The sequence below is a fragment of the Amblyomma mixtum genome, chromosome 2, assembly GCF_055824585.1.
Source record: "Amblyomma mixtum isolate Tamu chromosome 2, ASM5582458v1, whole genome shotgun sequence".
NCBI lineage: Eukaryota > Metazoa > Arthropoda > Arachnida > Ixodida > Ixodidae > Amblyomma > Amblyomma mixtum.
The window spans coordinates 261,660,549-261,801,527 of record NC_143013.1 but is presented as its reverse complement, the minus strand read 5'-3'; the positions used below and the strand labels follow the sequence as shown (position 1 = coordinate 261,801,527).

The window sequence follows — 140,979 nt, the reverse complement described above, 5'->3', positions numbered from 1 at the left end:
GATTCATCATTCACAACCACATTCTTAACGTACGCTCCCTTGCCGCACATGCCAAGGACGTACACCACGATCACATTCTGCGCCATTCCTCTGTACTTTGCTTTGCTGAAACCTGGATGGATCCCGAAGAGCCTCTCGAAATCATAGATTTCCTATACTGCTGTGGGGCTCGCAGAGACCACAACAGAGCGGCGGGAGTCGCTATCTACTTGCGCACAGGTCTCTCTGCAATACCAGTCGAAATGTTTGGCACGTCACATGAAGTTGGCGAACTGTGCGCCGCAAAGTTGCCCAACGGCTTGCTGGTAGTAGCTGCCTACTTCGCCCCTACCGCACTCACGAAAGACGTCGTGCACTTCCTGCAGCTCGCATTAACCGTCCATCGATCCACACCGATGTTAGTAGTGGGGGACTTTAATGTTGACATAAAGACAAACAGCAATTTCCTAACACTTATGCGGGAGAACATCCCGTTCCTCTCGCTCGTAACGCGTCCCACGGCTGTGACAACCTCGCGAGGCACTTGTATAGATCTCGTCTTTGAGAATCAAGCATTGGTGTACCAATTCGAACATATATCACTCTATTTCTCCGACCACAAAGCTTCCTTCATGACTGTCAAGAACTGTTAGTGGAGTCTTTGTTAAAGGAATACGTGTGAAAAATAAAAAAAAATTCTGTGATAGCGCATACATGTGTTGCTCAATTTCTTTGCCTCAATCTATCGAAAAGGTGAAACAGCTTATTTGCTGCGCTCAAATTTCGCATTAGGAAGTAACGTAATCGTCGGTAATTTTTTTGACTCCCTCTGTGTGGCACACCACGAGTACGCACCCCACAGGATCAAAGAATGACTAAAGAGTACTACAGGGATGTCCTCCATCGCCTACGTGGTGCTGTGCGGCGCAAGAGACCGGAATTGAGGTCAACAAGAAATTGGCGCATCCCTCGCGGCACTGCTCCTGCACATTCCTCGCATTTGATTCAGACTTTTCTGGCGAAAAACCAGACTAATGTAGTTCAACAGGCTCCTTACTCTCCTGATATGTACCCCTAAAACTTCTGGCTGTTTCCTAAAATCAAGAGGCCATTGAAAGGAGCGCGATTTCAGAAAAGAAAGGACATTATGGCTGCAACGACAGCAGAGCTAAATTCCATTCCGAAAAGGGCCTTTTCGGAATACTTCCAACAATGGCAGCACCGCTGGGAGATGTATACCTATAGAGTCCCAAGGAGACTACTTTGAAGGTGATTAGGTTTCTAACGCTCCAGTTATGCCAGTTTTTTTTTTCCTTGTTGCTTTTTACAGCTTTGTGTGTTCTGTCCTTTATTTCATTCTTTCTTTACAGCTTTTGATGTTCTACCTTTCGTAGGTTTGATTTTCATTCATATTTTGTTTTGTTGTTGGTTTGGTTTTGTTTATGGGGTTTAACGTCACCAAGCGACTCAGGCTATGAGGGACGCCGTAATGAAGGGCTCCGGAAATTTCGACCACCTGGGGTTCTTTAACGTGCACTGAAATCGCACAGTACACGGGCCTCTAGAATTTCGCCTCCATCGAAATTCGACCGCAGCGGCCGGGATCGAACTCGCGTCTTTCGTGTCAGCAGCTGAGCGCTATAACCACTTAGCCACCGCGGCGGCCTGTTTCGTTGTCGAATGCAACGAAATATACTGTGACATGCAACCTGAAAACGCTCTTTGGCTGCTCTACGAGAGCCGGGTCACTGGGCAGGTTTATTTATTTATTTATTTATTTATTTATTTATTTATTTATTTATGTTTTTTGGGGGAGGTGGAGTGAATTCATAAACACGTGTGCTTGAATGAACACGGTTTTATAATGCCTCATCGTCGTGACGAAGGCTGAACATGTATCAAGTGCTGCTTATACACAAGTCGTGTGTAAAATAAAGAGGTTTGGAAATGACTTGGTTTGTAATTGTGTCCATCGCACCGACTGCTCCGTGCTAAGTTTTGAGTAGGGCGTGGAGTAGCGTTGGCGGGCTCGTCGAAGGTGCTCCATTATTGCACCGAACTGTTTTAAAACCGGAATAGATTCGCATTTTTTCCCTTACCCACTCAGCCCTCCTCCTGCCTCTTCAACTTAAGCCAATCATTTTCTTTTCCCTAGCTCTCTGCGTTGTCCTTAACTTAAGCTCAACCCTCTTTGTTAGCCTCCACATTTCTGCCCCATATGTGATTACCGGTAAGATACAGCTGTTGTATACTTAAAAACGCAACTTCAAAACTCTCCAAAGCTCCTATTATTCCGTTCTTTATTTTGTAAGGGACGGCCCACGCACGCCAGGAATGATGGCTCAGGACCAAAGTTTGGAACAGTCGTACGACTAGCCAGTCAAGTTAGGGGTAGAAACCGGCCACTTAGACTTAGTGCAATGCAGAGCTTAGGCTGCATTATAACGAGGTATCGATCGTAGCCGACATAAAAATTATGAAATCCTATAATGAAGAAAAACATCAGCTAAGTTCACAGTAAAAATAAAAAGAAAGCATATTCGGAAGAAGCCTGAGAGAAATGGCGTTGGAAACCTCACCGTTCAGAAGTGGGGAACGTAAATGGGTGGTTGAATAATGTATTGTCTCGCTTGCGCGTCGGAGAAAACTAATGTATGAATATACGACCAACCTACGAACGTTGAGAAGGGTTCGGAGCTTTCATTATCGGCAAGTTGAACCGTCCAAATGAAATGGGCTTGGTCTGTACTAACGCCACGGTTCAATCTAGACAAGCGTAATAGGAACGGGACGTAGCCATTACGACGAAGCCAACGATACTCGGAAGTGGAGCGTATATTTTTCTTGTCATAATAAAATCGAACGCACGTTAATGGGAATATGTAAGTGGCTTATGCCAGAAACGGGTGCCCTGATATGAGCGATGCGTTATGTATGCAGTAATATTTTCGAAGTTGATTTCCTCTTTTCTTCTGCTTTTAATTCTGTTCGATAGATTTATACAAGAAATGGCGTTCACACAACTGGAACCCAAGGGCACCACTACATTAGAGTGCAGCTGTCGTAATGTGTTTTCTACTTTTATGTTTATGTGCCCTGTGGAGAAAAAAATGAGCTCTTGGAGCGTTTCACTGTAAACGCAATTTAGTTGGCGACCATTTTAATTGCTCTGTAAAAATTGCGAGGACACTTTGGCAACTAAAGTGTTGAGAAGCTGAAGCCGAGGACACTTTGCCGTGACGACTTCCGGTGGATGTGACGTCACACCGTTCCCGTGGCGATATCGATACCCAAATGATACATCTTTCCGGGATCTTAACTGTTCATTACGCTTAATTACACATTTTTCCATCTAATCGGACACAAATCTGGCTTACTTAAACATTTTTCCATCTAATTTGACACAAATGCGACATTTTTCCGGCCATTCTGTGACATTTTTTACTATGCCGCGACAACTTCCGATGGATGTGACGTCACATCGTTCCCGTGGCTATATCGATGCCCGCGCTATTTCGACGCAATTTCCACATTTTTGGCTATAATTAATTAATTAATCTACAGCCATCAAACTTGGCTTCTAGGTTAATTTTTCCACCTCCATCTGAGGCAACCATTGGTTTTCTTCTATATATTTTTAGTTCCCAACTTAAACGCCTGTGACACGCTTTGTTAACGGACGACAGTATGAGCAATTAAAGGCTTTCGCCTTAAAATGGTTGACGAGGAAAAAAAACGAATTTTAAAGTTTTCATTCACACGCTATAAAGGTATATTTTCCTGTAATATGACATATCCCATTTGTTAATGTACTTTTTTACATGCTTTATGGGACGGCATAGAGTCCCATGGAACCGCACCCCCCCCCCCCCCCCCCCCCACCCTCATGACACTTTCTCACCTTTCCCTTGTAACCTGCGAAGGTTGGCACACGGAACAACCAGCTGTGACCTGTCGTCTGCCATTGTTGGCAGACGGCAAAGTCGGTCATGGCAGCTCACAACGAGGCTTTTTGTTGTCGCATTGTCACAGCTAATGGCAATTAGGTGCAGTCCAAGTTCTTCTTTGTTGTGTGTTTTTTCCGCGAGATACATTTGACGTTAATTCTGCAAAAAGTTGTTAAGGAGAGTGGGCGGAGGGAGGGGGGACTTGCCTTCATCAGGCGTTTGCACTAGTTTTTATTATTTGATACAAAGCGTGTCATTCGCTTGTGGAATGATCTTCCAGACTGCATTGCCTCGCAGCGCAACCACGATATTTTTTGAAGCGCAAAGCTTCACTACGGGGGTCGGAGCCGAGCTTCGCGTGAGCCGGTGCACAGATTTGTCAATTCTGCGCATGCGCGAAACCGAGTGACGTCACACGCGGCGCAGGTGGCCGCAGCCGTCGCCGCCGACTCCGTCGCCTGACCTTTCGCCGCAGCCGCGCGCTACTGCGCATGTGCGCCGCCGCTACCGCTGCGCGCGCTACTCCTCCTCGTCACCGTTTGACCTTTCGATGCAGCCACGCGCTACTGGGCTGTAAATGCGCTTGTCAGAGAATAGGGGCTCGCACTCGCGATGGAAGGAGAAGCACCCATACGTGGCTGTAGAAAATCTACCGATCCAGAAGTGCTAGCTTGGGAGTTGGCCGAAAAGCAGCGAAGAAATGAACAGCACAAAGCTAAACGTATGGCCGAAATGCCAGAAAATTGGGCAGAACGCCTCTCACACCAAGCGTAACTGAAGATTTTCACTTGTATATCCAGGTATAACCAGAGCTGAGCCACTGCGAAATTGTTTTTTGATCAACCATTCAAACAGTTTATCGATAACACCTAACACGTTTACTTCTGTACCTATGCGACATGACATTTTTTAAAATCTCCCATGTGGCTGCGATCTCTTTTGTTTTTTCCGTAGACATCTTCGTGTTTTTGAGCCCGGTTACTTTTGTGCATGCTTATATATTTACTTATTTTTCATGATTCTTTGTTTTTCTGTTTGTGCATGCCTATTGTTAAGTTGTGATAAATGCAGCCAGTTATTCTGACCTTAACAGTGTTTGCACCAACAGATATTGGTATTGTTTTTCTAAGAACTGCTTTATATATGATTTTATATTTACCCCCTTATTCAATGCCTTCTAGGATGCCTGTAAGGTATTCGTAAATAAATAAATAAATAAATAAATAAATAAATAAATAAATAAATAAAACCGAAATTTGTTTGTCGCTGTATTCACACACTGCCAAGTCCATGTTCACTGCATGTAGCGTGTATCGGTCGGTTTCGTTTTCAGGGTATGGTTGCCGGGGGTGAAGCACAAAAATGAAATAAAAGGCTCGAGGGGGTTGTTGATGATACTGAACTCGTTTTTTTTTTTTTGCATTTTCTCTATTTTCGTGAAAACAACTGATATGAGATTTACGGGATGTCTCTTACGCAATGAGGGATTGGCTAGCGTGTTTCTCGTTTGTGAATTTGATTAGGCTTTCGTGTCCCCGGCTATCGTTATTGGTTAGCTTTCGGGAGGAGGCCGTCGCTGTGAACTATTGCGTAACAGCCGTTACGTAAGCTTTGAGAAAAATACGCTTATGTCGTCGCCGCCAATATGTGAACGGTATACAGAGATGAAAACGGGCTACCGTAACAGCTACGCTTCCATGTCTGTTCATTGCACTTCGCGCGCGATATTCTTTCACTGTCGACATTTTTCAGAGTACAAAGGAGATTATGAAAACAAGCTCTCAGAAAACGTTTTTTTTTGTAGTGTTTCTCGATTGACTAGTTCGAATATCAACGACGGCAGCCTCCTTTGAAACTGCCACTGAAAACTACGGTGTTGATTCAATACAAATTTAACGCGATAAATTTAAGGGTCCCGTTCAGTGGTAATCTCGGCGCCCTGGTCGTCGGTGGAGTGAGGGAAAAAGCTCCAGAGAAGCAGCCCGCCCACCCGCCACTGAGGCCACGCGACCTTGTGACGTCACTGAAACCTGTCCACCGCAGCAGGCGGCAGCTGAATTGGTCACAGTACCATAGAAGTCGCTTGGGAAGAGCAAGCTGGGGGTCGCAGTCCTCACCAGTGGTTCTTTTTGAACCAGGCACCTGCCGGGGCAGTTTTTTACGTCACGTATATCTCCACATCGCGCTTTGAGGTGCGCCTTAGTGGAATGAATTGGATTAATTACGAGCCCTTCAGTACACGAATGGCTTTGCACGTAACTTGAATTGAAATGCGGAAACTGTGCCCGGGCCGAATCCCACACTAATGTTCCGTGACTTTAGCTCATCATGCTGAAGATGAGGATTTATAGCACCAGGGGTAGAAAAACAATTCGAGACTAGAACTCTGTTTCGCTGTCCAAGCTTTTTTTCCACTAGCACTTAGAGTGGCCATTTCCCGCATTTAGCCGTTGTGCGTTTGTCTGAAGCCTGCTTTTGGCAAGTGGCCTGCATGTCAAGCACCTTATGATGATGTCACAAAGTCACGTGACCTATTCCTAGTTGCAGGTGAGCCACCTGCAACATAGACACACCACGACAAACAACTTAGCATAGCAGTGTTTAATGACACGCTAATTGCGAAACACACCTGCCTTGTTAGCGCACATATCAGCATTTGGCTTAACTACGCAAATCTGATGCTATTTTTTGTCCGGAGTAAAACAGGTAATACAAATTCAACTACTTCTGAAGCAACTGCGGGAAAGAAAAAGCTAGACACGTAAATAAATATCTCGAGGACTAGTTTCTATGACACAAAATGCTTTTGCTCACATTATTTCCTGTCTGAACAGCATGAGCTGCCTAGACATTCAGACTTGGTTCGAGCATTGTCGGCATGACGCGGCTTTACTTAAGGGCACTGCAAATGCACGCGTCGTGCGAACTTACACTGACTTAAAGCGAGAGTGAGCAGCCACACATGCGTACCTTTGTATTCCTTTGCTATTAAATAACGCGTATCCTAACGCACATTGACGGGGAGGTTTCAATGGGCTGAATTTAAAAAAGTAAGTCTTTCTTAGTACGACGTTCACTTGGTGTCAAACTAAGGTGGCTATCCGGATGGAGGAAATGCTATAGTATGCGGGGTTTACCGCACTGAATCCGGAAATGGGCTACAAGCGACGTCATAGTGGACCCATAACTACAGCGCAAACGACAGGACAGAGATGAAGAAGGGACACCACACAGCGCTGACTCACAACTAAAGTTTATTGGATGCCAGAAGGTATAAATACCTCCCTGGCGGCCAGAAAGAATGCAGTCCACACTTACATGCGTGACTGACATAATAGTGTACCAGTCATATGCCGCCAAGCAAATTACATGCGCGAGAATACAATATAAGCAGTGACAGAATACAATATAATCAGTGAGCAAGCACTTGTCAATATTCGCAATCAAGGTATCATCTTTCTTTTTCTGACAACGCGACAGATGAAGCACTGATGCATTCTTCCGAGAGCCTACCTATGCATCAGTGCTTCATCTGTCGCGTTGTCAGAAAAAGAAAGAAGATACCTTGATTGCGAATATTGACAAGTGCTTGCTCACTGATTATATTGTATTCTGTCACTGCTTATATTGTATTCTCGCGCATGTGATTTGCTTGGCGGCATATGACTGGTGCACTATTATGTCAGTCACGCATGTAAGTGTGGACTGCATTCTTTCTGGCCGCCAGGGAGGTATTTATACCTTCTGGCATCCAATAAACTTTAGTTGAGTCAGCGCTGTGTGGTGTCCCTTCTTCATCTCTGTCCTGTCGTTTGCGCTGTAGTTATGGATCATCAAAAACACCAACTCGCCCAACAAATGCTTTTGTCATAGTGGACGGTTCCAGACAAATTTCAACCACCCGATTTTCCCAAACGCGCGCTGACATTGCACTAACACACGCTTCCCTTTTGTACTTCGACCCTATCGAAATGCGGACACTGCGGCAGAATGCATTGCAGCGACCTACAACTCAGCATCTGGAAACCATAATCACTGCACCGTCACAAGAGGTACAAAACAAGTGAAATTAAAGCAGGCAGACACACCTAGGCCGACGTTGGGCAAAAAAAAAATAAAATTTAGATGCAGGGACATTACTAGAGCTCTAAATAATGGAGCATCAAAACTTTTTGTGGTCGGTTCCTGGTCTCCATGTTTACTCTTTCTATGGCTTAAGTGCGCAGCGATAAATCGAAACACACGTTTGTTCGTTTCTTTCGTAATGTCACTCGCAAAAGTTGCAAAATGCTTCGTCTAACAGGCGGCTGATATCGCACAATTCTCGTTCCTGTGCGAACAGACACGAAGCAAAGAAGAAAAATATTTCACATTAAAGCAATGCGACTGAATTTAATGGAACAAACAGGTTAAAGTGCAAAGTGCTCTACGAATAAAGACAAAAAAAGAAAGTGAGCGAGGGAACGCCGGGGTCTTGCTTGCTGACATGGCGGAAAGATCGAGATGTATTCATTTTTGTTTCTGCTCGTCGCATCGTTGAAGTATTCACAAATCTTCAGCGCAGGCGACGGGAGCTGAATTATTCATTTACTCCTCTCAGGCTTTTTCCAGTCTCCAACCCGCCAAATCGATCTCAATCTTGAATTTTTCCCTTCCGTTTCGCTTTGTTCTTTTGCGTGGTTGGTGCTCTGTTCACGACCTGTGCCGGTGGGCAACAAAAAAGGTACAGCAAACACATCTACGCTCGGCAGATTCAAACCGCGGCTCTATCGCGAAATCATACGTGTTGGGGTTGTATGAAACGAGACGGTCCAGACAGTTATGATGCTTGATATACACTGACACACTGCAGGAGCTCTTTTTCCGCGAAATTCCATTAGCCCGCTGGACGAAGATGCAACGAGCTCAGTCTTGGCAGCCCTGATTTCATCCTCACTCACAGAAGCGGCATGTTGTGGAGAGCGTGAGAAAGCTCGTGTTAGTGCTCTATCTGCACTCGTCGCAGCAAAGAAGCATAACAAAATGTTACTCTAGGTGTAAACTTGCCTTTCATATTGTTTCGGAGAAATCAAGATGGTGCCCAGGTTTTCCTTGAAAGTCAAATGCGGTAACATTTAAAACCGAAGTGTTCGATAGAGCAGGCAGTTTAGCGCATTTGATTGTAATACTTCCTTGCTGATATGTTCGCATACTTTCAAACGAAAGATGCTTTAATCTTCCAGCATTGCTGCCCGCTGCTATGCACCGATTATATGATGAGAGCATCTGCCTATTCTAAATACATGCTTTTCAGCGTTGTTGATCGTCGTTACTGCAACACCTTTATTACATATACAGTTTTTGTTTTGTACCGATTTTTCTTTTGTAGTTGCAGACATTAACTACATAAAAGAAACGCGAAGTCGTGTAGTGTTCCTTTCCAGCGTAATACAGACGCCAAATTTCACGGCATTTCGGACGCTGGCAGGAAATCATTGTCCATCAACTTTTGACGAAGCAAGCGCCAACTTTCCAGGCAGTGTCAGTATAGGGGTTCCAGAAAGTCTTCTTAATATTTGAGGGCGCTTTTATTAGAAAAAGCCACTTATAATCACAGCATAGCCGCACAACTTTGCTACCACGAACATAAAGTTAGCGACGGAAAGGAGCGCATTGCTCGCTGTAATGAGATGAGCGCTCCGGTCGTCGCTGCCGCGAAATGTCTCCCGTGTCTCGTGCAGCGAAAACGCGGCAAAGTTGTTCGCCCCACTGGATTGCGTTAGCCCTTAATGAGTTTTTGTGGCACGTGGCCGTTCATTCACGCCTCAGTGGCTGCAGCGCGACGGTTTGGGCATCACGCGAGCACGAAGCGCCCGCATCATGACCGGTCAGTTACCACAAGCACGATAATGAATCTTTGTTGCGACGTTAAGTGAAAAGCTACGCACGCGCGCGCACGCGCGCACGCGCAAAAAGCACACACGCAGACACGCAGGCACGGAACCATACACAAACGTAGGCGTAGACACACGTCTGCAATTTTAATTTAAAAAAGGTTTAACAAGGTTTAAAATGCGCCTATCAGGAGATCCCGCAGAGTGCCTCAGCGAGGCTCGACTTTCCCGAAATGAGCGCCGGCCAAAAGCGGCAGGCGATGAAGACGTCCACCATGAGCCTTATGGAGAAGCAGCGCGGAGAAGCTGTTGGGACGCCGCCAGAAGCCGTGCCGGTACTGCTGCGGATCGGCATCGACACCATACGCTCATGGTGAAACCCAGCACTGCTGATGTCAGGCGATCCTGCACGAGTAAGCATATTGGCACGTCAAGAGCTCGAATAAAGTGAATGTATACTGACTTGCTTTTACGGTGAAAACTATATATACCGATGCCTTATGCGGCACAGCGCGAAGGAAGCGTGTGGTTTATGACGACCATTCACCGTTCCAGTCCAGTGGGGTTGTTTTAATCGTAACAACTTTAAGACACCTGTTTCGACAGCAGAGAGGGTTACTTTAATTAAGTCACTCCAAAATGAAGATTAGCTTGCGTTTATAGTGGACTGCTTGTGCCTTGACTGCCCGCTGAACTGCTCTTCGCCTAGTGCGCAGAGCGCCGATTTTTGTACGGAGAGTTGAGCTAGTTGGTGCATGGTAGGATTGAACAGCGCACACAGGACAAGGACACAGAGAAGCAGCAGCAAGACACGCTCGTGTCTTGTCGCTTCTTCTCTGCGTCCTCGTCCTGTGTGCGCTGTTCAGTACTGCCGATTTTTGTGTCTTGTGGAAGCTTTCACCGTTAGATTTTCAATAATGCTCATCAGAAACATTTGCGAAACCGCCTCTGGAACATTTGTTTATTGTTGTTGTTCGTGCTCCGTTGTGATGTCATTATGTCATTACGAACACATTTCGGTCGACCCATAAAGTTTAAATCACGTGAAAAATGAGGGTTGTGTCCCAATTTGGGTGGACACTTTGTACCTTAGTTTTTCGGGCGCATACTACCTGTATTACCTTAAAACGTACGGTTGCTGTTTCATCCCCCGCGAAGATTTAGCAAGGTCGTTCGGATGCTGAGCGGTATGAAATACCTGCCACATCGACTGAGTTTTTATAGAGATGAAATGCGAAGACGCCAGTGTGCTGTAAGATGTCAGTGCACGCTAAAACAAAACAAAAAAAACCAGGTGGCCGGAATTAATCCAGAGCACTCTACTACGACGTCTCTCAATGCATATGTGCAGTTTTAGTACGTTAAACCGCTTATACTGTGTCATACCATACCATACCATACCATACCATACCATACCATACCATACCATACCATACCATACCATACCATACCATGCCATGCCATGCCATGCCATGCCATGCCATACCATACCATACCATACCATACCATACCATACCATACCATACCATACCATACCATACCATTCCATTCCATTCTATAACATGCCATACCATACCATACCATACCATACCATACCATACCATACCATACCATACCATACCATACCATACCATACCATACCATACCATACCATACCATACCACACCACACCATGCCACACCGGCTTTCATTTCATATTTGTTTGCTAAGAAAGTGGGAAACCAATTTAGGTGTTGTGTTAACAATCGCTTTGTAACGTGCAGTTTAGCATGTAATATAAGCACCTATGTGGTGTGGCCTCCGCTAAACTGAAGCAGTCATCTGCAGTTTAGTCGGTGCTGCGATTGTTCGTACTTTCGAGCTTACCAAACAACGCAAGCGTTTGGAATGAACGGTTCCTTAGGCTGTCGGTCGCAAGCGCATGTGTCGAGATCCTTGAGCGGCGAAAAGTGACAGGCACATTTCTTCCAGTAATTTGGGAGAAATCTTCGAAGCATACTGTAGTAGGAGACAAGCCAATGTCTGCACGGAAACGCTGCAAAATGTTTATTATCCGGCTACCTCGCTTTCAGCATCCCTGGTTCTTTCGCTTTCGCTTGCAGTAAAGAAATGCTCTGAAGTCACTGTAAACGTGCCTCATTGTCAAAGAAAAAAAAAAGCACACATATGCGGTTGGTGAACTCAGGAGCTCTTCTGTACGCCTCGACCGACAGGTGGAGCCAACGCATTCACGCTTAAGAACATTACACGCATTAATGATTCCATTTTAAACGCGCCCGCCTATGTGCTTTGAACAACTGCTGTAGCTAAAGAGAAGTTTACTTCTCTCGCGCGTTTTGGATAATATTCGATCGCGCCATCTCATGAAAGAGCCCAGAGCTCTTCGTTCATACCACTTCGGAAACTCCGCTTCGAAATGTGACTAGGCGCTACATATCGTAACTAGCGCAAAAAGAGACAGGAGAAAAATGAAGGGAGACACGCTAGATTTTAACTCTGCACGTCTATCACGTGCCTTGTCGTTCCCCTCCTGTTGGTGTCTTCTTGCGCTAGTTAATATACCTTGTTTCAGCAACCAACCAGCCCAGTTATGTGCCTTGGCAGTGACTAGTCCTACAGTAGTTACTTTGCGGGGGCTTACGGGTGGCAGCGTCTCCTTGAGAGAAATAAAAAAAATCTTCTAAGAGCGTTCTTTTGCTTGGTTTTTCTCTGAAGCTATCTGTCAGGCTTATTCGTGTGCATTTTTGTTATTGCGGCTATTTGCTGCTAGACGCGGTAGTGAGCTTAGTGAGAATCTCAATGTAACTTGAACACAGTTTTCGATATTGACAACCGGTGTCGTGACAATCTGTAAACCCCCGAAGCACTGGTGGCCCCAGCGCGTCCGTGATGCAGTTCCGGAATAAAGTTGTGCACTCTTTTGTCTGATGCAGCTCGAAGACTGTTCTTTTAAAGCGGGAGAAATGCCGTCAACAAAAACACACTCTCAAACTTGAGAGTTGAACTGCAGCATTACAATGAAAATCTTGCGGAATACTAAATGTGGAGGACACAAAAAGTTACTCACAGGAACAACAGCGAAACACAGACTTCAGAGCACTTGCTACGTCCTCATTCTTGTGGCTACGTGCTCTGTCCTCTGTGCTTACTTTGCGCCAGGTCACCAAGTTTAAACTATCCCAGCAGCTATCTTGCATGAAACCGCTATTAGACGCGAAAGTTCCTCACCTGCTCTCCGTATGGGGATTTCGGTAGCTGCTTCGTTTGGGAAGAAGCGTTCGCGGTGAGTTCGGCTTCGCCCTGGAGCTCTTGAACTCCGGGTTCGAACCCGACCCCAACGGCCGCGTTTCGGTGGAGGCGAAACGCTGTACCGCGTTCTGAGCAGCCCACCGCACCTCACGCAGCTGCCTCTTCCGGTCGTGATTCAGGCGCTGGAAGCCCAGGGACTGTGCTGAGCCATTTTCGGAAGGTCTGAAGGTCTGAGTCCCAGGAGCTCTCCTTGGTGTTGTAGCTGGGCATATTGCTCGCCCGCACCCATCAGCCATGGCGACGTCCCTAAACTCGATGGCTTGTCGCCGGCGTGCCTGAGCGTCCGCTTGTACTTTGCGCGCCCACCTGAGTGTGGTCTGGGAGCAGCTGCCTGGGAAGCTAGAATTACTTCTTGCCTTCGGTACCGGTTCGTTCGCCGTCAGTATTAGCAGATACTGGCACCCCAGGCCCCACATTCAGAAGGCAGCGCGTGGCCCACGCGCTCTCGGGTGTCAACGTCCTTCACCTTGAGGGTTCAAATGTGCGTGGCATTGCGCAGTTAAAGGCAAGTGACGCGGTTGTGTTAACGGTACACTACCGACATTTTCAATCACATGTTCATTAAATGCCACCACTATTAACGTGAAGGCAAGTATGCTTCACAACTTCACGAGGTGCGGAGTTTGATCCCGAGTGTCATCGGGCATCCACCGGTTTCCAATGGGTACAAGCTTTATCCTGCATTGGTGCTCGATTTCCCTAGTGTGAAATTCCCGAAAAATAGGTCTTTGACCCCACCTCGTGTATAGAAAAGGGCAAAAAGGGGTTTACCGTTCAAGGCGGATTACGGTAACACGAGGATCAATGGTCCGTCGAGGGTTGGAAGGGGTGTTCACAAACCTTTCATGATACGACCTAAATCGTATGCTATGTGGGTTGTGACGTGGCAGCAGTGCACATGGGCTCTGAGAGATGCCGCAGTTGGGGCTTTGGATCTATTTCGATCACTTTTGATTTTTTAACGTGTACCGACATCGCAGAGCACATCGCAAAGCACACTCACTCATTTATTAACATGCTGCTAACCTTCAGAGTGAGCCGCAAGATATGAAGCAGTACACTGAAGCCCATTGAGATTCGAACTCAAGTTCTCACGTTAAAAAAGCGATTATATTCACCTGTACTGATTGGGATGGTTCTGCAGAAGATTGTACGTCGTCAGCAGTCTTCTTCCTGCTGTCGGCGGCGCTCCTTAGCCTAAAGAGTGTACTTTCTTTTAAAGTCTTGTATTAGTTCGCTGGTCAGCCACAGCTCTAAAAGTTGTCCACCAACTGCGATGGCTATCGCAGTGACATCGTCATTGTCATCCTCTTCTGACCGGCCACCCGTGGGCCGTAAGCTTCTCATTACATTGCCCCAGCGATTCGCACAGTTTCATAGTTGTCCACGCTATACGTTTTATTACAGATGGGCGCAGTTTGGCAAGACGTTCGGTATCTGCGTCATAAGGGGCACGATTTCTATGTCGTCAAAGAGACATCGGGATAATGCCTCGGAGACACCAACGCAACGGGACCAATGCACCGCAGTGGGAAAGCAGCAGCCAGTGCTGTCTGTCAGGCCTTGGTATCATCACCATCTTCACAATGCAAGAGCTGAAGTTATAGAGAAGATACCATTCTGTTCCTAGGACAAAGTATTAGGGACTGGTCGTACAGACAGCCTGCATCAGTTGTGATAACTCACCCTCAAGGCCAACTTTATCGTTACATCTCGCGTCAGTTTGTATGCTTTCATACTTTTTTTCGCCCCATTCACTTCATTCTGAGTAGTAACTGAGCAGTGGCTCAGTTGGCCTCAGAATATCGGAGGTTATAGAGGCGACAACACAAATCACAACGACCATGGCGGAAAATGTGAACGGGGTGTACCAAGAGCCCCCCTACCTGGATACAATTTAAGAGCACTCAAAAAGCCAGCTGCGGCTTATATGTTCAACTAAACAAATATTGTAAAATAAGAACAACTCAGTCTATGGACCAATTGTCATTCAAAATGCGCTTTTCTGGCGTGGTTCATAGCATACGTTTATTTCACAAAAAAAAATACTAGAACATTACTTTCACATAGACGTAATAGGTTACAGATGTAAGCGTAATAGACGAATAAATGCGCTCCGAACCGTCAAACAAAAAAATTGTAGAAGTTTTCACATAGGTCTTGTGACCGCTTGATCGCCATCCAGCCCATCTAATGGAGGATCTTATGGTGCGCGTGATGTAACAGCCACGGGACGCTGGAAGGCCCGTTGGGTTCGCTGCTGCTGGGGGAAAACACGAATCCGTTGATGACGGGACTGCAAGTGTTATCTGCGAGGACACAAAAGCCGACCTCCGAGACATCCTTGACCACGAGGATGGCGCACCAGGTTGCCGGACGAGCGATTACCTGCGCAAACAAAATCGTAGGTAATCTTTGGGACTAATTGAGCTATGTTAACGACTTTTAGATTGGTTTATGGGGTTTAACGTCCTAAAGCACTTAGGCTATGAGAGACGCCGTAGTGAAGGGCTCCGGAAATTTCGACCACCTGGGGTTCAACGTGCACTGACATCGCACAGTATACGGGCCTCGAATTTCTCCTCCAAAGAACTTGCGCCGCCGCGGCCGGGATCGAACCCGCGTTTTTTGGGTCAGCAGCCGAGCACCATAACCACCGAGCCACCGCGGCGGCCGCATCACACTTGCATCGGATTTTTCCTTCAGTGCATGAATAATGACAGCAAGACGAGCAGCTCTTGGATCTATTCGGCTAGAGCCACAAGCTATTGCGTACCTTCGCGCCCGGTGGCGGTAGCTCCTCAGTTTGTGAGGACGCGTCCGCGATGACTACAGCCTTGCCGTTGGCTCCTGCCTGTACCGCGGGCTGCGCAGGCTGCTCCCTCTCGGGCAGCGGCATTCTCTGCCCGAGGTACTAGCACAAGCAACACTGGCGAGGAACCGTCGGACGCCCCAGAAGGCCTCAAGGTCCGAGTCCGAGGAGCTCCTCGCGATGCTTCTGCAGGAAGGGCCGGCTCCACCATGGTTGCTTTCGGGTGGCTAGGACAACGGAGGAGTCAAAAATCAAGGTTCTATTTTTCGAGCAGCACATGGCAAGATCGAATGTCAATAAATTTAGTGAACACGGAAACATATGCGCATGCATTCAATCGCTTTCGTTTGCGAAAAGTTTTCCCGTACCCCTTCCTGCGCAATTTAGGAGTATTTTCCCTCCGGTCGCTTCGATTTGGAGCTGTTTTTCAGTGGTTTAGTTTATGGGGTTTAACGTACCAAAGCGACTCAGGTTGTGAGAGACGCCGTAGTGAAGGGCTCCGGAAATTTCGACCATCTGGTGTTTAACGTTTACTGATATTGCACAGTGCACGGGCCTTTGGCATTTCGCCTCCATCGAAATCCGACCGCCACCGCCGGGATCGAACCCGCGACTTTCGGGTCAGTAGCCGAGCCCCACAACCACTAACCATAGTGCCGGCACGAACGATAGGGTGTGTTGTCACGTTCAAAATTCGTGGACAAAAATATTGAATATTGGAAAGCAGTAAGATATTAGTTTAGGTAACTGTCCATTCTTCCGGTATATAGAAAAAGGTTTCTTTTACAATATTTCCATCGCTTACACAGAACACCTAAAGACTGCCAAATAAACCAATGGGGATATCTCGCTTTTGAGGATTGCAAAAAACGTTAATAGCAAACAAATTCAAACGTGCCATCGGTGATCTGCGAATATATAGCTTGTTATAGTGAAGTGTTACAAAAATATTGAAAGAAAATGGGCTCATAAACTATTTCTCGTTAGAGAATGCTGTTGTCGAAAATTCTTGGGTATGACCTTGTGTGAGTCTGCTACCATCTTTCCTAAAAGCTACCCAATCACTCAGACGCATGTGCGCACTCAGAGGGCGCATTTGGTTTTCAGTCCCGGACTGTCCGGGACTACTTGCGGACTCGAGTCCGGTATTTGTTTTTCTCGGGCAGCCCGAAAGCTCCGCCCACCTGCTTGCATCACCATAGCAACGCGTTCGTTTTTAGCCTATGGCAGTCCGCGGGCTGCGTGGGGCTGCTGAGAAGGCAGCAGACGATAGCTGCGCGCCGCGCTGGCAGCCATATTAAATTAGGCTCCGTGTGCATTTTGAGTGCTTTTCGTGTTCCTGGAGGTGGATATCATGCGTTAAACCTTCACATGAGCTCCGTAGCTCCTCTCTGAGCCATCGCAAGACTTTTTGTTCTTGCATCTTCGTTTATTTTCTTGAAATCCACCACACATGGACGCGCGTTCGGAGCTGCGAACGCGTATTGTTTGCTCGCGTCGTCAAGAGGTTCTTGTTCGCTTGTTTTGCCACATGCTGTCTGTACGATTACCTGAAAGCATCGCAGGTGAACCACTCGTATACTGGAGCAGCTATAGAGCTTGTTAACATTTTTGCGGAGGCTTTCGTCTATCCGCCTTTCCGCAACGAGTTGGGCTACTTTGTGCGAACTTCGCCGCAAGCAGTAGCGGCGAGCATACCTCCGAAGCTGAGTTCTGTAATGCACCTACGCTAAGCTGACAGTACAGTCTTTAAATCGACTCAGTATCATGATCGAGCGCACGGCGTTGCTTCGGCGTTGCTTCGGCGTTGCTTCGGCGTTGCTTCGGCGTCGTAGTGGCCGTGGCTTGCATCGTCTGCTAGCAGATGACAGCGTCCTTGTGCGGTAACCGAGGGGGAGCCCGGCTCTGGCGCCGAGTTCGAAAGCAGCCTATGGCAAGTAGGTCATGTGACCATGACGCTTTTCCTGTCCGAGCGGAAGCCGAGACCTGCTAGCAAGTAGTCCGGGACTGGAAAAACAAATGCGGCCAGAGGCTCAAGCGTCCCTCGCTGCTTGAGGGGAAAAGATCGCAGCCTCGGCAGCGGTAGGACGCACGTGTGTGGACCTATACCATGACTGGGCCCGGCTACGAACGCGAACGCGGCGGCAGCGTTTCGATGGCAGCAAAACGCAAAAGGCGCCCGTGTGCTGTGTGATGTCAGTGCACGACAAAGCTTCCCAGGTGGTCGAAATTATTCCGGAGACCTCCACTATGGCTCGTCTTTCATCCTTTCTTCTCTGAGGACGGATGAGGAGTACACCGAGAAGTGCTACAGTTACAGCGTTATTTCGTTTCCTCAAAAGCCACTAATGTTGTGACTCTTGGCGTCGAAAAAAAAAAAAACGGTATTGGAGGAAAAAAAACGGCGCAGTAACTGTCTCACATCTCGGTGGACATTCGTAAGGATAAACCCGTCGCGGTGGCTCAGTGCTATGGTGCGCGGCTGCTGACCTGAAAGACGCGGGTTCGATACCTGCCGCGGCAGTCGAATTACGATAGAGACGAAATTCTAGAGACCTGCGTACTGTACCATGTTAGTACACGTTAAAGAATCCCAGCTTGTCGAAATTTCCGGAGACCTTCCTTACGTCGTCCGTCATAGCCTGAGTCGCTTATTCACGTTAAACCACATTAAGCAAGTGAAGGGATTAAGTAGGGAGTGAAAGAAGAAAGGAAGAGAGTGGTGCCGTAGAGGAGAGCTGCGGGAAAAAATTTCAACGACCTGGAGATTATTTACATGCCCTGACATGACACAGTACACGGGCGCCTTCGGGTTCGAACGCGCGCGATGCGTCCGTGTTCGAACCCGGGCACTCCTGCTCAATAGCCGAGCCCCAACAAATAATTGTTCTTTTAAGACCTCCTTGGTTGAAACAACCCTCGGAGCATCTTAAAATTGTCCGGTTTGGTTGCTAGGTTGTGTTACGGCTTTGCCACCGGCTTGGCGAACTTCATTAACGGGTAACGTTGACGTTTCACTACTAGTCCTAGAGTTGCCCTGAACGGGAGAAGCTCGTGTTAATTCCATGGAGGCGAACGTCCTGCAGAAGCTCGGGAGAGGGACGAGGCCTGCAAACCAGCTGCCAGGTGTCGTAAGAGGGAAGAGGTCCAAACCTAAAAGGGGCCGTCGCGTCCGTGTACGCGTTCGCCTACAGGACAATGGGCCGAGAACAAACGCACTCGATACCCGAAGTGCGGCTGGGTGAGCTCTTATCCATCCGTGAAAAAATGATAAGACCCTCAAGACCGCACGCATTGAAAAAACCAAGGCCCTGAAGTTCATCATTCCTGCTGTAGCAACCATTATAACAGCGCCATATGGACTAGAGCTAACTCCACAATGAGGACCACGCCCGCCTTCGATTGCTATGCTTGGCCCAAAGGGAATGGCCTCGTGTGGTGTTAAGCTCAGAGGTACCGGCTGTTACATGAGAATTCTGCGCGGAATTGCAGGAATGAAGGACGGCCAGGTACTCTCGTACCGTGTGCGCTGGCTGCCCAGTGCGTTCGTAGTGCGTTCCATGCGGCGTGCCCTTCATGTGCACGTAAAGCGTTAGCAGCGGTAGCTGCATTTTCAATTCACTATTCCGCCAGCTGTATTCATGATCTACTCCATACCTGATCGTGGTGTGCCGGCTGTGGCCACTCCCCCTCCCCGGTTGAAGACCGCAGTCTTCCCAGACGCCTTCCTGCGCGAAGCGCTCCGGGTGCTGCGCCATCTCACCCGGCGGCGTCCTCTCATGGAGATTCAGGCGCTGGAAGCCCTGCCGCCGCTCCAGGCGAGCGACTGTGCCGCACCCTGTGGTCTCAGGGCCCGAACCCCATTGACTCGACGTGGTGTTGCAGCTGCACAAGGGTCTTGCCCATTCATCAGCCATGGTGGTATGCTTGAACTCAGTAGCCTCCATGTGCAGGCAAGAGTCGCTCTGTGCCTTGAATGCACACCTCACTGCGAGCCGAGTAGACAAGTCAGCGGCTGTTTTAATGCGTTGCTGCCGTGCCACTGCTGACGATGCATCACGTGCCAGGTTCGGGACGCGGCGCGTGTCACGTGTGCTTAGCGGTTATCTTTTTTTTTTTTGCTTTTTTCTTTTCACTAATATGAACAGTGAAGGGCCGCTAGCTCGAGCCAGTAAAGAGGCACGTGCACTTTCCTTCTCGTCTTTTCTTCAGTTGCCACCACGGTGTATATTATTCTTACACCGTGGTTGCCACAACAGATTGGGCGACATGCCGGACCTCTTTCTTCCTTCTTTCACTCCCTCCTTGGTCCCTTCCTTACAGCGCGGTACGGGTGTCCACCGAGATGTGTGAGACAGTTACCACGCCATTTGCTTTTCTGAAAAATCAGTTTCCAATTTCATGTGCCGCGTTCCCGAGGCTGTGGCTGATTGGTTAGGGCGCTCACCTACCGAGTCGGATTTCCCGGGTGCGAACCCGCCCGCGGCGGCCGCGTATCGATAGAGGCGAAATGCAAAAGGCGCCTTGTGCTGTGCGATGTCAACGCACTGTAGAGATTGAAAATTTAAAATTGGTTTTAGAGCGCAGGTCTTTGGCATCCGTTTCTGCGTTTCGCGGCGTCGCTGTCGCCTTGTCGTAACCAGCAGTGGATACCTTAGTCGCGCTTCAAGCTGCGAAACCAATAGAGCGGGCGCTTGAAAAGCAAAGGAAAGGCGCATAACTGCCCTCTTGGAACAGTGGATACCTTAATCGTGCTTTAAGCTACTTGGCGGTAGTGCGCTGGATGCGTTGACATTGACAACGCTGTCCCTTTTAAAGAGAGGAAGTGCGCATAACTGGCTCCCTGGGTCAGTTGACTCCTGAATCGCGCTTATAGATACGTCGGGTGACGAGAGAGAGAGATTTTGGCTGCAGGCATTGACAACGTTGTGCCAGAAACGCGGCGCTGAAGCCATAGGCCGTCAGCCTTCATTGTGTTCATTGGCATTGACGTCGACAACATTTTACACTGCGATCATTTTAAGGAAAGGAAGCGCGCATAACTGGCTCCCTGGGTCAGTGGACGCCTGAATCGCACTTATAGGTACGGGGTGTGGTGAGATTTTGGCTGCAGGCATTGATAACGTTGTGCCAGAAACGCGGCGCTGAAGCCATAGGCCGTCGGCGTTCGTTGGCGTTGACAACGTTTTACACGCGGAGCCTTCTAAGGAAATGAAGTGCTCATAACTGGCCCCCAGGTTCGGTGAAGGTACGTGGGATGATGGGAGAGAGATGTGGGCTGCATCCGCTAACCCTGACAATGGTGAGCGAACTCTCGCAATCAGCCCTTAAAGGTGCGCTGAAGAGGAATCTGAACTCGTATTAAGGCAAAAGCCTTTAAAGACTCATAATGTCGTAGCAGTCGTGTCGGCAGCTGTGTCAGCGTTTTTACGGGTGTCCACCGAGATATGTGAAACAGTCACTGCGTAATTTCCTTTCCTCAAATACAATTTTCAGTTTCTTCATTACGGCCCCTCTTTCTCTTTGTCTTCTTTCACTCCCACTTCCTGCCTTCTTGTACGGTGCAGTTCGGGTGTCTACCGGGATGACAGAGAATTACTGCGCCATTTCCTTTTCAGACTTTATTTCAGCATCAGAGGAAACACAGAGTCTGATGCAGGGACAGAAGCTAAAGGCTAATGGTGCCTGACGAGGCCTCTGACCCTACACAGCTCACAGCGGTACAGATACAATACGCGTTCAAAGGACAAGGCATTGCGCCGAAACGGGTGGTGGTGTTCCGTGGACTGCCTGGCAGCGCTACAACACGCTGTGGCATTCCGCTCCTAAAGGCGAAGCTTAAGCGTCATTAATTAGCAGTTAATTAGTATTTAGTCATTAATAAGTAGTTTGCCACTAATTAGTAACTTTAATTACTTCGTCATGACTTATGTGTGACGTCATCCAGTGGTGACGTCACCAGTGTCACATAGGCCAAGCGGTTCGGAAAACGCTTTCGCCTCTACGCACTTTAGACAGTGAAAGTGCCCATTGAATTTTTTTTTACCGCTGGAACTAGATCTACACGTTCCGAGCGACGTTAGAAACTTCGAACTATTACCATGTGGGGCCGATTTAACTAACTTAAATCGGATTAACGTCCGGCTCCCGCCTTTTTTTTTTTTTAACTCCCCCCATACGGTGGGATGAGTCGACCAGACCTTCAGCCGGTCTCGTGGCGGCATGCCGCCCTGCCATCGGCAGAGTGATACGTAGTGATCAGCGAAAGCAAATAGTCCACGCGGTTTTTATTTCCATGGGCCTAGTTTGCAGCTATGTAGTCTATTTATTCTCCGGTCTATTTATTCACAGAAACATAAAAAACAAATAAAAGCGAAAGTAAAGCTGCTACGCGACTGCCTGAAGGCATTCCATGCGTTGGTCGACTCCTCCTACTGTATTCGGGGAATTAAAGAAAAAAAGGCGGGAGCCGTACATTAATCCGATTTAATTAGGGAAATGGGCCGCACAAGGCAATAAATCGATGTTTCTAAGAATGCTGGGAACGTGTAGATCTAGTTCCCGCAGCAAAATGACGAGTTCATATTCCTCTTCAGTGCACCTTTCAATGCCACCTTCCAGGGTGGCAAGGTGTGTGGGGCCTCTTTTGAAGGTAGTCTGGATTGTATCTGAATTTAACCTCGGATTTTAGCGTGCGTGAAGTCAGCAAGTACCGTTGAATGCATTCAGAAAGAGGGTTTATTGTTACAATATGAATAAAAATTTATTTCAGATAAATATTATTTGCGTAAAGTTTGCAGGAGAATAGAAAGGATATATCAATATGTAGGCTTTTAGCACATGAGGCGATTCCGAAACTATGAATATTTTGAAGGATTTTAGGCAATGGCGAAGCAAATTGCTCCAGACACCGGAAGTGAACAAAAGTACCTGTGATGTGCGGCTTCTGTGGACCACTGAGAGGTTAACACTTCACTTGAAAACTAAGTTTTTTTTTATAAAACAGGAAACTAACACTATCATTCTATTCAGTTCAGCAAAAAGTGTGCGTCTGCGTTCTCAGGATACCGGTGAATTCAGAGTGCCCTGCTTCTACTGAGGAATTTTGCTACAGCGCACTAACCCAATCAGGAATACTCTGATGTAAATGCAAGGCAAGACTACTGAATCAGGAGGTCATGACTATAGGCAAGCCTGTGCTACGGGCAAGTGAAAAAAAGCCTGGCTTCGATCCCGGCCGCGGCGGCTGAATTTCGTTGGAGGCAAAATTCTAGAGGCCCGTGTGCTGTGCGATGTCAGCGCACGTTAAAAAACCCCAGGTGGTCGAAATTTCCGGAGCCCTTCACTACGGCGTCCTTCATAGCCCGAGTCGCATTGGGACGTTAAACTCATACCAACAAACGAAAGCCGGATGACGTTTGCTGAGAAAAAAAAAATCGCATTTGGCAGTCGTAACTTTGCTCCAAAAGAGGATCACTTGAAAGCCCACCTGCATCACATATGTAGAGTCCACGTAACCAATATCTAGAGTGATCCATCGGCGCACTCTCCTGCATAAAAACGGACACCTTGTTGCTACTTCTTTGATTTAGAGGCAACGCTTGCACGCATGTAGAGCCGTGGAGGCTTACAACCAAAATGATCACGAGCAGATTTCTCAGAAATCATGAGCTATTTTCGAAATTTTAATTCCATGGAGCCCACTACTCGCACCCTCTATACACAAAAGGGACGTGTACCCATCATAATCAGCCTGACTACGCGCACTGCAGGGCGAAGGCCTCTCTTATGTCTCTCCAATTAACTCTGTCCTAACGTAGACTGTAACGTAGACTGTATATCTCTCCTTATTGCACTGATTACCTGCCCCACTAGAACATTTTACACCGGTTGATTCACAATGCAGGATACTTAGGAGCGCTCATTGCCCGACCGGCCACGAGAACGCACGAAAGAAAAAGACGCTACCAAAGCCTCCCTGCTTCGCTTGGCCTCGTTGGAGGTCTCCAGTGGTCAAAGCGAGAGTTCTGTTTCCACTTGTGGTGGCTTTGACGTCACCCTCGTAATCGAGGACGCCTAGTTATCCGCAGAGTGGTTTACCAGCCAAATCAAATACAGCCATCATCATTATCAGCCTGACTACGCCAACTGCACGGCAAAGGCCTCTCCCATGTCTCTCCAATTAACCCTCGCCTTTGCTAGTTGGGGCCACCGTATGTCCGCAAAAATCATCTCATCCGCCCACCTAACTTTTTGACGCGCACTGCTACGTTCGAATCTTTCTGTTGGAATCCACTTCGTTACCCCTAAGGACCATCGGTTATCTTGCCTTCACATTACATGTCCTGCCCATGCCCATTTCTTCCTCTTGTTTTCAACTACGATGTCATTAACCCGCGTTTGTTCCCAAAACCGATCCGCCCTCTTCTGATCTCTTAACGTTTCACCTATCATTTTTCTTTTCATGGCTCGCTGCGTTGTCCTTAAGCTGAACCCTCTTCGTTAGCCTCCGCGTTTCTGCCCCGTATGTGAGTGCCGGTAATATGCAGCTGTTGCAGACAAGATTTCGAGATCAATGGCTGTATTTCCGTCGAGAGAAATGCAGCCACTGGTCTCGAAATCTGGACTTTTTGTGCGCCTCAGGACCACGAACATGTTGTGCCTTGGATTTCTGTTTTGAAACATGAGGCTTTAAAAAAAAATGGAGTCTAGGTCAGCTAAGCCTCGTTTAGCGAAATCGTCCCGTCTACGTAGACGGCTCCGGCCGACTCGCTCCATCCATACTGCAATGCGAATGCCGCGAGAGCAGCGCCGTCTAATTACTCCAGAAAACGGTGAACCACGTGGTCAGTCACGTGGCCACAGCTGCAAAGGCGGCGATCGGCGCAGCTGTGGGCACGGCGACGACGGGGCGCGGTTGCAGCTGCGGCAAGTGACGTGGTATGTCACGTGGCTGACAAACCTCCACCGCACCTCCACTTGAAGGTCAAATTGTGGCGTCGATGACCTTGGCTTGACTAGGCCAGTAAAGCTTTCGCTTTAATAATCAGTCAGACTCAAAATGGCATGAAAACCTTTTAAGGCTATTACACATAAGTAAACGAATTCTTTCACGGGTCTTCAGAGCGGTTGATAGAATTCTCTATGGCGTCCATGCGCTCTAGCAGGTAGTTGTCAGAGTCGTGAACGCCGCCCGTCGCAAATCGGGAAGATGCTGTGGCAGACTAGGGGCCGTGTGTGTGTCCGCATCAGGTGCCGTGTGTCCGTCGAAGGTAGAACTGCCTTTATGCAGGAGCTCACGTCTCAGACCAACCTGCGAAAGACGCCCTTTTTCTGAGCCAGCAGAAACAAAACGAACACGACAAATGCGCATGAAATGCGTTAAAATTAGCGTTTTCTAACGTCAGAAACCTCCACACAGACGCATATGGCAAACAAGTCAGTAGGAACCACAGCACTTCAGTACAGCTCGTTTTTTCTTCTATATGACCACCGGCGTCCCGGTACACAGGTGGCTTACTGATTGCAGACGAACATTTTTTTCTAAAGGAAAGATGCGAATCCTGCGCATATTGCACTTCGGAGTTGGTATGCAGTAACGTCACACTCGACACCAAGAAAGGTACTATGCTAATGGTGCTATGCCTAAACTACACTCATGCTATTGTTTGCCGTATGGCGCTGAATCCCTCGCAAATGGGCAAGCATCCTTTCCCACGCTACTAGAATAGAGTTGCGAAGGTATAATCTGGAGACCCGAATTGAGTGGATGAATAGAAGGATCCTACAGCCATCCGCTTTGAATCAGGGTGGTGAATAGGGCGGTGGCTGTTCATTCACCGATCTGACATTGTCACGTGTGCCAGCATTAGTTTGCTGTCTGGACGTGTTCAGGAGGAGGTAGAGGAAGCGCTCGCTTCGGGAACAGGCTCAGGTGCTACCACTTGGGCTTTGTGTACATTCCTCGTTTGCCCATTTAACTCAAAGTGCCGAGGCAATATTTCGAATTCGAGTCGTCGTAAGCGTCAAGTATATTCGAGCGTCTTTAAAGCAACCATAAATCTCATTTTCGTTTACTGGAGTCGGCACAGAGCACTCCATGTGGCGTTTCTCAGCTAGGGAACAAGATATGCAACGTTGCAATGCGATGTCCGATAGGCATGACACCGATAGTATTGTTGGTCATGTGAGCATGCTAAGTACTGAACCTGGTTAGCAGAAAGGCTACTACCAATTATGGACACTTTTCAATGAATAATCATACACAGAAGTTTATAGAGAATGGCTTCATGAAAAAAAAATGTTCATCAGCTGCAGGGCCAATCAGTTAACTAATACAAATCATTAAAGCAAGAGGGGCCATACCTGCAGCATCACCTAGAAGAATACCAGTGTGTGACTAGCGAGGAGAAGCAAACTGTTTGCTGTCAGGGAGAACGCTTCCGGTTTTGCCCATGACTGAACAAGTGAAGGTAATAACGTTTCTGGACTGCAGCCTGTTTTGTATTAAACAGCCATCATAGCGATACGTTCGCAGCTAACTTTTGCGTTATGTGTTTGGAATACGAAACAAATCACTACATTTCAATACAATTCGTGTTGACTATCACACTGACGAAAAGCATGTTTGCCAGAAAAGCAGGAAATCGTTTTCACAATCAAACGTTTCCGTGGTCGCCGTCGTAAGCGTTTTCTGAAATCTATGTTTTGAAATTATCCGAAGCCTGCACTGCGCACCTGTTTGGTACGGTGTTCTGCTCCATCAGCGAGACATAGAGGGATAGTGGGGCCTATGTCAAGCTGGCCTGTATCAGTAGAATACCGCATTCTAATCATGAGACCATGGACCCTCGCGAAAAAAACGAGGTTTTTAAGAGCTAGAAGAGACCGAAAGAAGTGGTAGGGTTTTAAATGCGTTAATCGGAGTAGAAGTGCGAAAGCACGTGTTTAGCCTGTTTGACTCAAGGTTTTGCTTTGCGTTCATCTTGTATTTATTCTAGCACGAGGCGTGATCGGCTGCGGGGATATAGCATAGTGCTCTCGCGCAGTGGATAGCGAAGCTGATCTGTTCGCACCGCCGCGGGTTCGAAATCCAGTCGCGGAATATTCATTAAAATTGTCCAGGTTGGCCAAGGTCACCCTCAAGGTCAAGCTTCACAGAAGATTCTTGGCTAGAACCGCGTTAAGCAACGTCACCTTCAAGGCTGAGCTTCACGCAAGATTTTTGGCTCAGACTGTGTTAGGCAGTGCTGTTGCGCTGAAACCAAAGGTGTCGCCAAAACCAGCTGATTTCGCAAGTAAAAATGCATGGGGTGCCACTGTGTAAGTCACGGATCCCAGAGGCTACGCTACACCACCATTGATTTCAATACGGTGGAAACTGGTCCCTTTCGTTTAGGACGTCCAGAGTTTGGATCGAATGGCGAGTAGATTTTTGAACAGAGTTTGCAAGCCAATAAATACGCACTCTCATTCCTTACAAGTGTCAACGTACCCAGAAAGAGCAACAAAAGTTTTTTATTCAAAACGATAATGGTTTGTTGTTTGTTTTGGGGGTTTAACGTCCCAAAGCATAATGGTTTGTTGTTTGTTGTGGGGGTTTAACGTCCCAAAGCGACTCAGGCTATGAGAGACGCTGTAGTGAAGGGCTACGGAAATTTCGACCCCCTGGGGTTCTTTGACGTGAACTGTCATCGCACAGTGCACGGGCCTCTAGAATTTCGCCTCCATCGAAAACGATAACTGTATAGAGATTTCTTTAGATAACTGTATAGAACAGGGTGCCCTTAAGTTGGCACTTTGTTGTGAACTTTATGATATTTTTCTTCTCAGTAAAAATCGATTGTATGGCTCTCTATGGCTGCGTTATGTTTTTTCGGATACACTTTTCTCGCGACCAAATAGGTACTTATGACGTCAAAACCGAAAGGGACTCATTCACTGCTGACGGAAGGAAAATGGCGGTGTACCCTCGCCTCCTGGGATCCGTGATAGAAAAACTCGGCAACGGCAGAGTTGGTTTGTGAAATGGCTAGCTGTGAGGATACATAACAATTTGATCTCTTATACATAATTAAAGCTCAGTATTCGGTGAGAACAATCGGTATGTCATTAGAACTTGGCATTTCATCGATACAGGCCAAAATAAATCTGTCCTGAGTGCCCCTTTTGAGGCATTTCAAGTTATGTGGAAACCCGCACACAGCGGGAATCCGGTGTAGGCTGCAGGTGTTGGGAGAGGCGAAGAAAAACCTTCCCAGTGGAACATAGAAATATCACACCCAATGTAAGGACGTGCGCATTGAATATGCGAAGAAAAAACTGCTTTAACTACATGGGCTAAGCGTCCGGCGCATTCATAACACACGTGCAGCGTATTTTTTCTTCCAGCGCACGAATAATAACAGCAAGAGGAGAAGCTCTTGGATCTATTCGACTAGAGCCACAAGCTGTTGCGTACCTTCGCGCCCAGTAGATCTGCAGTCCGCGAGAACGCATCCGCGATGACTACGGCGTCGCCTTGGGCTCCTGCCTGGACTGCGGGCTGCGCAGGCTGCTCCCTTTCGGGTAGCTGCATTCTCTGCCCGAGGTACTGGCACGGGACACTCGGGAAAGCAACCGTCGTCCGACCCAGAACGCCTCGAAGTCGGAGTCCGATGAGTTCTCGGCGCTTCTGCACCGAGGGCCGGCTCCACCATCGTTGCTTCCGGGTGGCTAGGACAACGAAGTCGTCAAAAATCAAGGTACTATTTTTCGCGCAGCGCATGACAAGATTGAATGTCAATAAATATGGCGAATACGGAAACCTGCGCATGCATTCAATCGATTTCGTTTGCGATAAGTTTTACCGATAACCTTCCTGCGCAGTTTAGGAGTATTTTCCCTACGGTCGCTTCGATTTGGAGCTGTTTTGGTTTGTTTTGGTGTATGAGGTTTACCGTCCTAAAACTACTCAGGCTATGAGGGATGCCGTTGTGAAGGGCTCCGACATTGCGCAGTAGACGGGCCTCTAGAATTTCGCCTCCATCGAAATCCGACCGCCGCCGCCGGGATCGGTCAGCAGCCGAGCACCACAACCACTAAGCCACCGCGGCGGCACAAACGATAGGGCCTTGTGTCACGTTGAAAATTCGTGGACAGAAATTTTGAATATTGTAAAGCAGTAAGGTACAAGTGTAGGTGACGATCCATTCTTCCGGTATGCAAAAAAACGTTTCTTTTTACAATATTTACACGGCTTGCACGGAGGAGTTAAAAGTCTGCCAGATATAACCAATGGGGATATCTCGCTTTTAACGATCGCAAAAAACTTTAATGGCAAAAATTAAAACATGCCATTGACGATCTGCGAATATGCAGCTTTTGTGTAGCGAAGTCCTGTAAAATATTTCAAAAATGGGCTGAAGAACTTTTTCCCATTCAAAAGTGTTTTTGTCCAAAATTTTTGCGTATCACGTTGTGTGAGTCTGCTACTACCTTTCCTAAAAGCTACCCACAATCACTGTGACGCATGTGCGCACTCAGTGGCACAAGCGTCTCTCGATGCTTGAGGGGAAAAGATCGCAGCCTCAGCAGCGGCAGGATGCACTCGTGTCGACCTATACCATGACTGGACCCGGCTACGAAACCGACAGCGGCAGCAGCGTTTCGATGGCAGCAAAACGCAAAAGGCGCCCGTGTGCTGTGTGATGTCAGTGCACGATAAAGATCACCAGGTGGTCGAAATTATTCCGGAGAGCTCCAGTATGGCACGTCTTTCTTCCTTTCTTCTCCTCATAGCGCGGTTGAGGAGTACACCGAGAAGTGAGAGAGTTACTGTGTTACTTCCTTTCCTCAAAAGCCACTACTGTTGTGACTGCTGGCGTCAAAAAAAAAAAAGGTCTTCAAGGAAAAAAACATGGCACAGTAACTGTCTCACATCTCGGTGGACATTTGTAAGGATAAACCCGCCGTGGTGGCTCAGTGGCTACGGTGCGCGGCTGCTGGGCCGAAAGACGCGGGTTCGATCCCGGCCGCGGCGGTCCAATTTCGATATAGACGAAATTCTAGAGGCCTTCGTACTGTACCATGTTATTGTGTTACGTTAAAGAATCCCAGGTTGTCGAAATTTCCGGAGAGCTTCCCTACGGCGTCCGTCGTAGCCCGAGTCGCTTCGGGACATTGAACCCTCATAAAGGAAGTGGAGGGATAAAGGAGAGAGTCAAAGAAGAAAGGAAGAGAGAGGCGCCGTAGTGGAGGGCTCCGGAATAAATTTCCACCACCTGGAGATCTTTTACGTGCACTGACATCGCACAGTACACGAGCGCCTTTTCGCCTCCATAGAAACGCGTGGAAACGCGCTCGTCGCGTCCGCTTTCGAACCCGCGGGTACTCCTGCTAAGTAGCCGAGCGCTCTAACTACGTCACAACCAAGAATCTTTCGTTTAAAACCTCCTTGGTTGGAACAACCCCAGGGGCACCTTAAAGTTGCTCTGTTTGGTTGCTAGGTTACTGCGTTTATGCTTTGCCGTTGGCATGGCGAACTTCATTAACGGGTAACGTTGACGTTTCACTACTAGTCCCAGAGTTGCCCTGAACGGGAGAAGGTCATGCCAGTTCCATGGAGGCGAACGTCGCGCAGAAGCTCTGCTGAGGCACGAGGCATGCAAACCGACTGCCAGGTGTGGTAGAGGTGCAAACCTAAGAGGGGCCGTCGCGTCCGTGTACGCGTTCGCCTACAGGACAACGGGCCGAGAACGCACTCGATACCCAAAGTGCGGCTGGGCGAGCTCTAATAAAGCCGTGAAAAAATGATAAGACCCTCAAGAATGCAGCACCCGTTAAGCCAGAACCCTCAAGTTAATCTGCCTGCTGTAGTGGTACATTCACTACAAACGCGCCATACGGACTAAACCTAAATGTAATTCCGCAAAGTACAGACCGGAAAATAATTATGCACTAAAGCACATTGAAAAAGCCGCTAGCACTCATGACACGCATTACAGCCAATGCCTAATCGGCATAAAATTATTGCTTCAAATCGGAAGATGCGAGGTGGAATATATAAGCGAGGGGAAAGTGCACGGTACGACTTTCGAAAGACCCTCAAGATTGCAGCAAACTCCACAATGAGGACCGCGTCCGTCTTCGATTGCTATGCTTGGCCCAACGGGAATGGCCTCGTGTGGTGTTAAGGTCAGAGGTACCGGCCATTGCATGAGAATTCTGCGCGGAATTTCAGGAATAAAGGGCGGCCAGGTGCGTTCCATGCGGCGTGCCCCTCAAGTGCCCGAAAAGTGTTAGCAGCGGTAGCTGCATTTGTGATTCACTATTTCGCCAACTGTATTCATTTTCTACTCCATACCTGATCGTGGTGTGCCGGCTGTGGCCACTCCTCCTCCCGGCTGAAGAGCGGAATCTCCCCACACGCCTTCGTGCGCGAAGCGCTCCGGGTGCTGCGCCATCTCGCCCGGCGGCGTGCCCTCACGGAGATTCAGGCGCTGGAAGCCCTGCCGCCGCTCCTGGCGAGCGACTGTGCCGCACCCTGTGGTCTCAAGGCCCGAGCCCCAGGGACTCGGCGTGGCGTTGCAGTTGCACAAGGGTCTTGTCCAGTCAGCAGCCATGGTGGTACGCTTTAACTCAGTAGCGTCCCTGTGCGGTCAAGAGTCGCCTTGGATGCACACCTCACTGCGAGCCGAGTAGAAGTGTCTCGGGGTCAAAGCAGTGCTGTTTTAATGCGTTGCTGCCGTGTCACTGCTGACGTTGCATCACGTGGCGTGTTCGGGACGCGGCGCGTGTCACGCGTGGCTAATTAGTGGTCGGTCAGCTTTTCTTTCCTTTTTTTTGAGGCGAAAGCTTTTAATGGCTCATGGTCGTGGTGTCCGTCCATGCTCGCAGTGTCCGTCCGTGCTCGCGGCGTCCGTTGATGCTCGCGGTGTCCGTCCTCGCGCTGGAACATTGGCTGGAACAACACCACATATAGTTCGTCTAGGTGGTGTTGGCTGGAATCGTGCCAACTGCGGCCTCTCCTCCGCGCAGCGGCGCAACCTCCTGCGTAATTTCCTTTCCTCTAATTCATTTTCTTCACTACGGGCCCTCTTTGTGTTCCTTCTTTCACTCCCACTTCCTCCCTACCTGTACAAACGGATGATGGCTGTGCACCGAGAGATCCGAGACAGCTACTGTTAATTTCCTTTCCTCAAATAGAATTTTCATTTTGTTCACTACGGCTTATCTTTGTCTTTCTTCTTTCACTCCCACTGCCTGCCTTCCTCTTCGGTGCGGTTCGGGTGTCCACCACGAGGGTTGCTAGGGAACTGCTCTTGCAGCCGCAACAACATAAGGCGCGATTCAGGTGTCCACTGACCCAGGGAGCCAGTTATGAGCGCTTCCTTGCCTTAAAGTGATCGGAGTGTAAAAGGTCAACGCGAACGCCAATGAACAGAATGAACGCCGAAAGACAACGGCGACGGCGACGCGGTGAAGCGGGTGCCAGAGAGCTCGCTCTTAAACACTGCAATCAAAACAGAGACCGCACATGCGGGAAGCCCGCCACGCGCCAAGCGGTTCGAGAAAGCGGCGATGGGTTTACCACAAGGCTTTCGCCAAGCACACTCTAGAATTCCCAAAGTGCCTTGGGTAATTTTTAAGGCGAAATCCTTTATTGCCTCATACTGTCGTGACCAAGGAATGTTAGCAAATGTGTCCCCGTTTCGGCGTCACTACTTAAATAGAAACTGTGTCGAGGCTGGGAATCGAACCAGGGCCTTTGGCATTTGAAGCGGAGACGCTACCGCTCCGCTTCCAAGGCTCAGGGGTTTGGGCATGAATAATGGTGCATCTAGCGAATGCATGGGTTTCATAAATAAAATAAAATAAATAAAAATGTAAAAAGAAGAAAATAAAAACGAGACACAAAAATGAAAAAATAAAATAAAGAATAACATGTGAAACAAAAAAATTCGCTGTGGCTTAGCTTGGTTTTAAGCCCGGTAATTGCGAAAGCAATATCCGTACCTACGCCATGGTTCAGCTGGTAGTGTAGCTGGTGGTGGTACTTGCGGTTAGACTTGTGGTGATGCATCGGTTATACAATCCAATGTAATGTAATCTAATCTAATCTAATATAATGAAATCTAATCTAATCTAATCTATTGTAATATAATCTATTCCAATTCAATCTAATCCAATCCATTCCAATCCAATGCAATCCAATGCAATCCAATCCAATTCAATCCAATCTAATGTAATCCAATCTAATCTAATCCAATCTAATCTATTCCAACCCAATCCAATGTAATGTAATTCTTGGGGGATTCCCCTAAACATTTGACCAACACTGTTCCCACTTCGAGTTATTGATCAATTCGCTCTCGCCCTACCATAAGCTTGCCGTCCCGGTTAGCTCAATTGGTAGAGCGACTGCTCCGGTGTAGCGGTGGTCCCGGGTTCGAACCCCGGACCAGGACGAATTTTTCTTTAACTACGAAGTTTCTGAGAAAGCTGTATAGCTTTCCTTTGCAGCCGTATGGCTGCGCTTGGGTGGATGTCAATGAGTAATTACTCCCTTATTAATGTAATGTAATGTAATCCAAACCAATGCAATGTAATGTAATCTAATCTAATCTAAGGTCGCCGGTGGTGGCACCGCCACTACTCGCAGACGGCGCGAGATGGTCGCTCAGCTCTTCTGCGTGACGTCACACAGAGGTCATGCGAAAGGTCACTTCATGTGCACCGCCGTCGCACGGCAAAGGCTTGAAAGTTCAAATTCAAATTCTTTATTTCTGCCTTGTAAGGATACAGACAGCGGAGGCGCAGAAAAAGCTGTGAGAGACAGCTTGACTAAGCCGCAGCCCCCTTTCGCTTGGCAGCAGCTTGACAGCAAGGCAGTTACAAAGGCAGTTGCAAAGCGTGATAACAAGTATACAATAATGAGCAGGTACAAGAGAAAGCGAAAGAACATTATACAATACTGACACAATATTCACATTGGGTAGACTCAGGTAATGGCAGCAAAGAAAAAAAAAGAGAAAAAAAAACACACAAAACAAAAATTCTACATGCTAGCATAGAAAGCACGCAAAGACCTGTTTGACGAACTGAAAAGGTCAAAATTATTATATATATACGCGTTTAGCAGGGACGGAAGAGTGAACTGCAGGCGTTCTCTACCCGAGTTTAACCGTGGGGTCGGGACCATCCATGTCTCCGCATACCTTGTTGTGTAGCTTGTATCTGGGGTATGTAGTTCGGCAAGTTTACGTATGTGGTTTACATTTCTACGTGTTTCGAGTTTAAACCGGACATCAAGCGATATTTATACAAGTTGTGTATTTTTAGCACACCACTTTGTAGAAAGAGATCTTTGCTTGGCGAGTCCCAGGGGACATTGTAAACATGACGAAGGAACTTTTTCTGAAAAATGTAGATACGCTGAAGACAGCTAACCGTAGCTGTGCCCCACACTAGATGGCAGTAGTTTAAATAGGAGTAGAAAAGTGAATTATAGAGGAGTAACTTTACTGTTCTTGGAATGACGTATCTGAGCCGACTTATGACTCCGGTTATTTGAGCCAGTTTCGTGACAATATGGTCCGTGTGGTGTTCCCAAGACATGCTGGAAGAGAAAACTACTCCAAGGCATTTAAATTGTTCAACTATGTCTATACGTCGTGAGTTTAGTTTAATCTCGATGGGGGAAGGAAGTACTTTGTTTTTAGGACGAAATATGACAGCTTTTGTTTTCTTCTCATTTATACGCATGTATCTGGATTCGGACCACTTTTGTAATTCACTCAAGGTGTCATTGCATTCCCGAACAAGGAGATCAAGATCATTTCCAGTAAAAAAGATGCTAGTGTCGTCAGCGTAGATAATAAATTTAGCGGCGGAGTTAATGTTGGAGATATCATTCAGGTACATATTAAAAAGTAATGGTCCCAATATACTACCCTGGGGAACGCCAGAAGTAACAAGTTTTAGTTCAGATGTCACATTGTCTATGCTTACAGCCTGTTTTCTATGCGAAAGATATGATTTCAGGATCATTTGAGCCAGTCCACGAATACCACAACGCTCCAAGTTTTTCAGGAGTACACTGTGGTTTACTAAATCGAATGCCTTCGAGAAGTCCACGAAGACACCAATAACAAAGGCCTTATTTTCAAACTGTGTTAGTATATATTCCTTTTGTTCGAGTAGTGCTAACTCGGCAGATTTATTTTTACAAAACCCAAATTGATTAGGTGACAAAAGGTCATGTTTATCAATAAAATCAGACAACCGTGTATACAGAACTTTTTCAAAAGCTTTCGAGAAGATTGGGAGTATCGATACTGGTCTATAATTTCCTAAATCATTGCGGTCTCCTTTCTTATACAAAACTGTTACTTTGGCTATTTGCATTTTTTTAGGAAATGTGCCCGTAGTAAAGCATAAGTTAAATATATCTGCAAGAACAGGGGCAATAACTCTTATAACATGCTTGACAGGCCTCACTTGAATGCCGTCAATGTCACAGCTATGGCTGTTATTTAGGTTTTGTATGACTGATATAACCTCCTCTGTCGTAACTGGGTTTAGAAATATTGTGTCCCTGTTGTAAGAGCTAAAATAGGTGTTGAAATCACTTGACGGGGTGTTATGGGCAAGGGTGGTAAAAAAGTTGTTGAAGGCATCTGCCAACTCTCTGCCGGATACATCTTTATTATCAAGCTTTAAAGCCCGCGGTGCAGCCTGTGGTTGCTCACGCCTCAGTAAGAAATTCAACCTTGACCACAACAGATCGTGGCAACCATTTTTAATTTCAAGAAATGTCGCAAAGTATTCCGCACGAGCGAGACGTAGCTTTTTTGTTAATCTATTTCTGTATTTCTTAAAAATGCTTAGGTCATCTGTTGAACGTGTGTTTAAAAAGATTTTGTACAGTTTGTCTTTCGTTTTAATTTCTTGGCGCAACTCAGAAGATATCCAAGGTTTGCGTGTTTTACGCTTCATTGCACGCACTTTTAGCGGGAAAGAGGAATGGTAGAGCTGTTTAAATACTTGGAGGAACTCATCGTAAGCCTCATTTGCATCACTGGTAACGTCAATACTATCCCACTCAACTTGTTCCAGTGAGCTGTGAAATGAATTGAGGGTAGCATTGGTTATACTTTGGTACTTCGCTTTCTCCTGTCGGTACTTTACCAGTATAGTCTTATTTATGCATGCAAACACTGGAAGGTGGTCACTGATCGCACATGATATTACGCCCGACTCAACTATCGGTTGGGAAGTGTTCGTAATCAGCAGATCAAGAAGTGACTCACTTTCTTGTGTTACCCTTGTTGGATCGTTAATAAGATTAATAAATCCGTTCGAGGCCAAGACTGCGTTAAAGTCTCTAGTAGAGGAGTTATCCTTCAACATATCGATATTAAAATCACCTCCAGCTATTAGAGTGTATTTGTTATCTGTTATAAACGAAAGAAAACAGTCATAAAATTCCAAAAACCGAACCATATTTCCCTTAGGTGGACGATAGCAGACCGAAAACACGAACCTGCCAGTAGAGACTGATAGCACTTCAAAATCTTCAGTAATAAGACTGTACGAATCCAGCTTGTCGCATTCAATGTCATCTGACACCAGTAAAGCCACTCCACCCCCCCGGAGGCCGGAGCGGTTCAAATAATAAGTTTTGTAGTTGGGCATCCTGAAAACGTCGGAATCATCTGTGCTCCAAGTCTCACTGAGCATGATCAAAGAAAAAGCAAATGAAAATTCGCCAAAGAACTCCTCTAAACACATTATCTTGTTTTTTACAGAGCGTGCGTTCAGGTGAATAGCGTTAAGCGTTGTCAGCGCAACACACGAAGCAGTGCGGTTCAAGTCACTCGGCAGATAATACATCTGCTGCATGTCGATTATGTTTCAAGAAGAAACTCGAAAGATACCAAGCTGAGTGCTATAGCCGATCCAAATCGCCCTTTCCCTTCACATGAATGGCACTCATTCCCTCACTTCGCCTAACGAAAACCTTTCCATTGACATACCAAGTGAACTTATAGCCTTTTTCTTTGGCACAGACTTTAGTTGCCTGAAGCAGTTCTCTATTTCGGCGTGTTAAATTTTCTTGCATGAAAATGGGCGGGTCGCTATCTTTTAGGTTCTTCTTATTCTTCAACCAGTTTTCTCTTGTAGCTTGCTTTGCAAAACGCACAATGATGCCTGGCGTCTTATCACGTTTAGCGGGAAGTCGATGGACAGTTGCTATCTCCGATTCCATCGAGCGAGGCACTCGAAGTTTATCAGCCACGTTATTTATTATGACTGTTAGATCCTCATCCTGCACTTCTTGTATGCCATGCAGTTCCAAGTTCAGCTGCCTGCTTCGGAATTCAAGATCGTGTATCTCCTTTTCAAACTGAGCTTGTGCTGCCTGATTTAAGTCATCCTTTTTCTCAAGCTCCGATATCCTCTGTTTTTAGGTCCATGATATCAGCCTCTTGATGGCCGACCTTTTGCTCAAATTCATCAAACTTCGAAGATATGAAGATAAGGGACTCCTCCATGCTTTCAATTTTTTCTGCCAGGGGCATCAGCCGTTCCAACTTTTGGTTAATTGAGAAGAGCGCAAGTTTGATTTCTGTTTCAGAGCCACTACTCTCTTTACTACATGTGTTGCTGCTTCCTGCACTTCTGCATGATGGGCACTGCCACGCTTTCTTTGTGGCCTCATACTTCGATTTGAAGGTCTTTTCAGTAAGACCAGCACATTTTCCAAAGTGATAGTTGCTCTCGCATTTGGAACATTCCACAAATGGATCATCCTCAGAGATGATCACATCACACGTGCTACAGGAATCAGACATTGTTTGAAGTGTACAGAAGTACTCGCAAAATGGATCTCAGTAATGCAAAAAGCATAGCAAATGTCAACAAATGTCAGCAAATGGCAGCAGCAGCAGCAGCAGAAATACTATTAAAATGGATATTATGAAAACATAGGGCTACTAACCTGCAAAAGAGCAGTTTTTCAAATGGTGTTCACGGCTTGCTGCCACTGCTGCCAAGTGCAAGTAGTAAAGCTTTCGCTTTAAAAAAACACCAGAAACTCTTTTGCCTTGCAGCACTTTAGAGAGCAAAAGTGTCCCTGAATTGTTTATTTTCACTAGATATGAACATTGAAGGGCCACCAGCTCGATCTAGTGAAGAGGCACGTGCATTGTAAGGCGAAAGCCTTTAATGCCCCATACTGTCGTGACCAAGACGTGTTAGCAAATGTGTCCGCGTTTCGGGTGCATGCCTTATATGGGCATATGCCATTCAATTAAGCAATCGATACTTAATCGGGTGCAATCGAAAGACATTGGAACATGACATAAAGGGATTTCATGATTATATCATTGTACTTAATGACTAAATGACTAATTGGTAACTAGTAGTAGTTAAGAAGTGGCATGTTGGAGTGTGCACTGCCCCTGTACCTTAACACTAATTAATGAGTGTACTAGTTAAGGTCACATTAACTATCACTAACCATCCATTAACTAGTATCACGAAATGTCCAAGTCATGCTTAACTATCATTAAGCATCGTTGATAGACGTTTCATAGACATTGTATCGAACATTGACAGGACATGACGGATGGCATTAGAACAACGGTAAAGACCAATTAGCCTAATTAACCTTTCTAGTCAGACCACATAAATAAATAAAACCGAGTAGTAAATTTGCCGAGTTGGGGAATCGAACCATGGTCTCCGGAGTGCGAGACGAGCACGCTAACCACTCCGCCATGCCAGCTCGATGGTTTGGAATGAACAGACGCGCGTTTATACGGCGTCTTCGTTCACTGTGATCTTTCGCCGTTCCCGTATGACGAGGTTGAGGTTTCCACCGAGATATGCGAGAGAGATACATTTCCTTTCCTCAAAAACCAATTTACTGTCGAGCAAGGCGAGCCGAATGGGCGATGGCGTTCTGTGGACTCCCTGGCAGCGTTGCAAGACGCTGTCGCGTTCCACTAGAGGCGATCGAAGTTTAGCATCTTAGCCACACATCAGTGACACAAGCAGCAACGCCTCACCGCACTTTAGATCAACAAAGTACCCCCTGAATTTTATTGCGAAAGCAATACTGCTAGCACTTTTCTGCCGTCGGTGGAGGTCGTTCCTTCGCTCCGGCGCAGCTGCGACGCACGACCACGTGACAGCGTCACGTAACGACCAGAGGAGAGCAGAGGTCCCAACGCGTCTGTTCGGCCGTAGTCATTCCTTCGCTCGGCGCGGCGGCTACCACGTGACGGCCTCCTCGGCCCGCCGCGTGAGGGCGCTCGCTAGGAGAGGATAAACGGGGCGCCGCAGGCGCGCTCCACTCATGTCTAAGTAGTTGTACTAGGCGTCGCTGGAGCGACGTGCTGCGCGCAAACGCCGGCGCAATGCCGAGGAGACAGATGAAGAAAGGCAAGAGCGATTGGCTAAGCAACGCGCCTATGCCGCAGAATGGCGAGCCCGGCAGCGTTCTACAAGCTCAGTGAGCGAGAGTAGTTTCATGGACTCTTTCGCAATCACTCAGGCTTAACCAGAGCTAAGCCACAGCTAATTTTTTCTTTTCGTCCTTTCTTCAGTCGCAACAATAGATTGGGCGACATGCCGGACCTCTTTCTTTCTTCTTTCACTTCCTCCTTGATTCCTTCCTTACGGCCAGGTACGGATGTCCACCGAGATATGTGAGACAGTTGCTTTCCTCAAAAACCAATTTTCAATTTAATGTGCCGCGGCCCGGACGCGGTGGGTCATTGGTTACGGCACTCGCCTACCGAGCCCGATTTCCCGGGTTCGAACCCGGCCCCGGCGGCCGCGTTTCTATGGGGGTGCAACGCAAAAGTACTGTAAGATTTCAGTGCACGGTAAAGATTGAAAATTGGAAATTGGTTTTGAAGCGAAAAGCTTCACTATCCGCACCACAGCCGCGCTTCGCGTGAGCCGTCGGAGCCAAGATTTACCACAGCTGCGCATGCGCGAAACCGAGTGACGTCACCTGCGGCAAAAATAAAAATAAACAAAAGACAAACAGTGCGCCAGTTATCCTATCCTATACTTTTTAGAGCGCAGCTTTCTGGCGCTCTTTTCTGCGTTTCGCGGCGTCGCCGTCGCCGTTGTCCGTTGTAACCAGCGGTGGACACCTTAGTCGCGTCTTTAAGCTGCGATACCAATGGAGCGGGAGCTTGGAGAACTAAGGAAAGGCGCATAACTACCCTGTTGGAACAGTGGACACCTCAATCGGGCTTTAAGCTACGTGGCGGTAGTGACAGACGTGCGCTTCATGCGTTGGCACTGACAACTTTGTGCCATTTTCAGGAAAGGTAGTGCGCAAAACTGGCTTCCTGCGTCAGTGGACGCCTGAATCGCTCTTAGAGATGCGTGTGGTGATGAGAGAGAGATCTGTGCTGCAGGCATTGACTACGTTTTGCTAGAAACGCGACGCTGAAGTTATAGGCCGTCGGCGTTTATTGTGTTCAGGTTTGGTTTGGTTTATTCGGGTTTAACGTCCCAAATCGACTCAGGCTATGAAGGACGCCGTAGCGCAAGACTCCGGAAATTTCGACCACCTGGGGTTCTTTAACATGCACTGACATCGCACAGCACACGGGCCTCTAGAATTTCGTCTCCATCTAAATTAAGCCGCCGCGGCCGGGATCGAACCCGCGTCTTTCGGGTCAGCAGCCGAGCACCGTGACCACTGAGGCACCGCGGCGGCGCTTGCTTTAACGTTTTACACTCCGATCATTTTAAGGAAAGGAAGTGCGCATAACTGCCTCCCTGGGTCAGCGGACGCCTGAATCGCGCTTATAGGTACTACGCGGGGTGATGAGAGAGGTGTGGGCTGCATGCGTTAGCGCTGACAACGGTGAGCGAACTCTCGCGGTGGTGGTGGTGAAAACTTTTTAATAAGCAAAAGGAGAGTTTGCAGACCAAAAATGGCCCTTTACATAGGTGGAGTCCTTAGTCCGGGACCCCGCTGGACAAAGCCGCTACTCGCGCCCGTTGGACGAGAGCCCTTTGAGACTCCAGCCCCGAGCAGTTGAGCAGGGCTGCCTCCCATGCCTCTCGGGAAGGGGAAGGATTGGGGGGAAGGAAAGGATTCTTTTGACAGGCCCAAACCATGTGGAAGGTATCGGATACTTCCCCACAGTGAGGGCAGCGCCCATCAATTTTGGGGTCGAAATGTTTCACTATTGCAGGACACAACAGAGTGTTGGTCTGCAAGCGCCTCAGAGTTCGCTCATCAGCTTCACTTAGGCCCTTAGCCAGGACCGGGAAAAGCAGATGGCGTTCGCAATAGTAGTCCAGAATTACTCTGAACCGCAGAAGCGGTTGCACAACTTCCGAGCCGGAAGAGCTTGGATGAGGTGCCCGGTAGGTAAGCGCTCGTGCAGCCGCGTCCGCAGCCTCATTACCTCTAGCGCCCTGATGGTCCGGAGTCCAAATTATGCGTTTGGGCGAAGGATCCGATACCCTCACTGCGCGCTTTAATATACTGTAGGCTAAAGGTGAAATCTCTCCAGCCAGGTAGTGTTGACAGGCTCGACGCGAATCTGTCACGATTACCTTCGAATTCAAGTCCGAGGCGGCCAGCGCAATGGCTACTTCCTCGGCCTGTGCTGAATTTCGAGCTCAAAAGGAGAGCCCGTTAACGCATTGATCCTGGTGAACTACTGCGGCCGTGTAGAATCCATTGGGCGATGGCCCTGCCACGTCAACGTAGTATACACCCTGTTTGGATCCGTGTTGGTGTTCGAGGGCCCGAGCGCGCCTCTCGTCTGCCTTCGTGTGTATGTGTGTCCATGTTGCGCGGGAGTGGAGGGACCCAGAGCTTGTGACGCCATAGCTCCGGAATCCGACACGTCTCCTCTGGAGTGCACTCGTGTTGGATGTGCAAGCGGTCTAGAAGGCGGCGCCCGGATGCCGTCTGCGAGTCGCGTATATTGGTTCACGAGGTGGGCCTCCCGTAACTCCTGGTAGTAGTTGATCACCCCTAACGCCGACAACTTAGCATTGGAGGTGGCCACTGGGAGGCCCAGTGCTCGCTTTGTAGCCTTCCTAACGATGGTGTCGATTCTTATTTCTTGTTGTTTCGTAGTGCGAAGGTAGGGAACGTAGTAGAGGATCCTGCTGGTCACGAAGGCATGGGCGAGCCTAAGCGCGTCCCTGCCGCGCTTGTTAGAAACGCGATGGATCATGCGTCCGACCTGTTCGCCTACGCGCTTGAGTTTGGCAATAGTGGATTCCGGGCTGAGCTTGTTATGGATGAACAGACCTAGTATGCGGAGCTCCCCGACCTCTTTGATAGGACCTCCCGTCAGAGAGATTTGCAAACTCGTGTTGTCTTTAGGATTGGATCTGATGTGCAGAAGTTCCGATTTTGCGGGAGCACATTGGAGACTACAGCCGATAGCGTAGCTATCGGTTATGGTGGCGGCCCGCTGAAGGCGGTCCTCCATTTCCCCAAGGCTCCCTACGGTAGTCCAAATGGTTATGTCATCCGCGTAGAGTGCGTGATGAATGCCTTCCACCCGGGCCAATTGGTGCGGAAGCTGTATCATGGCAATGCTGAAAACTCTCGCGGTGAACCATTGGCTGCTACTTGTAGCAGGGTGGTGGGGACTTTAATGTAGATATAAAGACAAGCCCCTTGTAAGGGTCTGGACCGCGCTGACGAGCGCCTCCTCATCAAAATTCTCACTAACACTGTACTGTGCCCGGCGGTGCTCAAACATTTCAATACATCCTTTGATGGCACGTGCCAGTTCTGTGGGGAGGTGGCTGACACCTTCCACATGGTTTGGGCGTGTCAATCTAACCCATCTATCCCCCCCAACCCCACCAGAGAGGACTGGGAGGCGGCCCTGCTCGGCTGTCAAGACCTAAAGAGCCAAAAGGCCTTGGTTCAACGGACGCGGGCGGCGTTGCTTGCCAATGGGGCCCCGGAATAGGGGCTCCACCTAGTACTGTGAGGGGAAAGGGCCAATACGGTCCTACCCCAATCACCTTTCTGTAAAAAATTTAATTGCCCATAAATGTTTTTCACCACCACCCACGGCTGTGACAACCTTGCGAAATACTGCACAGACCTCAGTTTTGAGAACCAGGCGTTAGCGCTAGAAGTCAATCATATATCTATTTCTCCGACCACAATGCTTTCTTCATGCCAATCAAGAACTGTTAGTGGAGTGTTTCTTGAAGAAGGAAAATGTGTGAAAAATAACAATTTGTCCGTGAACCTGGATGCCGTCTTCTGGCGTTATAACCTGATGGCTTCAACCTGGATCCCGTCTGCTAGCGGTTTTGGGTGGCTAGAACAATGACGTCAAAGAATGCAATGTATTTAAGGAGCAACCATCAGATATGTTTTTTTGTCGGGAAAAAGGACTATCTCGGTAGATATGTTGGCAAATCAGTGACCTTGACGCGTTTTCGGTACTCTAATGAAGTTCGAGGTATTTACACTAGTGTAAAACAAATTACGACTGATGTCTCAGCTGGTTGTAATGCATTGCTGCACAGTTTGGGGCATGCGCCTGTCCTAGAGCCCAAATCCGAGCTTTTTGTGCTGAGGGATAATCCAAGAGGGATACATGCGAGGCACTATATGCCGCCACCACCTTTAGAGGTGAAAGTGGGGGGAGTACCGGTCGCTGAGGTCCAAACGATCAGGATCCTGGGTATGTATCTGCAGACTAACAGGAAGAATAGGGAGTCTTTGCAAAGGCTTAAATATACAGTCAATGCTACCGTGCGGCTAATAGGAGAATCGCCGATCGAAAGAGAGGTGTTAAGGAAAAGGACTTGTGTAAGCTAGTGCAGGCGTTTGTGCTGAGTAGAATAGTGTATGCGACGCCTTATTTGAAGTTGGACGCGGTGGAAAAAGGCAAGGTGGATGCTGTGATTAGGCAGGCGTATAGAGCGGCTCTTGGGCTGCCTCACAATGCGTCTACCGAAAGGTTGCTGGGATTAGGGGTGCACAACACCCTAGAAGAACTACAGGAGGCGCACTTGGTGATGCAGCTCGGTAGGCTTTCAAAAACAAAAGCAAGAAGGGACATATTGGAAAGGATTGGCATTGGAGTTGACGTTCCAGCCGGTGACAGGAAAATTCAGATGAGGCGGGAAATGCACAAGGGCTTGTACATAAAACCTTTGCCCAAGAACATGCATCCAAAACATCACGAGGACCGCAGGAAGGCAAGAGTCAAAGCTTTACATGCTAAGTACGGGAAGTACAACGGGGCAGTCTATGTAGATGTCGCCGAGTATAAGGACAAGGACGCATTTGCAGTTGCGGTGGTGGAGGGGCGGGGACGCTTGATCGCCTCTGAGTCAGTCAAAACCCGCTCCCCAGAAACTGCAGAGGAAGCGGCAATAGCACTAGCTATAACTAGTAGTAATGCTGACCTGATCTTCAGCGATTCAAAAACAGCCATCGGAAATTTGGCGAGGGGCAGAATATCTGTCACAGCGGCGCGATTGCTGAATCGGGCCACGGGGCGAGGGACTACGGAGGCGGAAATTGTCTGGGTACCTGCACACTTTGGGAACCCTGGGAACGAGACGGCTCACATGAATGCTCGAGGTTTCGTCAGCCGAGTAGGTGAGCCGGACGTCCAGGGAAGGTCCACGAGAGATGGGCTGGTATCCTTTCATGACATTACTAACCATTTCAGACTTGAGCGGAGGATTTACCCACCCCCGGACAAGGAATTGGTGAAGGCGCAGGAATGCGTCTAGCGACGATTGCAGACTAGATGTTTCTTCAACCCATACGTATTGAGCAAAATCTACCCGGACATTCAGCCGGAGTGCAAATGGTGTCAGGAATTGGCAACCTATGACCACACATTATGGAGCTGCAGAATAGCACCGCCACCGGCGGACATTATGCGTGATCCTTCCCTCGAGCAGTGGAAGGCCGTGTTGGCCAGCTCAGACCCAGTCGTCCAGACCAGGGCCATGGAGTGGGCCACCCAGGTCGTCGTCAGCCATGGGTTGATGGCCATCTAACACGGAATCGTCCACACATGCTCTCTGACGAAAATAAAGTTTTTCCATCCACCCATGTCCTAGAGCATGCCCTTCTATTGCACGAGCAGCGCAATCGATGAAAGCAAGATTTGTAACTTACAATCTAATAGATTACAGCCATGTCCTTTTCCACACGTGCATGCACTCTGCCGGCTCTGGCAGCTCCTGCTCTGCGGGTGATGACGCAGCCACTGTGACTACGGCGTCAGCCTGAGCTCCGTCTTGAGCTGCGTTTTGAGCAACCCGCCGCATCTCGGTGGTGGTGGTGGAAAACGTTTATTTGCTCTATTTTACAGTGGTTTTTGCGGCTTCAGATGGAGTCTTCCATCTTCTCTTCAAGGTCGGTTCCCCTAGTCCAGGGCTCCGCTGAGGGTAGCTTGCCCTACGTGCACGCCTTACTACTTTCAGGATGTCGCTGGATAGCATCCTCTCCCACTGTTCCTCACTATGGTTTTATATTATGGCTAGCTTGTCTATTTTCTGGCAAGCCCATGTGGTATGGTATAGGGTTGGTTTGTCTCCACACCACGGGCACTCGCTCTCGTACCGCGTGTGGTAGATTTCGCTTAGCATGTTGTGGCGTGCTCCTGTAGTCCATCTGCTTGGAGGCCGGCGCTAGAGGGCGGGTTGAGGCTGGGAGCCCTTCCCCATGTTGGCCTATGTTGATCGGGTGTCCGTTCTAAGCTGGGCGCCTACAGGTGACCTCCGGGGGAACCCGGGTTTCAGGTTTCCTCAGGAGGAGCGAACCGGCCCAGGGCTGAAACGCAGCCTGCATCTCGGTAAGCTCTGTCGCCTTGCGGATATTCAGGCGCTGGAAGCCCGGGCGCTGCGCCCGACGAGTGAAAGTAAGCTGCCCTCACAGCTATCCAGGCCTGTCTCGTTGTGATGTCGAAGCTCTGGAAAGGGCTGGACTAGTCCTCAGCCATGGCGGTATTATTGAACTCGAGCGTGCCCCTGAGCGCCAGATCGTCGGTCCGCCAGACCGTCGCCAGGCAGCTGAGTGCGAGCTCAGTAGAGTTGCCTCGAAGGCCTAGGCAACTGTTGGCCTCGTTCAACGGCCCTTCAGCGTTGCTGTCGTTTTCCTGGTGCCACGTTCAATGTTTCACTTGGTACCACGTGCCACGTTCAGAACAGGCACTTGGGATTTTAAATTCAGGTTTTTTTTTCTCTTGGCATGCACAGCGAATGCTCGCTGTAACGCACGTGGTGTGATTACCAACCAGGTAAAGCGAACCCAGGTGACTTCGTCGGTGCTAGAGGCAGTCAGCAAGTCTCAGAACAAGCGTGCATTGCAAGTACTTTCAAGTTCACTGCCCGGCTATATATGTGGCACAATGGGGTGGTAACCTGTCGTTGAACCTCAATTGAATCACCAAAACAAAATTTTACCCTATATTTACCTACGTGAAGCGCGTTCCAAACAAGGCAGAAAATTAATTTTTAGTCACGTGAAGTGGTTGAAAGGAGATGATTTTTGCTTTCGAGGGCAGTCCTTTCTTAAATCTAGCGCAGTCTATGAACTCGGACACAAAGCGTACGAGAAGCTGGAAGACGTTGAAATGCTTCTTTCATCCTCATCTGGAGTAGCATGCCAGGCCTATAACCAGGGAGACCTCTCTATTATTATTTAAAGTCTCTCTCCTGTTCGCCGTTTGGAAATGTAGCCATGCGTTGTGAAGCCTGCCCATTTTTCGTCAGTGCATGTTTTTTTTTACGGCGGTCAGTGTTGCGGCATCATACCCAGTGCTGGTGATTGGTTTGACAGAAAAACGAGAAGACATTGTGGAACTTTCATCGTAACCTATACTGAAGAAATGTGGGAGATATTTACATTGAATCCCACGCAGTGTCTGGTTTCAAAGCGTACGTACTTAGATGACATGGCTGCAGACAGGTCCTCTGCCACATCTTTCAGGATTATGACCTGAACGTGTTAGGAAGACTGCACTGGACCAGCAAGTGCAGTGCGCAGTTTTCACTTCCACCACACGAAGACGACTCTGATCACTGCCGTTCCAGTGTAGAGATTATGACTTTCTGGCGCAGTGCGTTGATACGAACCGAATCAGATGTAAGAAGATGTCGCATGCAGGGTCGCGGGGGTAAACTGAGCGGTGGCAGAGAGAGATGGGGAAAGTTCGCCGATGCTTCTCTTCACCACAACGAAAAATGGCAACTCTCGAGTAGAAGGAGAGGAGGAGGAAGAAAAAATTTCATCAAAAAGCACGTGTAGATGGTTCCTTGCTAGGATGGTCATCAGTCCTCGACTGACGGCAACCTGGGCAGCCCACTTCACGAACGGGTCTGAACTGGCCAACGCGGCCTCGCACTGCTCGAGAGAAGTATACTGTAGCAGAGCCAAAGGGGCGGCTCTTTCGTGCATTCCCACAGGATATGACCATAAGTCGCCGGATCCCTACACCATTTACACCCCAGCTTCACCTCTCGGGGTTATCGTGTGGAGTCATCTCCAAACACACTCCTGCTCCTTGACCAGTCTTATCTGTCGGAGGAAAAGTGGGAGATCGTAACGTTCAATCTGCCTTAAGGGGATGGCATAGTGAAAGGTACAGTAGCCAAAGCGTCGATAACAAGTCGAATTCGCACTAGTCTACTAAAAGATTTCGTTGTATGGGGCCCTAACCATTGGTCGTTCCCTGCAAACGAAAGAAACAAAATTCACCTTGCTTTCGCTTTACATACCATTAATTTATTAAACTTGACATACAAGTTCACCATTCGCAATTCGCTAATAATTTCTCGCAGTCGCTTGTATAGCTGTTCAGCCACGGACATATATTTTCGGCTTGGCCCTTTCCCGGAACCAGTAAGAGGTGCAACTCAGCCTGGCTGCTATGGTGGTGTCGTGAGGCTGTGCCGATTATCTGGCGAGTTCACCTGAAATGAAGAGAATGATGCAGGTGAAGGCGACTGCTGTGGCACAAAGAACAGCGATAAAAAAACTTTTCAGATAACTGCGCCGACCCGCACTGTAGCAATGCGAAAGCAATACGTCCACATACTATATCGACGTCTGTGGCTGCTCTGACGTCCATGTACTATATTGACGTCCACGGCTGTTCTGACGTCCAGGCAGTAATTGATGTCCATGGCTGTTTTGACATCCAAATGTGATTTTCACGTGTTGGTTGGTTGGTTTATGGGGTTTAACGTCCCAAAGCGACTAAGGCTATGAGAGACGCCGTAGTGGAGGGCTCCGGAAATTTAGACCACCTGGGGATCTTTAACGTGCACTGACATCGCACAGTACACGGGCCTCTAGAATTTCTCCTCCAAAGAAATTCAACCGCCGCGGCCGGGATCGAACCCGCGTCTTTTGGGTCAGCAGCCGAGCACCATAACCACTGAGCCACCGCGGCGGCGATTTTCACGTGTAACTAGCTAATTACGACTCATGAACCAAATTTTTCCCACAGCAAGCACAGCAAGATCTCATCACGCACTAACAAAAACTTTTGCACATATATCTTCATTGGGCGATACGACAGTGTGGACAAGCTTTGATGACGCGACATAGCACCTAATGTTTTCTCATTAATAACGCCAGTTCATCTGGCCTGTGCTCCATGGGTGACAACACATTTCTAAGACTAGAACAGCGCAACTTCACAAGGACGAGGAAAGAGGAGTGCTGCTGACCCAAAAGACATGGGCTTGATCCTGGCTGCGGCAGTCAATTTTGATGAACGCGAAATTCTAGAGGCCCGTGTGCTGTGCGATGCCAGTGCACGTTGAAGAACCTCAGGTGGTCGAAATAATTCCGAAGCCCTTCACTACGGCGTCTCCCATGCCCTGAGTTGCTTTGTGACGTTAAACCTCATAAACCCATAAAAAAGGCACAGTGCTTCCGTCGTCCGCGTGCAGGTGCGTAGTTTTAGGTTTATTACGTCATAGCAACTGGTCTAGCAGTTTGCGCTGTTTCACATTTCTGCGTGCGTGAAGCGTGAGAAAAAGGTATAAGCTGGCAACGGCAAGAAAAGAAATATGTAATCACTAAAGAAATTAGACTACTGTGTCCTCATATGTTAAAGTTAATAAAGGCGCTAAATGAAACGCGAAAAATAATATCGAAACGCTGACAAGAAAACGGGAATATCTTAGCTAAGGGAGGCTGATTACAATAATCTTTGGTGGACGGCGCCCATGTTTAGCCCACTCCTGCTAATAATAAGCTCGTGATCGGGATTCTATGATCGTATTCGTCTTTCATTTGAGAGTGACGGTGCATGCTTGGCTCGGAGCCACCACGCTGTGACTAACTCTGAGTTAGGTTCGTTTTATGGTCTATGGGGGTTTAACGTCCCAAAGCGACTCAGGCAATGAGGGACGCCGTAGTGAAGTGATCGGAAACTTCGGGAGCAGCTCTGAGTAATACTGCTACTACTGATCTGTGTGAAGCTATTAAAGGAGTGCTGAAAAATGGATCAACTTTAAGACGACATAAAAATGCTGAGCGTTTAGAGAAACCCTTGCTTGCTTCTAGATAGCGTAAAGGTGAATTCACATCCGAAATGCGACAATTGCACAGCACTTTCTCAGGATGCCGCCGAAGAGGCCGTCTCTCTCGATCGACTCAAACACGCGTATCTCGAGACACGTCCCCAGGAGCCCACCTCAGATGTTGCCGGCCCACCTGCAGACCTGCTTGCCGCCGTGGCTACTCCATCTCTGCCCCATCGGCGCGTACATTTCGCCGTTCCGTCTAGGCGGGGGGCCCTCTAGCGCCCGGCGACGCTATAAAGCGCAGGCGCTGAGATCGGAGTTACCAGCCCTCGATAGAGGGAAATAAAGATGGACATCGCGTGCTCGGAGCGCACGCACGGCACGGACTGTTCGGAACTAGAACCGTGCCACGCTGGTCATCTTGCTCTGGTGCTCTGCTGCGACCCCGCAAATATTCAACAATATCACTCACATAGCTCACTAAGCTTGTCATGCTACGGATGTTGCCGAGCCACGGAAGGAACAGAGATTTTCATTTAGGCGGCAGGCAGTAGCACAGTGCACCTCGTGTCTCCCTTTATAGCCTGCAGTACCTCGAAAGTATACAGGAGAAGCTTTGCTGGTAGCACCTCAGCAACACACATCAAATGCAGGAGTGGGGAAAAGCTTTAGCGAAAAATTAGTCTTGATTGTACGTGTTATACCAGGAAATCTTGTTACAGACATGTAGCAGCCTCCTCTCAAAGTGCGTGAAAAAAATAGTCCGCAACACAAGCAGCTCTTCAAACTAAGGATCTTATTGATTATAGGTTATCGGGTTTTCTTTACCTCCTCCCCCAGTGCAGCATCTGAAGCGCCTGTTTTCAAGGTGAAGCCGTTGCCGTGTAATCAGCGCCGCCAAGAACGGCTTCCTTGGATGCGCGCTGCTGCGGGGACGAGCACATCCTTCGAAGACGAATCCGCTCATAGAGCTCGGGGCACCGGAGGCCAAGACGCGGCACTGGACGTACAAAGCGCCTGCCGTCCGAGAAGGCCACCGGGTCCGAGCCCGCGAAGCTGGCCGCGGTGCTGTAGTAGGCTGCGTTGGCTCCAGCTTTCCTTGGATCTGGCAGCTAGAACAATGAAGTCAAAAAGGGCAGCTCGTTAGGCGTGCAATGGCAACAAACGTCGATTTCGGCCTATAGGAGGACAGAAAAAATGATAGAATTAGTTAGGCTTAAGTGAAACATTTCCCGATCTTCCGCTGTATTATGCTCAAGATCGATTCAGCTTCAGTTAAACAAGATGCAGCTTGGATTCAGAGCTTATGCTCTGTACTCAGCTACGTCCCAGCGCACGTATAGGATAGCGCACGTATAGCGCAGCTAATCAGCTGCTTCAGCTTTGCGATAGATTGAAGGATAGAATTCTTGCTAAACATGCATGTACAATTACAGACAACTTGTTATTTTTCACACATATTCCTTCTTGAGGAAACACTCCACCAACAGTTCCTGATTGCCATCGGTGTATCTATAAGCGCGATGCAGGCGTTCACTGACCCAGGGAGCCAATTATGCCCACCTCCTTTTCTTAAAATGATCGGAGTGTAAAACGTTGTCAATGCCAATGGCAATGAACACAATGAACGCCGACGGCCTATGGCTTGAGTGGCGCGTTTCTGGCATCACGTTGTCAATGCAGCGCACATCTGTCAGTACCTCCGCGTAGCTTAGAACACGACTGAGGTGTCCACTGCTCTAAGCGGGCAGTTGTGCGCCTTCCTTGTGCTTTCCAAGCTCCCAATCCGTTTGTTTCGCTTCTTATAGGAAGCTAAGCTGTCCGTTGATGGCTACAAGGGACAACGGCGACGCCGCGAAACGTAGGAACGGGCGCAAAACACATAGGCTGGCGGTTCGCAGCGGCGAACGGCAGCGGCTATGCGTTTCGGCTGGGGCGGTGCACCTGTGGAGGTTAAAGAGCGACTAAGGTGTCCACTGCTGGTTACAACGGACAACGGCGACGGCAAAGGCGACGCCACGAAATGCAGAAACGGGCGCCAAAGAGCTGCGCTCTAAAATGGATTGTGTTGAAAGGTGTTTCCAATGGGCAGAGCGTTGCGGCGAACGGGCGATGGCGTTCCCTGAACTTCCTTGCAGCGCTGCAACACGCTGTCGCGTTCCACTCCTAAAGGTGAAGTTAAACGCCCCACCACTTATTTTCCAGTGATACTGAGGGAAGATGCACTTTGCCCATCCCCCAGAAGATGAGCCTTTCATTTGCAGTAGTCTAGAGGCTAGCTGGGCTACTTGGTGCACCTGCATATTTGAAACTGGGGAGACAGCGCCAACAGACGCGGACCAGAAAAGAGGGTAGTGGACGGAAATTTGAAGCTGAAATTTAGTTATCCAAATAGTACAAAGCTTTTCGAGGTGTAGAGGTTTACTGACGGGTTTGGGCATAGAACTTTCATTCGTGGCTCACGTGTGAAGGCATTCGAAGCGTGTTTGGAGTTCCAACTGCTTGAGAGTTATCCTCCGGGGTTGCTATTACAAATTTATAGCTGTGCACATAAAATAGCATTTTGATATTTCTAACGCGCTATTTTGCTCTACCCTGGGACGAAGCGAGTTCTGGTTTCCCTGTTCGCTAAACAGCTATGATTAGGAGCGCACTCCGTCTGTCACACACCTCCAACCCTCCGATATCTACAACAAAAGGACATCTCTAAGCATGAATACAGAAGATTTAGGAAAGATGCACTAATGTATCCTTGGTTGCGTAGAGTACGCTATAGTAAAGTATGGTTTTGGTTTGGTTTTGTGAGGTTTAACGTCCCAAAGCCACTAAGGCTATGAGAGACGCCGTAGTGGAGGGCTCCGGACATTTCGACCACCTTGGGTTCTTTAACGTGCACTGACATCGCACAGTAGACGGGTTTCTAGAATTTCTCCTCCAAAGAAATTCGGCCGCCGCGGCCGGAATCGAACGCGCGCCTTTCGGGTCAGCAGCCGAACACCATAACCACTGATCCACCGCGGCGGTATAATACGGTGGGGTATGGTCTGCGGGGCCTTACAGCCTAATGCTACGCATGCGCTTTGAGTGACGCTGGTTTTTCATTCTGCATTAATTTACGCGACCTGAAGTTATTTGACATGCGTTGGCATCACACAGCACACGGACGTCTGCATTCAGGCGCCATCAAAATGCGTCTGCTGCCGCCGGGGTTCGGTGCCGCATCCTAGTGCGCAAGGAACGGGACGCCGTACCCTAGGCGACAACCGCTGGTGATAAATATCGTCGGAGGGAGCAACAGGTTGTTCCAGTGCGTGCTCATTGCATATATGGAACCGTCTCCTCAAGATACATAAATAAATTTTTAGACCTTAGCTTAGAGGCTTTGCGGAAAAACTGATCGGCATTAATGGCAGAGAGGCCTGGAATGGCAGGCCCATTCTGACGTTGCACAGGCAATTTCCCGTTCATACTCGGCCTCCTCCCGCTTGCGGTGTTCGGTTCCATCGCGCTGCCGGCACACTTCACATACTCAGGCCCGTTTGCACGAAGCAAATAGTCATTTCCCAGTTTAGGCGTATTCGCAGTCTAAACCACTGGTTGGTTTTGAGACAAGGAAAAAACGCATAACTGGCTAGCTGGGTCAGCGCACACTTCGCAATCAAGGCCAGCGGCGGTGGTGTAACTAACGCATAACGCGTTACACGGCGGCCGTTGTACCCCCCCAAACTGCTTCTAATGAATGGATTCTGCAAATCGATTGGTAAAGAAAGTGGTAAAGAAAGACGAACACGGACGGAGCGCTTCATTCCTCTGTGTTCACCTCTTTCGGTACCACTTAGCGGGATTTCCTCAGTATGAAACACCATCTAGCCCGCGTTCTTGCCTTGTTGGCTCAGGCTATGAGGGATGCCGTCGTCAAGGGCTCCGGAAATTTCGACCATTTAGGTTCCTTTAACGTCGACTGACATCGCACAGTACACGGGCCTCTAAATTTCGCCTGCATCAAAATTCGAACGCCGCTGCCTGGACCGAATGCGTGTCTTTCGGGTCAGGAGCCGAGTGCCATAACCACTAAGCCACCACGGCGGCCCGCAAAACTATTGCAGTTTTGACAGTAAATAATGCGTGCAACACTTGAGGCGTTTCTGAGCACCTCGTAGAGTAAGCATGCGACGTGTTTCTTACGTCGTCGCTTGCATCCGCCTCGGCCCTCGCGGTGTCCACGGAATCGCCCCGGGAAGCTTCCTGAGCTACGCGCTGCGGAGGCTGCCCCATCTCGCTGAGATGCGTCCTCTTGAGGAGATTCAGGCGCTGGAAGCCCAGGTGCAGCGTCCGCAGTGCGAAGCCTGCGCCGGCCTCAGATGTTTCCAGGTCGGAGTCCCAGGTTCTCGCCGTGGTGTCGCGGCTGCGTAAGAGGCGTCCACCCTCCTCGGTGCTGAACGCTGGCATGTCCCGGTACGTCCGAGTTTCTCTATTTGCACGGTACATTCAACCGAGTCCGTGTTAAGTAGGGTTGCCTTAGAAGCCTAAACAGCGGTAGACCTCTCTCTGTCCGACCTACAGCGTTTCTGAAGGTAACGGCGCCTGATGCTCCGTGTGCTGCGTTCGGTATATCTCGCGCGTGAGCGTGCTCTTTTCCTCCTTCTTCATTCGGTGAGGGGGAATGAAGAAAAGAGGGAAAGACACGGCTCTGTCCACTGGTGGGTTAGCCACCACGCCCACTGCCTGCGTGCCGAAGAAGGAGGAAGGTAAGACGAGAAAGGTAGAGAGAGAGAGAGAGAGAGAGAGAGATAAGGCGCGTAGCTGCAATATCCTCTGCATCCTTTTGTTAATTAAAATTAGGGAACGCCTAACGCAGAGGCCTAACGTAGCGAATGTTTCGACCAGAAAATCATTCCAGCAGTAGGAGGATAAAAAGATTGAAGGACGCTTAAGCTTCGCCTTTAACAGTGGAACGCGACAGCGTCTTACAGCGTTGCCAGGGCGTCCACGGAACGCCATTGGCCGTTTGGCGCGACGCCTTGCTAATCGAAAATTTGGTTTTTTGAGGAAAGGAAGTACGCTCTAACAGTCTCACTTGTTTTGGACAACCGAACCGCGTATGATCGCAGCCCCTGATTATAGGTCGCCGGTTCGAATTCCTGCCGAGAGCTAGGTTCTAACTAAACTAGTAAGTTCATGCTGCACGGAACGCTGAATCGTATGACAAACATTCGGAACATTCTGCGGCAAACGGTTGGCATGATACGAATTTTTTACTACGCGCAGTGCGATTACTCTCAGAAGGAGAGTGGACGCGGTTCACGTCGGCTCCGCGAAACGGATGTCCTACTGCCAAACCATCGATCTGCATCGCTCAACACTAGTTGAGGTGTGTCCAGCAGGTTACCAGGCACCCGTAGACACCATTTTCATCCAGGTGGGCCTGCCTTTGGCGATTTTACGAGGTTGTAACTGTCGATCACATTGGCGCCGCTGCTAAGCCTAAGGCTTGGCGACGACGCCGGGCCGCCGACGCGGCACTAGGCGCGGCCACCATGAGTCTTGCACGGGGCTACGACCCGGAAAGCATGCAAGTAGTGGAGCTACAGGCTGCGAAGAAACCAGTCTTCGATGAAGCCACCGAATATGCTATTCGGAAGAAATTAGAAGAGCAAGAGCGAGCGTCCGCGAAGCGCGTGAGCTCGGAAAGCCAGGAACGCTTGCGCGGTGGAGACGCTGCTGACGGCCTCGACCCCACTTCGGCGCCAAGCAAACCGCTTCAACCGAGGCGTTGGAGACCAGAGGTGGTGCCCAAGTTCGGCACTGAGGACTCTGTTGTCGTCGTGAAACCCAAGGGAACGCTGAACTTGTCAAATTACAAGGGTACCCATCAGATAGGAGAAGCTATATATGCTGCGGCCGGCATCGAACGCAAATCACAAGCGCTTGCAATTTGGCCAGCGTGGGATCAGAACATAGTCACTGTTGGAATCCGAGACGCAGCGCTTATTCGGCAAGTCCTCGCGGTGGAGAGTCACGGATTGGCGGCCAGTTACAAACGGTGCAGGTCTACCTCAAGATGCCCGAAAATACGTGCCGTGGAGTAATTCAAGTGGCTTCCAAAGTGTCCGAAGCAGATATTGCTCAAGCTATTTACTCGCCAGGCACTCCCGTGGTGGGTGTGAGGAAATTAGGAGAGTCGAACGCGGCGGTGATTACATTCGAGGGCCGTAAAGTGCCGTTCAACGTGTTTTACTGGGGAGAGGCTGTGCCCGTCCGTCTCTACCGGAAGACCACACCAGCTTGCACCCGCTGCGGAACAGTGGGACATAGAGCGGACGTTTGCCCTAATCCACGAGATAAGCTCTGCCGGGCCTGTGGAACTATCATCCAAGAAGAGGGGCACGACTGCCAGCCCCGATGCCTAGTCTGTGGAGGCGGACATCTCACGAACTCCGCGGACTGCACCTGGAAATACAGGAATGGTGCCGGAGCCGGGCGGAAGCCTGGCGGAAGAAAATCCAGCAACCAACGTAAATCCAGAGAGGACCGGAAGAATTCAGGGCCTGGGCCGCAATCACAGAAGAAGCGGATGGGGACTCCGTCACCGGGTCCCGCAGCGAGGACCGCAACGGGGGCGTCCCGGCAGGGGCCTGAAGGAAGCGGTCGTCCAGGTGACAAGAAATCGGGAAAAGCCGGATCGGAGGAGACCACGGGCAGCAAGGTGAGCTGGGCACAAGTTGCCGCTTCCCCGCCTCCCACGTTGGCTGTTGAGAAACTTAAGGAGGAAAATAGCAGATTGAAAGAGGAACTAGCGAAGTATAAAAGTCAGGAACTGGGAACATCGGCAGGGGGAGTAAATATGCCAGAAACGCCTGGGGTATCTGCAATGGAGGAGGATGCCTCCCTCCCTCCTACTCAAGAGGCACTAACTCCTGACCCCCAGGGTGAGAAAAAGGAGGAGGGGGAGAGAAACAGTAACGTAGTGGCAACGGAGACCGATAGGGGGGCCGGTGTCAGTGAGAAAGAAGCCAGGATTGAGGCTATTGTGGAGCGATGTTTGCTGAACGACCTTCCGCGTTTGGAAGCTCGCATAACGCAAAATATACAGGCGAGCCTCGAAGGAACTTTACAAATTATTATTGAAAAAAACGTTCAGGCAGCTATTGAGAGGGGCATTCAGGCAGCGGTAGAGCGGGTCTTACAGGGCATCTTAGAGCCCCGTCTGATTAAGCTGCAAGCCTTTGAAATCAGAATCGATCGGAAACTTCAGGAGCTTGCGGAGTGTACGCGGACGAAGGTTCCAAAATTAACTGGCCGCGTGACTAATAGGCAGCTTGCAGCTGATGATTCGCCCAACACCGGGGCGGACGCGCCAAGCGCGATTTCCTTTAGTGTTCAACATGTCACGCCCTCCTGAATTGCAGATTTTGCAGTGGAACTGCCGGGGGTTCAGAAAGAAGAAGGATTCGCTACAGCAATACGTAGATTCGTTGGATAAATTACCAGATATTATTGCACTGCAGGACGTCAATACGGAAGCCAAACTCAGACCATACAGCACGCATCAAAACAGCTCATCCACTTGCATTCTGGTGCATAAGGATTGCACGGCTGTAACAATTGAGCTGGATTTAGTCACTGAGGTGGAACATACATTTATTCAGCTTTTACCGAACGTACGCACTAGCAGAAGTGCGTATGTGTTGAACATATATAGTCGACCGAAGAACAGGGGTGCGTCTTTCGATGAGATTTTCCAAAAGGCCGCGCAATTGGCAAAAAGTGCACCTCTCATCATTGTGGGGGATTTTAACGCATATAGCTTCTTGTGGGGATATAGTAAGGAGGATATTAAGGGCAGGAGACTCGCTGCGGCCATATCGGACCTAGCACTGACGATTCTTACTGACCCGCAGCATCCCACGAGGATTGGCAACAGTGTCTCGAGAGATACATGTCCAGATCTCTCGTTGGTTAAAGGAGCGACAAACTATGATTGGCACAACACGCAGGAGACCTTAGGGAGTGACCACTGCATTCTCAAGATCTGCCTCGACTACAATAAGCATCGCAGACCGAGAGGGAAAGCACGGCTCACGGACTGGTCGTTGTTCCGACAGGCGGAAGACTCTACGCTCAACGCGCCCATTGAAAAGTACGAGGAGTGGGCTGAGTCGCTGCTGAGAGTCAGGGACCGCTTCACACGTACGCTTCAGACATCAGAAGAAGTCCCGGCTATTGACAACCACCTACTACATCTATGGGAGGCCAGAAGAAGTCTCACACGGCGGTGGAAAAGGCAAAAACATAACCGCAAGCTCAAGATCAAGATCGCAAAATTAAGCTTGCAAGCAGAAGAGTATGCACGATCCCTGGCCAAAAACAACTGGTTGGCCAAATGCGACTCCATGAAAGGCACCCTCAGCACCAAGGCGGCGTGGAGTCTTCTTAGATGTTTGATAGAGCCCTCTAAGTCTCGCGGGGATCAGCAACGTAATCTCAAGAGAGCCCTACACGGCTTCGCGGGCACGGACCAGCAGCTAGTTGCAGCCCTCGTGAGCAAGTACCTCTGTACAGTGAAAGACAACGAGCCAGTACGGGATTATGAGGGTATGGACAATCCGGACCTGGACAGAGAGTTCGAAGTCGAGGAAATACAGGCGGCGCTTATGGCCATGTGGCGGGGCACGGCTCCAGGGAACGACAGGGTGACGGTGGGATTGCTTGTCAATCTCAATCAGCAAGCGCTTGAACATCTCACGCAGTACATCAACGAATGCTGGAAAAGTGGACAGTTACCCAAGGCATGGAAGACGGCTGATGTCAGCTTTATTCCCAAGCCTGGAAAGGAGGTGAACATCAATAACCTCAGGCCCATCTCGCTTACGTCGTGCGCCGGGAAACTGATGGAGAAGGCGGTACACATGCGACTTTCTACGTATATAGAAGACCACAATATTATACCTCACACAATGTTTGGGTTTAGGGCACACTTGTCAACCCAGGACGTGTTACTGCAGCTGAAGATGGAGGTTATCGATCCCCCGCGCAAACGAAACAGTAGGGCCATACTAGCATTAGATCTGAAGGGGGCTTTCGACAACGTGAAGCATTTCAAGATTCTGGACAATCTACAGGGTACTCACTGCGGAAAGCGTACCTTTGATTACATCAAGGCTTTCTTGCAAGATATTCAAGCGCACATCAGGATTGGCGACACGAGGTCCGAGGCGATACCCATGGGCACCAGGGGGACGCCTCAGGGAGCAGTCCTTTCTCCACTGCTCTTCAACGTTGCCCTCATGCATCTGCCGGAACAACTTAATGCCATAAGGGGAATCCGCCACGCCCTATACGCGGATGACATAACCACATGGACAACGGAGGGAAACATGGGACAGATGGAGGAGGCCCTCCAAGAGGCTGCCAGTACGGTTGAAAAGTATGCTGAAGAATGCGGACTGCGCTGTTCCCCGGACAAGTCGGAGCTCCTCGTCCTGCGAGGGAAGGGGGATACTGCATCGCTGGAAATCTCGGTCCATGATACACCTATTCCCGAGGTGGAAACAATACGGATTTTGGGGCTGCTCATTAACAACAAGGGTGTGAACGCAGCAGCTATCACCAAGCTCCGAACGGTGTGCGAACAAGTCATCCGTATGATATCTCGGATCACAAGCAAGAAAAACGGCATGCAAGAACAGGATACCCTTCGACTAATACAGGCCTTTGTCATCTGCAGGATAGTGTACGTGGCCCCGTACCTTCGTTTGAGGAAGACCGATCTAAACCACCTGGACGTTATCATTCGAACGGCTTATAAGAAGGCACTCGGCCTACCCATGAAAGCATCTACGGAGCGTCTACTAAAACTAGGGGTACACAACACGGCTGATGAATTGATTAGCGCCCATCTTACAAGCCAGGTAGTGCGACTGGCCACAACTACGACCGGCCGCAGGGTCTTAGAAGATTTAAATATTAGCTTTCCGCAGCAAGTGGCTGGGAGACAAGATATACCTAAAGAGAGGAAGAGCAAATTCCTTACGCTTCCGCTTCCCAAAAACATGCACCCGGAGCATCATCATGCTAGACGAGTGGCGAGGAGCAAGAAGATGAACGAGTGCTATTCAACAAAAGAAGGAGCCTTCTTCGTGGACGCTGCGGGTCCTGTACAAGGAATATCAACAATCTCAGTGGTGCACCAAATGCAAGTCGTGGACGGGCTTTCAGTTCGTAACGGGGATACACAGGCTATGGAGGAAGTAGCGATAGCCCTTGCCGCAACGCACTCAGAATCTAAATACATAGTTACAGATTCCCAGGCGGCTTATAGAAACTATATGCGTGGCAGAATCACGCCGCTAGCCTGCAAAATTCTTAGTCAATGTAGGACTTCAGCTGAACAGAAGGAATTAATATGGGTACCAGGTCACCAGGGAGTTGAAGGAAACGAGCGCGCACACGCTTCGGCCCGAGCTTTTCTTCCCCGGCATCCTTCTACGTCCTCCCTTCCTGATTCTGGCTCCCCCTCTCCGCTAACGACATATTCAGAAATATTGCAACATTTGCGCCTTGAAAGGTAGACACTTCCGAGGCCCGCTAAGGGTCTCAGTAAATCAGAGGAATGTCACCTTCGCAGGCTACAAACTATGTCTTTCCATAACCCAGCTACGCTTCACGCCATTGAGCCCGAGTCCTTTTCGGCACAGTGCAAATTTTGTGGCCAGAAGGCAAACTTGTACCACATGGTATGGGCTTGTCAGAAAAATGACAGCATTGAGATCATAAATCAGCCAACGCGGGAGGGCTGGGAGGCGGCCCTGTCCAGCTCGGACCTCGAGGAACAACGAGCCCTCGTCGCCAGAGCACGGGCAGCGGCTTTCACCAACGGCGTCCCGGACTAGGGACCCGATCAGCCTTCCCTTCAACTAAGGCTTTAATAAACGTTTTCATCATCATCATCTACGCGCAGTGCCGACAACTACAACGCCGACGGCTTTTCGACCGTAACGACCTATATAACGTGTCGAGAAATAATGTTATCTGCTTTTCAGTGGAAGGAGCAAAAAGTGACAGAGTAACGATATTATGAATGTCATGAATTAAAACGTAATTAGAATATCAGCGGGGGGGGGGGGGGTGAAAAAAAATTTGGCAGAGGCTTAGCTTGATTAAACCCGGTAAGTTGCGAAAGCAATAGCCCTGGCTGCGCCTGGTTTGCCTGGTGGTGTGTCTTGGTAGTGCTCTTAGTAAAGCTTATTTATGAAAGTTTTGCCCATTTGTTTTACAAGGCATTATACTCACTACACGAGGGCCCCCACGTGCTGGGAGATTTATGCGTGCCTCGGTCGCCAAAACGAGCGGCTGATGCTAACGGATGATTGTTTAGAAGGTTCCCTCTTCTTTCACTCACACTTTCTCCCTTCCTGTACGGTGCGGTTCGGGGGTCCACCGAGATGACAGAGAATTTCCTTTCCTCAAAAAGCGTTGCGTTCAAAGGGCAAGGCATCGCGCCGAACGGGTGGTGGCGTTCCTCCCTTCCTGTGGTTCGGGTGTCCACCGAGATGACAGAGAATTACTGCGCCATGCCTTGCCCTTTGAACGCACCGATTTTTGAGGGAAGAAAATGGCGCAGTAATTCTCTGTCATCTCGGTGGACACCCGAACCGACCGCTAAGCGCGCCGCGCGCGGCAGAAGCGGGAGTTCGGCCGCGCTTGTTAGCTGCGGCCTCGCTACGCGACGGCGCAAGTTGGAGCCCCGCTCTTGCAGCTGTGACGTCAGACCGCTAAGCGCGCCGCGCGTGGCAGGAGCAGGAGTTAGGCCGCGCTTGGTAGCTACCGGCCTCGCTACGCGACGGGCTGAAAGTGCAAGCAGTATTGCTTTCGCAATAAAAGGAGAGAAATAGTTCGAAACGAGGCCGTACTGGCGATGCTGGTCGACTGTCAAGACTTCTTTAAGAAGAAGTCCGCATGGCTAGGGTTAGTTGGTATGGCTACAGAATCATTACCAAAGTTCCAAGACATGTATATTTTTAACTTTTATGATTTTAAAACCAATTTGCCAAGATATGACAGGAAACAGTTGCCAAAAACAAAGAAAGAACAACGATTAACCCCACAAATTATTAAACATGCAATTTGAGTAGAATCATTATCATTACTTGACTGTTCTTTTCATGTGGCACATATTTATAGGCACAGGTATATTCCGACAGATTGTATTCATAGGCTTTTATATTGCTGAAGCTTGCGTAACAAACTTCTAGGAAAAACGTAACCCGAGCGGTCGTAATACGCGGATTTGTCAGGCTTGAAAACAATTCCCTGCGTTTATTTCGCACGCCTGGCTTCACGTGGCTTGCAGCAAAAAAGAATCCGAAGCCATTCGCGGCAGACTGCAACTGAAACCAAACAGGTTGTATGCACTAGCAGAGACGCCCTGACCGATGGGTCAGTGCGAGCATCACTTGCGCCGCGGCGATTAAAATGTTACCATGCAATGAAAGGGGAACTTACTCGTCCAGCTCTAATCAATGACTTCTTAAATGCGTTGACTTTGATCGGATTTGCCGGATCCACTTCAGTTCGCCCGAAACCCCGCTGAAACAAGGTGCGTGTGGAGCGATTAGTGAGTGTCATAACTCTGTTAGAGAAAAATTCTCTTTAATTAAGGTGAACACACAAGTGGCCTATTGGTTATCAAGACTGTGTTGGGACTGATCTGCCTTTTCCCACCACTCTCAAACACTCTCAACCTCCCTTCCAAGGGATGGAATCACAGGAGCGATGAGAGGCTGCTCTGCTCAGCTCACAGGCGTAGCTACAGTTTCGCATCGTGGGCTGGGCCTTGAAGGTCGCCGCGGCCCGACAGTGTCCGGTCGTTAGCGCTGCGTTAGCGCTGACAAGGTTGTGGCAGACACGCGGCCATGGAGCAGTAGGCCACAGCGTAACCTCAAGCTGGTTATGCAAGCATGACATTCGCTTGCATAATGAGGGTTAGCTGAGCTAAGCCGCAGTCATTTTTTGCTTGATTGCTGGGGACGGTCTCAGGGGACACGTTGCTGGGGTGCTGGGGAAGCGTCCGATAAACATTTTACAGCGTAGGTCATTTCAGCGGGGGGAGGTTTTGTGATGATGCCTTTATGATGATGAAGGAAATGAAGGCGTGGGAGAAATGGGGATAATTTTGAACCGAATATTGCGCTGAGGAATACTGGACAACGTGTTGTGGTGTTAAATGCTTTAAAATAGCCCTGACAGCCGTTTTGAACCTTCGGCCGCAAGATTGGTTACAATATGTCTTTTCGCACAACTAGGAAACGCCTACTTATTGTGAGGCGAATAACATTCTCAGCATGAAATGACGCAGAGATTGTAATGTACCGAGGCTGCTTCAATGAACGTTTTGTGACATTTCAATTTCATGGGTGATATGGCGTGGAGAGTTATTGAGTGTGCCCAGTCTAGAAATTACACATCAAGGCTCAAACTTTCGGCCGAAATTCATGTTGTAAAATCCAGAACTAAAGGTCACTTTTTCAGCCTGTGCAAATGATAGTGGGATCACTCAAGCTTGTGCTAGCTCTGTTATGGAATTAAAAACTGAGGGCGCCCCACAACGATGCACATTGACTGAGTGTGGAAAACATGTAATGCACAGACAAAATCGAGGTTGGTTGTGTGGTGGTGGTGAAAACTTTTTAATAAACAAAAGGAGAGTTTGCAGACCAAAAATGGCCCTTTACATAGGTGGAGTCCTTAGTCCGGGACCCCGCTGGTGAAGGCCGCTACTCGCGCCCGTTGGACTAGAGCCCTTTGAGACTCCAGCCCCGAGCAGTTGAGCAGGGCTGCCTCCCATGCCTCTCGGGAAGGGGAAGGATTGGGTGGAAGGGAAGAATTCTTTTGACAGGCCCAAACCATCTGGAAGGTATCGGTTACTTCCCCACAGTGAGGGCAGCGCCCATCAATTTTGGGGTCGAAATGTTTCACTATTGCAGGACACAACAGAGTGTTGGTCTGCAAGCGCCTCAGAGTTCGCTCATCAGCTTTACGTAGGCCCTTAGCCGGGACCGGGAAAAGCCGATGGCGTTCGCAATAGTAGTCCAGAATTTCTCTGAACCGCAGAAGCGGTTGCACAATCTCCGAGCCGGAAGAGCTTGGATGAGGTGCCCGGTAGGTAAGCGCTCGGGCAGCCGCGTCCGCAGCCTCATTTCCTCTAACACCCTGATGGCCCGGAGTCCAAACAATGCGTTTGGGTGAAGGGTTCGATTCCCTCACTGCGCGCTTTAATATACTGTAGGCTAAAGGTGAAATCTCGCCAGCCAGGTAGTGTTGACAGGTTCGACGCGAATCTGTCACGATTACCTTCGAATTCAAGTCCGAGGCGGCAAGCGCAATGGCTACTTCCTCGGCCTGTGCTGAATTTCGAGCTCCAAAAGGAGAGCCCGTTAACGCATTGATCCTGGTGAACTACTGCGGCCGTGTAGAATCCATTGGGCGACGGCCCTGCCACGTCAACGTAGTATACACCCTGTTTGGATCCGTGTTGGTGTTCGAGTGCCCGAGCGCGCGCCTCTCGTCTGCATTCGTGTGTGTGTGTGTGTCCATGTTGCGCGGGAGTGGAGGGACCCAGAGCTTGTGACGCCATAGCTCCGGAATCCGACACGTCTCCTCTGGAGTGCACTCGTGTTGGATGTGCAAGCGGTCTAGCAGGCGGCGCCCGGATGGTTGTGTGGGCCCTCATTGCAGGAGCCCATTAGCTTTTGCAGCCGCTTTTGCCCATTGCACCCAGCAACAATAGATTGCTTTTTTGACAGTGCTTGCGAGAGAGCTGCGGAGAAATAGCATGCTATCGGCGCTTTAGTTTGTTTTGCATAGTGAATGTTTCGTTCACACAGAATACATGCAAATTAAGTTGCACTGCGAAATCGGTTACCAGTTCATGTCTCCCGTTTCTCGAAGCCCTAGGCGCTGCTGCTCCTGCTCAATGTTTTAATAGAATGCGAAAAAAAAAATTGGGTGTGGTTTAGCTGATTAAACCCGGTTGGAAGCAATAGCTTCATACCAATGGCTACGCCTAGTTTCGCTATGGCCAAGCTTTTAGTGGCTAACTGTTTATCTTGGCTGACCCTGGCCTTTCTCTGTTTCTCTTGGCTGAGCACAACCTTTCATAGTTTATATACGAAACGAAGACACAATTTTAGGCACCGACAAACATTACTTATCCCAATGAACACGCTCCGATGATCAGTGAAGTAACGCCGTCGACGCTAGGTTTCATTCCAGCGCGCAAGTTCCGTAGACGGGCCATCGTCCTTCATGACGGTTCGTCTACTGACGAACCAACTACCTCTCCCCCGCCGGGCGGCTAGATGACGTCATACCAGATGGCTCTTGCAGCATCTCCGATGCACAGCTGCAGCCACGGGCATACGGACGAGGTGCGACCACAGTCGACGAGGCGAAGTGGCTGTGAAGCTACCGCTTCAAACGCTCCCAGACTTCTGGTTGTCCACTCTGACAAGGGACTGGACGCACTTGCTGAAGCTAAACTTTCACTTCACTTGCATAATGGGCAACTACAAGAATAGAACCAGGATACCACGCTCTTGAGGCCAAATTCCCACGCCTACTGGGAACTACGTAACGCCCCGACAGTGCAAGGTGGCGGAGTTCTTGGTTTTCAAATGGGACACCGGCTCTTGCCAATCGAGCGAAAGTGCCCAGTGGAGCAGCCTGATTGCATTGCTGCTATGTATTGCTACAAAGCCAACCGCATTCGTAAAGCTGTTTATACATTACGATGTTAGGGTGCGAGAAGCAAATAAAGAAACACGCAGAAAAAAAAAGATGTCCTGGTGAACTCTATTGTCATTAACAAAGAAGTTAGAGCGACGACAGCCAAGTTGACACAGGAGAGGCGAAGGCCCTTTGCGCTGTCTGATCTTAAGGCCTGGAAATTACAACAAGCGCGTCCCTATTCGTGTGTACCGAGTAAAGAAATATGCATTCACTCAGATTCGCACATTTAATTCGTACAATAAAATCAAAAGCAATGCAGAAAATCAGACGTAGATTAATCAATATGGGCCTATCGGGCGCTGGGATAGGTTGAACTGTGCAGCCGTGTGGGGAGATGTCATGTGTCCGGGTAAAGTCAAGAAAATGGCCAAGGACCAGGAGAAGGTTGCCGTGCGCAGAACCGCCTTGAACCGTGGGTTCATGGGTCATGCTACGTCGGCAATGACACATGGATGACACCGCCCCTCCGATCCTGCAATAGGGAAACGTTACATTAATACGTGAATTCGCAAGAGAACGCATCAGACTTAAGCACTGAAGACATCATAGTACTCTATGTTTATCTGTAAATAATACGCAGGGCGACTATGGGGCAATATACAGTGAACTAATTATTTTCTAGAGCGTGGATTTTCGAACGCTCGCCGATAACCAGACAGACGGAAATTTTTAGGAAGCCTCTAACCTGCTTTGCCCGAATTTAGTGCTATGACGAGTGGCGACGACATTAATTGGAAGCCCGATCACCATGGCTTTGTCTTGCCCCGACATGCCCTCATGTATACAATGTTTGACTGATTAAGGCGACTTCACGGAGAAGCGCGGAGTGCGGCTTTCAGATAGGAGCACGAGGAAGTTAAAATTCCCGCGATTACCACATTTCATTGCTATTCTTCAAGACACTGAGCCATAAAGCAAGATAGAAAGCCGAATTCCTACACAGTGGCGCTTGCAAAACGGTAGCTCAATAAACGCTGTGGTTCATTCTAAAAGCGAATTAGTCTCAACCACCTCATATAATAAATGGTTGTGTGTTTCTGTGTTCAACCACGTGTGAACAGGTGAAATTCCCCAGTTTGACATAAGCGAGCGCAATACATGCACGCGATTAATTTTACATTAATCTGTTACAATCAACGAAGGTACACTCATGATGCTTGTTTGCGTTCCAGTTGATTCTCGGACTTGCTTGCCATCACTGTGCACTGAAAAATTCCCACTTATATAGTCCCTGGCATTTCTTTTTGGAGCGTAAAGAGAACACTATGCTCTGGTCAGGTCACCTTAATCAAACGAAGGTTATAAAAGGGTCCTTTCCTTTCTTGTTCCATTTCCTTCTTGTTCTGCACTTGAAGATACCCTTTCGCGCACCATACTAGCCATACCATTTGAATGTCCAGGTAAGGGAGTAGATACTCTTTCTTGACTACAGCTTGCTTGTTTCATGAAGGAGAAAAATGTATATCAAGCTGTTTGCCTGCAATCAGCTTATGCATTCTTATTCTTTTCAAACAGATGTGAACATGCTCACATAAGGTATCAACTGCCTTGTGAATAAGCGTTCGCTCGCCTGAGTCGCTGTTCATTGGCAGTTGGAACATAGAAGTGGTCAACGATAATGCGAACTCTCTGAACGATACACACGGTCATACGGAAACGCGAATTGATACCGATCGTCGAAATATCTTTCGTGTTTCGGTTACTAGGCGATGAAATGTTTCCACAAGACGGTTCACGCCTAGTAAACGCAATTGATTGCTTATCGATACGACAGCTAGGACGGTAGCAGTGCAGTGCTACTGATGTGACCCTTTATCAGGAAAGGACAGCTCCATCGCATCAATTACATCCCATAACTCTGGAACCTAAGTAACAGATATAAGATTAACGAGTAAATCGCCAGCGATAAGTATGAATGTTGCAAGGCGTCCTTATAGCAGTATAAATTTAGTTGCCTTAGTAGCCGCACTTTCTGGAAGAAGGGAAAATTTTCAGTGACTTCACCACTTCACAAAACTCTGATCAGAGTCCAATCGCATGTTTTGGAATACCGTACTGTTCATTAGTTCGAAAATGGAGATATGGTGTCTTCGATGGGGGCCCTTATCATATCAGGCCACCAACATATCTGGCGCTGTGTTGTGCAGGAGAATAGAGAATTAGTTTGCAAGTTTGGCACTTTATCTTGCTTGGTGGTTCCCCGCGTTCACACAGCCAGCATTACTTCCGGCTACATGAGGTACCTAGGCTTCTAGCTGCAGCAGTGTTATCTGAGTGAAAAAATCCAGCGCCCAGGGGATAATTCGCCAGTGTTCTTGTCAGCGTGTCCCAATATCTGGCACTCTACGTATCCCTCACATTCCTCCATACGTTGTTCAATTCTAGGCGTTGTTGCCGAGAAATTTTTTTTTTTACAGTTTATAGGCTGCCCATAAACTTTTGTCTAAGGCCTATAGGCTGCCTATAAGGAAATACTTCAGAATAGTTTAAGGGAAAATGAAATCCTGTAGAGAGTCTATGGAGAATGAATAGGTTTATGGCCATAGTCGAGTTCTGTCCATAGACAGTGAGTAAACTATGAATAGACAAAAAAAGTATGCATAGAAAGGCCGTAACTCTATAGACTGTCTATAGAACATTTTTATGCAGGGAGCCACGGAAAGAACCACCGCGCTGGCTCAGTGGTTAAGGAAATGGTCTACCGCCGGAATATCCGAGTTCGAACCCGACCACTGCGGCCGCGTTTCGATGGAGGCGGAATGCAAATGGCGCCCGTGAGCTGTGCGATGTCAGCGCACGTTAAAGATCCCCAGGTGGTCGCAATTATTCTTCCACTACGGCACCCCTTCCTCTCTTTTTTTCAGTCGCGCCTTCGTCTTTTTCCTTTACGGTGGGGTTCAGGTGTCAACCGAGATATGTGAGACTGATACTGCGCCATTTCCTTTCCTCAAGTACCAATTGACCAATTTTACGGAAGGCACTGAGATATTGAGTTAGGTGGCAACCAACCGCACAGTGCACCATGGAGCACTCCGTGTACGGTGCAATACGCAGCTCTCCGCCTCCGCCTTGTGCGGAAAAGCCTATTCCGGCCCTTTTTTTCGCGTACACAAGCTATGGTAAGAGGCTATTTTTCGAGCATTTCACAACAAAGTATCCAAGCAACAGGATATTCGAAAGCTTGTATGTTCTGGCAGCCATAGGTGACCCATCCTGTATGTCACTCAGATTGCGCACTAAGCCTGTCATACTATAGATGTTGCCGAGCCACGGATTGAACTACGATTTTCATTTAGGTGGCACACAGTTGCACAGTGCACCTAGTGTCTCCCTTCATAGCCAGCAGTACCTCGAAGCTAAAGGAGTAGCATTGTCGCTAGATCCTCCACAACACCGATCGAATGCAGGAGTTGGGAAAGCTTTCGCGAAAAATTCGCGATGAATGAGCGGAACACAAGCAGCTCTTGCAACTAAGGATCCTACTGATTATAGGTTATCAGCTTTTCTTTACCTGCGGGTTCAACGCACCCTCGGAGAGCATCTGTTTTCAAAGTAAAGGCGCTGCCGTGTTTGCAGCGCCGCCGAGAGCGGCTTCCTTGGATGCGCGCTGCCGCGAAGACCACTGCATCCTTCGAAGACGAATCAGCTCACGGAGCTCGGGGCACCGGAGGCCAAGACGCGGTGCTGGACGTACAAAGCGCCTGCCGCCCGAGCAGGCCTCCAGGTCCGAGCCCGCGAAGCTTGTCGCGGCGCTGTTGTAGGCGGTATTGGCTCCAGCTTTCCTTGGATCCGGCAGCTAGAGCAATGAAGTCAAAAGGGACCGCTCGTTAGGCGTACAACGGCAACAAACGTCGATTTCGGCCCACAGAATGACAGAAAAAAAGTTTGAAAGATTTAGGCTTATGTGAAAGGCTTCCCGATGTTCCACTGAATTACGCTTCAGGTCGATTCAGGATCATATAAACAAGATGCGCTGCTTCTGTTCAAAGCTTATAATTTGTGGCTGAGATAGACACTCAGATAAGTTCCAGCGCAGTATAAGAAAAGAAAGAAATCGTGTCAAACTCTGTTGTTACTTCAAAGTGTACAGGGTAAATAACTTGTGTTAATTTGTGTTTGCGTACGAATTGCGCTCTTAAGACTACCTCACAGTGCGGTGTGAAGGGCTTCAGATCAATTTCTACCGGGAGGCAAGGGAACGCTGAAGCAATAAACCTCCATCGCCACCGGGGTGGCCCAGTCGTTATGATGTTCGACTCTTGACCCAAAAGACATGGGTTCGGATCCTGTCAGCATCAGCTGCATTTGGATGAAGGCGATATGCTAGAGGCCCACCTACTGTGCGATTTCAGTGCACGATAAGTATCCCCAGGAGGGGCGAAATTATCCGCAGCCCTCCACTACGACGTCCCTCTTAGCCTGAGCTGCTTTGGTCCGTTGAGCCTCAAAAAACAAAATATTTCTCCGCCGCCTTAGCGAGGCAACGATTTTAATAAGGCCGTTACTACGCTGTACAAGGCATAGTTTAACATTCGGCTGCTGATCTGGCACTTTGATGACCACCCACTTCTCTGCCGATTTGACCTTTGAGGCCAAGGTCACTTGGGCAACGCACTATTTCGATATATTGACAGCGATGCAGTTTACATTAGAGAAGGTCCATCCTATGAGTTGCCACAGAATGCGACGGATCACTCGCTCTCTGAAGCCGAAAAAAATGGCTGGGGGTTTAGCTAGTCTGCGATGGCACGGCTTTTTGCAGGTGGACACCACAAACCTCAAAGCGAGGTTGAGGTATCCACTGACCTTGCGAGGCAGTTATGCGCTTTTCCTTTCCTCAGAATCAACAGTCTAAACCTTCCGTTGGTTCTATGAAAAGAAAATGTGCATAACTGCTACATATTGTAGGTGGACGCCACCGTCTGCTCACAGCGCTGTTGAGGTATCCTCTGGCCCAGTAAGGCAGTTTATAGTTGCTACTCAGAGGCGCTTCATACACACCGCTGAAATCCACGAAGGGCGGCTAGAAGAGAGGGCTTTCGCACTTAAATTTAATGTGACTGCGATAGCGATGTTACTGAAAACCGGCTGCTAAGGTCGCACTAGAAGGCGTGCCCAACCACACGGATATACTTAACACATCTGCGAAAGCACCGAATCCTAGGCTCCGTCGGGAAATGTCGCGAGCGCATAGCTTTCATATTTGCAGAATGTCAGGGCCGCCGCTGTGGCTCAGTGGATAATGGCACTTGGCTGATGACATGAAAATGGGTTCGATCCGTGCCACGGCGGTCGAATTTCAATGGAGGCGAATTTACAGTGGTGCGTGTACTGTGCGATGTCAGTACACGTTAAAGATCCCCAGGTGGTCGAAATTTCCGGAGCGGTTCACTGCCGCGTAAAACATAGCCTAAGTCGCTTTGGTACGTTAAACCCCCATAAATCGTAAACCTAAACCAAAGCTTGTTTTTTCTGGTGGACACCAAGGCCACATACATGAAAATGCTATTGAGGTGGCCAATAACCGAATGAGCCAGTTGTGCGCCTTTCCTTTCGTCAAAATCAAGGGCCTCTATAACGTTGGCAACGCCAACACCAATGACCCCAATGAACGCCTTGCGGCCCACTTGTTTTGTTTGTTTTGATTTCGATAACCACGACTGATTCATTGGTTATCAGGAAATGATGATTGCTGTAACTCTCCCGCTTCGCAGTGGACACGTCAATGGCGCCGTGAGGGAAGCAACGAAGCTTGGACTGAAAGAAGAAAACGAGAGATTGGCTTCATAGTGGAGGGCTCGGGAATAACATGCTACCTGGGGACGTTAAATGTGTACTGACGTCGCACAGTACTCGGGCGCCTTTCGTGTCTTGCCTTCATCGAAACGGGTCGCCGCGGTCGGTACTGAACCCGGGTGCTCCGGCTCAGCAGCCGAACGCGCTAACCAGTGAGCCACCGCGGCGGACGCCACGAATGGTGCAGTTTTCGTTATGTCAAGTGCAGGCAAGGTACAGCCTTTGTATCCGTCACCTGCGAATATTCAGTGGCAAGAAACTGTGCTGTGTGAGCCTTCCTACTAAAGGAAGATATTGCACTCAACCCATACCCGAGAAAACAATGAGCCTTTCATATGGCGTAGTATAGAGCTGGGCTAGGTGCTGGATCTGCATATTTGAAACTCAGGGTACTGCGCCAACAGACGCGGACTGCAAGAGAGGATAGTGGACGTGAGTATGAAGATTTTGGGTTGTATCTAAAGGTACTGCGGTGTTCGAGGATTACATGTTTAATGACGGCTTTGGGCATACCAATGAAATTCGTGGCTCACGTCAGAAATGTTATTTGTGTTTATTAGGACGCCCGAAATCAGGAGTTATCCTCCTGGTTGTAATTACAGATTTGGATGAGTGCGCGGAAAATAGTATTTCGACTTTTCTAACCAGCTATTTCGATTTTCCTCGAGGGGAAGCGAATTCCGACTTTGCAGAGCTCTAATCGAAGCTCAGTGTTCAGGAGGGAACGCAGTCTGTCACACACCTTGAACGCTAGACATCAAGGACAAAGGACATTTGTTTGTCATGGGTGAATACAGAACATTTAAGAAGAGCGCGCTAGTGTGTCCTCGGTAGGGTGCGGTACGGTGTGGTATACCTGTAGTGTGGTACAATACGATACGGTATGGTCTGTGGGGCCGTACAACACAAATCTACGCATGGGCTATGAGGGACGCCTTTTGGAGGGTTCTGGGTTAAATCACGTCATCTAACGTTATTTAACGTGCGTTAACATCGCACGGCGCGCGGCGTCTTTCATTCAGCCGCCATCGAAATGCGGCGGCCGCGGACAGGATTCGGTGCCTCAGGGGTTAGCACACTCGGCTACGGTGCCGGGGTACCCGGGTTCGAACCCGGCAATGGCGGCCGCGTTTCGATGGAGGTGAAAAAAATTCAGGGGGCACTTTGACTCTGTAAAGTGCGTAGAGGCGAAAGCGTTTATCGCACCACTTTGACTGCTTCTGTGGCACTGGTGACGTCACCAGTCGATGACGTCACACCTAATTAGCGACTAGTTACTAAGTAATGACTAAGCATTATTAAACGAGTAATTATTATTAATGAATAATTACTAATTAATGACGCTTAAGTTTTGCCTTTAGGAGCGGAACGCGACAGCGAGTTGCAGCGCTGCCAGGGTGTCCACGGAATGCCATCGCCAGTTCGTCGCGATGCCTTGCCCGTAGAAGACCCTTTCGAACGGTGCCATACTGAATAAAATGAAAACTGTATTTGAGGAAAGGAAATGCTGCCTCAATATCGGTGAACACCCATTATCTGTTCGATTGACAGCTTGCGTTGGATGTAACACCCGACAGACGGGAGGTTGAGGTATTGAGGGCTTTCGCCTTTAAAGGCGCTCGTTTGCTGTGCGATGTCAGTGCAGGTTCAAGGTCCCCAAGAGGTCGAAATTATTCCTCAGACCCCAACTAGCGCAGCTCTTCCTTTCTTCTGGGACTCCTTCCTTTATCCCTTGCCTGACGGCACGGTGCGGGGGTCCACCGAGATATGACACCCGAACCGCACCGTACAGGAAGGGAGGAACGCCACCACCCGTTCGGCGTGAAGCTACCGGCGCTTGTATGCCGGTCCTGTAGGAGGGCTTAAGAGTGTCTCGACGAGTGGCGACGACATCAACTGTAAGCCGGATTCGCAATGGCTTTGTATTGCCCCGACATGCCTTCATGTACAGTGTTTGACTGATTAAGGCGACTTCACGGACAAACGCGGAGTACAGCTTTCAGATAGGAGCAGGAGGGAGTTAAGAGCAACCATTCCCCCGATTACCACATTTTTTTTTTGCTGTTATTCAATACACTGAGCTAGAAAGAAAGATAAAAACCGCGTTCCCACACAGTGGCGCTGAAAAAACGGGAGGTCAATAAACGCTGTGGTTCATTCTAGTATGAACCACCGCCCGAGCGCTCTTGACAAATGTGATCGACCGTGTACTGCTGCAGCAGGTTGATTCATATTTCTTGATAAGAAACGCTACTGTCAAAACTCTACAATGAGGACCGCGTTCGTCTTCAATTGCTACGCTTGGCCCAACGGGAATGGCCTGGCGTGGTGTTAAGCTGAGATATGCCGGCAGTATCTGCGCGGAATTACAGGAACGGACAGTCAGATACTCTCGTAGCGGGTATGGGTTGATTGCCTAGTGCGTTCGTAGTGCGTTCCATGAGGCGTGTCGTTCAAGTGCACGACAAGCGTTAGCAGCGGTGGCCACATTTCAAATTCACAATTTGGCCAACTGTATTCATGATCTCCTCCATACCTGATCGTGGTGTACCGGTTGTGGCAACTGCTGCTCTCGGGCTGAAGACGCTGCTGCGATGCCCGCCGAGATGTCCCAGACGCCTTCCTGCCAGAAACGCTTCGGGGGCTGCGTCATCTCGCTCGGCGGCGTCCTCTCATGCAGATTCAGGCGCTGGAAGCCCGGCCGCTGCTCTGGGCGAGAGATTGTCCCGCACCCAGTGGCCTCAATGCCCGAGCCGCACGGACTCGACGGGGCGTTGCAGCTGCACAAGGGTCTTGCCCAGTCATCAGCCATGGTGGTATGCTTGAACTCAGTAGAGTCCCTGTGCAGGCAAAAGTCTCTCTATGCCTTGGGTACAAACCCCACTGTGAGCAGGGTAGGAGTGCCTCGGGAACGAAAGCAGCAGCTGTCCTCTTGCGTCGCTGCCGCGTCACTGCTGACGATGCATCACGTGCCGGGTTCGGGACGCGGTGCGTGTCACGTGCGCTTCGTGGTCAGCTTTTTTTTGCTTTTTCTTTTCCCGGGATATGCGGGCCGCTGGTTGGTTGGTTGGTTGGCCTCAAGTAGAATGGCACACACCCACTACGGGGGAGTGGCCAAGACACAGGCGGTGAACTGTTTGAATGATTAAGAATTTTAGAGGTAAAGGAGTATTAATAGGGTATAGGCTGACAGATTGGACGACGCAACGAAAGGGGACCTGTTAGCAGGGAGATCGAAGATGGGAGGACGGCATTATGTGCAAATTTGAATGCAACATATGGAATGGTTCAATTTTGTATTGACTGAAAGAGAGACAGAAAGAATAATAATAATAATAATAATAAATTAAAAGTTTGAGAATCAGAAAAATGAAAACAAATAGAAAAAGAAAAAAATAATAATAATATTAGCATGGGAGTCGCTGTGTTTCTAAAAGAAATTTTTGAACTGCACAGCGCCCACTCCTAGCGCTAGATCGAGCCAGTGAAGAGGCACGTGTACTTTTCTTTTCGTCTTCTTGAGTCGCAGCAACAGATTGGGCGACGTGCGCTACCTCTTTCTTCCTTACTTCTTTAACTCTTTCCTTGATCTCCCTTACGGCGCGTTACGGGTGTCCACCGAGATATGTGAGACAGTTACAGCGCCATTTGCTTTCCTCAAAAACAAATTTTCTTTTTCATGTGCCGGGTTGGTTACTGCTCCATTTGCTTTCCTCAAAAATTGGCGGGGGCTTAGCTTTGGTTAAGCCTGGTAGGTTTCGAAAGCAAAAGCGCAGCGCCTCCAACTGAAGGAACGCAGTGCGCCGCGTCTACAGGTCAGGCGTGGCTACCGACCGCCGCTGCGCGACTACTCAAAGCGTCTGTGGTAATTTTTTTTTGTATTTTGTTTTTGATGTTGTTACGACTGAGAGAAAGAAAACATAATTGCAGCTAGTATGACGTCAAAGCGGCAGTAGCGCCACAGGTGCGCAGTGCGGCAAACACACCCCGTAACTGCAGCCGTGCTCTCTGAAGGAGCGAGTTGGTCGCCCATAATCTACAGCTGGTATGATGTCACAGCGGTAGTAGCGTGTTCTTGTCAAGCTCCCTCAGGAGCCTAAGCCAGGCCTCCCGGGAGGGCGCTGGTTGAAGGTCCCTCCCGGGAGGCCTGGCTTAAGCAGGGAGGCCTGGCAGTAGGGTAGAGAGTATGTAACGCGGGTGATCATGAAGGCTTGCTCTATGCGGCAGAGATTTTGCTCCTTCATCTCTCTATGTTTATTAGTTCTGAGCACTCCTAGTACTTGTTTACTTGTGGCCCGAATTGCCTCTAGGGCATCTTGACCTCCATCTTTGTGGAAGGTGAGGCCAAGGATCTTGAGGCTATCCACTTCGGCGATATTGTTTCCTGCCAATTTGATGTTCAATAGTTTCCTCGCATTAATGTTTTTGCAGTGATCGCTCTTGTCGATGGCGAGCGCAACGGTTAGGTGACGTCATACCAGATGGCGCGGCGAAGCGCTGAAACGCATGTGCAGCGGTTACTAGGCAACGGCTCTTGCGCCCGCTCCGGTGAAAAGCTGCACCCACGGGCATACGGACGAGGTGCGACCACACTGGACGAGGCGAAGTGGCTGGCGTAGTGAAGCTTTCGCTTCAAAAGCTCTCAACTTCTGGTTGTCCACTTTGAGGAATCAGACGCAGTTCCTGAAGCGTAACTTTCGCTTCACTTGCACAATGGGCAACCACAGGAATAGAACCAGGATGCGTATTCGCCAACTGCAGCCTGTACAGCCACAAGGCTTGAAACCACGGCGAATTGATCACGGTGGCTGAAGATTGTCACAAGGGCTTACCTAAAAGGGATAATTATTCCCTAAAAAATTACGAGGAACTTTAGCGGCTAAAGTGCTGAAAGGCGAAAGCCTGAGTGCTGCATTCTGCTACGTGATTGTTCACTGCACATTTTGTTGGTGCATTAATTAACTGCCAATAATGACGCTTAAGCTTCGCCTTTACAAGTGGAACGCGACAGCGTGTTGTAGCGCTGCCACGGAGTCCAAGGAACGCCACCACCCGTTCGGCGCGATGCGTTGCCCTTTGAACGCAACGCTTTTTGAGGAAAGGAAATGGGGCTGTAATTCTCTGTCATCTCGGTGGACACCTGAGCCGCACCGTACAGGAAGGGTGGAAGTGTGAGTGAAAGAAGAAAGAGGGGCCGTAATGAAGAAAATGAAAATTGTATTTGAGGAAAGGAAATTACGCATTAACTGTCTCACATATCTGAGTAGACACTAGTCGAAAATTGTATTTGAGGAAAGGAAGTTGCGCAGTAACTGTCTCACATATTTCGGTGGACACCCGTCAAAATTCGCGCGCGGTGACGTCACGACAATTTGGACCAATCTGAAACGCGGACAATTACGCCTTGCTCGTCGGTAAATTGGTTTCTGAGGAAAGGAAATGTATCTGTCTCTCATATCTCAGTGGACACCTAAACCTCACCGTAACGGGAAGGGAGGAAGATGGGAGTGAACGAAGACACCGTATTCACTAGACGCACCTTTGTTCATTCCAAACCATCGTGCTGGCATGGCGGAGTGGAAGCGTGCTCGACTCGCACTCCGGAGACCGGGGTTCGATTCCCAAGCTCGGCAAATTTCTTGGTTTTATTTATTTATCTGGTCGGACTAGAAAGGTTAATTACACTAATTAGTTAAGTAAGCAATTAACTAAACTCAAACTTACTTGGAGCATCACAATTGGTTGCATGGTTAGTAGCCAAAGTACAATTGGCCCCGATTGAAATTCGCGCACTGTGACGTGACGACCGTTTCGACCAACTGAAAAGCGTGACATTCTCTGTCGACAACTCCTGCTTACAACGATGAGGCATTAAAGGCTTCCGCCTTAATAATGCTGAAAAGTCTATACCAACCTATTGTTACTAATCATGTAATGTTTAGTTTAAATTCAAAACTGATATTCCAGCGATGTGAATAATCTGTCTAAAAGTATGCAGAAAATGTTTTGAAAATCTTAAACGGCGTTATATGCCACTAAGCATCAGGATTTGCGACCTAAAAGTAAAAAAAAAATTAAGAAATGAAATAAAAACAATAAAATTACAGTACAGAGAGCGGAGTCGAACGGCCGACCTTCCATACGCAACACGTGCCTCTAATCCACTGCGCCATAGCGGCGATGTGAAGCCGTCGTTCTGAATGAATATTTATAACCAGCCTTAATGGTGGCTGCTACCTGCCGGTGGGCGGCGCTGTCATCGCTGGCTGTACCGGCTGCATTTGGCGAACACGCACCAGGATACCAAGTTCTTGAGGCCAAATTCCCAGGCCTACTGGGAGCTACGTAACGAACCGACAGTGCAAGGTGACGGAGTTCTTGGTTTTAAAATGGGACACTGGCGCTTACCATTCGAGCGAAAATCCCAGTGCAGCGATCTGAAGGCATTGCTGCTATGTATTGCAACAAAGCCAACCGCATACGTAAAGCTACTTATACATTAAGATGATAGGGGGCGACAAACAAATAACGACACACGAAGAAGAAAAGACGTCCTTGCGAACTCTATTGTCATTAACAAACAAGTAGCAGCGATGACAGCCAAGTTGACAGAGGAGAGACGAAGGCATTGTGCAGAAAGGTGGACCCTTTGCGCTGTCTGGTCTTCCGGGCTTGGAAATTAAATCAAGCGCGTCGCTATTCGTGTGTACCGAGCAAAGAAATGTGCATTCACCCAGATTCACACATTTAATTCGTACAATAAAATCAAAGCAATCCATAAAATCAGACGTATATTAATGATATGGGCCTATCGGGCGCTGGGGAAGGTTCAACTGCGCAGCCTTGTGGGGATGTCATGTGTCCGAGTGAAGTCACGAAAATGGCCAAGGACCAGGAGAAGGTTGCTGTCCTCAGGACCGCCTTGAATCGCGGGTTCATGTGCCAGTCTGCCCAAGTGGAAGGCACCACCTCTCCATTCCTGCAACAGGGAAACGTTACAGTGCACGTTAAAGAACCCCAGGTGGTCGAAATTTCCGGAGCCCTCCACTACGGCGTCTCTCATAGCCTTAGTCGCTTTGGGACGTTAAACCCCATAAACCAACCAACCAACAGAAATACGTGATTTCGCAGCAGAACGCATCAAACTTAAGCACTCAAGATATCGCAGTACTGTATGTTTATCTGTCAATAATACACAGGGCTACTATGGGGCAATATACGGTGGACTATATATTTTTCTAGAGCTTGCGTTTTCTAATACTCGCGATCACAAGATAGAAGAAAAGTTTTAGAAAGTCTCTAACCTGCTTTGCCCGTATTTAGTGCTGTGAGGAGTCGTGATGACTTTAATTGCATGCCAGATCGCCATGGTTTTGTCTTTCCCCGACATGCCTTTATGTACAGTGTTTGACTGATTAAGGCGACTTCACGGAGAGTCGCGGTGTGCGGCTTTCAGATAGGAGCACGGGGAAGTTAGGAATGAGCAACAATTCCCGCGATTACCACATTTCCTTGCTATTCTTCAAGACACAGAGCAATAAAGCAAGACAGAAAGCCCCATTCCTAGAGTGGCGCTTGCAAAACAGGAGCTCAATAAACGCTGTGGTTCATTCTAAAAGCGAATTAGTATCAACCACCATTATAATAAACTGTTGTGTGTTTCTGCGTTGAACCACGTGTGAACAGGGGAATTTTTCCCTTTTCACATAATAATTAAGCAAGCGTAATAGATGCACGCGATTAATTATATATCAATATATTATGATAAACGAACGCACACTCATGATGCTTGTTCGCGTTCCAGTGCATTCGCGGACTTACTCGCCATCAGAATATGCACTGAAAAATTCCCACCTATACTCCCTGGCATTTCTTTTTGGAGTGTAAAGAGAACGCTATGCTCCGGTCATGTAACATTAATCAAATGAAGGTTATAAAAAGTTAGAATCCTATGCCGTACGGGCTTGAAGACATTTCCTTGTTCCCCACTTGTAGATACCCATTTCGCGCACCACCCACTATAAGACCACTAGCCAAACCACTTTGAATGTCCAGGTAAGGGAGTAGATACTCTTTCTTCTCTACAGGTTGCCCGTTCCATGAAGGACAAATATATATCAAGCTGTCTCCCTGAAATAAGCTTGTGTGTTCTTACTCTTTCCAAGCAGACGTGACTGTTTCCCTGAAATAAGCTTGTGTGTTCTTATTCTCTTCAAACAGATGTGAACATGCTCACAAAAACTGGAAGACGCTAAAGCTTCGCCTTAAGGTGTGGAACTCGACAGCGTGTTGCAGCGCTGCCAAGGAGTGCACGGAACCCCATCGCCTGTTTTGCGCAACGCCTTGCCAGTTGGAAACAGCTTTGGACGCAACGCATTTTTGAGGAGAGGATATGGCTCAGTAATTTTCTCACATCTCGGTAGACACCCGAACCTCCCAGTGAGGAAAGGGAGGTAGTTGGGAGTGAAAGGAGAGAGAGAGAGAGAGAGAGAGAGAGAAAGAGATAGAGAGAGAGAGAGAGAGAGAGAGAGAGAGAAAGAGATAGAGAGAGAGAGAGAGTTAGAGAGAGAGAGAGAGAGAGAGAGATACCGAGATGAAGGAAACGGAAACTGGATTTGAGGAAAGGAAGTTGCGAACTGTTTCACACATCGCGGTGGACACCCGGCGCGCCGATTATAGGGAGCCAGTTCGAATTCGTAAGGAAGTTGCACACTGTTTCACACATCTCGGTCGACACCCGGCGCGCAGATAATAGGGAGCCAGTTCGAATTCCTGCCGTAAGCTCTCTAACTTAACTGGTAAGTTCATACTGCTCGAAAAACTGAATAGTATTACACCACCTCGAACGTTCTGCGGCAAACAGTTGCCATGATACGACGTTTCTCCGACGAGCGGTGCCGGCAACTACACTGGTGCGTAAACGACTGCTTGAGGGATACCGAAAAAAGCGCCGTAGAACTGCACAGATAAGAGGTCGCGCTCATATTCTCAACCACAACATATCGCATTGACAGCTTTCGCTGAATATTGCATTGTTACGTGGTGACCGTCTTGTCATATGTTTTTTTTTTAACCTTAATCCCAGAGTAAGATATATGTGGGCTTGGAGGCATCACACGCGGCCGTTGAGTGCTAGCTTTCGGTTGCAAGAATGCAGATGAGCAGTGGATGCAGAAATTAAAACACGTCCGGGGCACTTAGACGTGTTTTTACATCATGGCGCAGGGGCGCGAGTGTGTGTGGAAGCGACTGGTTCAAACAGCAGTGTGTCAAGTTTGTTCGCCTGCGTGCTTGCATCACCTGCCCTCCCCACATTATGCTTAGAAACTTGCGGAGGCAGTCGGCGAACGCGGTAGCCGCATTTTGTACCGACGAAAGCCTGCACGTGCTGGTAGTCAATACACTGAATCAGTTAAAACCTTGTAGACTAATCCACGCTACGACCCGAAAAAACTTTGTTTATTAATGCTTCTGGGAATTATCGCTCACGGTCAACGCCGCCGACGACGACACCGGGCTTTTATGCGACACGGGGCCCTTAACGCTATAGCGTTAAAAGATACCAACTACCTTGTGACTAAGCGTTCGCACGTCTGTGTCGCTGCTCACAAGTTTCCTGAGAGAAAAACAAGCTTGAGGGTCTAAGCGCCGTTGCTAAGAGCATAAAAAATGTCACTTGTTCTCATAGGCGCCGACTGCGGGAGGGTGGGTAGGAAAGCGATCACCATATCTTGCATTTCCCGTTCGATTGATTTCATGTACCATAGCCAACGCTCCAAGACCATTAAGAACAAATTAGTTTGCAAGTTTGGCATTTTATCTTGCTTGGTTGTTCCTGGTGTTCATACAGCCAGCAGTACTTCCTGCTACATCTGCTACGAATAGCCCGGCTTGAAGCTGCTGCCATTGCATGATTTTAGAGTGATTAGGGCCTGTGTAGTTTAAACTTCAAATGCTCAGAGGTTAACTCCCCATTGTTCTAGTCAGCGAGTCCCAAAATCTAGCACTATACATATCCCTCATATTCGGCATGGCGTATCATTCAATGGGTTGGTGCCGAGGCACGGAAGGCGCCGAGATTTTTCAGTTCAGAGGCAAGGAACCGCTGAGTGCACCATGTAACTCTCTGTGGACAGTGCACTATGCAGCTCTCCATATCTAAAGCCCATTACGGCCCTTTTTTCCCCTACGCAAGGTATTGTAAGAGGCCCATTTTCCGAGCATTTCACACCAATGCAGGCAATCATCAGGACAGGTGCAATCTCGTACTTCCTTAAGCTGACAGATTGGTGAAACATCGTGTATATGACTCACATTGCGCACTAAGCTTGTGTTGCTATTGCAACGGATAATCTCCGTGAAGACGACGTAGAGGAAGTGCCCGGTGTGTGCGCGCTTGCCGCTCGGGGCTAGCTGTGATCTGTACCCTGTGCTCCGGTCGTCCTTGTGCCGACATAGACTTCGGGCCACGTAACATCTTTGGTGGAGGCGCGGGGTAAACGATCTCCACGCCACGCAGCTCCGAAGCGGTCGTCAGGCCGGGGCTACTACCATCATGGCTCCACCCGGCGAGTCACGAACCACTCCCTCTGCTCCCTCTGCTCCCTTCGCGGTCATGGCTCCTCCCCGTGACCCTGGAACCTTTTCTGGGAACGACGGCACCGATGTCAACGACTGGCTCAGCCTATATGAGCGAGTGAGCACTTATAACCGATGGGATCCCACCGTGATGCTAGCGAATGCGATCTTCTATCTTAGTGGCACGGCCCGGGTCTGGTATGAAACCCACGAAGAACAACTGACGAGCTGGGACACTTTTAAAGAAAAGCTCCGTACTTTGTTTGACAGACCCGATGACCGGAAGCTCTCCGCGAAAAAGCAGCTCGCGTCGCGCGCCCAGTCGTCAACCGAAAGCTATGTGGCATATATCCAAGATGTCTTGGCGCTTTGCCACAAGGTCGACGCCGCCATGACCGAGTCCGAGAAAGTGAGCCATATTCTGAAAGGGATTGCGGATGATGCTTTTAACTTACTGGTTTGCAAAGACTGCACCACCGTGGACGCAATCATAAAAGAATGCCGTCATTTCGAACAGGTTAAAAGCCGCCGAATTCCACAGCAGTTCTCTCGGCTCCCTAATACTGCCGCTACTTCTTCCTGTGAGGAACACCGATTACCGTCCCGCGCCTCTTCCGATGATGACCCCGTCGCCGGCACTGTGACCCGCATCGTTCGCCGCGAACTGGAAGCCCTTGCGCCTGTTCTGCCCCGTCCGACCGCACCTGATAACTCTCTACCCACCGTGTCGCTGATTCAGGCCGTCGTGCGTCAGGAACTCGCTAACCTGAACCTTCCTCCGGCTGTGTGCACCATCAGAAGCCCGGACACCCCCCAGCCACCTCTCTCTGTTTATCGTCGCACCTATTATTCTCCGCAGCGTTATCGCAATCCAAATGAGTGGCGTACGGCAGACGACCGCCCCATCTGCTTCCGGTGTTCTCGCATTGGCCACATCGCCCGACATTGCCGCAGTCCATGGTCTTCACCAGCCCGCAACGTCTGCCCCTCCTTCTACTGTTCTACCTCGACCCGCACCTTCTCGCCCCGAGCCCCGTCCGAACCATCTGAAGCAGCCGTTCCCCCTCCACGCCGATTCTCCCGCTCTCCGTCGCCGCAGGGTCGCCGCTCTCGCTCCCCACAGTCGCCTTCAACCAGCCGCTCCCATTTGGAAAACTAAATGATGCAGCTCCCGGAGGTGACGCTGCATCAACGACCCGGACCACAAATCCTCTCTCGACCTCTCGACCAAATCTCCTGGACGTCTTTATCGACCGTGTTCCTGTGCGCGCCCTGATTGACACCGGTGCTCAAATATCAGTGATGAGTGCTGCCCTCCGCCGTCGCCTACGCAAAGTCCTCACGCCTGCAATGTCCCGTGTGCGTGTCGCGGATGGTGGCACGCCTGCTGTCGACGGTACCTGTACCGCGCGCGTTACTATTGGCGGCCACAGTATACCGGTTCAATTCACCGTGCTGACCACCTGTGCCCATGACCTCATTCTTGGCTTGGATTTTCTGACTGACCATTCCGCCCTCATTGACTGCTCGGATGGCGTCCTACACCTCGAACTTCCACTGCTGGATTCAGAACCCGTCGATATATCCCTGCGACTATACAGTACCGATTATGCTCGCCTGTCATCCCGAACCGCCTCTTTCGTTCCACTGACCCCATCTCGCCCAGTTCCTGATGGCGATTATCTCGTTACGCCCAACCTTGACCTCCTGCTGACCCGTAACGTTGCCCTACCTCATACCATCGCCACCATCCAAGCTAACGCCCTCTCTCTGCCTTTCCTCAACTTCGGCGTCTCTTCTCAAGTGCTCCCGTCCGGCATCTGCGTGGCTACACTATCTCCTCTCGCTCCCTGCCACGTCGCTCAGTTAGCCAACACCCCTATTCAAGACACTGCCACCCCAAGCCGGCAGCCTCCACAGTCGCCCGACGCCTTCACGACCATGGTGGCCACCGACCTCAGTCCCGACCAAACTGCCCAGCTTCGTGCCCTTCTCGAATCTTTTTCGGATATTTTTGATGTCAACAACACGACGCTGGGCCAAACTCTCGCCGTCAGGCACCGCATTGAAACCGGCGATGCCCCTCCCATCCGCCGCCGCCCCTATCGAGTCTCTCACGCCGAGCGTCAAGTTATCAATGCGGAAGTTACTAAAATGCTCGCGAAAAACATTATCGAACCCTCGCACAGTCCCTGGGCCTCACCCGTCGTACTTGTGAAGAAAAAGGATGGCTCTTGGCGTTTTTGCATTGATTATCGGCACTTGAATAAGATCACTAAAAAGGACGTGTACCCCTTGCCGCGTATCGATGACGCCCTTGACTGCCTTCATGGTGCCAAATTTTTCTCATCCATAGATCTTCGCTCCGGCTACTGGCAAATTGCTGTAGACGACCAGGACCGTGAAAAGACCGCCTTTGTGACACCTGATGGGCTTTACCAATTCAAAGTTATGCCTTTCGGATTATGCAACGCGCCCGCCACATTCGAGCGCATGATGGATGCCCTTTTGCACGGCTTTAAGTGGTCCACCTGCCTGTGCTACCTCGATGACGTCATTGTCTTTTCGCCCACGTTTTCCACTCATATCACTGACCTTTCCCAGATCCTTTCCCTCTTTCGTCATGCCGGCCTGCAGCTCAACTCTTCTAAGTGCCGTTTCGCACGCCGCCAGCTCACCATCTTGGGTCATGTCGTCGACAATACGGGGGTCCACCCTGACCCTGAGAAGATCCGAGCCGTCAAAGACTTTCCCCAGCCACGTTCTTCTAACGACGTCCGAAGCTTCTCGGGGCTCTGCTCCTACTTTCGTCGATTCGTTCAAGGCTTCGCCGACATCGCCCGCCCCCTAACCAACCTTCTGAAGAAAGACACCACCTTCATGTGGGGACCCGACCAGGCACAAGCGTTTTCCAACCTGATATCGAAGCTTACTACCGCGCCAGTTCTCGCCCACTTCGATGTGACCGCTCCCACTGAAGTTCGCACTGACGCCAGTGGCTACGGCATCGGCGCTATCTCTCACAGAGACAATCCGGAGAGCACCGTGTGATCGCGTACGCCAGCCGTCTCCTCTCTGCCCCGGAGCGGAATTACTCAATTACCGAACGCGAGTGCTTAGCTCTTGTCTGGGCTGTTGGGAAATTCCGCCCATATTTATACGGCCGCCCCTTTACAGTTGTCACTGACCACCATGCGTTGTGCTGGCTCTCTTCCTTGAAAGACCCTACAGGACGGCTTGGTCGTTGGGCGCTGAGCCTGCAGCAGTACCATTACTCTGTACTCTACAAGTCTGGCCGCTTGCACGCCGATGCCGACTGCCTTTCCCGTTACCCCGTTGGCCCGTGTGACAATCTTGGCACTGACAGCGTGGATGCTCTGTGCTCCCTCTCTGTCCTCGCTAACATGGCCGAAGAACAGCGCCGCGATGCCGAGCTGCGCTCCATTATCGACCGCCTCAACACCGCCCCATTCGACCCTCCGATGCGCCGCTTTGTGCTCCGTGATGGAGTTTTATACCGCAGGAGCCTTAGCCAAGATGGCCCAGACCTCCTCCTCGTTGTCCCCGAGCACCTTCGCACTGTTGTCCTCCAAGAGCTGCATGATCTTCCCACTGCTGGTCACTTGGGTGTCTCCCGTACTTACGACCGCGTGCGTTGTCGATTCTTTTGGCCGCGCCTCTACCGCTGTGTACGCCGCTATGTTGCTGCCTGCGATGAGTGCCAGCGCCGGAAACGCCCCACCACTCTTAAAGCCGGTCTGCTTCAGCCCATTGACGTCCCACCCGAACCTTTCCATCGCGTCGGCTTAGACCTTTTGGGACCATTTCCGGAATCCGCCTCGGGCAACAAATGGATAGCTGTTGCCACAGACTACGCTACCCGTTACGCGATCACACGCGCACTGCCCACCAGTACGGCTACTGATGTTGCCGACTTTCTTTTGACCGACCTTATCCTACATCATGGAGCACCCCGTCAACTTCTGACCGACCGAGGCCGTTGCTTTCTGTCCAGAGTTGTCGCTGACATTCTTCGATCGTGCTCTACGAAACATAAGCTCACCACCGCCTACCACCCGCAGACGAACGGCCTCACAGAACGCTTCAACCGCACTCTCACCGATATGCTGGCTATGTACGTTTCTCCGGACCATCGCGACTGGGATACCGCTCTCCCCTATGTGACTTTCGCCTACAACTCCTCCCGCCATGACACTGCCGGTTACTCCCCTTTTTATCTTTTGTATGGCCGCGAGCCCCTGCTGCCTCTGGACACGCTGCTTCCCACTTCTACTGCTCCGCCGTCTGCATACGCCCACGACGCCATTACTCGCGCTGACCACGCTCGCCAACTCGCACGCTCCCGGCTCCTCGCTTCCCAGACCTCTCAGCAGGAATTCTACAACCGCCGTCACCGTATGGTCTCCTTTACCCCTGGCTCCCTCGTCTTGCTTTGGTCGCCATCTCGCCGCGTGGGGCTTTCTGAAAAACTTCTGTCCCGCTACATCGGCCCGTACCGTGTCCTGCGCCAAGTCACCGCAGTCACCTACGAGATCGCTCCGGCCTTCCCCGGTGCCACGTCCTCTCAGCATCAGACCGATGTTGTGCACGTCTCTCGCCTCAAGCCCTACGTCTTGCAGTCCCCCTCACTGCCCTGATCAACACCGAGACGGTGCCTTTCCGACCGGGGGGCCATGCAACGGATAATCTCCGTGAAGACGACGTAGAGGAAGTGCCCGGTGTGTGCGCGCTTGCCGCTCGGGGCTAGCTGTGATCTGTACCCTGTGCTCCGGTCGTCCTTGTGCCGACATAGACTTCGGGCCACGTAACACTATGAATTTTTCCGACCCAAGGAAGGAATTGAAATTTTCATTGAGGTGGCAAATAGTAGCACAGTGCACCTCGTGTCTCCCTTCACAGTCTGCAGTACCTCGAAGCTACATGAGAAGCTTTGCCGGTAGCTCCTCCGCAACATCAATCGAATGCAGGAGTTGGGAAAGCTTTCGCGAAAAATTAGTGTTGTATCTGTGTGTTAAGTCTAGCAATCTTGTACAAGACCAGTAGCAGACCGGTCTCAAAGTGCACGAAAAAAAAAAGCCCGCAACACAAGCAGCTCCTGCAATTAAAGATCTTATTGATTGTAGGTTATCGGCTTTCCTTTACCTGCGCGCCCAACACAGCCTCGGAGAGCATCTCCTTTCAAAGTAAAGGCCCTGCCGAGTTTACAGCGCCGCCATGAGCGGCCTCCTTGGATGCGCGCTGCGGGGACCAGAGCATCCTTCGAAGTCGAATCAGCTCACGGAGCGCGGGGCACCGGAGGCCAAGATGCGGCGCAGGACGTACAAAGCGCCTGCCGTCCGAGAAGGCCACCGGGTCCGAGCCCGCGAAGCTGGCCGGGGTGCTGTAGTAGGCTGTAGCGGCTCCAGCTTTCCGTGGATATGGCACCTAGAACAATGACGTCAAAAGGGGCAGCTCGTTAGGCGTACAACGGCAACAATAGTCGATTTCGGCCCACAGAAGGACAGAAAAAAATGTTCGAATGATTTAATCTTAAGTGAAATGCTTCCCGATGTTCCGCCGAATTGCGCTTCAGGTCGATTCAGGATCATATAAACAAGACGCAGCTTCTGTTCAGAGCTTATGTTTTGTGGCAGAGACTAACAAACCGTCAGCAACGTCAGATATGGAAAAAGAAAGAAATCGTGCCAAACTTTATTGTGGCTTCAGGGTTTACAGGGTAAATAAATTGGGTTAATTTGTGTTTGCGTACGAATTGCAGTCTTAAGACAGTGCGTCGTGAAGGGCTTCTGATTAATGTCTATTGGGAGGGAAGGAATGGAAAGTTCAATCAATAAACGTCTCTCGCCGCCGAGGTGGCTCAGTCGTTATGGTGTTCCAATCTCGACCCAAAAGACGTGGGTTCGGATCCTGGCAGCGTCAGCTGCATTTGGTTGAAGACAAAATGCTAGAGGCCCACCTACTGCGCGATTTGAGTGAACAATAAATATCGCCAGGAGGGGAGAAATTATCCGCAGACTCCAACACTGCGTTCCTCTTAGCCTGAGTTGCTTTGGGTCTTTGAACCTCATAAAATGAATTTTTTCTCCGCTTGCTTAGCGAGGCAGCGATTTTAATAACGCTGTACAAGGCACAGTTGCACCACTCGGGCGCTGATCTGGCACTTTGATGAGCACCCACCTCTCTACCGAGATGACCTTTGAGAGCCGAGATCGCTTGGGCAATGCACTATTTCGATATATTGACAGTTGTGCAGTTTACCCTAGAGAACGTCCATAGCATGAGTTGCAACTGAAAGCGTCGGATTCTTTTCCTTCGCTCTCTATTCGGGGAAAAGTTGGCTGGCGGTTTAGCATTGCTAAGAACGAAGTAATCTGCGAAGGCACGGTTTAGCAAGACGTTCAACTGGGCTAGTGGGTAAATATTCATGGTGGGACACAGCGCAAAAAGAAGAGGAACCAGAGTAGGAAAGACACAGGACAAGCACGGTCCTGTGTATTTCCTTCTCTGGTTCCTTTTCTTTTTGCGCTGTGTGTCACCATGAAGGCACGGTTATTTGCAGGTGGACACTACCACCACCACCACCACGAACCTCAAAGCAATCTTGAGGCATGGACATGTACTGTGTGATATCAGTGCATGTTGAAGAACGCCAGGTGTTCGAAATTTCCGGAGGCCTTCACTACGGCGTCCAGCCGCCGCGCTGGCTCAGTGGTTATAGTGCTCGGCTGCTGACCCGAAAGACGCGGGTTGGACCCCGGCCGCGGCGGTTGAATTTCTTTGGAGGAGAAATTCTAGAGGCCCGTGTACTGTGCGATGTCAGTGCAAGTTAAACAACTCCACGTGGTCGAAGTTTCCGGAGCCCTCCACTACGGCGTCTCATAGCCTTAGTCGCTTAGGGACGTTAAACCCCATAAACCAACCAACTACGGTGTCCCTCATAGGCTCGTTCGCTTCGGAAAGGTAAACATTCATAAACCATAAACTAATCCAAAGCAGCTTTTTACCAGTGGATACCAACGCCACGTACTCCATGAAAGCGAGACTCAGGTATCCACTGACCCAACGAGCCAGTTGTGCGCCTTTCCTCTCGTCAAAATCAACGGACTCTACAACGTTGCCAGCGCCAACACTAATGGACCCAAAAAACGCCTCAGGCCCACTTTTTTGTTTTGTTTGATTTGGATAACCACCAATGATTGATTGGTAATCAGGAAATGAAGCCGCGGTAACTGTCCACGGTAACTGTCCGGTAACTGGCAGCCGCCGCGGTGGCTCAGTGGTTGTGGCGCTAGGCCGCTGAACTGGAAGACGCGGGTTCGTTTCCGACCACGGCAGTCAAAATTTCGGTGGATGCTAAATTCTAGAGGATCGTGTACTGTTGTGAGTGCACCTTAAAGGTTCCCAGGTAGTCAAAATTTCCGGAGCCCTTCACTACGGAGTTCCTCAAAGCCTGAGTCACTTTGGGACTTTATACCCCATAAACCGTAACTATTAACGTGCACTGACATCGAACAACACACGGCCGCCTTTCGCCTTTTGCCTCCACCGAAATGCGGCTGCCGCGGCCAGGATTCGGTGCCGCAGTTGTTAGAACACTCGTCTACGGAGCCAGACTTCCGAGTTCGAATCCGGCCATGGCGGCCGCGTTTCGATGGAGGTTACAAAACAAAAGGCGCTCGTGTGCTATGCGGTGTAAGTGCCCGTTGAAGGTCCCCCCAAGGGGTCGAAATTATTTCCAAGTCCTCCACTACGGCAGCTCTTTCTTTCTTCTCTGACTCCCTCCTTTATTCCTTTCCTGACGGCGCGGTGCACGGGTACACAGAGATGCGAGAAAGACACTGCGTCACTTCCTCTCCTTGAAAACTAGTTTTCCTGCGTCCTAGTGCGCAGCAACGGAACGCCATTCCCTTAAGTCACCACGGCGGGCGCTAAACATTGTTGGGAATCAGAAAATTCTTTGATTGTATTCCCACTGCATGTATGGAACCGCTTGAATCAAAAATAACGAAAAGACAATGATATCCTAGCCTGTTGGCAGGCAGATTATGAGGTTCACAGGAAACTTCCCGGTTGGCGTCTCACAGGCGTTTTCGCATCTATAAGCTCGCATGCGTAGCCAGCATTGTTCCGTTTTTCAGTGTTCGGCCGGCACACTAACTCCAGGGCCTGCTTGCACGAAACAAATAGTCAGTTCCCATATTGGTCTCATTCGCAGTCTAAACCCTTCGTTTGTTTTGAGTAAAGAAAAAACGCGTAACTGACTCGCTGGGCCAGTGGACACTTCAATCGCACCTTAGCCAAGTGGCGGTGGTGTAGTGAACGCATAACGCGTTATACGGCTGTCGTTGTACCACCCAAACTGATTCTAATGGCTTTTGCTCAAGGCTATTGCATATTATGGTTTATTGGGGTTTTAAAGTCGCAAAGAACACTAAGGCATTGAGGGACGCCGTAGTGAAAGGCTCCGGAAATTTCGACCACCTGGGGTTCTTTAACGTGCACTGAAATCGCACAGTACATGGGCCTCTAGAATTTCGCCTCCATCGAAATTCGACCGCCGCGGCTGGGATCGAGCCCGCATCTTTCTGGTCAGACGCCAAGCACCATGAGGTAATGCAGTTTTGGAAATAAAAAAATGCGCGGAACACTTAAGGCGTTTCAATCGCAGGCTAAGAATGCGACATGTCTTCTTACGTGGTCGCTTTCTTCTGGCTCGGGCAATTTCCTCACCACGCAAGAAGCCCTCGCGGTGTCCGCGGTATCGCCGAGGGACGCTTCCCGACCTACGCGCTGCGGAGGCTGCCCCATCTCGCTGAGATGCATCGTCCTCTTGAGGAGATTCAGGCGCTGGAAGCCCGGGTGCAGCGTCCGCAGTGCGAAGGCTGCTCCGGCCTCTGATGCTTCCAGGTCGGAGTCCCAGGTTCTCGCTGTGGGGTCGCGGCTGTGGAAGAGGCTTCCACCCTCCTCGGTGGTGAACGCTGGCATGTCCCGGTACGTCCGAGCGTCGCTGAAGAGCGGGCGCCCTCTCTCGGTCAGACCTTCAGCGTTTCTGCTGGCCGCAGCTTATGGCAGCGTCTGATGCCCCCAGTGCCACGTTCGCAATACCTCGCGCGTGAACACGATGATGATGATGTCCTCAGGCTTAATGGTACAAACCCACGGCGGGGGCACGTGAATGTGCTCCATTGCGTTCTGCTTCTTTTTTTTTTATTATACGAATTAGGAAAGGCCCAACGTAAAGAGTGTTTACATCGGAAAAGCATTTGAGTACTGGGAAGATAAATAATGTTATTGTCCTCTCGGTGGAAGGAGTAAACAGAATAGCGAATTAATGAGCAATAATATCAGGATTGCAATGATTAAAAACAGTATTAAAAAATCAACGGCCGGTGAAAAAGGACAGAAATAGTTCAAAATTAGGTTGTGCTGGCAAGAGTGATCGGCTGACAGGACTTGTCCAAGAAATTGTCCCTGAGGTTAAAGATTCATTACCCAAGTTGTCGTATCGCAAGACATGTAAATTGCTAGCTTTTCGAATTTTTCAAACGAATTTGTCCAAATATCCTTGAATACAGTTGGCAGAAATAAAGAAACGACAATAAATAGCCCCATAAATTATTACACATGAAGATTCAATTCGATCAATATTATTGCTGGATTCTTGCTTTCATGTTACACATATTTATAGGCAGCAGGTATATTTCGAAAGCGCATATTTCGAGGCCATTCAATTGCTCATGCTTGCTTAACAAACATAAAAAAAAATAGCCGACGACTACGTTACTTCGTACTGGCAAATTTGAAAGCCGCTCATCAGCTGTTACATCTTTTCGATAGAGTGGGCATCACATATATGTACAATTACAGCTTGCCGTCCCGGTTAGCTCAGTTGGTAGAGCGACTGCTCCGGTGTAGCGGTGGTCCCGGGTTCGAACCCCGGACCAGGACGAATTTTTCTTTAACTACGAAGTTTCTGAGAAAGCTGTATAGCTTTCCTTTGTAGCTGTATGGCTGCGCTTGGGTGGATGACAATGAGTAATTACTCCCTTATTACAAATTTACTCCACCTTGGGGGATTCCCCTAAACATTTGACCAACACTGTTCCCACTTCGAGTTATTGATCAATTCGCTCTCGCCCTACCATAGCTTGCCGTCCCGGTTAGCTCAGTTGGTAGAGCGACTGCTCCGGTGTAGCGGTGGTCCCGGGTTCGAACCCCGGACCAGGACGAATTTTTCTTTAACTACGAAGTTTCTGAGAAAGCTGTATAGCTTTCCTTTGTAGCCGTATGGCTGCGCTTGGGTGGATGACAATGAGTAATTACTCCCTTATTACAAATTTACTCCACCTTGGGGGATTCCCCTAAACATTTGACCAATTACAGACAGCTTGTTATTTTTCACACATATCAGTTCTTCAAAAAAGTCCTCTAACAGTTCTTGATTGTCATGTAGGAAGCTTCGTGGTCGGAGAAATAGATGGATAAATGCTCGACATCCTGCACCAATGCGTGGTTCTCAAAGACGAAGTCTGTGCAAGTATTTCGTGAGGTTGCCACAGCCCTGGAATGCGTTACGAGCGAGAGGAACCAGATGTTCTCCCGCATAAGTGGTAAGAAATTCCTGTTTGTCTTGATATGTACATTAAAAAATTACCAGGAACTTTAGCGGCTGAAGTGGTGAAAGGCGAAAGCCTGAGTGCTGCATTCTCTACGCGATTGTTCACTTCACATTCTGTTGGTGCATTAATTAACTGCCAATTATTTACGCTTAATCTTCGTGTTTAGGAGTGGAACGCAACAGCGTGTTGTAGCGCTCCCAGGGAGCCCACGGAACGCCACCACCCGTTCGGCGCGGTGCCTTGTCCTTTGAACGCAACGCTTTTTGAGGAAAGGAAATGGAGCTGTAATTCTGTGAACCGAACCGTACAGGAAAGGAGGACATGGACTGAAAGAAGAAAGAGAAAGAGGGGCCGTAATGAAAATGGCAATTGTATTTTAGTAAAGGAAATTACGCAGTAACTGTCTGATATATCTCTGTGGGCACCAGACGGAAATTGTGTTTGAGGAAAGGAAATTGCGCAGTAACTGACATATTTCGGTGGACACCCGTCAAAAAATCGCATGTAGTGACGTCACAACCATTTCGATCAATCTGAAACGCGGACAAATTTGCTAACACGTCTTGGTCACGGCAGTATGAGCCATTAAAGGCTTTCGCCTTAAAATCCCCGCCCACCCTTCCACCCTGGCAGGTGGCAGCTAATGGTTGAGCGCGAGAGTTCCCTGCCGTTGTCAGCGCTCAACATGCAGCCCACATCTCTCTCTCTCTGTCATCACCCCACCAACCTATAACAACACCACCTAGACGAACTAGGTGGTGTTGCCTATAAGGGCGATTCAGGCGTCCACTCAACCAGGGAGTGAGTTATGCACAGTTCCCTTCCCTAAAATGATCGGAGTGCAAAACGTTGTCGACGCCTACAGCAATGAACACAATGAACGCCGATGGCCTATGGCTTCAGCGCTGCCTTTCTGGCACAACGCTGCCCATGCCTGCCGCCCACATTTCTCTCTCATTACCGCACGTACCTAAAGCGCTGTTCAGGCGTCGACTGTCACAGGGAGCCAGTTATGCGCATTTCCTTTCCTTAAATTTATCGGATTGTAAAACGTTGTCTTTGTCAGCGCCAATAACACAACGAACGACGAAGCCCTATGGCTTCAGCGCCGCATTTATGGCACGTCAGCAATGACAACACATGCAGCGCACATTTGTCACTAGAGCCACGTAGCTCAAAGCACGATTGAGGTTCCCACTGTTCCGAGAGGGCAGTCATGCGCCTTCTCCCTGGTTCAGGTGTCCACCGATATGTGTGAGACAGATGCTGTGCGATTTCGTTTTCTCAAAAATCAATTTACGCGTTTTGCCCTCTGCTTTCCAAGCTCTCGCTCTATTGGATTCGCAGGATAAAGCGCGACTAAGGTGTCCACTGCTGGTTAAAACGGAGAACAGCTACTGCGATGCCGCGAAACGCAGAAACGGGCACCAAAGAGCTGTGCTCTGAAACAACAATAGGCCGTAGCGTTCATTGGGTGAGCAAACTCTAGCGATCAACCATTAACTGCCTGCAAGGATGGCAGGGTGGGCGCGCTGCCTACACAGTGTCCGGAACACACTCAACGTTACAGACACCATGCAGTGTATTGTGTCCCTGATAGGCGATAGTTTTCGCCCTCTAACCAGGTTCATGAATAATTGAACCGGAAGTAATTTGAGAGCGCAGCTCTTCGGCGCGCGTTCCTGCGTTTAACGCGGCATCGCCGTCGTCGTTGTCCGTTGTAAGCAGCAGTGGACACCTCAGTCGCGCTTTAAGCTGCGAAAACAATGAAGCGGTGGCTTGGAAAGCAAAGGAAAGGCCCATAACTGCCCTCTTGGAACAGTGGACATATCAAACAGGTTTTAAGCTACGTGGCGATAGTGACAGGTGTGTCCTGCATGCGTTGACACACAGCCGTCACAGTATTCTGTGGATCCGTGCCTACGAAGGTGTAGAGGGCAATGATGCGGCTGACAGGACAGCTCGAGGCCTTACATTCCGAGCCCCGTCGCCGTTCTCCTCTGAACCTTCGTCTCCACAAACATACAGTGAAATTATAGACTACCGCAGCCTTAGTCGCAGGAAATACACAGCCCCTCACAAACACCTCACTCGTCAGGAAGCCACTGTATGGCGAACCATTCAAGCGCGCACACTGCCAAACTTAGCCCGACACCATAAGATTTGGCCCGCGCAATACAAAACAAAGGCATGCCCGGCCTGCGGAGAGATTTCAGACATCCTTCACGTGATTTGGAACTGCCGCGAGCAACGAAAATTTACGAGGAACTTTAGCGGCTGAAGTGATAAAAGGCGAAAGCCTGAGTTCTGCATTCTGCTACGCGATTGTTCACTTCACATTCTGTTGGCGCATTAATTAACTGCCAATTAATGAGGCTTAATATTTGTCTTTAGCAGTGCAACGCGACTGCGTGTTTTAGCACTGCGAGGGAGTCCACGGAACGCCACCACCCGTTCGGCGCGATGCGTTGCACATTGAACGCAACGCTTTTTGAGGGAAGGAAAGAGCGCTCTAATTCTCTCTCATCTCGGTGGACACCTGAAACGCACCGTACAGGAAGGGAGGAAGTGGAATGAAAGAAGAAAGAGAAAGAGGGCCCGTAATGAAGAAAATGAAAATTGTATTGGAGGAAAGGAAATTAGGCAGCAACTGTCCCACATATATCGGTGGAGACCAGTCGAAAATTGAATTTGAGGAAAGGAAATTGCGCAGTAATCGTCTCACATATTTCGGTGGACACCCGACAAAATTCGCGCGCGGTGACGTCACGACCATTTCGACCAGTCTGAAACGCGGACACATTTGCTAACTCGTCTTGGCCACGACAGTATGAACCAGTAAAGGCTTTCGCCTCAAAAGTGTACCGTTTACAGGAACTCAGCCATGAGCAGTGGGAGGCAATGCTGGCTCACACAGAGCTCCCAAAATGTTCTTGCGTACTGTCTTGTCATTAACACACAAGTAGCAGCGATGACACTCATGTTGACAGAGAAGATGCGAAGGCAGGGCGCAGAAAAGAGGGCACTTTGCGCTGTCTGGTCTTAGGGCCTGGAAATACATCAAGCGAGTCTATATTGGTGTGTACCGTGTAAAGAAAATGCATTCACTCAGATTCGCACATTTAATTCATACAGTAAAATCGAAATTAATACAGAAAATCAGACGAGACATTAACCGATATAGGCCCATGAGATGGTGGGGCAGGGTGAACTGTGCAACTTTGTGGGGATGTTTTATGTCCAGGTGACCTGGAAGACAGGAAAATAGCCATGGACCGGGAGAAGGTCACTGTGCGCACAGCCAACCCGAATCGTGGGTTCATTTTCCAGTCTTCCCCGGCGAGTGACACGCGCACGGCACACCTTTTCCTTTCCTGCAAGGGGGAAACGTTACAGAAATGCATGAATTCGCAGCAGAACGCATCAGGCTTAAGCACTCAAGAAATCACAATATTGTATGTTTATCTGTCCACAGTATATATAGCTACTTTGAAGCAATACACAGTATGCCAATTATTTTCTAGCACTTGAGTTTTCTAACGCCCGCCGATGTCCAGAAAGAAGGAAGTTTTTAGAAAGCCTCTAACCTACTTAGCCCGAATTTAGTGTTATAACGAGTGGATAGGATTTTAATCGTAAGCCAGATTCGCAATGTTCTGGTCTTGTCCCAGTATGCCTTTATGCGCAGTGGATGTGATTAATTATGCATCTTACTATAAACTGAAGGCACACGTACGATCGTGTCCGCGTACCAGTAGGCTCTCGGATATTGTCGCCATCAGTGTGTGAATACAAAATCTCGCACCTCTAGGCCCTGTCGTTTCCTTGTTGGAGCTCGTACTGAGCACTATGCTCTGACATGTCGCATTTACGAAATGAAGGTTAGTAAAAATGAGAATACTATGTCGTAAGGGCGCGAAGACATTTGAATCTTTTTGCGCACTTCAGGATTCCTTTTCGCGCCCCACCTAGTTATCATACCACTGACGATAATTATTGCCCTAGTATGGGCGTAGATATTCGTTCTTGACTACAGCTCTTTTTTCATGAAGAAGAAAGATGTATCGAGTTGGTTCTCGAAAATTAAATTTGTGCGCTCTTATTCTTTTCCAGGAGATATTAATATGCTCACAAAACATACTAACACACTTTGTGACTAAGCCTTTGCTCGCTTGTGTCACTGCTCACAAGTTTGCATGGAGCAAAACAACCATCAAGGTCTTGTCCCGCTGCTAAGTGTCCGCATAAAGTCATTCTGACGCCACTTCTCCTCCTCCTGTTTCGACAAAGTATTTCATGAGCAACAGCGAGTATCAATCGGTTTTCGCCCCAGATGATTATATTAACAGATTCAGCGCCGCGTGGTTTTCTGCACAAGGGCTTGGTGGCCTGTTCCTGTACCCGAAAAGAGATCCAGAATTCATTTTGTTACTTGAGCGCTGGCGATGCAGATACAATTACTGACATGATAGTTTATAGCGCGAAGAGTTACTGAGGGCACTGCAGCCAACTGTGGAAATGAACGTTAAGAGACAGGTGGGGAAGAGAGCGGGCGTGTGAAAAACCCGAATTAACGATATTCTAGCTGAAATCAATGTCACAACATTGGCAGGTCTTTCAGCGCGAAGGCAATATAACCGAATACTTCCTCAGTGCAATGGAGGGGATTTCGAGAGCAAGCAGATGTATAACGGGGGCGGGAGAGAGTCAGTTGTGCGAATGTGATCAAGAAGTTTAAAGGAAGAAAGCTATGCAGCTGGCACAGAACCCGTTCAATTGCAGATACGTGCAAGGGACCTTTTGAGCGCAGACGAGGTAGTGAGGCCGATGATGATAGTGATGACTTTTCATCAGCAGTTATACTAGCAAAGTTTGCCGCGTTCGAGGCGTTGTTATAGTAATGCACATAGGGCATGAAAATGAAACGATATTTGACAGTACTCCACGAACACGGGTGATTATGATGAATTTTTATGGCGCAAGAGCATCTGTAGCCCAAGAGCGCCATGTCAAAAGGTATTTTCTTGTACTCAAGGTGGGGTCAGAGACCCATTTTCCAAGCATTTCATCCTAAATAAGCCGAGCTAGGAGAAAGCTTGCACCATTGTATCACCGATGAGTACCCGTCTACAATGGGATCGAACCCTTCACCTCCCGCATGCGAGGCGGACACTGAAACCACTAAGCCACCGCTGCGGTTCCACGAACACCGGTCTACAATTTGACTGCTGCAAACTGACTGCTGTCTGGGTAATTGCTATTCGGCAAATGAAAATTTGCCGTATGTATTATCTGTTACGTTTCTGTGGTATTTGGACTTGGCAGTAGGTATTTATAAAAGAAAGCCACAAAGCTACCTGTCCCAGTATCAGAACGAAACGAGAGAAAACGTGTCTTCGTCAGACTGTTTCATCTTTATTGGTTGTTCATCTTGTTAATTAAGGCAGCATTACTTTGTGCTGTGTACTCAGAACGCAAAGTACTTCATTGCACCTCTAAGGCATTAATGACAGATTGCAGTGTTATAATGCTCAGAACTGAATTGAAGAACAATTCCAATTTCGTTGCGTAGGAAGTATTTCCCAGAAATCTAGCAGCACCAATTCCGCGAGTAAAACGTTAAGCAGGTCATGGTACGGGTAGACCTCACGTCACGCAAGCCTTGAAAGAAAATTCCAAGTGATAACCAGCCGCTGAGTGCAATTTACGAAAACGTCTTAACCTGCAGTTCCTGGAGGTTACAGAGAGTCTTTGCCGGCAGCCACAGAAACCCTCACCTCCAAAAGTTTGCTTCTTCTCACAGTCTATTACCGCAATAATTAAAAGCCCGGCGAGTTCCTGACGACCACGTAGCAGCCCCCCCCCCCCCCCCCCCCCCCTCAAATGCTTACGAAGAAGTTCATATCCGTACGGTCTATAGAGCTAAGCAGGTCATAGTACAGGCCGACCTTATGTCCCGGAAGCCTTGAAAGAAAATTCTACGTGATAACCGGCCACTGAGTGAAATTTATGACGGTATCTTGGCCTGCAGTTCCTGGAACTTACAGAGAGCCTTCTCCGGCAGCAACAGAAACCCTCACCTCCAAAAGTAAGCTTCCTCTGAGAGTCTGTTATTGAAATATTTAAAAGCCCAGAGAGTTCCTGACGACGGTGCAGAAGCCCCCCTCAAATGTTGCCCGCCAGGGCCGACTTGAGAAACCAAAAGCGCACGAACTCAAGCGCCCTAGACGGAGTCTTGGACCATGGGATGCGCAGCTCACCTTGTCCCGCTGAGTACGCGCTGGAGGTGCCGGATCCGTGCAGGGTGTACGAACACCCTGCCGCCGTCAAAGGCTTCCAGGTCCGTGCGCGCTGACCTCGTCCAGGGGCTGCTGCAGGACGGGGTAGCTTCGTCATCGTTGCGTTGACGCTGCTAGAAGGGGGAAGTAAAAGAAATAGTTAGCTTTGACAGAACGGTGAAACATTCTCGGTCAGAGCAGGGACTTAGTGCATGTATTAAAACTTCGATCATGCTGCAGTATTGCTCTTGCTGGTGAAGTATTTCTCGTGATTTGAAATGTAATGAACTGTATTTCCGCGCAACTCAAGATCCTCTCAGTAACCGAGCTTATGATCATCACCATCATCAGTATAACTACGTCCACTGCAGGACAAGTGATTTTCCTATATTCCTGCGATTAAACCGCGCCTGTGCCACCTGCGGCCGCCTTATACACAGTTTTCACCGACGTCACAGCGACCGCCATCTCTGGGTCCCGAAGCGCAGCGAAAGCCTCGGCGTTTTGTTGACCCTCCCATCACGAACCGCTTAAACTGTGGAAGCTAGCCACAGTACCCAAAGATGGCGCCCGTTACGTCACGTGAAAACTATCTACACGGAGCTTCGACATACTGTATTTTTTTTTCCTGCGATCTTGAAATTGAAAGGCGCTGCAAGATTGGAGTTATCATTAAGGTGATATAGAAGAACTTGATGTAGCGCGATGCATGCAAGAATACAGAACAGCCTGCTTTTAGTACGTTGCTGAACTTGCAGTTTCCTTGAGTTCTGGAATGCAACAGACATTATGCCCTACTGCACGGATGTGTTCTGTCGAAGCAGGGGCTCATGCTCTGTTGCATACACCAGAAAGATTTCCTGGAAAGAGAATTTCCTTTGAAATTCGTAGTTCCGTAATGACTGGACCAGAAAGCCTAATATTCATAGGAATGGTTTAAGGCTCATGGGGGTTTACCGTCCCAAAGCGACTCAGGCTATGGGGAGTGAAGGGCTCCAGAAAGTTCGACCACCTAGCGTTTTTTAACGTGCACTGACATCGCGCAGTACACGGGCCTCTAGCTCCACGGCCGGGATCGAAACCGCGTCTTCCGGGAAAGCAGCCCAGTGCTATAACCACTGAGCCACCAGGATCAGGTCTATAATTATTGGCTTTGTGGCAAAGTCATTACACTTGTAGTGCAAATTAGAAAAGAAGTAAATGGCGGCTACTACTGAGTTCGTTAGCTAAATTACCGTAGCGAATTTTCTGACCGTTAGTTAGGAGCCTTGTTGCTGCTCTATTTTTGCACATGGCTGCAGGGAACAGCAGTGTAATTTGCTACTAATTAGAAAAAGTGCCACTGTGATGAGCACTGGACATAGAATCCTTTCCCTCAAACGCGCTAAAGTGAAGCCGCGGGACTTAGGACCACAGCCGCCGCGATGGCTCAGTGGTTAGAGGTCGGCTACTGAGCCGGAGTGCCAGGGTTCGAACACAAATGGGGTGGCCTCGTTTCGATGGAGGATAAACATCCCCAGGTGGTCGACGTTATTTCGCAGCCCTCCACATCGGAATCTCTTTCCGGTTCATTATTTAACTTCCGGCGCAGTTGAGGTATCCAGAGAGATGTGAGAGTTACTGCGCCATTTGGTTTGGTTTGCTTCATGGGGTTTTATCGTCACAAAGCAACCCAGGCTATGAGGGACGCTGTAGTGGAGGGATCCGGAAAATTTTACTGCCCAGGCTTCTTTAACGTGCACTGACATCCTACAGTACACGGGTCTCTAGAATTTCGCCTCCATCGAAATGCGAACGCAGCGGCCGATATCGAACCGGCAACTTTGGGGACAGCTGTCCAGCACCATAACCACACAGCCACCGCGGCATTTTTTTCGACAAAAAAGAATATGCAGTTTTTGCAGCGAAAGTTTCACTGTAACTAAATGACCTTGACGTTGGAAAGCAAAGACGCATAACTGCCCCTTGGGACAGAGGACACCTCAGTTGTACGTGCTTTGAGCTATGTTGCGGTAGTGACAGTTGAGCGCTGCATGCGTTGGCATTGACAATGTTGTGGCAGAAACGCAGCACTGAACCTACAGGCTATCAGCGTTCATTGTGTTCATTGACGTTGGCGCTGGCTTTGAAAACTTTTACAGTACGATGATTTTAAAGAAAGGAAGTGCGCATCGCTGGCCACCTGGGTCAGTGGACGGCTGAATCACGCTAATAGGTATGAGGGGTGATGAGAGAGAGAGATGTGGGCTGCATGCGTTAGCGCTGACAATGTCGTGGCAGACACGATGCACTGCTGCGATAGGTCGTAGCGTTCATTGGGTGAGCGAAATCTTGCGATCAACCATTAACCATTAATTTGGATGAGAATTCGCGAATAACCACACTGCCATATCCAATGTTTCTTACCTGCTCGCGTTCGTCCTCCACTGAACTTTCCTGCCCCAAGATAGAAGCATCCGCTGTAGTTGCGACGCCGGGCTGGGACTCTCCGCGAGGCAAGCGCAGCACAGCCGCTCGTATCTTGCGCTGTTGAACCGTGTCGCAGGAATTCAGGCGCTGGAAGCCACCAGGTCGTTCGAGTCGAGCGCCACCGCCGATGACTCCGAGGTACAAACAACAGGTTGAGGTGGTGCTTTCGGGTGTCCTCAGCACATTTTCAGCCATGATGGTGCTGGCGAAGTCGACCGTGCTGCCAGGTCGTCTGACCGCAATCAAAATCTTGAGCCCTATTCACCCACCTGGGAAGTGGTAACTTTCCGCGGCTCTGGCAAGGCTGACGTCGTCTGTCAGTCTACCGATGGGTTCGGAGTCAGTGCCGTGAGCGTTTCTCTCACTGATGCGCAGCGGGACGCGTTCGGAATGCAGCACGTTGATTGGTTGGTTGGTATAAATAAAAATGGCACGTACCGACTACGGGGGAGTGGCGAAGGCGCAGGATGGAAAGAAGCGTTTAGAGGTAAAAAAAAAAAAACAGAAGACGCTTAAGCTTCGCCTCAAGGAGTGGAACGCGACAGCGTGTTGCAGTGCTGCCAGGGAGTCCACGAAACGCCATCGCCCGTTCAGCGCGACGCCTCGCCCGTTGGAAACAGCTTTGAACGCAACGCCTTTTAGAGCGCATTTTAGGAAAGGGAGGAAGGTGGGAGTGAAAGGAGAGAGAGAGAGAGAGAGAGAGAGAGAGAGAGAGGTCTCGTAATGAAGGAAACGAAATTTGGTTTGGTTTGTTTATTGGGGTTTAACGTCCCAAAGCGACTGAGGCTATGAGAGACGCCGTAGTGAAGGGCTCCGGAAATTTCGACAACCTGGGGTTTTTTAACGTGCACTGACATCGCACAGCACACGGGCCTTTTGGATTTGAGGGAAGTTGCAGTAACTGTCTCATACATCTCAGTGGACAACCGCAGCCCCGATTATAGGTCGCCGGTTCGAATCTGCGGCAAGCTGTCTTAACTAGTGAAAGAAGAGACATCTGGGCTAGTTCGTACGGTTTAGAGTTTTTTAGTATAGCGTTAGCGTGATAGCGGAGGTAAGGGAAATTACGTTAGCGTGCCGCAAGCAACTTATCCCCGCAGACAGTTTTAGTGTAGCGTTTTGAAAACGCTAAACGCCATCTGCTTGACATTACTGCCAACGCTCCTTCTAAAATGGTCGACATTGCCGCTAACTTGACAAAGTATAATATTTCCGAGTTTTTTAAACGCATTATTAGTGCAGCGTTCATTTTTGTCTGCAAAATGACCCCTAAATTGAAATAAAATGAAGTAAAAACGTAAAATAGTGGCGCCATCTAGTAAAGGCAATGTTAACTACAAGCCGTTGGAGCAAGAATATTTGCCATCACATGACGTGTAATGTAAAAAAACTATTATAAATTTAATATAAACTCGCTTTACATCATTTAAGTTCATAAAACACCGCGAAAAAGCTCCAGATCTATTTTTGTTTCGTTCCGGACGTTTGTGCTAGGTTTCGGCTGCGTTTCGGGCCGTTGCAGACGGTAGCAGTGCAGCTTGCGGTTCCATTAGGCTTGCGCGCTCCAGAATCGAGAGCGTATCTCAAAAAGTGGGCTGAATTGCAGCTTAAACTTTATCGTCGAAGCAAGGTAAGTCTTAGCGAAAAGCAAAAACACCAGTAGTTGCCGGAAAACACGCCGACCGGAATCGCAAGAGCTGCTGAATCGGCTGAAGCGGGCGGCTCTCGCTTGAAAGGACGCCGCCATGTTTCCACGTTAGGGCGCTAAAGCGACAACTGCCGCAACGCTATTTCCCCGTTAGCGTTCTGCGCATGCGCACTCTGGACCCGCTATTCCGCTATGCACGCAATTACGCAAAGAGGTTAGATATCCTGAACAGGGCATGTGTAGGGGGTTGTTATGACATGGATTTTGGTTTTTGATGATTGTGTGGCTTTGGTACGGCTTGGCTGGGATATATTCTATTTTCCTCAACAAAAATTAGTTGCGAGTCAGCGCTCGTTCTGTTTGCTCTTCGTAGCCGTCGGGGACTCAGGCAGAACGTTACGCGTTGTAAGACACCTTGACTTAAAACCCCTTGTGGCGGAGGAGGTTGCAATAGCGATCGCTCTAACTCAGCCAGGTACCAAATACGTAGTAAGCGACTGCAAAGCCGCAATTAGAAATTACAGCAAGGGACGCATCCACGAAATGGCGGCTAAATATCTAAAAGACTTTATCCCAGCCCACAATATTCAAATTATCTGGACCCCAGCCCACTCGGGTCTGGTTGGAAACGAGGCCGCCCACAGGCTCGCCCGCTCCTCTTTACCCCGGGGAGCCGTGGACACCTCATACGAATTCAACACTAAAGAGGAAACCAATACCTTTAATAGCATCACAGACATTCAGAAAAAGAACAAAAGGATCTATCCTCCTCCGGATAGATCGCTTAGCTCGGCTGAGGCCTATGACTGGAGAAGACTCCAAGCTAGAAACTTCGCATCCCCGCTCTGGAGGAGCTGGACAGGAGGTGACACGAGGGAGGATGCGGAGGTGTGCGAGTTCTGCGGGCATATCGCTACACTCGAACACATACTATGGAGATGCCCCAGTGCCCCAGGATATGGCAGAATCAATAATGCAGAGGAATGGGAGACCATACTCAGAAGTGCCGACCTTAGCATACAACGATACGCTACCCGCCTGGCAGCAGAAGCTGCGCGACTATACCGTTGCTAGTCTTCCAGCTGCGACGCTGCCCCTCCCCGGACGCCTGCGTGCGGACCCGGAGGGGCACGGGTCTTCTTCTGGCGGAAATAAAGTTTCTTCACTCACTCACTCGTTCTCGTCTTTAGTGTTGTTTATTATGTTAACTAGTGAGTTTATGCTGCTCGAAACACTGAATGGTATTAAACCATCAGTTTAATCTACGAAGGCTCTTCGGCCGAACGAGCTGTATACGCTGGCACATAAACGACTTTGTGTGGTAGATTAAAAAGAGCGCCATAGAACTACACATATAAGAGGTCGCGTTCATGTTCTCAAACACAACGTATCGCATTAACAGCTGCCGCTGAGCATCGCGTTGACACGTGGTGGCTGTCATGCCATCTGTTGTTTTTTTTTTAACCTTAACCCCAGAATAAGAGAGATGCCGGTTGTGAGGCATCAAACGCGAGCGTGGAGTGCTAGCCTTCGGTCGCAAAGATGCCGATGAGCAGTGGAAGTAGACATTAAAACATGGCCGGGGCACTCACGCGTGCTTTAGGTCATGGCGCAGTGACGCGAGTGTGAGCAAGCAACGGGTTAAAGCACCAGTGTGCTCGTATGCGTTGAGACTTGGAGAGGCACCCGGCGAACGCGGTAGCCGCATTGGCGTGCTGATGAAAGCCTACATGAAGTTTTGTAAATGACAGGACGTCCTGGTAGTCATTGCACTATATCGGTTAAAACCTTGTCGGCTAATCCAAGCTACGACCCGAAAGACTTAGTATTAATGCTTCTGGGATTTTCCGTTCACGGCTAACGCCGCCGACGACCACACCGGGTTTTCTGCGACACGGGGCCCTTAGCACGCTTACCATGCGCCTACCCGACGAAATGTCTTCTTTTTTTATTGCGAAAGCAATACTACGCTAGGTTTTGAGCCTTCAGCGTGGTCCCGGAGATGGTCCCGGCGGCAGACGTCATACCGGGGTGAAATCTGAGCTACCAAGTCGGTTCGTCGGAGCGATCCCAGCGGTAGCCACGGAGCGCCCCTGCCACCACCCATAGCCACTCTCGAACATATACTTTTCCTCTGCCCGGCGGACCCTCCCCCGCGGGGCCTGGAGCACCTTACCACGTGGGAGGCATGGGAGACCCTACTGCGCTCCGAGGACCCGGCCAAGCAAGCCATCACCGTAGGCCGGGCTGCCAGCGTCATGAGCCTCCGGGACATGAACGTTTGAGTGCACTGGGGCCGTGGGGCCGTGCGGGGGCCCAAGGACCTACGTGTCCCAAACTCCCCAGTTTCAAATAAAGTTTTCACCACCACCACCGCAGATCCCAGGCAGCAAGAGAGGGGACTGCGTTCATTTCGAGGAAAGGAAAGGCGCCTTACCAACCGTGTGCTTTAGTGGACACCTCAATGTCACTTTAAGCTAATTCCAGCGTTCATTGATGCGCTCTGACATAGCGGTGTAGCCTGCGTTGATCTGGAGGAAAGGAAAGGCGCCTTACCAACTCTGTGGTTTAGTGGACACCTCAATAGCACTTAAGCTAATTCCCGCGTTCCATGCAGCACTCAGGTTTCTAAGCCTCTGCCAATTTTTTTTTCTTTCTGTGAACGCTCAGTGCCGCAAGATATGATTTGATTTAAGGGGGTACCAAAGCGAGTCGGGCAATGAGGGACGCCGTAGCGGAAGGCTCCTCAAATTTTGACCACCTGGGCACACTCACATTACACGGGCCTTTAGAGTTTCGCCTTCATCTAAATTCGACCGCCGCGGCCGGGATCGAATGCGCGTCTTTCGAGTCAGCAGCCGACCACCATAACCAACGAGCCACCGCGGCGTACGAACCTAAGTGGACGCTCGGGGGTGATAACTGTGGAGGTCCTGCGCATGTTGCAAGCTTGATCTAGCCTTCACTCGTCCGATGCGTTGGAAGTCAGTGCCGCGAGCGTTTCTGTCGCTGATGCGTTGCGCGAGACATTCGGAATGCAATACGTGTCTCGTGTCTCTGCGATCTTCTCTTGAAGCATTAGCTTCACTACGCTAGGTAACGCCAAGGTCATCGTGTCAGAAAATTTCCCCTTCATTTGATCTTCAGATAAACCACAGGAGAGGAAAGGTGCATAACAGGGCCACTTGGACAGTGGACTCATCAGTAGAAACCGATGAAGAGCGGCAGCTTTGAAAGCAAAGACGCATAACTAGCCCCTTTGAACAGTGGACATCTTAGTAGCGCTTTAAGCTACGTGGCGGTGATGATAGAGGTACGCTGCATACGTTGGCATTGACAACGTTGTGTCAGGAACGCTGCACTGAAGCCATAGTCTGTCGGTGTTTATTGTGTTCAATGGCGTTGGCGTTGACAAGTTTGACACTCCGATGATTTTAAGGGAAGGAAGTGCACTAAACTGGCTCCCTCGATGTGGGCTGCATGCGTTAGCGCTAACTCTCGCTATCTGCCTTTAACTGCCACCTGCCAGGGTGGCAGGGTGGATTGGGACTTTAATGTAGATATAAAGACAAACAGGAATTCCTTACCATTCATATGGGGAACATCCCATTCCTCTCGCTCGTAACGCCTCCTACGTCTGTGACAACATCGCGAAATATTTGCATAGAACTCTTCTTTGAGAACCAGGAATTGGTGCAGCAAGTTGGGCATATAAGTTGAGCATATATTATTTGCCGACGACTGTGTTGTGTTTAAAGAAATTACGTGCACAAAGGATCAAAAAATTTTACAGGATACTTTAGAAGCTATTTTCCACTGGTGTACAAATTGGGGTATGCAGTTAAACACTGATAAAACGGTACTTTTAAGAGTAACAAGGAAAATATACCCGTGTTCCTTTACATATCAGCTTAACAACAATAATATCTTAGAGGTGGACTCATATAAATACTTAGGGGTTACGTTTACAAATAAATTAACTTGGTCAAAACACATATCAGAAACTTCTGCTGCTGCACTTCGCAAACTGTGGTTTCTTAAGCGAAAACTTAGGAATGCTCCTGCCAGTACTATGTGTCTTGCCTATAACAACTGCGTAAGAGCTAAACTTGAGTACGCGGCGGTTGTATGGGACCCCCATAATAAAAAAATATCATACAACTCGAGCGTGTGCAAAGAAAAGCTGTGCGATTTATATTTGGAAAATATAGAAGACACGATTCCCCATCTACGTTTATGAAGCAACACAACATTCACACCCTAGAATCCCGAAGGAAGGCTAGTCGCCTCATCTTGCTTCATCACTGCCTGCAAGGAAAAATAAAAATGAAGTTGCCTAATTGCGTCAAAGCTCATTGTACGAGAAGAACCAGACATACGCAGGAACACTCACTGGCACCAATTTTCGCCCGCACAACCACATTTAAAAATAGTTACTTCCCTAGAACTGTATCCAAATGGAATGCATTACCTTCGAATATTTTTCTGTCCAGCAATTTTGTAGCAGAGTTGGAACGTAATCTCTCTATTTCATGTTTTGTTTGTTTTGTGTTGCGATGCCTGTCTATATATTCAATTCTGATTGATTGTCTGACTTATTTTTTTTCTCTATGCATATGCTTGTCATTTTTTGTATTGAAAAATGTTTGAATGTGCCCTGCTGCTAGGACCATGCATGGTCCACAGTATTTCAAATAAAAAATAAAAAAAAAATATTTTTATTTTCCGACCACAAAGACTCCTTCATGACAATCAAGAACTGTTAGCGGAGTGTTTCTTGAGAAAGGAATATGCGTGAAAAATAAGTTTTCTGTAATTGTACACATATGTATTGCTCAAATTATTTCCTTGAATCTATCGATAAGCTGCAGCAGCTATGTGCTGCTCTCAAATTTCCCATTAGGAAGTAACGTAATCGTTGGTAATTCTTTTTCTTTGTTTGTGGTATGCTAACTTTGTTTAGAAGGGAAGGCGTAAATGTCGAGTTTTAGCGACGTGTGGTCGGCATGCGTGGCGGCACTGAAAATTTTTATTTTACACAGGCGTGCTTGGTGCAAGCCGGTCCCTGGACCCCCACAAGGACCGCTCCACTCAAACCTTCCTGTCCTGGAGGTTCATGGCGCTGGCAGTCCAGCCTTCGGCGATGAATAGCTGGCCGGGTTCTTAGGCCGCGAGAGGGTCTTCTAAGCCTCCCAAGTGTGCTCGAGGCCCCGCAAGGGAGGGTCTTCCAGGCAGAGGAAAAGGATGTGGTCGATGGTATCTCTTGGGTTGTGCCAGAGGGTACAAGAGGGGTTTGTGTGCACCTGTTGATAGCGCTCAGTAAGGGAAATGTTTTTAGTTTGGTTTGGTTTATGGGGGTTTAACGTCTCAGTGCGACTCAGGCTACGAGGGACGCCGTAGTGAAGGGCTCCGGAAATTTCGGCCATCTGAGGTTCCTTAACGTCCACTGTTATCACACGGTACACACACCTCCAGAATTTCGCCTCTATAGAAATTGGACCGCCGCGGCCGCGATCGAACCCACTGAGTGAGGGGAAGGTGAGGTGTGCGTCTGGAGGCGGCTCTAAGGTGCCTGATAACTGTCAAGGAGGGAGTGGGATGAGACGATACTCAGAGGTAGGCATAGAATACAGAGCACACAGCCCCGGCTGGCAATTACTGAACATATGGCACGTGACATGCGAATGCGTCGGCACGTATATGTTTGTCACAGGACAGGTTTTTCACACCGGTAAGATGAGTAATATTCCAAATATATATAAATACACCGAGATTATTACTAATCAATCAAAATCGATCATTTCATGAAGCAGTGAAAGGCGCTGCCAATTCTGTATCAGCTGAAACATTGCGAGTGCACAGAACGCAGAAGGAAATAAATGCGTGTTTTCATGGTGAAAGTATGTTCACACAGTTTATTACACGTTAAGCTATTAATAATTGCGTCTAATGAACCAGCGAAGGGGCGCAGCGGAGACGCACTGGAGTTCTCCTGGGGGCAGGTGGTGTGCACCAGACGTCTCCACGTCGAGTTCGCCCGGCGCTCAATTGTGCATGTCTCCGGGACCCTACGATGAAAGTGGAAAAGCATAACACGGGTTATTCTTCCACTCAGTACAACACATGTATGGGTATCGAAAGAGCGAGCTGTCACGTAGCACGAAGTAAAAAACTCGTTTTTTTTTTTTTTTTTTACCGCTGGGTTATTTGGTACATGGCATCTAACTGTGCTGGGCGTCCGTTAATTTCCGAATCCCTCTCTGCACTTGCATTTGGCGGAGAACTTCATGCGCTGGAGCATATTTGAAACTAAAACGAAGGTCTGGTTGACGAAGCGTGTTAAGAGATAACGGTAGCTGTCTTGCCGGCGGCATGATGACATGACGAATGTGTAAACCCATGATCGCAACTCACTGTTGTAGGCAGTAGCCACAAGCAGCAGCTAGGCCGGTTAGCTTGGTTAGATTGCTGCGTGCTCGCGCGAGGCTGACAGTGGCTGGCACGTGTATCGGGCTCATGCCGTCAACAAAGTTACATCAAGCAGACAGCAAGTCTACTCGCGTTGACGACGGCCGAAGGCACTTTCAATCAATGCCACATCTGCGTCCATATGACAGTGTTCCGCCATTGTGTCGCTGGTGTGAAAAAAAATTACCGACGATTACGTTACTTCCTAATGCGAAATTTGAGCGCAGCAAATAAGCTGTTTCACCTTTTCGATAGATTGAGGCAAAGAAATCGAGCAACACATGTATGCGCTATCACAGAATTTTTTTTTATTTTTCACACGTATTCCTTTAACAAAGACTCCACTAACAGTTCTTGACAGTCATGAAGGAAGCTTTGTGGTCGGAGAAATAGACTCATATATGTTCGACTTGGTACACCAATGCTTGATTCTCAAAGACGAGATCTATACAAGTGCCTCGCCAGGTTGTCACAGCCGTGGGACGCGTTACGAGCGAGAGGAACGGGATGTTCTCCCGCATAAGTGTTAGGAAATTGCTGTTTGTCCCACACTACTAACATCGGTGTGGATCGATGGACGGTTAATACGAGTTGCAGGAAGTGCGCGACGTCTTTCGTGAGTGCGGTAGGGGCGAAGTAGGCAGCTACTACCAGCAAGCCGTTGGGCAACTTTGCGGCGCACAGTTCGCCAACTTCATGTGACGTGCCAAACATTTCGACTGGTATTGCAGAGAGACCTGTGCGCAAGTAGATAGCGACTCCCGCCGCTCTGTTGTGGTCTCTGCGAGCACCACAGCAGTATAGGAAATCTATGATTTCGAGAGGCTCTTCGGGATCCATCCAGGTTTCAGCAAAGCAAAGTACAGAGGAATGGAGCAGAATGTGATCGTGGTGTACGTCCTTGGCATGTGCGGCAAGGGAGCGTACGTTGTGAATGATGAATCAAGTGCTGCCAGCGAATGACGCGTCCATTGGCTGTCTGCGTGTGTTACTGATGTGTGGTTAACATGTTAAGCTTCGCCTGTAAGAGTGGAACGCGACAGCGTCTTGCAACGCTGCCAGGGAGTCCACAGAACGCCATCGCCAATTCGGCTGTACGCCTTGCTGGACGGTAAATTTATTTTTTGAGGAAAGGAAATGTATCTCTCTCGCATATCTGGGTGGACACCTGCACCTCGCCGTAAGGGAAAGGGGGAAGATGGGAGTGAACGAAGACGCCGTATTAGCTAGACGCGCCTTTGTTCATTCCAAACCATTCAGCTGGCATTACGAAGTGGCTAGCGTGCTCGTATCGTACTCCGGAGACCCTGGTTCGATTCCCCAACTCGACCAATTTCGTTCTCGGTTTCATTGATTTATGCGGTGTAACTAGAAAGGTTAATTAGGCTATTTCATATTTATATTATTGTATTTCTATCCATCGTGTTCTGTCATTAACCTGTCAATTGTTGGAACTGTCTAGGATGTTCGACACAACGTATATGAAACGAGCAACGTCTTACTGAGTGGGGAAGTGCGTGGTGGTGGAGGGAACGCGGCTTCGTACTTCTGTTTTTTTTTCAGCAGCGTCTCCTTCCGCGGACGCTCTTGTCGCTGCGGCGCGCGTCTTTCTTTTCTTTTCTTTTCTTCTCACCTCTTCATTCTCCTCTATATTAATTAGGCTAATTGATTAATTAAGCAATTAACTAAACTCAGTCCAACTTAGTTGCAGCATCACTATACGATCCCTTTGGTTGGTTTATGGGGTTTAACGTCCCAAAGCGACTCAGGCTATGAGAGACGCCGTAGTGGAGGGCTCCGGAAATTTCGACCACCTGGGGTTCTTTAACGTGCACTGACATCGCACAGTACACGGGCCTCGAATTTCTCCTCCAAAGAAATTCAGCCGCCGCGGCCGGGATCGAACCCGCGTCTTTTTGATTGGTTGCATGGTTACTAGCCAAAGTACAATTGGCCCCATTTGAAATTCGCGCACTGTGACGTCACGAGCATTTCGACCAATTGAAAAGCGTGACATTGGGGGCGGAGCTGGTTACGAGGCCGACGACGACGCGAAACCCAGGAACGGACGCCAAAGAGCTGCGCTCTAAAAGGACTACGCCCGCGTTCGCTGTGCCCAGCGCGGACACAGGTATGCAAGGGCTGCTAATTCTTTGATGACGGGCTTGCGGAGTAAGGGTGTGTGGACATCTTCCAGCACGTAGACGTCTTTGAGCGTTTGACGTCCACGGTAGGCGAGTTGAAGACGCTCTACGCCTTTGGCAGCGAGAGGTCTCCGATCAAGACTAAGAGCTGCAGAGGAGCACGCGACAACGGAGGCTGATGTCCGAGCATGCTGAAAGTCGTAGGCGGGAGGACAGATTCGTCGGCGCCTGTGTCGACCTTCAACTTGACAGGTTCGCTTTGCGCGAGGATGGTTGTCTCCCATGTAGATGTGCCAAAGGACGAGACGGCTTCGAGAAATACACCTTCGCTGTCGTGTCCTGATGCTCCACAAGCGTCTGTCTGCATGTCACGCGGGGTTGACATCGTTGAAGCATCAGGACACGACAGCGAAGGTGTATTTCTCGAAGCCGTCTCGTCCTTTGGTACATCTACATGAGAGACAACCATCCTCGCGCAAAGCGAACCTGTCAAGTTGAAGGTCGACACAGGCGCCGACGAATCTGTCCTCCCGCCTACGACTTTCAGCATGCACCGACATCAGCCTCCATTGTCGCGTGCTCCTCTGCAGCTCTATGGTCTTGATCGGAGACGTCTCGCGGTCAAAGGCGTAGCGCGTCTTCAACTCGCCTACCGTGGACGTCAAACGCTCAAAGACGTCCACGTGCTGGAAGATGTCCACACACCCTTACTCGGCAAGCCCGTCATCAAAGAATTCCAGGTGCTAGCCTTCGTCAGCGCCGTCGCAAAGAAGGTGAGCCACGGCAAGCTACTAATAAAATACCACATTCGCGTGCGTGGATGTGGGAAGTCATTTGCTCTGAGCTCCCTCTCCGCATACTAATTCCACTCTACAGAAAACAATGCTTGAACTGCAGCGAATATACAATATTTGAAAAATATTGCCGTCATTTGACCTGTTGATGAGCTACTGAATGCTGTCCACCTATGGTGGTAGTCAAGAAACGAAACGGCGATGTTAGTATGTTCGTGGATTTCAATGAACTCAACCGGTACGCCCTGAGAGAGTGGCATCCGGTTCAGCCATCGACCATACACTCGGGCCGCTTCACGGGGCCAAAGTGTTTTCGAAGCTCGATGCCAATTCAGGGTTCTGGCAGATACCACTCAGCGAAGACAGCAGGGAGCTTATTACCTTCATAACGCCATTCTGGATGTTTTCCTTTTACAGGCTTCCATTTGGCATCGCGTCCGCTCCCGAGGAATTCCAGAAGCAGATATAAAGAATTCTGGAAGGTGTCAACAGAGTTGTGTGTCATATGGGTGACATCTTTACCTGGCGCAGGGACGAAACAGAGCACAACGAAACAGTTCGCACCGTCTTCAACGACTCACTGAGACAGGTGTCACGCTAAACGAGAACAAGTGCCTGTTTGCGTAACCACCACAAAGCATTGTCCAGAATGTGTGAAGACATCCAGAAACCGAAAAATGCCCCTTCAAAGCACCGAGTTTCCTTCAAGACCATGGGAGAGAGTTGCAATGGACCTTTTCTTCTTCAATAGCCACTGGTGGTTAATCGTGACTGACTATTATTCCAGATACCCGGAAGTGACTCGTCTAGAGAAGCTATCATCTAGTACAGAGATCAATCACTGCAAATCAATTTTCGCCCTGCACGGCATTCCAGAGGGGTTGTCTGCGATAATGTCCGCAGTTCTCGTCCTATGACTTCACTAAGTTTGCTCAAGAATACCGATTCAACACGTCACATCGAGCCCACATTACCCTCAGTGCAACGGACTCGCTGAGGTTAATGTGAAAATTTTTAAGACTTCAATGAACAGGACCCAAGACCCGTACCTGATCCTCTTGTCCTACAGGTCTACTGCACTGAAAAGGGGGGCTACAGCCCCCTTGAACTACTGATGGGGAGGCGGTTGCGGACAAAGATTCCTCTGACTTCCAGAAGGCTTGTTCCCCATTTGCCAGTCGCCACTAAACTTCGGAATTTCGAAAGCCATTACCGCGAACAGCAGTGAAGAGACAATGATAGACGACGTGGCGTACGGAAACTTCCGACCCAGAATGGAAGGAGATGAATTCTGGGTTGCAGACTTGAAACGAAAAGGGAAAGTGGTGGCGCCCGCAAGGGAGCCTAGATCATGTATAGTTGACGCTAAGAACGGCACTATACGGCGAAATCGAACCAGACTTATCCCTTTTCTCAAGCCTGCGGAAGAGGAGAGACACAACCGAGACGTCGCATACGAGTAATCTTTGTATGGCCACGTACATGAAGAAGGCAAAGGCACTGACCTGGGACTTCAATTTCTCCAGAAGATTGACTAACAACCTGCGCTTGCGCCTCCCACAGGCCCGTCACCCGCGATACATTAGTGGAGCGGGACAGACCCAGCCTATGGTCTCAGTCTAATGTGTCCCACCGGCACACCAGGTGTGGACGTTGCGTCATTCGTCCCATGACTTTGCTTTTTTTTTGACAGGGGAGATGATGTAGACAGTAGCCGCATGCAGTAGCTAGGCTGGTTAGCTTGGCTGCACTGCTGCGTGCTCGCGCGTGGCTGGCTGTGGCTGGCACGTGCTCGTGCCGGTATTCCCTCCGTTGGAATAAACCTGTCCTGTTGGCATCTCAACACAGATAACGTCTTTAGACCTGGCTGTGGGCATTCATAGAGAAAGACACTTGTCACTGTGCAGGGAAAAGGTTAGAGATCACTGCGACACCCGCATCCGAGAAGTGCCGAGGCATGAGGTCACACTTCACGGCGTCACACCAAGACGTCGACATAACAATTTCACACTTTTCACATCATCTGAGACTCGCGACAGGATGTCAACACCCTGAAACCAGAAGTCGATCCCTTATCGATCAGTTATCGATCACATATAGATCATTTATCGATACCACAATTAATTTTCTTGCTTAATCAGGTTCAATCAGTTGCCCATCTGAGTTTTCAAACTTCGTGCCACGCTTCGTTTCAGATATCATGCCACGCGTTGGCTCCGCCCAATCTTTCGGTCCCGTGGTGCCACCCTTCCAGCGTTTTCAAATCTGGTGCCACGTTTGCTACAGCTCCGCCCACATTTGGGACATTTTTGGCTCTAATTAACCCCCCCCCCTCAACCCCACGATTAACTGTACTAGATTTCTTATGCTCTATCAGATGGCACCATTTTTTTTTCTTTTTTTTGCATTCTGGCATTCTTGCATTTTTTTGCTTCCTAATCATTCTTGATATCATCACTGTTGGCTTAGTAGCCGCATTTTCAATTGTAGTCTTCTGTTGCTTATTTTGTGGTATCTACATTGTTCTGTACTATCGTATTTGCTTTGCTTTTTCCCCTGTATGTATTTCCCTCTCCTGCTTGGACATACATGTGCACAGTATATAATAAATAAATAAATAAATAAATAAATAAATAAATAAATAAATAAATAAATAAATAAATAAATAAATAAATAAATAAATAAATAAATAAATAAATAAATAAATAAATAAATAAATAAATCAACCGATTCGTTCGGACGTAATCGTGCCGACAAACTCGGCTTACTTTTTAGACATTTCTGGCTCAGGATTATCAACCTACCCCATCCCCCGCCCCCATTTCCGATTTTCCGCACGAGATTTTTTGATGCTCTATCCGATGCTACCATTCTTTTTTTGCATAAACCTATTCGTTCGGACGTAATCGGGCGGTCAAGCTCATGATGACATGAAACCGCAAACATAGCCATTCAATGCTCATGCATTAAAACAGGAGCAAACGCAAGTATCGCAGTTGCTTCTTCCCTGGTTGTTCGTCTTGATGCTTAAGGCAGCATTTCTGTCTTCTGTGTATCTGGAATGGAAACTGGTTCATACCAACTCCTTCTCAATGGTCACAGGTCTAACTCTCATAATTGTGACCATTCAACCGCAGGACAGTTCCAAAGTCATCAAGTTGGAAGTATTTCCTAGAGATCTAGCACCGCGAAATCCGCGAATTCAGCATCGTGCTGGTTATAGTACAGGGGGACATCACGTCAGTTCAGACTTGGTGGAAATATCATGCAAGCTGGTAACGATGCTTCAGTGATAGCTGCTACAACGATGAGGATTCATACTCATACTACTGGAAGTTATCTATGACTAGCTGGTTGAACCTGTAAGTCTTTTCTCCAGAAGTGATCTTTCTCAGAGTTGTCAGTACTGAAAAGGGATTAAAGTTAGGGGTTTCGTAACGAGTATGTAGCAGCCGCTGTTCAAACCCTTGTGAATTCACAGCTTATGCTTCTAAGGTCTACGAATGGGATATATTGTATACCTTCTCGCCAGTGCCGGCTTGTGAAGCGAAGAGTGCCTTGGATCAGGCTGTCTCGGCGCCTCCTGGATATGGATGGTCACCGAGTGTCCTCGCCTCGCTGAGCAGCCCCACGTCTCGGAGCTCGAGGCGCCGAGATCTGTGGTGCAAAGGGGAGCCTACGAATCCCCTAGCACCATGAAGGCCCCGAAGTCGGAGCCGGCCGAGCCTCCCAAGGTGCTGCTGCAGCAAGTGGTGGTCTCGCGATCGCTGCGATGTTATTGCACATTGAGGATCCACAGCTGGTAGAAATGATTGCGCAGCCCTCCACTACGCAATCTCTTTCCCCCATTTCTTCCATCCCCTAAACCTTTGTCCCTTCCTTTCTGTGGTTTCCACCCAGATCTGAGACGGTTACTGAGCGATTTGCTTTGGTTTATGGTTTGCGGACGCTTAAAATCCCAAAAAGTAAGGCTATGAGGGATGTCGTTATGGAAAGCTCCGGAATAATTTCGAGCACCTGGGGTTCTTGAACGTGCACTGATATCGCAAAGCACGCAGGCGATTTTTGCGCTTCGCGTCCGCCGAAACGCGGCAGCCGCGGTCGGGTTCTAACGCGCGATCTCTTTCTCAGTAGCCGAACGCGCTAACTACTCAGCCACCGCAGTGGGATACCACCGGCCACATGGCTATTTTTCAAACCAAGGCAACCACCTTTTGTTCAATTGCAAACACCTTACTATTCGCTTCTGAAGAACCGCTGCCACCAATATGACATCCGTCTCGTTCACACAGGACCAAACATATTTTTTGCTCTTTTTCTTTAGACAGTGTCAAAGGCACGCCAAGGCATCACTCATTTTGCTGGGTTAATGTATCGTGCGAGGTCGATGGGACTGTTTTAGTTGCGACTGAAGGAAAGATGAAAACTTAATGACGATTATCTAGTTACTCCGAGCGATAGCTCTTTACCATTGATTCGCTAGTCGAGATTACCGTTGCTCCTCGGCTTCAGGTGCTCGTTTAGCATCAGGGTTGCCAGATTGGGCTATTAATAGCCAAATTGGGCGACTTTTTGTCCGAGTTGGCGTCAGAAATTTCGTTTTGGCTATGTGGCTACTTTTTGGCTACATCTTTTTCATGCGTGAAAAAAAAAGTTAAAGTAGTTATAATGTGTTCTTTTACAATTATACAGTGACAGAAATAAAAGGCATGCTGGAATCAAAATGCAGGCTATAGCAGGTTAAAGAAATTGAGCGCGTCTGCTACAAAATGACAATTTGTAAACGCTGTGTTCGAGAAAACTTATGTGTTTCAAGCGGTCAAGAAACATGGCCTTTCGATTTCTTTTATTAAGAGTGGACACTACGTGAAAGTTGCCCCCGGAAACACTTCACGGCCTATAGATTGCACTCCATCCGGGAACTAACGCCACCCGCGCACGCGCGCCACCGAACATAGACTGCTGCCGTCTGCACATGTGAGCGTTCTCCCATTGACGGTGCACCGCGGGTGACCATGGTACCAGAATAGAGGGAAAACACTAGAACTTAAGTCTCCCTACATGGTGCGAATGCGTAAGCATTAAATGCTACTGTTTCGCTTCTGTTGCCTGGTTTCGTGATCCTCACATGTTAACCGTTAACCGTAGACGTGGCCTAGTGGTTTGGGCGTCCGCTTCGGCTGCGGTAGGTGGCTGGTTGGAAACCCATCGCCAGGGATGTCCTTTTCTTGTATAGTTTATTCTGGTTCTGCGGACACATTCTGCTCAAGATACGCATGAGGCAAGTAATGCGTACGCATTAATAAGGTCTTTTTCTGTTTCTTCCTATTCTCGTGGTGCACACACCAAGCGCGCCACACGCAAGAGCCTACGCTTTTTCTGCAGCCTCAGGCGGCACACGTGCAGCCCTCTAGATTCATTGCGAGCGACGCGAGAGCGCCGTGTCCGTTGCGTAATCTGCATGCACTGATCCGGAGCCATGGAGCCATCCTTCGGCGCGGCGCGGAACCCACTGTAACTAACGAAGGCGGCGGAAGTTAGTGGCATGACATTGCATTAGATCCGTCGCTACGAGAACTTTCAGAATGGGCAAGTGGGTGATGTACAGAGGGCAAAACGCTTGTCTAGAACGACCGAACTGTGCGCTCCGCAGCTCCCAGAGCCGCCGCGACCAGGAAGGAACAAAATGACGATGAAATCGTATGAGTTTAAATGCACATGCTTATTACATCAAAACAACTTTTAACCAAATACTATTGCTAGATATCGGGCGTTAAGCCCGAAACACGCCCATAACGTGTTCTAGACAAGCGTTTTGCCCTCTGTGCATCCATAACTACAAAAAGAAATGAAAAAAGGAGCCGTAATTCAAGAGTCAATATGTTTTTCTCATTATTGTGAACGTGCTGTTAGAATGAAGATAAAATTGACATAGATTATCATGTGGCATATATCCTTGATTTATTCTGGGCTCATGCATATCGTAGAATGTAGCTTCAAGAAGGCGCATGCTAGATGCTTTGAGGTGACGCTCTAAGTGAGAACCTTTCTCTTAAAGCATAAAATTGAAATATGAGGCTGCGTAAGTATACAGTAAGGTATTTTCATTGTCGATGTGTCTAATCTGCGCGCGAACATTTAAAAGGTGAAATATTCCTAAACTAGAGCTGCGATTGCGTTATATAGCGCCGCCGTTCTTTTCCGCGTGCAGACTGGCTGTCGTCATCAGCCTCAGGTGATATGGCCTACTGCCGCGCCTGCGAAGTGGAACTGCGGCCCATCTTTAGGACCTGGTTAGCGCACCTGGTTAGCCGCACTGGTTAGCGCGCATGACGGGTGCGAAACGTAACAACGGAAAGAACACGCTTTGCGCATCTCCTCAGACATCATGTGCGGGAAAGAAATCTAACGTGTAAATATTCCTGCCGAAAATTAATTCAATATGCTTAAGAAATGTCGTCACAAAAACAAATATTCTAGCTACTTTTGGGCTACGCAAAAATTTCGCTTTTGGCTACGTTTGGGCTGCTACGAAGTCCAATTTGGCTACCTGAGGTCGGAGCCATCTGGCAACCCTGGTTTAGCTCGCATCCTTTGCAGTACACCTTCTCGGCGAGCTATATCGACTGTTTGGTCGGACGCGGTTTGAAGGCGACGCCGAGGAGTTGCTAGAGCCGATCCGGCGCGCGCCTTATCCGTATCGAGATTTAAGGAGAAAGCGCCGACGAAGCAACAGCTACACCCTCTGCTAGTCACATGGTATCACAAAGGCGAAGCCAGCTAGTGCGTGGAGTTGCGCATTATCGTTTGCCCTCTCGTATTCACGTGACATCTCTGCGGTGGTGCCGGCCAGCGCGCGCGGGTGCCTCTGCTTGGCAAGTCACGTGGTTTGCCTGCGCTCCGCGGGCGCTCGGCTGCTGGCTCGATAGACGCGGGTTCGATCCCGGCCGCGGCCGCTGAATTTCGATGAAGGCGAAATTCTAGAGGCCCGTGTGCTGTGCGATTTCAGTGCACGTTAAAGAACCCCAGGTGGTCGAAATTTCCGGAGCCCTTCACTACGGCGTCCCTCATAGCCTTAGTTGCTTTGGGACGTTAAACCCCAACAAACCAAACCAAGCCTCAATGTGAAATGCGCAGCAAGATTAACTTTGGGAGATATGTAGGAATAGAGCTCTTGCTGTAAAAGGGAATTGCACGGACTTAACCCGCCGCGTTCGCTCAGTGGGTAGGGCGCTCGGCTGCTGAGGCAGAGTTCCCGGGTGCGAACCCCGCCGCGGCGGCCGCACTTAGATGGCGGCGGTGTGCTGTGCGTTGTGAGTAGACGTTAATAAAAATCCCCAGGTGGTTGAAATTATTATAGCGCCCTCCTTTTCTTTTTGTTCTCACTCCCTCTATTATCCCTTCCCTTACAGCGCAGTTCAGGAATTCACCGTGACGTGACAGACGCACTGCGGCATTTCATATTTCAATTGACGCCTTAGATGCCACCAGTAATGTACACACTGCATTTGTAATGTGCCTTGTTGTTCGAGCTTGCTAAGTGACTGGTACCTTGAAATCATTTCTCGTCGACAATCTGCCCAGTCATCTCGCACAATGTGTCGGCCATCTGTTTCAAAGAACGCGAATAATGCACGTACCAGTAGTATCCCCTCCCCCCCCCCCCCAAATAATGGCACCAGCATAAACAATGTTTCGTACCTGCTCGCGTTCCCCCGGCTCTGGCAACTCCTGTTCGAGGGAAGAATCCTCCGCCCTCATTGCGGCGCCGTGCTGCGGTTCCTCCCGAGACCCGCGCTGCACAGCCCTCCGCATCTTGCGCCACTGAATCGTGTCGCAGGGATTCAGGCGCTGGAAGCCGGGACGCTGCGTCTGTCGTTCGACTCGAGTGCCGCCACTGATGGCTCCGATGTGCAGAGAACTCCTTGAAGCGCTCTTCTTGGGTGTGCTCGGCCGTTCTCGGTGATGGTGGCTCGGCACACACAGAGCCATGATAGTGCGTCTGAAGTCGACTGGGGGGCCAGTTCACGTGAGCGCAATCGCAATCCTGGGTCCAGTTCACGCACCTAAATGGACGCTCGGAGGTGGTAACTCTACAGGTTTAGCGGGTGCTGCAAGCTTGACCTAGCCTACACTCATCTGTTGCGTTCGTATCAGTGCTGTGAGCGTTGCTGATGCGCAGCACGAGGCGTTCCGAATGCAGCACGTGGCTCGTGCGCCTACCCAATCAACATGCTTTTAAGGCGAAAGCATTTAATGGCTCATACTGTCGTGACCAAGACGGGTTAACAAATTTGTCCGCGTTTCAGGTTGGTCGAAATGGTCGTGATGTCACTGCGCGCGAATTTTTGCGGGTGTCCACCGAAATATGAGAGACAGTTACTGCGCAATTTCCTTTCCTCAAATACAATTTTCGACTGGTGTCCACCGAGGTATGTGACAAAGTTACTGCGTAATTTCCTTTCCTGAAATACCATTTGCAGTTTCTTCATTACGGCCCCTCGTTCTCTTTCTTCTTTCCCTCCACTTCCTCCTTTCCTGTACGGTGCGGTTCAGGTGTCCACCGAGATGACAGAGAATTACTGCACCATTTCCTTTCCTCAAAAAGCGTTGCGTTCAAAGGGCAACGCATCGCGCCGAAGGGGTGGTGGCGTTCCGTGGACTCCCTGGCAGCGCTACAACACGTTGTCGCGTTCTACTCCTAAAGGAAAAGATTAAGCTTCATTAATTGGCAGTTAATTAATGCTAAAACAGAATATGAAGTGAACAATCGCGTAGCAGAATGCAGCAGTCAGGCTTTCGCCTTTCACCACTTTAGCCGCTGAAGTTCCTCGTAATTGTTTTCTCCTCCTCGGTGTGATGGCTGTGATTTGTTGTTGTTGTTGTTGTTGTTGTTGCGACTGAAGGAAGGATGAAAAGGAAAGTGCACAGCCCTGCCCACTGGCTCGAGCTGAGCCGCAATGGCCTCCATGTGCAGAGGACAGTTGAAAGAGGTGAGAGGAACGCAGCGGCGGCCGCTGTTCCATGTATATGCTGCGGCAGCGGAATTTGGATGCAGGCGAAATTCTAGAGGCCTGTGTACTGCGCGATGTCAGTGCACGTTAAAGAACCGTGGTCGAAATTTCTGGAGCCCGTCACTGTGGCGTCCCTCATAGCCTTGAGTCGCTTTGGGACGTTAAACCCCAATAAACCAAACCGATACAGATAAAAGCGCCTGTGTGCTGTGTAATTTTAGTGCACGTTAAAGATCCCCAAGGGGCCGAGATTATTACGGAGTATCCCGCTACGTCGCCTCTTCCTTCATTTCTTCTTACACTGCCACCTTCCTTCCTGCTTTCCTTAGCCTGCCTTAGGCAACAGGGACTTGCAATGAACTTTCTATTTACATATTTAAAAGAGTCCCTTGGACATCTCGATAAGCTTTAAATTCACTTGCACGCTACCTTCATACATTCTTCATGCAGTGAACTTCGTCAGCCCATTTGTCGGACTATGCGCTCGATCATTCTATAGGTTACATCAATACTTTCCATTGCATTCTTAGTACCCACTTCATGGCCGCATTTTATCGTTTTTTTTTACCTTTTCCACACTGCTCTCCTTCTGTCTTTATCTCCCAAATTCCCCTCCCTACGCAGAGTAGCATGCCAGTGATGTTTTAACGCCGGCTAAATTCTCTGCATTTCATTAAAGAGTCTTTCCCTCTCTCTCTCTCTCTCTCTCTCTTGCATGAAAAACCAATTTTAATTTTTTTTTTTTGTGCGTCGGGCTCACCAGTATTTTTCCCCTCGGTTTAACCCGAGATAAGCCAACAAACAGAGTGAGGCGAGCGCGCAGCGACGACGCCAGAGTAGCATTGCTGTATTAAGGGAAAAGCCTTTATAATGCCTCATACTGTTGCTAGCAGCCTAGCAGCCGTGTCGCAGATGTGTCTACGTTTCTGTTACGTGCCTTATATGGGCATATACTAATCATTATTTAATCGATACTTAATGATAGCATGATAATAATGACTAATTGAGTAATAATAGCTAAGCAATTAGTCTAACAACCTTTCTAGTCAGCCCAGATAAGTAAATAAAATCGTGTAGGAAATTGGTCGAGTTGGGGAATCGATCCTCGTTCAGATACCAAGCCATCTACTGGTGCCGGTTACAAACTTACGCCTCTCCAAATCTGGCCTCCTGGAGTGTTATGTACCCAGGGCAATTTTGAGACAAATGCGCAAACTGCGAACTTACGGCCACCTTGGACCACATACTATGGGAATGTCCTCATGATCCCTGGGAGGGACCAGGTATAAACACGAAAGACCAATGGAAGACCTTACTACTGTGCTCTGACCCGGCGACTGGCCGAAGCCGCCGCCGAGAGGCAAGACTCAGCCGTCGTCTAGGCGGGTAGCCCTCTGGCTAACCGTTGTCTGTCGACATTAAAAGTTTTCCTATCTTATACTATCCTACCGAACCAGGGTCTCCGGAGTGCGAGACGAGCACACTAACCACTCGACCATGTGAGCTCGATGGTTCGGAGTGAGCAAAGGCTCGTCTAGTGAATACGGTGTCTTCGTTCACTCCCATCCTCCTCCCTTTCCTCCTGGCGAGGTTTAGGTGTCCACCGAGGTATGAGAGACAGATACATTTCGTTTCCTCAAAAACCAATTTACCGACGAGCGAGGCGTAGAACCGAACGAGCGATGGCGTTCTATGGACTCCGTGACAGCGTTGCAAGACGCTGTCGCGTTCGACTCAGAGGCGAAGCCTAACATCTTAACCACACATCAGTGACACAAGCAGCACCACGCTTAAGGCTTTCGCCTCAGTGCACTTTAGGTCAGCAAAGTGCCCCCCCCCCCTGAATTTATTTTGAAATGCATCACGACACTGACGCAATGAAAATACATTGGCGCTGCTCACAATGCTAAAACACAAGCGATCCTTGGGAGATTTGCTCACCATCTTCCGTAACATCTCCAGCAACGCAGCGAACGCTCCCTGTGCGAGTCGAGAGCTCCTAATAAGGAACGCTAGTGACCATGGGCGCACGTCTCAGAATTTAAAAGAATTGCGTGCTTTTACCGTGCCCAAGGATTCCCGGGGTTGTAATGGGACTCTACTACTTCGGGCGCTTATTTTGCAATATAATGTTATGCCCTGAAGCCGGCTAGTAAAAGGTTAATTAAAGCCGCCGCGGTGGCTCAGTGATTATGGTGCTCGAGTCGTGACCCGAAAGACGCGGGTTCGATCCCGGCCGCGGTGGTTTAATTGCGATTGAGGCGAAATTCTAGATGCCTGTGTGTTGTGATGTGCACGCACGTTAAAGAACCCCAGTGGTCGAAATTTCCGGAGCCCTTGCCTGAGTCGCTTTGGGACGTTAAACCTCATAAACCAAACCAAAGCAAACGAAAAGGTTAATTAGGAAATTTGCAAATAAAGTCGCCCATGCCATACGTTTGGAAAAGCCGCATTTTCGTATCTTTCCCTCATTTTTGAAGCGAAAAGCTTCACTAAGCTCAACACCGGGCCTAGCGTGCGCAGTGATCAATTTTAGCCACAGCTACGCTTGCGCGAAACCGAGCGACGTCACGCGGAGCGCAGGTGGCCGCTGCTGCCGTAGCCGTCGTCGCCGCCGCACGCTGACTCCGTCGTCTGTGTGCAACACCACCTAGAGGTGGTGTTGCTGTGTGTCGCCGCTTCTCCTCCTCGCCACCGTTCTACCCTTCGACGCTGCCGCGGGGTCGCCGCCGCCGTCCCAACAGGAGAAGTTTCTTTCGCAAGGCTTTGCGAGAACGCGTAAGCGGCGGCGGCGGCCATAGAAGAGGCGGCGGAAGAGGTAATTACTCCTCCATTTGCTTTCCTCACAAAGCATTGCGTTCAAAGGGCAAGGCATCGCACCGAACAGGTGGTGGCGTTCCTCCCTTCCTGTATGGTGCGGTTCGGGTGTCCACCGAGATGACAGAGAATTGGTAAATTGGTAAATTCGCTCTCGAGGAAAAGAAATTGCGCAGTATCTGTCTCTCATATCTCGGCGGACACCTGAACCGCGCCGTAAGGAAAGGGAAGAAGGTAGGAGTGAAAGAAGAAAGAGAGAAAGAGGTGCCGTAGTGGAGGTCTCCGAAATATTGAATCGTTATAGAGGGATGAGGGCACAGTATCCCCCCACCCCCCCCCCCCCCGAAAGACGTGGGTTCGATCCCGGCCGCGGCGGCTGAATTTCTTTGGAGGAGAAATTCGAGGCTCGTGTACTGTGCGATGTCAGTGCACGTTAAAGAACCCCAGGTGGTCGAAATTTCCGGAGCCCTCCACTACGGCGTCTCTCATAGCCTTAGTCGCTTTGGGACGTTAAACCCCATAAACCAAACCAAACCAAACCAAACCAAACCAAACCAAAACCTTTTAAATCAACAAGAAGCAGTATACTGGCGGAAACTGCAAACGGGAACCTTTGCGAACTTACATATACTATAATAAGCAAAATGTACCCGGATCAATACAGGGACATATGCCCACGGTTACGGGCCAAACCCACCTTATATCATATCACGTGGGAATGCAAAAGAAACGAGGCTTTCCGTAGAATACAAAATCCGAGTGCGGAACAGTGGGAGAGCTTGCTCTCCAGCGGCAACCCGTTCTCCAGACAGAACTGGTCATCCATGCCCATGCGAGCAGCCATGCTCAGCGGTGCCCTGGAATAGGGGCACCGACCTCGTTCGACCGTAATAACTTGTAAAATAGAGCAAATAAAGTTTATCCTATCCTATCCTATCCTCCGAAATAATTCCGACCACTTGGGGATCTTTAACGTGCACTGACATCGCACAGCACACGGGCGCCTCTTGCGTTTCGTCTCCATTGAAACGCGGCCGCCGCGGCCGGGTTCGAACCCGGGGAGCGCCTTACCACTGAGGCACCGCGGCGGCTGCATGCTTTTCTTTGAAAAGAAATTTGGAGGACGCTTAAGCTTCGCCTTTAAGAGTGGTGGTAGTGGTGTGACACTTTTTATTAACAGCCTTTATGTTAGGCGTTCAATAGGTCCTGGGCCAAGGAGAGTTGCAGGTTCAGGTCCCGGGAGGCAAGCCAGATGGGCCACGGTGGGGGTGGCCGGAAAGGATAGGCGGGGGACTGGAAGGCTACGTGGCACTGTGTAAGACAGTGTTCTATGTCTGCATATGTGTGTGGACAGTTTGGGCACTGAGGTGTGGAAGTGTACCGGTATAGGTAAAGTTTGGCTGGTGTACGTAGGAGATTAAACTGTATTCGACGAAGAATGCGAGCTTTACGGATCGCGTGTTGTGGTGGTAAACCAGCTGTCTAATTTTTGCTGCGTGTAGTATTCGACGACAGTGTGTCTGTAGCCCTGACCGCCTGCTCCGTCGGTGGGCTCGTCCATGGGATCCCCGGCGCCCGGTGTAGTTTCGCAGGCAAGCTGGTGAGCCAGCTCATTGCCGGGGATGCCCACGTGACCAGGGATCCACCGAAGGGTCACCGGTTGTGGGCTTAATGCTAAGAAGGCGGCATCTAAGGAAGATCGGGTAGGGAAAGGGAGGGCTGTTTCATGGAAGGCACGCAGAGCTGCCTGCGAGTCTGTATAGACAACGTAGTGGGGGGCGGGGGGTAGGGTGGCAAAGTGTGTGATGGCATCGGTGATCCCATGTATTTCTAGGGCGAGCGTGGAGGGTGGGGAGGTGTATGGACCGGTTGTGTGAGTGCTGGTTGTAGAGAGGCAAGGGTGGAGGAAGAAGGCTTCTGCGGAGCCCGCGGTTTCCGTGACAAGCGTCTGTGTAGGCCACCGCCGCAGCATCCAAGAGTGGCTTGTGGATGTATGCGTATGCCTGGCGGCGGCCTGCGTGTGTGTGGGAATGCGACAGCGTCTTGCAGCGCGAGAGAATTAGCAGTACGCGACGCCTTGACGTTGGCAATTTGGTTTTAAACACGAAATGCTTTTAGCTCCCGTTGTCGGCAGTGTGGTGACGTCACACCGACCGAGAGCCAACATCCGGGCACTGAATTCCACTCATTCGGGCACTGAAACGAGAACAACCGGGCACCGTACGAAATTTAACGAGACTAAGCCCTCCTACAGGACCGGCATACAAGCGCCGGTAGCTTCGCGCCGAACGTGTGGTGACGTTCCTCCCTTCCTGTACGGTGCGGTTCGGGTGTCCACCGAGATGACAGAGAATTACTGCACCATTTCCTTTCCACCAAAAGCGTTTCGTACAAAGGGCAACGCATCGCGCCGAACGGGTGGTGGCGTTCCTATCTTCCTGTAATGTGCGGCTCGGGTGTCCACCGAGATGGCAGAGAATTACTCCGTAATTTCCTTTCCTCAAAAAGCGTCGCGTTCAAAGGACGAGGCATCGCGCCGAACGGGTGGTGGCTTTCCTCCTTTCCTGTACGGTGCGGTTCGGGTGTCCACCGAGATAGAGAATTACTGCGCCATTTCCTTTGCTCAAAAAGCGCTGCGTTCAAAGGGCCAGGCATCGCGCCGAACGGGTGGTGGCTTTCCTCCTTTCCTTTACGGTGCGGTTCGGGTGTCCACCGAGATAGAGAATTACTGCGCCATTTCCTTTGCTCAAAAAGCGTCGCGTTCAAAGGGCCAGGCATCGCGCCGAACGGGTGGTGGCTTTCCTCCTTTCCTGTACGGTGCGGTTCGGGTGTCCACCGAGATAGAGAATTACTGCGCCATTTCCTTTGCTCAAAAAGCGTCGCGTTCAAAGGGCCAGGCATCGCGCCGAACGGGTGGTGGCTTTCCTCCTTTCCTGTACGGTGCGGTTCGGGTGTCCACCGAGATAGAGAATTACTGCGCCATTTCCTTTGCTCAAAAAGCGTCGCGTTCAAAGGGCCAGGCATCGCGCCGAACGGGTGGTGGCGTTCCGTGGATCCTGACAGCGCTACAACAAGCGGTCGCGTTTCACTCCTAAAGGCGAAGCTTAAGCGTCATTAACTAGCAGTTAATATGTATTCATTAATCAGTAAGTAGTCACTAATTAGTGATTTGTCATTACTTCGTCATCAGTTGTGTGACGTAATCCAGTGGTGACGTCAGCAGTGTCACATAGGCAAAGTGGTGCGGAAAACGCTTTCGCCATGCCCGTAAACATTTCATGCTTACTCTACTCTCGGTTACGGGAGAGGAAGAGATTTTTTTGTGGAAAGATTTGGAAATGACGCAGTATCAGGCTCACTTGCCTAGGTGGACACCCGAGCCGCGCTTGACCAATACCTCCTAGAAAGACTTGTAGGAGGTATTGGCTTGACCCGCCGCCCCTGATTATATGGTGTCGGTTCCGGCGATTTTAGGTCTCCGGTTCGAATACCTGCCGCCAGCAAGGCTCGGACTTAACTATCATGCTGCACGAAACGCTGAATTGTATGACATATCCGGAACATTCTGGGGCAAACGGTTGGCGAAATACGATTTTTTTTCGGCGTGTGGTGCTCACAACTATATATAATGCCGTCAGTTTTTCGACCGAACGAGCTCTGTACGTTGTCGCGTAAGATTAGCTGCGGTTGAACTACTGCTGAAGCTGCTGGAGGCAGCTTTCCCTTTATTCCGCTGAAAGATTGGAGCCGCAGCTAAACTCCCCTCTTGTTAAACGCAGCACACCGTTGTTGTCGCTCAGCCGCCGTGGTGGCTCAGTGGTTATGGTGATCGGCTGCTGACCCGAAAGACGTGTGTTCGATCCCGGCCGCGGCGGTTGAATTTCTGTGGAGACGAAATTCTAGAGGCCCGTGTACTGTGCGATGTAAGTGCATGTTAAAGAGCTTTCCTTCAGTTGGAGGCGCTGCGCGCTTTCGCAACCTACCAGGCTTAACCAAAGCTAAGCCGCCGCCTACTTTTTAGTTAGGCTTCGTTTATGGGGGTTTATCGTCTCAGTGCGACTCAGGCTATGAGGGACGCCGTAGTGAAGGGCTCCGGAAATTTCAACCACCTGGGGTTCTTTGACCTCCACTGTTATCACACAGTACACGGACCTCTAGAATTTCGCCTCTATAGAAATTCGACTGCCGCGGCCATGTTCGTACCCGCTAAGGGGAAGGTAAGGTGTGACTCTAGAGGCTCTAAGGTGCCTGATGATAACTGTCAACGAAGGAGTGGGATGAAAGTTTACTTGAGGTAGGCAACGAATACAGAGTACACAGCCCCTGCTGGCAATTACTCAACATGTGGCACCTGACATTCTAATGCGTCGCCACGTATAAGTTTGCCGCAGGGCAAGTTTTTCGCACCGGTAAGAAAAGTAATATTCTAAATATATATAAATACACTGAGGCTGTCGCAAATCAGTCACAATCTATCATTTCATGAAGCAGTCAATCAAAATCGATCATTTCATGAAGCAGTCAAAAACGCTGCCATTGCTGTACCCGCTGAAGCAATGCGAGCGTACAGATCAGGCAAGGAAATAAAAGCGTGTTTTCATGGTGAAAGTATGTTCACAGCGTTTATTACACGTTGAGCTAAGCTATTAATAAATACATCTAATGGACCAGCGAATGGACAGAGAAGAGAAGCACCGAGTTTCTCTTGGGGGCAGGTGGTCTGGACCAGGCGTCTCCACGTCTAGTTGGCGTGGCGCAAAATTACATGGACGTGTCCGGGACCCTGCGATGAAAGTGGAAAAGCATAGCAAAGTTCATTTTTCCACTCAGGACAACACATGTATGGGTATAAAAAATTGCTGGGGCATAGCTTTGGTTAAGCCTAGGTAATTGCGAAAGCAAGGGGTGTAACTTGTATCATCTTCGATATCCATAGCCTCCATCAGGTTAAACGGTAACATAACACAAGAATCTTGACTCGCGTCCAAAGTCTTCCATAGCTATACCGAAGAACCGGCGAGCAGGCGCTACTTTTCTCTACACCCGACAGCACCTGGTTGTCTCTGGATGACGTCATACCACACGCTGCAACACACATCCATTACCGCAGCAAGGCCTGCAAGCTCTTGCAAATTGTATGACGCCAATCGCCTGCCGCCGTTCACAGGTGGTCGACCGGCCGCGAAGTTCTAGATGCGGCGCGCTGAAGAGCCAACTTGGTGCCAAATCTCTCCCTCTAGTATGACGTCAGTAGTCACATGAGCGACCGCCAACTGTCGTTCGGCCGCGAAGTCTTGCTGCGGTGCGCTGAAGAACTGTCACGCTTTTCAATTGGTCGAAATGATAGTGACGTCACAGTGTGCGAATTTCAAACGGGGCTAATTCTACTATGGCTAGTAACCATGCAACCAATTAAAGGCATGGTACAGTGATGCCCCAGGTAAGTGAGACTGAGTTTAATTAGTCGCCTAATTAACCAATTAGACTAATTAACCTTTCTAGCCATACGAAATAAATAAACAAAACCGAGTAGGAAATTTGATTTGGGGGAATCGAACCAGGCTCTCCGGAGTGCGAGCCGAGCACGCTAACTACTCCGCCATGTCAGCTCGATGGTTTGGAATGAACAAAGGCGCGTCTAGTGAATACGGTGTCTTCGTTCACTCCCATATCTTCCTCCCTTCCCTTACGGTGAGGTTCAGGTATGCACCAAGATATGGGAGACAGATACATTTCCTTTACTTAAAAACCAATTTACCGACGAGCAAGGCGTAGAACCGAACGGGCGATGGCTTTGTGTGGACTCTCTGGCAGCGTTGCAAGACGCTGTCGCTTTGCACTCTTAGAGGCGAATCTTAACACCTTAACCACACATCAGTGACACAAGAAGCAACACCGCGCTTAAGGCTTCCGCCTCAGCGGACTTTAGGTAAACGAAGTGCCCCCCTGAATTTTTTTTTACCTGAAGCATCACTATACCATCCCTTCAATTGGTTGCATGGTTACTAGCCAAAGTACAATTGGGCCCGCTTGAAATTCGGGTGCTGTGAGGTCATGAGCATTTCGACCAATTGAAAAGCGTAATATTTCTGTCGACAGCTCCTGCTTACAGCGATGAAGCATTAAAGGCTTCCGGCTTAAAAAGTTGATGACCTTTCACCGCGGCTAGAAAGACTTAAAATGCGAATGATGAGGCACCAGTACGAAGTGGTATACGTATATACCTGGGGAAGAACTGATCGCGGCTGACACGCTTTCCAGAGCGCCTTTGCAGGAGACTGGCGACATAGAGCTAGGAAGCGATATCGAGGCTTTTAAGGCGAAAGCCTTTAATGCCTCATACAGTCGTGAGCAGACGCGTCGGCAGCCGTGTCGACAGATGCGTCGGCAGACGTGTCGGCAGATTTGTCGACGTTTCAGCGTCACTACATTAAAAAGAAACTGCGCCGAGGGTGGGAATTTGAACGGAGACGCTACCACTCCGCCAGGAAGGCTCAAGGTTCGAGCATGAATAAAGGTGCATCTAGTGAATGCGTGGGTTTCATAAATAAAATAAAAAGAATAAAGAAATATAATCAAGAAAATAAAAATAAAAACAAACAAAAATAATAATTAAAATAACATCAAGATATGAAAATAACCATAAAAATAAAATAGGAAAACGAACAAAAATAAATAAAAGAAAACAATATATGAAAAATAAAAAAGTAAATAAAAACAAACTGCGCCAGGAAGCGCTTTCGCCTTCCAGCACTATAGAGAGCCAAAGTGTCCCCTAATTTTTTTTTTTTTTCGCTGCGTGTGGACAATCCTTCACATCAAGCAGCTCTGCCTTGAGTGACTGAAAGAATCCCAAAAAAAGCTGCGAACCCTTCTTTTTCCAGTTTCGCATTGCCACATAGAGAGATGGGACACCAAAGCGCAGTCCATACTTGTCCGCGAAAGCACAAGCCGCCCCGTTCACGTTCCTCACTCTTGTATATTTTGCGCCTGTGAAGCATCTGCACGTTACTATTCGCATGTGCGGTATTAGAAGGAATGGGTTGAATTCAACGTACTTGTCATTGTCTCAATCGGTGGTTGTTAAGAGTTGGGTTGGCTCAGTCTAGACCGGGCGTCGGTGCACGTCGGGATGTTGGGCAGGCCCACGTATGCTGAAAGGAAGGAAGCGAAGGCAAGATCATTAGATGTCAGGTCTGTCATCCATATTTTCAGATCTTCGGCGCGATTACCAGAGATACGTCTGCTTTTTGCTCTGTAAGGACCTACACCCACGTCCCTCAAGCAAACATGTGCAGGTGATGGCCACCTGATCCAGAGCTTCGACGTAATGTAGTTGTTTTGTTAATGAACTTGAAAGGAGCGGCAAGACTGCAGTTTTGGTTACTGTGACATAGAGGAACTTGAATTGGCGCGATGCATGCGAGAACACAGAACGGCTTGCTGTCACGACGTTGCTGAATGTGCTTGGATTCTGTATCACACGACAGTAATGACTGTCGTGTGATACAGAATCCAAACAATACTGCACGTATGTGTACTGTTCGGGTAGGTGCCCATGCTCTGCCGAAGATGCCAGCTACACTTCGTGCCAAAGGGCTCTCCCCTTTGAAAGACTGAGTTTCGTAATAATACCAGAAAATCAAACATTGGAATCATTTCGAAGCCTATTCACAGGTATATGCCGGTTGTTGCACCGAAAGCAGTCAGTGATTAAAAAAAGGTTTCAGAAGTGTAAGTATGGGCTTTTGCGGCATAGCAATGCCAGTGGTGATGCACATTTTAAAAGCAGTGAATGGTGTCTAGTAATCAGCAAAGATATAGAAATCTTCTGTCAGTAAAGAGCCTGGTATCTCTTTTCTATAAGCAGATGGCCGGGAGGAATAGCGACGTCATTTACTGCAATTAAATAACACTGCTGTTAAGCGCTGAGGGTCAGCTAATTCTTGTCCTCAAACACGCCAATGAGAAGCTGTGGGGCTGAGGAGTGCAATTGCCACGTTGGCTCAGTGGTAAACGCACTTGGCTACTGAGCCGGACTGCCTGGGTTTGAACACGACCTCGGCGGTCGCAATTCTTTGGTGGAGAAACTGAAAAGAAGCCCGTATCGCATGCTATGTTAGAGCACATTGAAGATCCACAGGTGGTCGAAATTATTGCGCAGCCCTCCACTACGTGATCTCTTTCCCCCATGTTTTCCATACCCCACACCTTTGTCTCTTCCTTTATGTGGTTTCCACCGAGGTTCGAGACGGTTACTGAGCGATTTGCATTGGTTTATGGTTTATGGTGGTTCAACGTCACAAAATGGCTCAGGCTATGAGGAATGCCGTGGTTAAGGGCTCCGGAAATTTCAACCACCTTGGGTTCTTTAACGTGCGCTGACATCACACAGTACACGGGCGTCTAGAATTATGCCTTCATCGGAATTGGATCGACGCGGCAGGGATCGAACCCGCGTCTTTCGGGTCCGCAGCCGAGCGCCATAGCCACCGCGGCGGCGGCCTGCTTCGCTCAAAAGATTGGCTTTGCTCATAAACCAATGCAGTTTTTTTTTTTTCAGGAAGTCAAATAGCACGCGTAACTACCTACATGGCACCCGTAGCGCTTGCTAAGTAGTTACAGCGCTCGGCTACTGAGCCGTAGAACGCGGGTCTCGCGGTTGCTCAGTGGTTATGGTGCTCGGCTGCTGACCCGAAAGACGCGGGTTCGATCCCGGCCGCGGCGGTTGAATTTCTTTGGAGGAGAAATTCAAGAGGCCCGTGTACTGTGCGATGTCAGTGCACGTTAAAGAACCCCAGGTGGTCGAAATTTCCGGAGCCCTCCACTACGGCGTCTCTCATAGCCTAAGTCGCTTTGGGACGTTAAACCCCATAAAACCAACTAAGCTAAATATAGCTGGTGCGCTCGCGTTTCGGTGGAGCCGAAAGGCTAAAAATGACATGACATACGCACGGGCTAAGTTCAATGCCCTAGCAAGCAGTTGAGCATACTGCCGAAATGAAAATTGGCTTTGAGGAAAATTGAGGAAAGCAAGCTGCGCTCTATTTGTCTCGCACCTCGGTGGGCACCTGAAAAACGCCGTATGCAAAGGGATAAAGGAGGCAGTGAGAAAGGAAAGTAGGTGCCGTTGTGGAGGGCTCCGGAAGAATTTCGACCACCTCTTGATCTTTAACGTGCACCAACATAATGCAGCACCAAGCACCTTTTTGCGTTTCGCCTCTATCGAAACGGCGCCGGCGCGGTCGGGTTTGAACCCGGGATCTCCGCATCAGTAGCCGAACGCGCTAACTAATCAGCCACTGGGCCGGGATGCTACCGACTGCATAGCTATTTTTCAGGCCTCGGCAAGCATCTTTTGTTCCATTGAAAACACCTTACTATTCACTTCCACTGAACCGCTGCCACCAATACGACCACCGTCTTGTTCACACCAGACCAATCATCTTTTTTGCTTGCTTTCTTAAGAGAAGACACGCCAAAGCATTGCCCATTTTGCTGGGGTAGTGTTTCGGTTCGGTTTGGTTTATGGGGTTTAACGTTCCAAAGCGACTAAGGCTATGAGAGACGCCGTAGTGGAGGGCTTCGGAAATTTCGACCGCCTGGGGTTCTTTTAAGTGCACTGACATCGCACTGTACACGGGCCTCTAGAATTCGTGCGAGGCCGATGAGACCCTTGTTGCGACTGAAGGAGAGATGAAAATTTGATGAGGCTTTTCTAGTTATACAGAGAGAGAGCGCTGTATATCATTGCTTCCCAAACCTATCTTATCGTTGCTCCTCGGTTTTAGCGGCTCGTTTACTCGCGTCCTCTGCAGGTACATCATCTCGGCGAGCTATATCGACCGGATGATCGGACGCGGCTTCAAGGCGACGCCGAAGAGTTGAGACAACCCATCCGATGGACGCCTTATGTATATCTAAACTTGGAGGGACGGCCGACGTAGCAACTGTTCCACCCTTTTCTGGTCAGATGGTATCACAGTGGTGGTGCCGGCCAGTGAGCGGGGGTGCCTTTGCTTGGCGACTCATGTGTTTTGCCTGCGTTCTGGGGCCTCAAGGTGAAACGCGCACCAAGGCTCACCTTGGGGGGACATGTAGGAATAGAGCTCTTGCTCTAAAAGAAAATTGCACGGGCTTTACCCACTGCGGTGGATAGCACGCTGAGCTACTGAGCCGGAGTTCTCGGGTTCGAACCCCGCGACGAAGGCAGCACTTAGTTGGCAGCGGAACGCAAAATGCGCCGGTGTGCTGCGCGATGTGAGTGCACGTTAATGACGATGCCCATGTGGTCGAAATTATTATAAAGCCCTCCCTTTCTAACTTTCTCCTCTCATTCCCTCCATTATCTCTTCCCTTGCGGCGCGGTTTAGTAGGAGTCCACCGAGATGTGACACAGAAACTGCGGCATTTTCTTTTTCGATTCGCGTCTTAGACGCAATGAATATTGTTTATAGTGCGTTTGTAATGTGCCTTACTGTTGGAGCTTGCTAAGTAACTCGTACGTACACCTAAATAATTTGTCGTCGGCAATGCGCCCAGTGATTTCGCACAACGTGCGGACGTACTTTGTTTGAAAGAACGCGAAAAAAGCACGTACCAGTAGTATCCCCAAATAACGACACCAGCATGTATAATGTTTCTTACCTGCTCACGTTCCCCCGGCTCTGGGAACTCCTGTTGGAGGGAAGAATCCTCCGCTCTATTTGCGGTGCTGTGCTGCGGTTCCTCCTGAGGCCCGCGCTGCAGAGCCCTCCGCGTCTGGCGCCGCTGAATCGCGTCGCAGGGATTCAGGCGCTGGAAGCGGGGACGCTGCGTCTGTCGTCCGACTGGAGTGCCGCCACTGATGGCTCCGATGTGCAGAGAACTCGAAGTGCTTTCCTTGGGTGTGCTCGGCACACACTCATCCATGATGGCGCTTCCGAAGTTGACCGGGGAGCCAGTTCAGCCAACGCAATCGCGATCCAGTGTCCTGTTCTCGCACCTAAGTGGACACTCGGAGGTGCTAACTACGAAGGCTCAGCGGCTGCTGCAAGCTTGACCGAGCCTTCGCTCGTCCGTGGCGTTCGTATCAGTGCCAGGAGCGTTGCTGTTGCTGGCGCGCAGCGCGAGGCGTTGATGATGATGATGATGATGTCCTCGGGCTGAATGGCACATACCCACGGCGGGGGATTGGCCAGGGTGCATAGCGGATACAAACGCACTCATGTGCAGGGAATGGAGTAGAATTAAATCTAAAAAATTTGGAACGCAGAGCTAGAATTTGTACAATACAAAAAATACGGAGGAAGAAAAGTTGTGAATTCACATTCTAGCAGAGGAATCTACCAGAAGAAATTATATAATCGTGAATAGAATCGAACACTGGTTTCAGAGCATATCCCTTGGCGCTTGCCCCGAAGGATAAGAGAATCGGAATAGATAGAGGAAGCCCAAGCCGAGCGAGGGGGATCTCCAAGCAAATTCTACGGAGAGCAGCGAGCCGCCGGCAGGAGAGGAAAAAATGTTCTATAGACTCAATTTCGCCACAAGACTCACAAAGGTTGGATAACGAAAGCCCCTCTCGGCATAAATAAAGATTTAGCCGCGGTATCCTGCAGCGCAAAAGGGTCATGGACACCTCACATTGCCTCGAACTGCACATCCGCACACTCCAAGGAAATGCCATGTGTTGAAAATCCGCTGCAGCGAGGAGAGGCTCATGGCTCAAGGTGTGGAAACGCTGGAATCGCTGAAAGCGTACTATAGTCAAGTAAACAGTATTTGGGACGAAAGGGACAATAGGACCATCAAGGGCAGACTTTGCTAAAAAATCAGCCCTCTCATTAGAAACAATGCCACAGTGCCCAGGGACCCAGTGAAAGCGAACTTCTGAAACATGTGGAGGAATAAAAAATTGAAGGGAACGGCTCATAGGAGTATCACTCGAGGTTTCGAGCGCTGCCAAAACAGAAAGGTTGTCTGAGAGTATAATAACCCGAGTGATACTGCAGGGAATCCTTATTAAGGCCAACTCAATGGCCAGAAACTCAGCAACAAAAATAGGGGTATAGTCAGGGGCCCGAAATGAGTAGCTCCAATCAAGAGCCCTGAGTAAATACCAATAGCGGCCTTTTCATTTTGCTGGGAGGCATCTGTATAGACGGCAATATGGTTAGGAAAATTGTCTAGGTACTCCTCTATGAGCCCATTTAACATATTGGCGGGCAGGTTCTTAGCATTCCTTGGGAGGGTGTTGTCAAAGAAGACGGCCGTGTCAGCCCGCCTGTGGTTGACTAGTACCAAAGATCTCATTGATACAGAAATATATGACAGCAGGGAGTTAGAGAACACCACCTGAGGGAGCTTATACCGAGGCCAGGAAGTACCAAAGAAGAGAGTTGGGTTCGTTGTAAATATAGGGTTAGCCAATCCAGGAACAGGCTCCAAAGACCTTAAAAATGTCCGCACAGTGATAAGCCAAAACCGGGAATTGAGGTCAGGTATTCGCGCCTCCAAGTACAACACCGCATTAGCTACTGATTTAGGGAGACCTAAGCAAAGGCGCAGAGCGCGTCGCTCCATAACAAACAGGGGTTCACGCTTGTACTTTGGGCACCCAGAAAACAGAACGGAGCCAAATTCAAGGATTGGCCGTACATAGGACTTATAAAGAAGTAGTAGAGTGTCTCGTCGCATACCGAATTTTTTGTTGCTGATCCTCACCAACCGGCCGAGGGCACGCTCACCCTTAAGCGCAATGCTTCTAATGTGTGGCCGCCAGTCTAAATGCGGGTCATATATTATACCCAAGTATTTTGTTGAATCAACTTGCGGGATGAGGATAGAGTGATACGAGAGAGAGATGTAAAGAGGGGTTGCTTGTGGGAAAACAAGGACGGCACACTTGTTCACATTTAAAGTTAACTTTATGCTGTCTAGCCAAACTTCCAGAGCATTTAAATACTCTTGCAGTAATTGGTACAGGATATGAATGTCATTGGCAGAAGCGAAAAAAGCAATATCATCCGCATACACATAAACTTTGACGGCTGGGTGAATAGGGATATCACGCATTAGTATGTTAAACAATAACGGTGAAAGAACGGAGCCTTGTGGGACACCTCTAGACTGGGCGTATGTTGTAGAAGTTAACGTACCCTTAGAACAAAAGAACGCTATATTCTTTAAGAACTCTCCTATCCACGCAAATTGGTACAAAGGAGGTTGTACATTAGCCAGTTTATGAAGTAAAATGCTGTGTTCAACGCTGTCGTAAGCCTTTGCAATATCTAAAGTAACCAGAGCTGATACCTCATTTTGCCTCATAGCAACCTTAATACGGCTCTCCAAGTCTATGTGCGCGGTCCAAATCGAACACCCCCGGCGGAAGCCAATCTGAGCCTCGCTAAAACCTTGAAGACTCAGAATATGACTAGTGAGGCGGCTGAAGACTACCCACTCTACAAGCTTAACCAAATTTGATGTGAGAGCAATCGGCCGAATATTGTCGAGATCAAAACCCTTCCCCTGCTCTTTCAGCAGTAAAATAATTTTCGCTGTTTTCCAATTTTGTGGAATACAGGCTTTTTCCAAAGACCAGTTCACAATCTGCAAGAGGTACGGGGCAAAATCTTGCATTAGGATTTTAAGCATGCCAACTGTTACTCCGTCAATCCCAGGGGCAGCATATTGCAGGCAATTAACTACGGACGCTAAATCAGAGGCAGATACCTTAGTGAAGTCTCCACCCAAATGAAACGGGGTTGATGGAAAGGTAGTGCGAGCTCGAAAACGCACAGCAAGGCCTTGAGCTATGGACTCTAGTATATCTTTTTCGTCCCGAGGTGGCAATACCGTGGACTGAGAGATGTGAGAAGAGGGCAGCACATGAGTACGTTCCATGAATCTATAAAGAGACTTCCGGTTGATAGGATTAGACAGATAGGTGTTCAGGCTGGCATTGTAATCATCCTTAGCCTTAGATATTGTTCTTTTAAAAGAGGCTGCAAAGAATTTGTAATTTATCCAGTTCTTTGGGCACTGGTTGTGCGTTAGACTCTTCCATGCAGCTTTCCTTCGACGATAGGCTTTTTCGCAGTCGTCATTCCACCAACTGGAAGGAGTCTTATTTACAACGCCTGACCGGACTGTAAAGACTGCTCGCCGAGAGGCGTCTAACACAGAATTTAATACCTGAGGGCCCCCGTCAGATTTATCGGAGGGGGCAACAGACGAGAGGGTCTCACCTAGGAGGTTCTTGAACAGTGTAGTATTTATAAATTTTTGTGGCGAACCAGTCGCCCTGACTGGACTGCACGCAATAGTGAAAGTGACTGGAGAGTGGTCACTGGACGTACCGCAGTCAACTGTACACCACGAAGATACCGCTGTACCATTAACTGCTAGCGTTAAATCAATAGCTGATCGACAATTAGCCCTCATGTAAGTTATGGCGCGACTATTGTAACAGCACACGCCGTTTGCTGACATCCAAGACCAAAGTAATTTCCCGCTAAAGTCTGATCTGAAACCCCAAATTATATGATGGGAATTGAAGTCCCCAGCTAGAACTACTCGTCTGCTGATGCGCAGTAACGCATCGAGCTCATCCGTCCTACGGACTCCTGCGGGGAAGTAGATATTTGCCACCGTAACAGGGGCGCACTGCGGAATAATGATTTCAACGGCAAGTATCTCACAATCAGGACTCATAATTTTGTGAGACACTTTAGCACGATGATACAGCTTCGTTGAAATCAATGTTAGTAAGCCCCCACCCCTGCCGTTTGGGCGATCATTTCTAAAAACGGAGAAATTTTTAATTGCAAATGGGCGATTAGGATTGAGCCATGACTCCTGTATTAAAATAATGTCTGGACTATGTTTTAGTATAAGCTGCTGTAAATCGGGGAAAGATGATGATATAGAGCGACAATTCCACTGTAGAACAGATATTCCCGCCATGATTATTGCTTTAAAAACGTAGCCGCAACAGCCTCTTTCAACACATCTGTTTTCTTAGAAATTCCAGGCGAACTTTTCTTAGTCTTACCATGATGATGGTCAGATTTCGATGGAGAAGAGGAAGCACGACGCTTCTGAGATGGAGTAGTCATTTCAACATCTGACTCACAAGCGTTAGAGAGGGGGACTTGGTCAGAGTCATGTACACCCACGGACGTGGAGGCAGAAGGGGTGGTGGGCTGAATAGCAGCAGTGGCAGAGGAGGAAGGACAGGTAGAGGAGTTGAGGTTACTTAAAAGCCGATGAAGCAGCCTGCGCGGAAGTGACCTGGGACAAGGCATCACTGAACGTACTGATCATGCGGTCAAGTACGCCAGCAACAGCCTTCTCCACCGCAGCAACAACGGACTTAGTTAAGGCTGCTTCCACATCAGCAGTGGTCGTGCGGGCAATACTTGCGTATGAGCACTGCCGTCTGTCAAGGCGGGCGTATACATCAGCGCGCGAGCACCTGTCACGCTGAATAATGTCCAAAACGTTCTGCTCATCGGCACGCTTGGGGCAGGTGGGGTCGTCAGCTGTGTGATCAGAGTGGCAAAGACAGCAGCTAAGCGACTCAGAAGTGCAAGTGTCGTGTGCATGATCACCGCCACAAACGCGACAGCGCGTTGCGGACTTGCAAGATTTGGCACTGTGACCGAACCGCCAGCAATTCTTACACTGTAAAGGACGGGGCTGCAGTGGGTCTACACGGTACACAATAGGCCAAACTTTGATCTCGGACGGACAAGAGTACCCTGCGAATGTTGCAATAACCGACTCCGTTGGTGTTCGAGAGCCTCCAGCCTCTCTGCTGCAGCGGTAAACTGAAAGGATGCCAACACCGGCGTCATGAAAGTCTGCAAGAATTTCCCCTGGTGTAGCGGAAGGATCCACACCGCGGATAATTCCTTTTACGCAGGCTAGCTGCTCTGGAATGAATACCTTCACCGGTAGTGAGGCGAAAGAGGTGCACTGCAGCAAATCAGCAACGCAATCCAAGTGAGCCGATTTGCATAGAATTCCTCTCTTGCCAAATGGTCGCACCTCCGAAATCTCAAGATAGTGGCTGGTGGCTGCCTTCAGCTGCTCCTGGATCAATCGAGAGTTTTTTATTTTAATCACACCATCTCCTACAGGGACCAGCGCCACAGGGATTAGCTTGACACCGTTTTGACTAAAAGATGGTAACGGCAGATTTTCAGCCGGTAAACTGGCGAACCAGGTTACCGGACCTGAGCCCGGGGAAGACATAGCCATGGCGGAAAACCTACAAATCCTGCGAACCTACATCCAAAGGGGGAAAGACCTGGCCAAATCCCCCACTCGCGGAACGGCCTCACCAAAATTTGAAGACGGCCAGAAGACGCAGAGGCAGTCCGTGGTAGAAGCAGCTCCAACGAGGAGGAGAGGGAACAGCAGGACTCTGTGCAGTCGTGAGCTTCGATGGCGACCGCAGAACCGCGTTCTTCCTGGGCGCTGTCGCTGTCGCTGTCAAACTGGGAGCCGGGGTTGGCTGGGGCAGGCGTTCGGAATGCAGTACGTGTCTCGTGCGCCTTCTTCTTCTTCTTCTTCACCATAAGAAAATGGCACATACCCACGCGGGGGGATTGGCCAAGGTGCGGTGGTGAACGCCAAGGAGGTATGAGTGCAGGAAAAAAGCTAAGTAAAATAGTAGAATGTTTGAAATCAGAAAATATGTATGAATTGTTAGAAATGTTAATAATAAGCAAATTAGATACATCAGGAAACAAACTAAAATACGCTTTTGGACATTCAGTGGAATTTTATATGGATTTAACAGGGTAAGCGCCCAGTTGCAATGATGTAATCATGAAGGTAGCCGCAAATAGTGCTTAACGAAAATCCCGTGGCGCTCGCACCAAACGAGAGCAGAACTGGTAAAGACAAAGGGAGTCCTAACCTCGAAAGAGGGTCTTCCAAATACTGTTTTCTCTGAAAAGCGAACCGCCGGCAAGAGAGGAGATAATGGTCAATTGATTCAACTTCTCCGCATGTGTTACAAAGGTTACTCGTAGCGAACCCGCATCTGCATAAGTACAAGTTGAGGTGGGGGATTCTGCATCGCAGAAGCGTCATGGACACCTCACACCGCCTTGTCTTAC

At 49.2% G+C, this 140,979-nt stretch overlaps 8 protein-coding genes and 2 pseudogenes across 10 annotated transcripts; 2 read left to right on the top strand and 8 right to left on the bottom strand.

Moving 5' to 3' along the window:
- Positions 1 to 15,091: 15,091 nt before the first annotated feature.
- Positions 15,092 to 19,951, bottom strand: LOC149363782 (uncharacterized). 2 transcript variants are annotated; one of them, XM_089573726.1, is made up of 3 exons: positions 19,578 to 19,951; positions 15,885 to 16,147; positions 15,092 to 15,496 (listed from the first exon to the last, which is right to left on the bottom strand). In XM_089573726.1, exons 2-3 carry the CDS (start codon positions 16,005 to 16,007, stop codon positions 15,299 to 15,301), a joined length of 321 nt encoding a protein of 106 aa, XP_089429852.1. In that variant the 5' UTR covers positions 16,008 to 16,147; positions 19,578 to 19,951; the 3' UTR covers positions 15,092 to 15,298. The 2 variants fall into 2 exon arrangements, with proteins under 2 accessions (XP_089429852.1, XP_089429853.1); XM_089573727.1 differs by lacking the exon at positions 15,885 to 16,147.
- Positions 19,952 to 24,982: 5,031 nt separating this feature from the next.
- Positions 24,983 to 31,840, bottom strand: LOC149363781 (uncharacterized). Its single transcript, XM_089573725.1, has 3 exons — positions 31,264 to 31,840; positions 28,381 to 28,634; positions 24,983 to 25,233 (listed from the first exon to the last, which is right to left on the bottom strand). Exons 1-3 carry the CDS (start codon positions 31,520 to 31,522, stop codon positions 25,081 to 25,083), a joined length of 666 nt encoding a protein of 221 aa, XP_089429851.1. The 5' UTR covers positions 31,523 to 31,840; the 3' UTR covers positions 24,983 to 25,080.
- A 15,817-nt stretch (positions 31,841 to 47,657) lies between these two features.
- On the bottom strand, positions 47,658 to 54,246 carry LOC149363780 (uncharacterized). The gene is made up of 3 exons (XM_089573724.1): positions 53,619 to 54,246; positions 50,262 to 50,545; positions 47,658 to 47,867 (listed from the first exon to the last, which is right to left on the bottom strand). Exons 1-2 carry the CDS (start codon positions 53,919 to 53,921, stop codon positions 50,297 to 50,299), a joined length of 552 nt encoding a protein of 183 aa, XP_089429850.1. The 5' UTR covers positions 53,922 to 54,246; the 3' UTR covers positions 47,658 to 47,867; positions 50,262 to 50,296.
- A 70-nt stretch (positions 54,247 to 54,316) lies between these two features.
- LOC149363779 (uncharacterized) lies at positions 54,317 to 56,837 on the top strand (annotated as a pseudogene).
- An 8,597-nt stretch (positions 56,838 to 65,434) lies between these two features.
- On the bottom strand, positions 65,435 to 74,045 carry LOC149363778 (uncharacterized). Of its 2 annotated transcripts, XM_089573722.1 has the most exons (3): positions 73,555 to 74,035; positions 68,734 to 69,018; positions 65,435 to 65,694 (listed from the first exon to the last, which is right to left on the bottom strand). In XM_089573722.1, exons 1-2 carry the CDS (start codon positions 73,828 to 73,830, stop codon positions 68,770 to 68,772), a joined length of 525 nt encoding a protein of 174 aa, XP_089429848.1. In that variant the 5' UTR covers positions 73,831 to 74,035; the 3' UTR covers positions 65,435 to 65,694; positions 68,734 to 68,769. The 2 variants fall into 2 exon arrangements, with proteins under 2 accessions (XP_089429848.1, XP_089429849.1); XM_089573723.1 differs by lacking the exon at positions 68,734 to 69,018 and having other exon boundaries at positions 73,555 to 74,045.
- Positions 74,046 to 77,746: 3,701 nt separating this feature from the next.
- On the bottom strand, positions 77,747 to 90,724 carry LOC149363777 (uncharacterized). The gene is made up of 3 exons (XM_089573721.1): positions 90,312 to 90,724; positions 86,760 to 87,041; positions 77,747 to 77,997 (listed from the first exon to the last, which is right to left on the bottom strand). The coding sequence occupies exons 1-2, from the start codon at positions 90,600 to 90,602 to the stop codon at positions 86,796 to 86,798; spliced, it is 537 nt and encodes a 178-aa protein (XP_089429847.1). The 5' UTR covers positions 90,603 to 90,724; the 3' UTR covers positions 77,747 to 77,997; positions 86,760 to 86,795.
- A 4,620-nt stretch (positions 90,725 to 95,344) lies between these two features.
- On the bottom strand, positions 95,345 to 101,659 carry LOC149363776 (uncharacterized). The gene is made up of 3 exons (XM_089573720.1): positions 100,921 to 101,659; positions 98,497 to 98,648; positions 95,345 to 95,610 (listed from the first exon to the last, which is right to left on the bottom strand). The coding sequence occupies exons 1-3, from the start codon at positions 101,176 to 101,178 to the stop codon at positions 95,556 to 95,558; spliced, it is 465 nt and encodes a 154-aa protein (XP_089429846.1). The 5' UTR covers positions 101,179 to 101,659; the 3' UTR covers positions 95,345 to 95,555.
- Positions 101,660 to 108,517: 6,858 nt separating this feature from the next.
- Positions 108,518 to 120,906, bottom strand: LOC149363774 (uncharacterized). Its single transcript, XM_089573719.1, has 3 exons — positions 119,739 to 120,906; positions 115,559 to 115,804; positions 108,518 to 108,699 (listed from the first exon to the last, which is right to left on the bottom strand). The coding sequence occupies exons 1-2, from the start codon at positions 120,027 to 120,029 to the stop codon at positions 115,601 to 115,603; spliced, it is 495 nt and encodes a 164-aa protein (XP_089429845.1). The 5' UTR covers positions 120,030 to 120,906; the 3' UTR covers positions 108,518 to 108,699; positions 115,559 to 115,600.
- Positions 111,792 to 113,745, top strand: LOC149363775 (uncharacterized; annotated as a pseudogene).
- A 7,561-nt stretch (positions 120,907 to 128,467) lies between the features above and the next one.
- LOC149363773 (uncharacterized) lies at positions 128,468 to 135,599 on the bottom strand. Its single transcript, XM_089573718.1, has 3 exons — positions 134,516 to 135,599; positions 130,927 to 131,022; positions 128,468 to 128,651 (listed from the first exon to the last, which is right to left on the bottom strand). The coding sequence occupies exons 1-2, from the start codon at positions 134,777 to 134,779 to the stop codon at positions 130,969 to 130,971; spliced, it is 318 nt and encodes a 105-aa protein (XP_089429844.1). The 5' UTR covers positions 134,780 to 135,599; the 3' UTR covers positions 128,468 to 128,651; positions 130,927 to 130,968.
- Positions 135,600 to 140,979: the final 5,380 nt, after the last annotated feature.

Excerpts from the sequence above, each read along its gene's own strand:
- LOC149363782 (XM_089573726.1), bottom strand. The coding sequence starts at position 16,007 with ATGCCGCTGCCCGAGAGGGAGCAGCCTGCGCAGCCCGCGGTACAGGCA. Across the intron at positions 15,497-15,884 it reads TACCGCCACCGGGCGCGAAG|GTAATCGCTCGTCCGGCAAC; the intron begins GTACGCAATAGC and ends TTGTTTGCGCAG.
- LOC149363781 (XM_089573725.1), bottom strand. The coding sequence starts at position 31,522 with ATGGCTGCTGACTGGACAAGACCCTTGTGCAACTGCAACGCCACGCCG. Across the intron at positions 28,635-31,263 it reads AGCCGGCACACCACGATCAG|CCACCCGGAAGCAACGATGG; the intron begins GTATGGAGTAGA and ends TCGTTGTCCTAG. Across the intron at positions 25,234-28,380 it reads CAGATCTACTGGGCGCGAAG|GTTGGTCTGAGACGTGAGCT; the intron begins GTACGCAACAGC and ends CGTCTTTCGCAG.
- LOC149363780 (XM_089573724.1), bottom strand. The coding sequence starts at position 53,921 with ATGTACCGTGCAAATAGAGAAACTCGGACGTACCGGGACATGCCAGCG. Across the intron at positions 50,546-53,618 it reads AGGCGGATGCAAGCGACGAC|CTGCCAGATCCAAGGAAAGC; the intron begins GTAAGAAACACG and ends TCATTGTTCTAG.
- LOC149363778 (XM_089573722.1), bottom strand. The coding sequence starts at position 73,830 with ATGGCTGATGACTGGGCAAGACCCTTGTGCAGCTGCAACGCCCCGTCG. Across the intron at positions 69,019-73,554 it reads AACCGGTACACCACGATCAG|CTGCCGGATCCAAGGAAAGC; the intron begins GTATGGAGGAGA and ends TCATTGCTCTAG.
- LOC149363777 (XM_089573721.1), bottom strand. The coding sequence starts at position 90,602 with ATGCCAGCGTTCACCACCGAGGAGGGTGGAAGCCTCTTCCACAGCCGC. Across the intron at positions 87,042-90,311 it reads AGCCAGAAGAAAGCGACCAC|GTGCCATATCCACGGAAAGC; the intron begins GTAAGAAGACAT and ends TCATTGTTCTAG.
- LOC149363776 (XM_089573720.1), bottom strand. The coding sequence starts at position 101,178 with ATGGCTGAAAATGTGCTGAGGACACCCGAAAGCACCACCTCAACCTGT. Across the intron at positions 98,649-100,920 it reads TGGAGGACGAACGCGAGCAG|CAGCGTCAACGCAACGATGA; the intron begins GTAAGAAACATT and ends TCCCCCTTCTAG. Across the intron at positions 95,611-98,496 it reads CGCGTACTCAGCGGGACAAG|GAAAGGAAAAGGTGTGCCGT; the intron begins GTGAGCTGCGCA and ends TCCCCCTTGCAG.
- LOC149363774 (XM_089573719.1), bottom strand. The coding sequence starts at position 120,029 with ATGGCTCTGTGTGTGCCGAGCCACCATCACCGAGAACGGCCGAGCACA. Across the intron at positions 115,805-119,738 it reads AGCCGGGGGAACGCGAGCAG|CGATCGCGAGACCACCACTT; the intron begins GTACGAAACATT and ends ATAACATCGCAG.
- LOC149363773 (XM_089573718.1), bottom strand. The coding sequence starts at position 134,779 with ATGGATGAGTGTGTGCCGAGCACACCCAAGGAAAGCACTTCGAGTTCT. Across the intron at positions 131,023-134,515 it reads AGCCGGGGGAACGTGAGCAG|CATACGTGGGCCTGCCCAAC; the intron begins GTAAGAAACATT and ends CCTTCCTTTCAG.